General features: G+C 40.0%; 4 protein-coding genes and 1 long non-coding RNA gene across 10 annotated transcripts in view; 4 read left to right on the top strand and 1 right to left on the bottom strand.

The window, feature by feature from the left end:
- Positions 1-25,826: 25,826 nt before the first annotated feature.
- On the top strand, positions 25,827-64,887 carry PPP3R1 (protein phosphatase 3 regulatory subunit B, alpha). Of its 2 annotated transcripts, XM_017818819.1 has the most exons (7): positions 47,764-47,863; positions 47,966-47,990; positions 50,116-50,155; positions 58,715-58,891; positions 60,338-60,397; positions 61,176-61,360; positions 62,720-64,887. In XM_017818819.1, exons 3-7 carry the CDS (start codon positions 50,143-50,145, stop codon positions 62,765-62,767), a joined length of 483 nt encoding a protein of 160 aa, XP_017674308.1. In that variant the 5' UTR covers positions 47,764-47,863; positions 47,966-47,990; positions 50,116-50,142; the 3' UTR covers positions 62,768-64,887. The 2 variants fall into 2 exon arrangements, with proteins under 2 accessions (XP_017674306.1, XP_017674308.1); XM_017818817.1 differs by lacking the exons at positions 47,764-47,863; positions 47,966-47,990 and adding an exon at positions 25,827-26,080.
- A 1,446-nt stretch (positions 64,888-66,333) lies between these two features.
- On the bottom strand, positions 66,334-71,341 carry PNO1 (partner of NOB1 homolog). Its single transcript, XM_017818816.1, has 7 exons — positions 71,117-71,341; positions 70,811-70,960; positions 69,017-69,100; positions 68,301-68,361; positions 67,691-67,808; positions 67,095-67,165; positions 66,334-66,643 (listed from the first exon to the last, which is right to left on the bottom strand). The coding sequence occupies exons 1-7, from the start codon at positions 71,309-71,311 to the stop codon at positions 66,576-66,578; spliced, it is 747 nt and encodes a 248-aa protein (XP_017674305.1). The 5' UTR covers positions 71,312-71,341; the 3' UTR covers positions 66,334-66,575.
- A 32-nt stretch (positions 71,342-71,373) lies between these two features.
- Positions 71,374-78,044, top strand: WDR92 (WD repeat domain 92). Its single transcript, XM_017818811.1, has 8 exons — positions 71,374-71,600; positions 72,407-72,507; positions 73,555-73,685; positions 74,135-74,236; positions 74,986-75,101; positions 75,423-75,557; positions 76,288-76,385; positions 77,135-78,044. Exons 1-8 carry the CDS (start codon positions 71,409-71,411, stop codon positions 77,340-77,342), a joined length of 1,083 nt encoding a protein of 360 aa, XP_017674300.1. The 5' UTR covers positions 71,374-71,408; the 3' UTR covers positions 77,343-78,044.
- Positions 78,045-80,526: 2,482 nt separating this feature from the next.
- Positions 80,527-104,194, top strand: C1D (C1D nuclear receptor corepressor). 4 transcript variants are annotated; one of them, XM_017818813.1, is made up of 6 exons: positions 80,527-80,641; positions 97,825-97,928; positions 98,908-99,054; positions 100,334-100,400; positions 100,865-100,920; positions 103,741-104,194. In XM_017818813.1, the coding sequence occupies exons 3-6, from the start codon at positions 98,908-98,910 to the stop codon at positions 103,915-103,917; spliced, it is 447 nt and encodes a 148-aa protein (XP_017674302.1). In that variant the 5' UTR covers positions 80,527-80,641; positions 97,825-97,928; the 3' UTR covers positions 103,918-104,194. The 4 variants fall into 4 exon arrangements, with proteins under 4 accessions (XP_017674302.1, XP_017674304.1, XP_017674301.1 ...); XM_017818814.1 differs by lacking the exon at positions 80,527-80,641 and adding an exon at positions 90,787-90,802; XM_017818815.1 differs by lacking the exon at positions 97,825-97,928 and having other exon boundaries at positions 80,528-80,641.
- A 23,687-nt stretch (positions 104,195-127,881) lies between these two features.
- The window catches only part of LOC108499191, a 16,961-nt gene continuing 1,988 nt past the window's right edge, over positions 127,882-142,854 (top strand). The window contains exons 1-2 of one of the 2 annotated variants that reach the window (XR_001875454.1): positions 127,882-127,983; positions 134,238-134,389. This is a non-coding gene — a long non-coding RNA (uncharacterized LOC108499191). Of the gene's footprint in view, positions 127,984-128,284; positions 128,298-134,237; positions 134,390-142,854 lie in introns of those variants that run through there. The other variant, XR_001875453.1, reaches the window with a different exon arrangement.

Here is a 142,854-nt window from a genome sequence, read left to right as displayed (position 1 = left end):
TCATTCTCAGCATGGCAAAGACAAGGTCAGGAGCCTCCTGCTGTTACAGGAGTGACTGTGACAACACCGTCAGTAATATCTGAATTAAGCTACAGCGTATGTGCTACAGGGACCAAATGTTCTCAGAAGCTTGAACTGAATCTTTATGAGTTTAATGTGAACCACAGAAGGTCTGCAGAGAAGTGGCAGCAATGTGCAATATCACAACATACAGTCTTTTCTGACTGTGATGGATGGCACACCCTAAGTTACTATGCCAACAGATTCACCTAAGGTACTTCCATACTTCAGACTTATTGTGGAGAACAAGCTGTGGCCAATTCTATGTATAGAATATATAGTCTAAAGTTGGTGCTTTTTTTTTTGTTTGTTTACTGGCTTGGGTTGATTTTTTTTTTTAAATTAACTATATAATTTTTAGTTCTGGCTTCTGAGACATCTACAGGCAAGTTGAGCAAATGCAAGAAGTACCAGTGTATGAAAATACAACTGAAGTCATACCTATTCTGTATGGAAAATATGTGACTGAACTCCACAGCTTTAAAAGCATTAAAACAAAAACAAACAAACAAACAAAAAGGCTTCATGCATCTACACTGTTTAAGAGGTTTTTAACATTTTGTTTATCTGAACAAGGCAATAGCCAGATATAAATGTGCTACTCACTCCATTTTCAAATGCACAGTGCTTGCACTGAACTTTGCTATCCTCAAGGTGGATAGTTAAGAAACTAAAAGTCCACATGCACTCCTGGTACAAAGTTTCACCCAAACATATGGAGTTAACAGGAGAGAAAAATTTGCCCTAATATGCTAAAATGTGAATGAACTGCCCTTGCTTAAAACAGAACTGTAAGAACGTACACCCAACCATTCTAATACAAATTAATATACTTAATATTTCTCACTGAGGAAATACTTAGAGGGAGGTTGTTCATTTTAAATACAGTGAAAAAGATTTCCTCTACAGATCATTTGCCCTATCATAGACAAAATATTTATTTTTCTCCAGGGATCAAGAAAAAAACATTTTGTGGTTGCAAACAGGTAGAGAATCAATTACATAATGCAGCGAAGGTCCCTCACTCAGCACTCTTTTCAGTGAATGAATCCATGGGAGACAGACTTTGTCCAGGCAGAACTCTCTTGTAAGTTTATTACTGCATTTACATACAGAATAAGGTTCCGAGCTATCCAGCCAGGCCAGGTGTTACTTTTCTGCACACATTCCACACAGACACTCTCGTGCCTGCCTTCAGCCACAAGGAGCAATCATGCTTCCAGCTTGACCTTGCAATTCTTTTCACACACACACTAATCTTAGCTCTGGCTCATTCAGGACCACAATATTTTTGCTTTAATATTTTCTTCTTCTTCTTCTTCTTCTATCATCCAGATGGCTGGTGTTGTCTTGTTTAGCTGCTCCTACAACATAATGAGCTTACAGAGCTGAAAAATTTCTTGCAGGTTTTTTGTTTTATTTTAATAAAAAACTGTATCAATTCTTGCTTCTTTCTTCTTCAACCCTGCAATGCCAGCAGCAGTAGCCCTCAAGCATAAATAAGGAAGCAAAGAAGGAATGCTGCTATATGCATAGCTCCAGAACTGAGATTTGATGCAAACAGCACAAGATTATTAGCCACCTTGGAGTCCTCCTATAGCCTTTATTCTTGCAGAACCATGACTAGGACAGCTAAGTACATGATTTTTTCCATACACTCCATTCTACAAATCCGTGAGGGATCATGCATTATTTGAGACACCAGCTCTTGTCCAGATATCTAAAGGGGAAACGTTGGAGGGGCATGAGCTTGGAGTCATGGTACAAGACAGAGATAGGAAAATATTGGTGTATTCAAAGATGCTGAGCTTTTGGCCCACAGGCAGTGTGGGAAACACTCACTAGGAGCCTTCATATCAAAATATAACAATGCCACAGAACTCCTCAAAAAATCTCTTTTGGTAATCTCCATCTCAGTCACCTTTAATACTTCTTGGTCCTAGAACCACTTCTTTGTGCTAGAAAGACTGCTCCTAACCTTAAAAATCTCCTACAGAACTTCCCGTGGTTTTTATTGGTAAGTAGCTTCAAGCTTCTGGCTCACTAAGCTCAGTGTCAGTAACTTTCCACAGATTTCATACTAATCTCAAACTTCTCATCTTTCACTAGAACATTCTCCAGGCAGTCAGCGATTGCTAGTGAATCCTGTCATTGGTTACCTACCATCCCCCAGTGTCCTCTGTCTTATCTTTCATCTGTGATGGAGAGACAGAAAAGGTCTTTTCTTCTCTCAACATGCGCTGCTGTTCAATCTGTTACTCATTTGCCCTGAAGGCTCTGCAGTAAGAAGCTATTTACAGAATTTCTACGGCCCCCAGTCATTCAATAACTCTTAATGTAATAATCTAAGAGGGTGGGAGAAGCAGCACTATATTCCATAGTATGGAATAAGTAAGGAAGGCCTTAAGCCTCCTACACAGAGGGCATACCAACTGAGCACATCCATACCCTGTGGAGCAGCACCACTTACGGGACACTAGGAAGTACTCTGAGTAGACACTGGCACAGCTCAGCCAAGCAGGATTCATTGCTGAACAAGATTCAGGCTTCTATATTTTATTTTATACCAGAGAACTTCAATTGAGGAGAAAAAGAGATGGAATCAGTTTTAGTTCATCTCTTTCTTACCTTCCAGGTTTTTATTAAAAACTCATGGCAATGAAAAATTAAATTACATAATGGTCCTTAGGATGCTGTGAAAAAAGTATGCTATCATATCTCAGAACAGCTTTGAATTACCTCCTGTGTAACTCCTTTGATGCAGAATTCCTGTAGGAAGACAAGGCTTTAGTGCAATCCTCATCAGGTAATCCAAAACAGTGCTTTAAATTACTGCAAAAGCACCAGAACATCCCTCTGCAATTCTGTTTCATCCATGGTCTACAAATTTTCAAACAAGACTTCATTTAAAGTGAGCAGGTACAAATTATTAGTCATCACAGTCAAGAGTAAATGCTGAGCTCTTGTAAGTTTTCTCTGTATTTTTATCATCATTTCAATTCCCACAGCTCCAGTAAAAGAAAATTAACTGTGGAGGACTCAGGGGTTCGAAGCAATGTTCTTCCAGCAATTGCTTCCCAGAAATCACTGCCATGTGAATACTAAAAACATAGTAAAATTTTAATTTACTTTTGTTCCTGGTAGTACATCACAATGAACCGTGGAACTTACGGAGGTTAATTTCCTGTCCATCTCCTGTGGATTCCCTAGTGTTTTAATATTACTGTTCAACTCATGATGCACTTCCTCTGTCATTATGGACACTAATTTCATTCACTGTACTCTGTTCAGATATGCAATTTCATAAAACTCAAAGCAATTCAGCCTTTCTTTTGATTTTAGTGAAAAACATTTAACAGTGGTGGTGGAAGGGGTGAAGAGAAAGGAGAAGAACAAGAATAAGTGTGCTCAACAAAAGCTTCAATTTCCTAAGAAACCGGACAAAACCTGTCAGAATGAAAAAAAAAAAAGGAGCAATCAGAAATACTCCAGGCAATCACTAGATGGAGCTACTAAGAGGAAATACGGAATTGTAGAATCATTTAGGTCGGAAAAGACCTTTAAGATCGAGTCCAACCATTGACTCAGCACTGCCAAGTGCACCACTCAACCGCGTCCCCAAGTGCCACATCCACACGTCTTTTAAATCCCTCCAGGGATGGTGACTCATACGTGCCATGAAGGAACTTCATAATCTCAGGAGCTGTAAGCCACATGGAAAAGACTCCCCATCCCATTTGTAACTGCACAGGCCACTTCTCCTCCCAGGCAAACACACTGCAGTCTCACAGAACCCGGTGCAAGTGCTGATATGCAAAAGGGACTCCCCTTTCCTGTTGCCGAGTTTCTTTTAATCCAAACTGGCACCTGAAGAGCAGCAGCCAGCAAGTGCTCTGTGGTCCAGAAGGAGATCCAGGGAGCTCCAACGGCACTGAATCTCACTAACAGGGCATTTCTGCCAGTATCCCTCATGACCCTGACTCAAGCCTTCATTTCATGCAGCCTCCTGAGGATTTCTCTTCCCCACAAGTTCAGGAGCTTGCATTTCTTGACATGCACGATCATAAGGACTGTTATCCCAAAGTATAGAACTTTGACAGTTCTTATAAATGAGGATACTACTTCCTTAATAGTGCAACAATTCCCCACTTCCAAGATAACTCCAAACTGTATTGAAATGAGCAGGTACATCACCATAACATTTCTAAGGACAGAACCAAATCTCACTTCACCATCACAAATCACTGCCAAATCACACAGTTCTGTAACCAAAGTATTGTCCCTGCTGCTGTGTGCCACGAGCTAGAACTCAGGCAGCTCTGAACAGGATGGCAATTTCCCATTTTGCCAGTGAACAGGATCCCAGTACTCAATCTCAGTGCAGCAGTTTTCTGCAGCGGGTCAGTGCACTCTGTGCTGTCTCAGTCCTCTCCATCTGGCAATGAATTCGAGTTGGAAAATTAAAACTCCACTGTAATGCTAAAGATCTGTCTCCCTCCCTCCCCCTCCCCCCCCAAGTGCTTCATTCTCAGGGGAATAACATTAGCATTTATGGAAGTAAATGCCTCAAGGTTTTGCTAATGTGCTAATGAGCTAGAGCCTTCCACCTTCAGATCACAAGCATGAATCATATTCAGCTCAAAGGTAAAAATACTGTTTCTAGCAGGAATTTGATATTGAGTTCTAGTTGCAGCTCCTCCATCACAATTTCATCTTTATGCTTTCTGTGCAGTTGTATTTTCCAAGTCAGACAGGGCTTGGAGCTCAGCAGAGCCTTTTGCCAAGGATCACCGATCACAGTAAGATTCAAAATCATTTTGACACAGGTCTTCAGAACAGAATATCAAACTTAAAGAAGGGAAAAATAAAAATAATTTTTAAAAATGTAACTTAGGTTCTACAAGCTGGAATTCACAGAAGTGACCAAAATACTGAGGTTTTTCATCAAAGAGCTACAGAAAGCAAAATCTGTATAAATGTCAGCTGCTTTAGACCCCTTTTAATACTAAAGATTCCACTTTGGCCATGTTATATTATTTAAACTATCCAATTTCGCTTACACACAGCCAACAGTTATAAATGAGATAAATTTTAAGAAAGAAGTCATAAAAATGTGAAAAATTTACTTCAGGAAAAAGAATAAGAGGAAGCAGGGGCTTCAATTCCAGTATTTGCAACCCCCTACTGTGCTTGTGGCCCTTTTTCCTCCTAATTTAAAATCACAGCATCATGCCCTTGTCGTTGCTCTGTCACAGCAGAGGTTCCTCTCTTCCACAGGAGGGAGCTTTTCTCTTGCAAAGATGACACTCTCACAGTTCTCAATTTGGAAATGTGTAGGAGCTCTAAACATTCTGGAGTGCCCCACGCCTGACAGCTTCCACCCAGGATTAGCAAAGAAGATTCAGAAAATGAAGGGGGAAAAAAAAAGCCCAGAAAACCAAAGATCAAACATTTATAAGCTAAACCATTCTCAGACCCTTGTGTTATGTTACGCTATTACTCCTTCCCACTTCTAATGCAATTATTTATACAGCAGAAAAACCTGAGCATGTCAAGTCCAACTCCATTTATGTCCAGACCCATCTAATGTATATAAATGTCACTTATGTGACTGAAGGTATCAGGATACAAATAGTACTGGAAGAGGAACAATAAATCCCTGTAATTCAAAGAACTTTACATCTCAAGATGAAATCTGGCGTAACAACTAAAAGAAACAAGTTTGAAAATATATTTTAATTAACACAAATGATAGCAATCCTCTCTGGACAACGATTTATTAATCCTGCAAGTGACAGTCAGTTTTTACCAGGTTCTTTTTCCAGAAAAAGAGCTCACATTCATCATTCAGAATTCTGTGCCACGCTTGATCTGCAGCTCTGAGCTGCAATTTGCATCAAGGTAGCACTGTGCTACCATTATGTTTGCCAGCTGCTACTTCCACTACCCTTTCCTTAGCAAAAATATCACAAAATGCAGAGGTGACAAGCCAAGTGGGAGTGACGCTTAAACTGTGCTGTTCTCCCCACCTAATAGCTGGAGAACTTCATATTCCCTGCTGCCTAAGTTTAGTCCAGTGGGTATATCCTCCTCCTCATGTGTATAGCTAATTCCCATCGTCAGTGGGAATAACACATGCACACAAAGGAGATAAGGAGCCCTTGAGACCTGTTGTAGTAGTGATTTCAACATATCAGGGTAAACATATTTTGCATGTGATAGGTAATAAGCCTCTTTTTGTGTTTGAGACTGTGCTGTGGGTTTGCACACACAGAGCACTAGAGATACCCCTACTCCCCTGTTTCCAGCTTTGTAGAAGCTTCAAGGAACAGTTCTGCCCTGAATAACTAACTGCCAGAGATACAGATCTAATCACAGTTCAAAGCCCTGAGGAGCAAAATGAGGCAGAAAGGATTCGGCAAAATAAATCTTCTACTCCAGCAGCCTTACATGCTGCTCAGAACTCTTTCCTCCACTTCCATAAGTGAAAAAAAATATTACAAGTCTTCCCTGTCTTCAATACCTGTTATTATTTCAAAGCCAACTATGGTATAATCATGCAGGCTGTTTTGGCTTGCACATAATCAAGGCTAATAAAGACAGATTCAGCTGCAGGCCGTGGTCAGCTCCACAGAAGGCTAAATGTTAAGTAAGAAAAGCCAGTTCTGATGTGATAGCTCTCTTAAATTTTCTTTAATCAGTCTTATCTAACACATCTGCAATCTGCAGAGCACATCGGATCACACTCTATGCTCAAGGGTAATTTTTCAGAACAAACTGTTCCTTTCCACAGGTAATTAACCCTGCAAAATTATCATGCTATATGGTAAATGTAAGTTGCTGAAAAAAAATATTAACAATGAAACAAAACTGATAGCATATTTTGAAAAAAGACTGCAAGTCCCAATACAAGCAAAGGCAGCCAGAGAGTCTTGTTTGTATAACACTTAATAAGTCCCAGAGGGAAAAGGCACAGCTGTGAAAAGCCACCTCAGTTGTCCCTTTTTTTTTTATCATAATTACATCTGTTGTTGATATTTCATACAATGAGCTGTCCAGAGAGTCTCCTCAAAGTTCAGTGTGAGTATTGACAAAGCTTGAACATAGAAAGCAGATTAAAAAACACCCTCAGTGATACATTTTGGATGGTAGCTGAGATCACCCTGGAAGGTTAAGTCTCCTTAGGTCAAGTAGAAATCTTTACTGAGTTACAGGGCATTTTCAGCACTCATTTGACTTCTTGTGAGTGCAAGGACTTAAAGTGAACTTGACATAAATTTTCCCAGTAGGACTTGTAGCTTACAATGACACCATATCAATATTTACACTCATTGTATGACTTCTGTTTCTTTAATTAGGGTTTTGGGGGGTTTTTTGTTACATGCGAAAAGAAATTATGGACTTTTTGAAGATTCTGAAAAGAATCATTCTCTTACAATTTGAAACTGCAACTGAGGAATACAAAATGCTGGAGTCAAGTTTACTCTAAGATAAAAAGGCAAAAGACAGAGTACAAGGTAGGTAATCAGAACTCAAGTCTGGGAAACAAGAGTTACTTGGTTTCACTCTGGTTCCAATAATCACTCACAAACTGATCCACAATGTTTTAACCAAAGCTAGATACTTAGATATACAGCTTCAATATCAGAATTGCTAAGCATTTACCTGCTTTACTTGACTTCAAAGAAAAAAGAACATTAGAATCTCTGTAAGAAACAGAAAACTCTCACACCATTCTGAAAAAGGAACAATTGTCCCTGGTTATGTAAAACATTTCATAATATTAACAATCATTCAAAAATGACTTTTCAAATAAAGACTGGCAAAACACAAACCTTACAAAAAACTTTCCATTTTCAAACTTATTTAGTGGAAATTAAATATATAGACACAAAGAATTAACTGGAAGTTTGGGATGCCTAATTTATTTGATCTAGTAACCGCAAGTTTTGTAACAGAAGATTTTCTGCAAAAACCTGCTTTGTTCTGAAGATCTCTGTAAGTAGCATTTCATAACTAAGACTGCATATAACTAAGTAATATTATAAACTACTTACCTCTCTATCAAGACTGTAAAATTAACACTTACTCCAAATTAGCAAAAATAAATGGTAGGGCACAATCCTCCCTAAGTTACATATATACTTCACCCTGAATATTAATGAGTACCAGGTCTTTCATCCCAATATGGTTCCTTTTTGTGCTACTCTGGCATGGGAGGCAAACCAGGATTTTAACTCAAGAAAAGGGGATGTGACTGGGGAGTTGAACCACAGTCTCCAGAGGGCATGATGTAACTCCAGCCTGGCAAAGCAAGCTCAAGAAGCAAGCACAGAAAAACAGAAGCGTTATCAGGACTCTTCTGCTTTGATTAGATTGGTGTTTGAGGGTGAAACCTGAGCTTGGGCAACCACAGCGCCTCCAGCTCAGGAGTGAAGTTAATACATTGATTTGGAAGCTCACTTTTACGGGACATGAAATACTCACAAGATCCCTGGACATCATTACAACATGCATTAAGCTTTATAGAAGTCACTCAATGATTTTAAAAAGTTTTACAGTCCAGAATGGCTATATTTAACGTATTTGACCTATCTGATAAAAGAGAGTAGTTGCAGCATTCTATGTGAGGCACTACCATTTCTGAGTAATTTGCATCTGTGAAATAGCAATGGACACAAAAGTGTTCTTACTTTCCACACTTTGAATATGACAAATCAGAGCAGGAGACTGCAAAAATGCCTGCATTTCAGGAATTCAGGAGTAAATTTAAGCCTGGAAGAAGGGAGTGGGGGGGGAAAGGCTTTTAAGATTTGGGTTTTATTTCTCATTATTCCACACTGCTTCAATCAGTAATAAATTAAACTGATTTCCCCCAAGTCGAGTCTGTTTTGCCTCTGACAGTAACCGGTGAGTGATCTTTCCCTGTCCTTACCTAGACCCATAAGCCTTTGGTTATATTTTCACTCCCATGTCCAGCTGAGGAGGGGAGTGATAGAGCAGGTGGCATCCAGCCAAGGCAAACCTACCACAACAAATACTGGAATTATTCCAAATTGCTTTTAATCATGTCTATAAAAAGAAATAATACTAAAACAAAAACAGATCAGCAAAACTAATTGACAGTAGAAAAAAAAAAAAGGCTGAGGCTGGGTGTGATAAAAAGGTTTCAGATCCCATCCAGGTTCACTGGGATTTGAGAGCACGCAAACCGTACTGAGTCAGGCCAAAACTCATTATATCTCCAATTCTAACACTGTTCTGTGAAGTTTTACACATTTAGTTGAACACAAGATCAAGTTAGTATGGATCATGCCCCCAAGGACCAGTTGCCTCAACTTTTCAGGAACTGAAAACTGGGGGGGGGGGGGAAATCTGCTCATAATACCAGAAAGAAAGAATTTTGGTTTCTTACATTTGATTGTCTAGTGTTTAAAAAGTTGAGACCTTCAGCTGAAGCTTTTATACAAGTGGGGAAATAAGGTGTTGTTGCTCTATGGATTTTTGGTGTTTAACAAAAGTTCGGTTTATATCTCTCCCCTTATGTAAGGATAATACAAAAATCTTTCTCCTCTGCTCTGTGGCCTATTTTCACACAGGGAACTTAGTATTTTGGAGAATTTTGCTTGTCAAATGCATCTGATCATCACTGCATACACCTTGTTCCTTAAAGCTAAAATAGGCTTGTCAAAATGTCAGTGGCAGTCATATTCCTTCTCCTGGCCATGTTTTTTGTTGTTGTTTTGGGGGGCTTTTTTTAAGCTAAAAGCATTACTGGCATTCAAACCAACAAAGATGCATCTACCTACAAGATTTTAAACCAAAAAGGGGTATGTGGGTGTGAATGTCTAATCCAGAATGATTACAGTCATGATGGAAGCCCCACTGGATGTCACTTGTAGAACACCTGGGAGGGCCACATTTCGCCTTTGCAGCCATTCCCTGGAAGAGTAACAGGAACTCAAATGTTCAAACAGCATTCTTTTCATCAGCAGTGCCAGAAATTTGATGTGCACAGGGTTTTTAGGAGGCTACCAGATCACTCAGTTTGGCTAATGGATGAAAAACTTGCACTGTACTAACACCACATATGGAGAGCTGCAGGTCCCAGCTTTCTTACATCTATACTCTTTTTTAAACAGTGCTCAGAACACTCATAAGATGTTTTTATTAGAGCTGCAGTCGAGAACACATCAGCTATAATGAAACTAAAATTTAACTGCTGCCAACAGCATTCTGCTTTGGTCTACAGTCAGTTTGAGCTTCTGCCTAACATCCACTTGCTCTCCACTCCCACAGAGTGACACTAAGCTGCTTCACAAAGAGTCCTCAAGTTTATTTTGCTTTTACTGCAACTCTTCACCATGCAGCTGCGCAGTAGTAAACATGACCTTAACATCGAGTGGAAGTTTGGCAACAACTTGATTGCAAATGTAATCTACAACAGCCACAGAAGGTAACCAAGCCAAAAGCAGAGCTACAGCTCTTAAAAACTCAGACTATAAATGGCTATATAAGATCACACTGCAGTTTGCTGGTGTGATTAACTGTAGTGCTGTGCTACACCTGCAAATCATTTCTCTGCTTGCAAATACTGCAGAAATAATGCAGATGCCCCAGTACCTGTCTGTCTTCAAATCAGGCAACAACACAGGAAGAGTAATAAATCAGTGGTACCCTTTGAAACATGCATTGTTAAACAAGTGTGCAAGTCTCCATGGGATCAAGACCTGGATGGTGATGACCTAAAGTGTGCTGGAAAATAAAATAGAACTGTAATTTTAAAGGCTCAAGATGATGGTCTGGTAAATGTAGCAGATAAAAAGTAAAAGCCTTCATCAGGTTTTTCACTTGTTTTAAAATATGAGTTTCTAAAGCCTTGTAGTTATAAAACACATACTATTGCAATGTTTTATAAGACAGAGGGAGCATCTGAAAAAGGAATACATTTGAGAGTTACTTACAAATAGGTTACAGAAATAGCTAGTACTAACCTTGCTGCTGTTAAAATGCAAGCTGGATTAAAAAGAAGAGGCTTTTCTGACAGCAATTGTCTAAGTAGAGATAAAAATAAGATAAAACTGAAAATAAAGAGATGCAGTAAGTTCATTGTAACAGAGCCCCTGAAGTGAACATTCTCATTAAATTCTGTGGTCAGTTTTCAGAGATCAGAATATGAGAAGAGACATCGACTTTCAATCCTGTTAGCATTTTCTTTTCTCAGAACAGCACCAAGTAGATATACTTGGCTCAGGAATATGCTTCCAAAGTCACAAAAATCACTTCAAAATTAACCCTAATCATTTCCTCACTTAAACTGGCTTAACTCCCAAACCAATACCTGTTTTTCAACAATTTCAGCTACAGCACAGTCAGGCCCCAAACAAGTGGCTTCTGCAGCAGCTTTGTAATCAGCTTAGTTTGTAGCTGTTTCTCCCCACATTCATCACAGTCACAAATTCCTGACTCTTCCCAGTGCCTCACTGGGGCTCATGAAATCACTTGCTCAGGCAGATCAGAAGGATGATCTGGTGAACACTAATTTTCAGGAGGTTAATTTTCAGTCACTCCCAGGTTTCTGCCATGCCTGCAGCCCCAGGAATATAAATAGTGGCACAAGGTCAAAAAGGTGTAGCTGGGACTGGCTGTGCCTCAGCCAAATGTGAAACTGCATTTTCTTACAGAAGTTCAGGCCTTGGCTCACTACAGCATTTGCAATCTTGCTCAGCAAAGCACATCGACTTGAGGCCTCAGTTACTATGGTGATGAGCATGGAAAAATGTTTATATATAATTAGATAAATTCTCCCTTCAAGGAAGCAGTTGTCCTTCTCACAGGCAGCTACTCATATTTTTTTAACTAAGTAGATGTAAAAAAAAGTATTAAAATTTTAAAGCTTAAGGCTCACTATTATTCATCCTCAAGTTAATGACAATCTATAGCAAGAATTTTATAAAGCACATGAAAAATTAGTCAATGAGAAAGCCATCTCTTCTGAAAACTAAACTGTAAATGCCCTAGGAATTAAGCTAATGCTTGGTTTTATATATTTCAGGGTTTTTCTTAAGAAAAACAGGAATGATTAATAGAACTATCTTGTTGTTTAACAAAGCTTAAAAAACACTTATTGAATAAAAAATGAATGTCTGAGTCCTTTTCTTCTATGCAATCATTAAACTAAATCAACCCTACTCATAAAATAAGCAGTATTGCTTGTAGAGATAGAAGCAGTATTTCCTTACTCTAAACTTACTGTAAAAGCAATATGCTGACATAAATAGGTTAATTTAGTTGAAATGCTTAGTTCATAAACTCATGAGTAGCTTACTTCCTTTTTCAAAAGATTATGAATCAGCAATTACTGTAGAACCATCTGCCACAGAGATGAATATTCTTCTCAGAGTTTTGGGGAACACTTTGCCAAAGCACTTACATATAACTTAGGCTTTTTCTTTAATTAAGAAAATCCAGTCCTATAATGTGAGAACTAGTATAATTCCTTAGGATCTAAAATTGCTTTAAATTTAAGGAATGCTAAATTCAGAGTAGACCAGATGATTTTTTAGGATCAATAACTATAAAAACTAATGACAAAACTTAACCAAACACTAAATTCTTCCCTGAAGAAAAAGAAACAATTGCCAAAGCGCAGCAGAAATACTGCCAGCTGATGAGCTGCCTCATTCTTCCCACTATGATGCCATCTGTTTCCAGTTCTTCCCTGTCCACATGGACTACACTCCTTCCAACTCTCAGCCTGACCCAGATCCAGCCCTGGTCTCAAGTCTGATAATGAAATCCAGCTTTACCCACCCAGTGTGTGTCAATAACTACACCAGTGGTTAGAGGTGGTGCTTTGGTGACAGCAGGCAAGTAAAGAGGCTGCTACTCCCAGGCACCTTTTTCTTTCACTGAAATTTTTCCCCCTTCTCCACAGTCTGCCAACATGTGTATTCTCTCCCCAGCCCAACTGCTGGAGTAATTAACTTTAGAGAAACTTCAACTGCATGAAGTGTTTAAGCTAAGAGGGATAATATTTTAAGAACTGAGTTAGGAAGCAGCCACTGGTTCATGCAAGTAGATCATATGTGGGAAACCTCCAGTAAGAAGGGCAAAACTAATGGTATATTCTCTTTTCTTGCAGCATGGCAGGAGCCAATGTACACACCTGGTATCCAGCCACATGCTATAACCTGATGTTAACCCTAATAAAATCATTTAATAACGTTTAGTTATCCTTTACATTTAGGCTGCAAGTTCCTGCAAGGCAAAGATTTTCTTCAGTGCCCTGCATTTGTTGATGCACAAGAGATAAAAGGAAGATGTGAAGCTGATCATGAAGAAGCAGAGTGTAATTTTGACTTGCTCTAAGAATAGGCCAAACGCCTTCCTCCAGCATGAAAATTTATTACTGAAGACAATGCTGGTATTTGAGGGAAGAAACTCAGCTTAGAATCTGCATATCTCATCAGGAACCATCCAAATTTAAAGCATACTTTCTCAAACGCCAAGGCTTACAGCTTTAGCATCTTCTATCAAAGGAGTTCTAAGTGACAAACAGTTACATACTTATAGAAGTGACCTTTGTTTCAACTGAGTACTTAGCCATAGCTGCAGAAAGCAGTGTGTTATTGCAAAAGGCACTAACTAGATAATTAGGTCAAACTAAATGTCCTGTTATCCTTAAAAACTATTACTGCGTTACTATTAATTCACAGGGGCCTCTGGTGGTCTAGTGGTTAGGGTGCAGGACTCTCACCGCTGCGACCCGGGTTCGATTCCCAGCCCCCCGGGCAGATGGAGCTCGTCAGCCTTGTAAGGCAATCCATCTAAGAGAAGGTCACTCTAAACAAACCTACGTCCTGGGGATCTCACTGCCACTGTCCAAGTTTGCTTGGCCCCGGCAGATGAACCTCGGGATTAAAGGGTGGGCTCAGTTCAGCGCACGCTGTGTCTCACCTAAAAAATCCACTGCGCAGGCTCGAAGGGTTAATGACCTTTCCCAAATCTTCGCTCGCGAAGACTGGCCATTATTATTATTATTATTAATTCACAAAGCATTCACTTAGATCTACAAGATAATCCATAGCAAGGGACCAGATAGCCCCAAACACAGACACTAGAGTGAGCTCTCAGTTGTGCTGAGAGCCAGGTAAATTGCTTATTGTACAACTAAGTAAGTTCAAAGTGGATTTTCTCATATTTTGAGTTGTTTTCCAACTTCTATAGTACACTGTCTCTCATTTTAGTTTTCATTTAAATATAAACATTAGTTAAGTATCTTTGCTGGATTCACCTTGAATTTAGACAGTAGTGCCAAAACAAAGAAAATATGAAGCTTTTAAGATTTGTCTCACTCTTAAGACCTGAGATTTTGTTAGTGAGCTATTCTGTTTATCTTCTTCATGCAGATTTTTGTAGATACAAAATTTCCCCTAACACTGCTGAGATTATATTTTGAAACTTTTATAAGCCAGGAAGAATCCTTTTTTTTCTTCTATTTTTCTTCTACAAAAAAGTATTTAGGCTGGACATGTCAAGCAATGTTGAATTCACCATATTTTAATGTCCTGTACTTTTTAGTAGGTAGTTATAGAATATATTATGTAAATATCAATGTACATATAAATACATTACATATTTGTATGAGAATTTCTGAATCCTCCAAAAAGTAGTGCTACTGTCTTTCAAAGAGGACATTTCAAAAGAGGCCTTAAAGTTTACATGTTCACCTGAGATACCTGGTGTGTAAAGTCACATAGCAAATGAATGACCAACTTGGTGTTAAAAATCCTCTACTTAAACTCAAGTCGTGTAAACAGAGTATCAATAGAGGTGTTCCCAAAGTGACATCCAGGAAAGTGTGTACTGCAGAAAACTTGTCTTAGATGTTAGGGTTATCACTTATCCACCTCACTGATGTTTAAGTAATTGATTTGTTCATAGCTGTAGCAAAGAATTACTGTGATCCTGAGCCAGATTTGGCTTCCCCAGCTCCACAGGAAACTTAGCATACAAGTGCTTAGTGATCCCACAAAACAGAACAGAAGTAATAGGGTGTAAGCTAAACCTTGTGCAGATAAGAATGTCTGGACCTGTTCTCTGGTCTTCATCACCACAGCAGCAGGCAGGAGCACATTACTACAGGTGAGGACACATTTGACCAAGGTGTGGTTCCTGAACATGACCACACACCACATGGGGACATTAAGGATGCTGGAGAGCCTATATGTTGGCACTAAAGGAGTGGGCAAGAGGGGCTGCACACAGCAACAGCTTTTCACTGGTCTGCTCAGGGATTCAGCATGCCTCCAGCTCAGCCTCACTGCTCAGAGAAACTAGACTATCCCTGGGAAAATTTTTATATCTTAACTGGAAGTTATCTGCAGAGTTACCTCAACCCAAACACTCTCAAAATATAATTATCCCAACTCTCAGGAGATACACAGGAGAAGACTCAAAGCTGGCTAATCATGAATGGAGATCTTAAGCAAACACTTAAACTGGCTACTATGATGCCAAGAACCGAGTACTTTAAGCTTTCAGCATGTTCTACAGTACAGATCTACAGATGTATGGATTCAGAAAGAATGAACACCCATGTGTTCTAAACAAGATAAAAACCCATCATCACTAACAGCAGTAAAATGTTACTAAAATACCAGTAAACTAAAGGACTTACACTGTGAGGTGAGTTCTTCCTTAATGATTATACAAACCAGATACGTAATTAAGATAAATTCTTAAACCTATAGTTACAGTACTGCAAGTTCTTTTTTTCTGGTATCGTTTTTTGTTTTTCTTTAAATTGTTATACACATTTCATTCCGCATTAACATGAATTAAAAGATGGTATAGTCGCTAGTTAAGTTGTGTTTTACTTCAGTTAAAGAATTCCCAAGAATGTACTGCTTTATCCATGGATCCCGAGCGCTTTAGAAGATTCCAGCCCTGACTGCTTCAATGATGGATGACTTTTATCTTAGTACCACAAGCTTTACTGGCTTTAGACATTCTCTGCTCTTTTTCAGCACCTTCAGGGGCCTTGAACAGGTAGCAGTAGTTCCTCTTTAAAAAGTCCATTTGCAGGGTCATTCAGACTTTGCAGGATCTGGAAGGCTCTGAAAGCAGCTCAGCTCAGATCAGGGGAAGTTTTTTGCTTTGTTTTGTTTTTAAAACACTGCTTACTCCACACAGCTATTTCAAAGGCTCTTACCTCCCAGGGTTTGCAACAGCTTTAGGCTACATCCAAAGGCTTTTGAATGTTGAAAACCAGGTTATACTGAAAATTATTTCCCTGGAGAATTAATCTAAAATATGCTCTATTTATTGCACTCAGAACAGAGTGCTTAAAAAAACTACTAAGAGCCCACACAAGAAAGGCTGCAGGTTGAAAGAAGAAGCCTCCACACACACCAGACAAATTCTCACTGTATAAGTGAGATCTCACTGTGCTACCGATATAGACTGACCTGGTCAGCAGAGGGAGATTGAGTTTCACTACCAAGAGGATTACAGACATGCTCCTCCTTCACCCTAACAGCATCCCTTCCCTCTTCCCTGACCCTAAGCCAAATCCAGTAATAACTAACAGCAACTGCATTTGATCAGGAGAAAACTGGGTATGTATTCCCTGCTGCTGGGGCATTCATTAGTCCCTTCCATCCCAGGGGATGATTACAGGATGCGGACACAGGGAATGAAAGCTTTCAGTTGCTTGCTCCTGAGGTCTTACTCAAAGTATTGCTAGAGCTGGAGAGGTTGCACACAGCAAGGCAAGAGAGTATTTATTGATGACCCATGTTTATTGTCTGCTACATATGTCAAAACTGAGAAGTAGCCTTCTGCCTCACCATGCTGTGAGAGTGTTTCTCAGCATGGTTTCTATTTGCAAGAGGGACAGAACATAAACATTTCCCAGACACATCCTACACTTTTAGCTCTGGGAAGGTAGCAAAATACTCCTGTGCACACAACTCAGCCAGAAAACTGCAAATTACATTGACCAAAAAGCCACTACAGCGTTGTTTATTCTAGTCCAAAATTGGTGTGAGCTATAACAGGAAAAAGACACTGACTGCAATGCCACTAAGAAGGTTTGCCAGAATGGCAGTGTTGTCTCATCCACAGGCTGCTGTTACCTTGGAAATAGTGGGTCCCGATGGAACTGTATACACCTCAGTAAATATTTGTCAGTTTTAACCCATGCAGTTGTAGCATTAGTAACACGCTTATTACAACGCTAAAAACATTTCCATATTGGTTTTAATACCAAGATTTGCCTGCAATACAGAGCTTTCAGAGTATTGTGAGGTACAGATGTGTACCTCAAGTCCCTGGGCATTAACTGTCCACTGATATTTTACCAGCTGTTCCTAAGTCTGCAGAAAGGGTCATGTAACAACTTCAGCTGAATGGGAAAAGACAAAGCTGAAGCTAATTTTTTTTTTTCAACACAAATAGTCTCACCTCATTAGTACTATCCTGATAACTAATAGTCTATTCTGTTTTTGTGTTATACGGTTCTTTTAAAACTCTGTTTGGTTATTTATGCTTAAACACATGCACCCAAGTCACAAAATGTTCTGTTGAGTTCCCCATCAGCTGGAAAGCATTAGAATTACTACTGATCTTATTCATCCTGCCACAGACAAGTCTTACAGAACTGGGTTTTTTGAAACTAGATTTCACACTGAGGACAGCCTGGAGTATCTCTTGTTATGTATGTACATTATGTATGTATGCATCTATGTATGTACAGTATGATATTATGTATGTTATGTATGTACAGTGTGATACATTCTGCATAACCTAGGGATAGTACACGTGAGGAGATTATCTTCCAATGGTAAAATTGTTTGGGCTGGAGCAAAATTCCAATGGTACTGCTTTACAGTACAAAATCTGAAGTTGCTTTCACTGTGCAAAGCAGGCTGCAAAATAAAATGCACAATTTTCAGAGAGCAGAATTCTTCCCTACTGACAGAGGGAAGAAAAATGGTACTGTATGACTAAGTCACCCAAAATTTCATGGTATTTACTTAGGAATTTCACTGTCATTATGCATACCTTTTGTCTGCAAGGAAACAGAAGTAGCAGGGGGAAGTCTGATATGAAAATATCAGAAAATGTCTTTATTCTGACTTTTGAAATAACCTCTGGGAACACTGCAGGTCCTTCTGGAAGAGGAAAATCTCCATTTCTTTCTTGTGGGAAATTTGTTGTGGGAGAGTTCAGGAACAGCATGATGGATCAGAAGCTGTTGTTAAATTTACTGAAGTTATAAATCCATTCCACATCACAAAGTAGATGGTACTTTGCCAAATAGGTAGGAGGCAGAAGCATCATGACTTACAGTGTACCACAGTAACAAGCTGCACCACATCCCTGGAAAGTGCCCCTTTTAATTAGACAGTTTTCTGCAACATGAAGGCCCAAAGACTTAAATCACTCAAAATCTTCAGATTAACACATATTAACAGCAAATCCAGCCAGGTTATAATTCCTGTTAGGGATTCCCTAACCTCTGTGCCAAGCAAGAGTTCCCAGCAGGTCTAGCGACTCCACACATGCAAAAAAATTTGCAGTATGTTACCTGCTCTTTCTCTAGGAAGAGAAGGATCAGGAGGCTAAACCTATTTATGATTCCTTGGCTAACCATAACCACAAGTGCAAAACATTCAGTGACAGAATCTATCCCTTCTGGCATTGGGATGAAAGAATAAAACCTAGGAAGCTCAAACACTTGTGATTCAGGACCTGAACCCGCTTTATGTGGACAAATCATGGAATCCCGATCCAGCAGTGTGAGCATAACTTCACTCTTCTACTGAAACTTCACCCACCACTAAAGAGCTGAGGTAATTTTCTAGTCCTGTGCCACATATCCAGAACACCTGAGGACTGCCATGGTAGGAAAAAGGCAGAATCCAATGTTGGTCCAATCACTGACAGACAGGCGCAGTTGACAGATGAGGTACTTTACACCTTGAGAAAAGAGTATCACTAAAAATAGTTTTGCCATGTCTAAAGCAGTAAAACCTGCCACAGCTATAAAAACACAGGTAGTATTTTGTATTAGCACCCAATTAGTTCATTAGAAGTTCTTAGATGCTCTTCTGAATTCCCCTAGAAAAAAAAAAATCCTATCCTGTGGTGAACAGACTTAGTTGGCATACAGGGTTATACTCCCTCCTATTTCTCAGATTCAAATGACAAACCCCACAGTCCTCCCAAGAGTCTGCATGGAGCTGAGGCACAGAGTGGAGAATCCCAGATGCACAGTGACTACCTCAGTGCTGTATCATTGCCTCAGCCCAGGGGTCCTTAAATATCTACAGGAATACATATGATCATGCTGCATCATGTTTTCCTTGAAAGAAAGCTCTAGCAAGCTACTTAATTTTTCATACTGATCCCTGCACTGCAAATCAAAACAGATTACATGAGCACCAAGATCATAGCAGTCAAAGTGTATGGAAAAATGCACAGCTAAGATGGATGCAATTTAACATACCACAGACAGCATTTGTTAATGCAATTATTTTTCTCTTCCATGGCAACAAAAGGGGTTAATAGACACAGAACCTCACACTAATTAGCTCCTGATATGCTAAAAGGTACTCCACATGACAACAACATCTATTTTGATTAGTTTTGAAAGAGTCAGGTATTCAAAATCTGTCCCCAACTCAAACTGTTAGGGGATCAGCAATCAAGCAATTACTCACTTTTCTCTCTGCCACAAGGAAAAGAATGAATAAATTAAGGCCTTTTGGCAGTGTTTCCATTCAGACTGTTGTTTCACCATTAAATTATCATTCTAGTTTTCTGCCTGAGTCATCACCTTCACAATTTGTACTGGCCCAAGACTGAACCAGTCAGCCAACACATGACCAGTGATAAAACAGTAATTCCAGAGATTGTTTCCACAAGATTGGAGTTACATACATTAATAGCTCATTAACAGCCTGGGCAGGCCAATCTCTACAGCCTTAATCAGTTACTGCAGGAAGATAAGAACTTCACAAATCAGACCAATACGTGTTGATCTCTAGCAGAGTTAAGCAAAATAAATAAGCCTTTGCAAGGCTGGTAGAGAAACATATCAGTGAAAAAATCAAACACTATACTTGTACAACACTTGCCTCCAGTTGTTGCAAGGTCTTTGAGCAGTCAGCCCATAACAGCTCCCCAGAACAGATGTCTTCCGAAAAAAAGCAGCCAATTATACCAACCTACAGCTGGATGCCACCAGGAAATCTTATGAACTGCTAGGCAAATGAGATGACTACATGAAATTATTATGTAAACAGCAGTCTCAAAAAAAAAAAAAAAAGGCAACCTTTTAGTCTCAATCTTTCTTGCAAATTGATTCCATACATTTGTTCTGCAGAGAGCTATCTGATAAAGTGATGATTATAGACACAGGGTCAAAGACACAGAAAAGATTTCTATCCCCGGTTTGTCTTAGCCAGGGCTGGCAGTAAGTCTAGGAAATCAGAAGGCCACTCTTCATAACACAGTTAAGAAAAAACCAAAAAGTTCCTTGCAATGATTTTCAATTTGTGGCTTCAAGTCCTTGGGGGCTATTAGCTACCACTGAGAGCTGAGAAGAAACAACCCTACAATCAGGTCATTTAATTCACATCACCTTGGGCAGCAAGATCCACAGATCAGAAGCGTTTACAACCATTCTCTCAGTAAATGCACCTAACCTAGATGCAATTGCACATCTTCACCTGCTCTAGCAATTTGAAATCCAGCATCTCAAAGTGATGCAAAACGAGCCAGGGTAACTAAAACTCACCCTATTAACCTACAGCTTCACAAGGCTTCTGTGGCCCACAGCTTTACTCTGGTCTTTCATTAGACCAGTTTTTTCAGCTGTGCCTTACTGGATATGAAAAGTATCATCTCCCTCTCCTACCAGGTCTTGGCAATTTATATATGCTCTCACAGATATGCAAAAAATAAGGACAGAGCCCCTTTGATTTCTTTCAGATGAAAAGATGGATATAAGAGAGATACAACGAGATGCACATTATGTTTCCAACCATTTGTCAATTCTAGTCAGTATTGTATCTTTAGATTTGCTTATTATTCTACCTGTTATTACAAATGAAACAAGACGAATCAATATGGAATCAATAGGTTTTACAGACATTAAGAGTTCAGGACCTGCACTAATAGGGCAATTCAAACATGCTGAGAAAGGACAATTTTCATTTCTATCTTAAAAGGCTTCCTCTTTTGCTGATAAAGTACAGCTTCCCTTGCCCACTCTAACTGAAAACACTTTCCCTCAAAGCCAGTTCATAAGGGGTTGCTTTTCTTTCTTCCTTTTACAGAATTACAGAAGAATAAGAGTTTGTTTATTTTTAGAAAGCACTACTGGAACACATATGAACACACATATGTGCTTAGAAATTGTGTATTTTTGAGCTTTGTTGCACTGTCCCAGGAGTTTACCTGCCTTGCTGGGAAAAGCTGCTTACAGTCTGTTAAGGGTCAGGACAGAAGATTATTTAATTAGGCAGCAGCCCTCACCCTGGGTTAACAGAGAGGTGAATGCTTCATACAAACTGCATCCAGCAAGGTTTGTGAGTAAGGGATGTTTATATGAAGACCAGCACAAGGCAAGACAAAGCAGGATACACTCGGGGGATCAAAGACACGTTATATTAAAAAAACTTAGAGACAGTTAAGGCTTCACAAATAGCACTTTCAAAGACAAATGCTATGAAAAGAACTGTAGCTGGAACCCAGACACATAAGCAGGCTGTGTCCCATACCTTAGGTGAAGCACATCATTATGGTTAATAACACTGAAGATCCAAAACAGGTACAGGGTTTACATATTTATTTATCTGTAGCTAAATCAGCTTCCAATTACAAGGAGATACAGAAGTTCTATAGAGTGAGAGTGGTAAAATGTTGGAACGGCTTGCCCAGAGAGGTGGTGGATACCCCATCCCTGGAAACGTTCAAGGTCAGATTGGACAGGGCCCTGAGCAATCTGATGTGGTTAAAGGTGTCTATGCTCATGGCAAGGGGATTGGTCTAGGTGGCCTTTAAGGTCCCTTCCAACTCAAACAATTCCATGATGTTATGATCCTAGTTGCAATGGTTGTAACTATGCTGCAGGTGAGCTTTACTAATACCAGAAAGTGACAAAACACAGTGTTGTCTGAAACTTACTCTAAAAAAAAATTCACATATCCATATTTGCAAAAATATTAGAAATACAGATAATACAATGCAAAGTATTAAATGGAAGTCATGGTTTTCTGCAGACTCTTACCTACTAACAAATTTCATCTTTCATTTTTAACTTCTTTAGAAGTCAGATATAAAAGAAAAGCAACTTGGGCACATTCACTCAACAGAAAAGGGAATTAAAACCAAATTAGCTCATCCTTGTACTGCATCTAGAGGTTCAAAACTACTAGCAGTGACATAACAGCATTAAAAGATAAAAAATGTGTTTTCACGTGTTCTCGGCTTTCTCTACTTGGAACACAAAAAGGTAAAAATTAAGGTATTATATTCTTCATTTCTGTTTATTTTATTCTTATTACATTATGCAATAGAAATTGTAGCTGCACACAACTTAGCTGATTTTACTTCAGGTTTACAGCTGCGAGACACAGCTGCAATGACAGAGATGTAAGCAGCAAGACCATTTTACATCAGAATTCCTTTTTCTTTTGGAGATCTTAAGTTATTGTTTTTTGGCTAGAGACCAGCCAGTTTTAGTACAAGCTTTCAGCGAAATCTAGGAATATTTTATTCCTAGATATCTTATCAACTAGATTTTTTTTCCCCAAAAAGAAGAGACATCCTAGCCATCTGTATCTGTTAATAAAACAGGCAGAAAATTCCTTCTCTGGATCAGACTATTTTCTGATGTATAACCTGTCACTGTGGCCAGGCCCAGGTCCTTACTGGCAAGGCCTATTTTGCTGATTTGTTATTAACTTAAAGCTTACACTTATTTTTCAGTGTTTGTTTTGTTTTTTCCCTGTACGAAACCATTCAGTTTGACTAATCACCACCTTCTTCGTGTACTTATTTTTGCCAGAGTTTTCTGTGCAGTCTCCCTGATCCACGCTTGGTTCTTCCTGCTCAAGCCTCCCCCCTCCTTGCTGTGTATCAGTTTGGGAACAGAACATTCGTCAGTCATTAACAATTTCTAAGAACTGCTCGTTTATTGCTGTGCTTTGCTTCAGTCTTTCAGATGAGAACAACTTCTGATCTGTTCTTGAACTCCACGGTCACCCTTCATTTATCCAGGTTCCTGAGCAGCCATCCATATGGGATATTCACTATTCATCTTAGCAGTTGTGCATCAGCATTTGATTTCAAGATTTCAGGTTCCTCCATGAACTCTTAAGGTAACCTTTGCTAATCTTAGATCAGCTCAGACTCCCACAAATAGGGCAACAGTGACAAGGCAGTTCCTTTTCCAGAAGGAGCTAAAGGGAGAGGAAATTACCATTTTAGACTGGCAAGCTCATGCTCTCAGCTACGGTCCTAAAAAATTAGCCTGGTTTTAAAGCAATAATCCAGTCTTCCCTTCCCCCACAAATTATCTCGTCATTCACCTTGAAGCTGGCAGAATTAATTTGAATTTTCCTGGCAAAGTGTCTAGCTGTTGCAAGCCAAATAGCAAATGCCTGAAAAACAACATCAACATGGTACCAAATCTTCTTTTTGGCAGTTTTAACACAACAATATTTTATATGTAATTATTATTTTCACATCACCACTTCATTTGTCACAGTGTTATGCGCTGTGTCATGGTGCTCCAAAATAAACACATTCAGCAGAGAGAGCACAGAAAGGGAAAAAAGCAATGGGAATGTGAAATCAATCCATCTTTATTCACTATTTTATTTTATCCTTCACAGAGGTTTTTAAAGGCGTCATTTGGCCTACTTAAAACTTCATAATATATAGAGATCACTCCCCAAGGGTCAGCCTTACTTATGCAAGCAGTTGCATTGCCCTAAATCTTACCTCAAAGGGTAAGACTACATCTTTAATCTGAGTTTGCATTCAGCTGTATCAGTTGTTTTATTTTGTAGACTGTCCAAGGTACAAAGCACTAACTACTGTCATGAAACCACAAAGATACATGCATACACTTCTAAGAATTATCTCATCCCTGCACAACTCCTTTAGTTTTGTATAAATAACTATTAACAGTACTGAAACACAGTACTCTAAAAATCTGTTAAGTATGGGGGTTGGACTAGATGATCTCCAGAGGTCCCTTCCAACCCTAAATATTCTGTGATTCTGCGATTCTTTACTTAAGAGCTTCAAGCCTGGATAGCGTCTTGCAATATAACATTAAAAACCTAAGGAAAATAACAGCCAGGACACAGGGAGAGCAGGCACCTCTCAAAGCTACATTTCCAAAGGCTCCTTGTGCTTGTGCTGAGCTTTCTCACTGCCAAGATTTTTTTTTCCCCTTTTGCAGAAAGCAGAAGTCACACGAGGAAGAAAGCTTAAGAAGCAAGGGCTCCGGCAGCACAGCTTATAAAAGTACATATATATATGTGACATAAATATATATACAGCTTATGGTTGAGGGGGACCAGCCTAAGCAGAGGGTGTGTGGGAGAACAAGGACAGCTCTGGCAGCTTTCAGGAGCCTTTCCCCGGGAAGAGGCCCGAAGGAGCAAATGTGACAATTGTTAACAGCAGTAGCTGTAGTAGAGCAATAAACCTCAGGTTCATTAAGGTGTTTCAGCCTTACTATTCAGAGGTTTATTCTCTGCTCCTTTGTTCATACTTAGGAATCCCCATTCTTGGGGCTTTTCAAGACTTTTCATGCCTTTGCTATGGCCACACAGTTGCAGCTGACCTGACCCAGGATTGGAAATTGTCACACGATCGATCATTTGTGAAATCATACAGAAAAAAACAAAGTATATATTATCACCCAGAATCAGTTCTGGGTTAGTAGAAAAAAAAAAAAAACCAACCTAAAAAACAAAAACCAAAACACCGAAAAAACAAACCAAACCAAAACAAAAAAACTCAGTGTTTTTTTTTTCTGTAGCAACACTCAACACACAAGGCCTTGTAAAGAGGATCTGCCGGCAGCAGAGCAGTCCCTCAAAATCCCTTTTCCTTGCACTCTTATGAAGAGCAGCTGAGGGAGACGGGTTTGTTTAGCCTGGAGAAGAGGAGGCTCAGGAGGGACTTCATACAACAGACTGAAAAGAGGTTGTAGTGAGGTGGGGGCCGGTCTCTTCTACCATGCCTGCAGTGAGAGGACCAGAGGACACGGCCCCAGGCTGAGAGAAGCCAGACAGATTAGACATTAGAAATTCAGATTAGATAGATTCAGATTAGTTATTAGAAAAACAATTTTTCAGTGTTCGGGGTGGCCAGGCATTGGCACAGATTGCCCCAGGGAGGTGGTGAAGTCACCATCCCTGCGGGGTGTTTAAGAGACATCTGGATCTGGCACTGGGTGATGCGTTTTAGGGGTTGAGTGACTTAGGGACTACAGTGATTTATGGGTTACAGCAGTCGGCAGTGGTACTGGGTTCACGGTTGGACTCGACGACCTTAAAGGTCTCCTCCAACACTGATGATTTGACGATTCCGCCGTTACCCCCCCTTCGCCATTTTGCCCCCCCCAAACCTCCCCCCTTTCCCTCGCGGTGACGTCACAGCCCGGCCCCGCCCCGACGCGGCGGAGTGCCCGGATGTGGGAGGCCCCGCCCCCGCCGCCCCGCGCCAGCGCCGCTCGCGCCCCCTCCCTCTCTCCCTGCCTCCCTCCCTCCCTCCGTCCCTCCCTCGCTCGCTCCGTGCGCGGGTCAGCGGAGCTTCTGCCGCAGTGCCGGGATTTGGGATCGGGGAGCGGGGCCGCCAGCGGGATCGGAGGAGCGGGACCGGGGAGCGGCAACGGCGCCGGCGACGCCGGACGACGCACAGCGAGGGCCGGGGCTCGGCGGATTCATCAGCGGGGGAAGACGCCTGACGCCCACCCGCCGCCATGGTGAGGGACCCTCCTCTCGCTTCCCCCCTCCCTCCCTCGCTCGCTCTTCCCACCTCCCCCGCTCTCGCCCCGCCGGAATATTCCAGACCGGGCCGGGCGGGCCCCCCACCCCCGCGGCCCCGGCGCTGCCCTGCCCCTGACCCGGCTCCTCCCGCCCCCGGGCCGGCCACGTCCTCCTCGCCGGGCTCCCCTCCCTCCCTCCCGGCGCTCCCCGGGGGCGGGCGCGGCCCCCGCTTGCCCCCGCTTCCCCCCGCCGCCCACGGAGCCCCGCAGCCTTCCCCGCCTCCTGCGTCCGCCGCCCCGGCAGCGCTGGGGCTCGGCCCTTCCCTTCCCCGGCACCCCGGGGGGTTCGCGTTCTCCCCCCCGCTCCGCCGTGGGGCTGCGCCTCGTCTGCTCTCCAGATGCACCGGGAGCTGTTTGGAAAACGAAACCCCGGTGCCGTGCGGGGGTTGTTTGGCAGCTCCGCGGGGTTCTCCCCCCCCGCCCCCGGTGCAGCAGCAGCGCTGTGCTGTTGGTGTGCAGGGCCCGCAAAGCTGTGAATGCACGTAGCCCACGGGCTGGGTGATGTGCTCTTTAACGGGGATGGTGCTGGGAGCTGGCGCTTCCAGATGGGATGGTTTGAGGTGAGGTATGCCGTGTGTCCAGGTGCGTGTGTGGGACAGTCGCTCTGTTTTTTCGATCATGACGGTTTAAATTTCCCTTTTTACTGCCGTAAAATTTAACCCGGAGATACAGTATGGAGTCCTGTAGTATTTTACGTCGACACTAGGGGTTGTCTCCTGCTTTTCGCCGCTGCCAAGAAATCAACGCCCTTTTTTTTTTTTTTTTTTTAATAAACATTTGTTTTAGCCTAAATTATCCGGTGCCCTGGCTGCAGGAAGACCCTGGCAATATTTTGGTTTTACAGCTGGAGAAGTGCAAGCGGTTTAAATTTTTTTCGTTCTTAACCCTTTCACAGCAAGGCCAGCTGTTTATCACATTTCACATTAGACCTCGCAGGGCCTGGGGGTCAGAAATGGGTTTCCTTTTGTTTTTAAGCGGGGCATTGCAGAGTTTCCTTTAAAAATTAAAGTTGTGGCAGAAACTAATGCGCCATGCTCAGGCTGTTTATTTGTGTACGCTCTAATATTTGTTAGATGTGCATTCAGATAAATGTTTTGAAATGTGTAAAGGTTTTGTTCCGGTTGGGAGTGCATTAAGACCACGATTAAAAAACGCTTGTATTTTAAGAACAAGGTATTAATAAAGTTGAGACTTAAAAAGAAAAAGAAGTTATTATAATTTAGGCCACGGTTGCAATACTGCTAATTACTGTGAGTGTATAGATCATCATGGACAGTGATCATCTCCCACAGAACACTTGTGCTCCTCCTACCAGTAGCTGGGACTTCTGTGAAAATTTTGTTCCCAAAGACTTGCCTGATGAGAGAGACTAACATACACAAAAAGAAGGAAAATGTTGTTTAATTGTGATGCCCGTGTGTGTGTTAATGACTTGTAATGAACTTAACTTTCAGGTACGATTACCTTTGATTAGTTTTTCCCTCCATCCTGTCATTTTTTGGTGGTATAATCATGTTGATTATTACTTTGTCACTTCATGAATAGTATTTGTGTATGATCCATTGCAATGTGGAAATGCAGATACTGTGAAAAAAAGGTGTGCTGGATATTATCTCTACCAGTAAATGTGCTTGTTTTCTCACAGAAGCATAACAACGCTGGGAGATTTTTCCCTGTGGTTGTATCACTACACTGGTTCGGGTAACACCTGATCTTAGGTGCCTTGTGATCTGAAAACTGACTAAACATTTTAACAAAAACACTCCCAACGTTTCATTTCAGTTGCCGTACTTCTTATTGTCATTACTCAGTGGATGTTTTCACTGAAAGAGTTCAGTTTTAATGACAGAGTACATCTTGCTTAAACCTTTGTGTTATTAGAACAGAGCAATTTGTTTTTCACAACTTGGAGCAACGTTTCTTCTGTGTTCTTACAGGACCAGAGATCTGACAGTTATGGTAAAAAAAAAAGGTGAATGTATTGTTGTGTTCATAGTAGGTGGCTTAAGATAAAAACATCTAGTGAGTCAAAGAATGTAGTTCTGGATGCTTTGGTATAGCCAGTTCTAAAATAATCTGTCAGAGCATACGATGATGAGTCCATTACATAATGCCAGAAGTAATGTTGATAAGCTATTTTTGTCAGAGTTGACTTAGCAAGTTTTTCCTTTGAGTAGTGTTTTCTAGGAAAAGGTAAACAGCACAGACAGAAGGTATTAAACAATCTTAGTTTTGGATAGATAAATTGTGTTTTCTTGGGATGGTCTGTGTTCTGGTTCATATCCAGCTCTTGAACTTTATAGTTGTAGTACAGAAGCCACAGAATTCTACAGGAATCACCACAAACATATTACACAGTGCACCCATCTTAGCTACACTGTTCCCTTGTTTTGACTCACTTCACTTGAGCAGTAGTGCCTCTGGTGAATTTTCTCCAGCCAGAACTGATTTAACACTGTTCCTAAATTACTGGAGTCAAGAACCACCAAAACATTTTTTTTTGCAATAAAACAGAGAAAAAGAACCCCGGAAGACCATCTTAAATAATTGTTTGCTATTTAGCAGGGAGGTTATTAAGTACTTTGATTCTTAGCTGAACAAAAAACTGGTTATTCCGTTATGAAATCATAATTTCACTGCTATCATGACAAATATCTGGATAGTCAGTTCAGTCTTGTAACAGCTGGCAGGAACTGAAAGGCACTCACAGGGTCTGTCTTCCAGCCCACTGATGAGCTTCTGCCACAGGTGGAATAAATGGTCTAGGGCTCAAACTGTGAGGTTCATGTGCAAGTGTGAAGTTTTTTGCAGGCTTATTTAAGCCAGGTAGTTTAATGGAAGATTTTATTTTGGAAGTGATTCTCAGAGGCCAATTTGCATATGCAAGTTTCCTGAACGATGTGATGTGATCTAAAAAGGAAGATAGGGCCTGTTGATGCAGAAGGAGAGAGACTTTTTAAAAGTAATTCTATTTTTTTCACCATTTCTGTGGTAGAAGTAGAATTCTGGTTTTATATGATTATTTAACAACAGGGAGGAATAAAAATTGAGTAGTTGAAGGGAGAATGGTTTGTGGTGGGCATACCTCAGAAACTTCAGTGTATTCATCATCTAACGAATGCATCTGGCTTAGCAATGAAAGGGAAACTTTAAGGGAGTGAGATTAATAATGTTTAAATTGTGGGTTTTATTCATATCTTAAAGGAGATGGGACTGTCTTCTGTCAATCAGTGCCAGAAAAGGCGGATTCAGTAATTCTGGTATTCCTGAGGAAGCAAGATGAGGCAGAAATGGGCATTTTGTGCCAAACCATTTCTTCGTCTGCTTCTGCCTCCTCACAGTCAAGTTGGAAGGGACCACAGTGGGTCATCTGGTTCAACTTCCCTGCTCAAGCAGGGTCATTCAGATGGTTCTGGAATATCTTCAGTGAGGGGGGCTCCACACCCTCTCTGGACAACCTGTTCCAGTGCTCAGTCACCCTCACAGGACAGGAGTTCTTCCTCATATTCAGGTGGAACTTCCTGTGCATGTTTCTGCCCTTTGCCTTCTGTCCTATTGCTTGGCACCACTGAGCAGAGCCTGGACCATCCTCTGAAACCCTCCCTTCACACATTAGTGAGGTCTCCTCTCAGTCGTCTCTTCTCGAGGCTGAACAGGCCCAGTTTCCTCAGCCTTTCCTCGTAAGAAAGACACTCAGTCCCTTAATTCTTTGTAGCCTCTGTTGGACCCGCTCCAGATCTGTGTCTCTCTTGTCCTGAGGAACCACCATTTCCATCTTTTGTGTCAGAAAGACCTACAAAAGGTTGAATCCAGCAATGAAGATCTTGCAGCTTTCCTGTAGCTGGCTGTTGAATCAGTGCTCACCTGGCAGTGTTACAGAAGGAATAGCTTTTTTAATTGTAGGTGTGCTTAATAGTGTTCTCCTACTGTAATTCATAAATTACACTTGCATAAGGTTTTTTCAACATTGCTATGATTTCCCTTCTAGTTAGAAGAATTATTTTGCTTTCCTTCCCCTTTTTTACTGCCTGTGTTTAGCTGTGTTTCACTAAAGAAAATTGTACCCTCTCCTAAAACGTGTTAAGTCTGAATGGTAGTTGAGCATGAAATTCTTATGACTTTGGTTTAATTACGTGAAATGGTGACAGAAAAGTGTATTCATAGAAAAATATTTTTTTGTGATTTGAGCTAATATATGACTTCTTGAAAGCAATTTTCTCTTAATTTCCTTGCCTTTCCTCTTCCCTCCCAAGCCTGTTCTCCCTGCTCTGTGGAATACCATTTGTGAACTTGTAATTGGGAGAAAAAATGCACTGTGCTGTTCTTTGTTCACTGGTAGCCAATTCATTTAGTGACACATTTCCCAATTTTCCATCCTTCTCCTCTTCTGGACTATATATTTTCTATTTTCCTGAGCTTGTTTATTCCTTTGTATTCCCTACAGAAAGACCATGGGGGCAAAGGGAGCTGGCTGTTCCCGTGCTTCCTACATGTTGTTTCTTTGCCAGAATCAGCAGAAACAGGGAAGGTGCTACTGTGCAATGTCCTTGTCACGATCAAACTCCTCTGCTTCTGGAGGAGCAAGCACTGTGAGGATGGGGGAGTAAAGACTGAAGTGATGGGGAAGGAATGATGAAAGACATGGATCTACATCAAAAGAGGAATGAAAAGTGCTTGTGCTTAAAGGTCACGCAGTTGGAACCTCTGAGTAGGATGCCATTAGAAAATAGGCATGTTGTTTGACTTGCAGGCCAATGGTAATTAAAATATAAAAAAGTTGGAACTCCTGGAAACAGTAAGAATTTTATTGGCTGACTTGATTATATAAATTACTTAAACATGTTCTTTCTTTCCCAAAGTCTGTAAGAACGTATCTTGCTGTGCTCTTGTGAGCTGGTAAATATTGTCCCTGTTCTGCACATGAAAAAGGATTGAGGTCATGGCAGGGTAATAACTTACCCAAGGTCCCTTTTATTGTTTAGAAGCTAACATTAGGATGTGATACTGGAAATGGATGATGTGTTTGTAGCTCTGAAGAGAAATATGTCTGAATCAAATTAACTGCTACAAATTTTGAGGTCTTGAGCTGTGTATTGTCCGTTGGGCTTGGGGCATGGGATGGTGTGCAACCATTAAAAGCTTGGTCACACACTACCTTCTTCCAACGGCTTTGTAACACCGTGTTTGCCACTTAAAGCAACTTCCTTTAGAGATTAGACCTGGAAATGGGCCTTTAATGTCCCATAAAAGCTACTGTATTTCTTCGATGTCAGTAGCCTAAAGTAATCTTGACACTGGCAGTGTCAGAAAGATTGGCTGCAGAGATTGCCTTAATGTGCTGAGTGAAGTGGGAAAGACTTGGACACGAACCAAGGTCTTTTAATCTGGAACAGACAGATCTTTCCGTGTACCAGTTCAGGTATTCTGGGGAAATACAGGACTAGAAGCAATATGTTCTGCCTGATGTATGATGTAGCTACATTATTTTGGTCACTGTGTGAAATACTGTATTTCCTTAGTAATACTGAGGTGACTTTAACCAGGGTTAAGCTTAAACTATGGCTTGTCTTCCTATTCAGAGTTGGGTTTTTTTGTTTGGTTGGTTTTTTTTTTTGTTTTGGTTGGTTTTTTTTTGTTAAGTTTCAGGTGTGTCTAAGAATAAACCCCATGTCTTTCAAGTGAGGTGATTTTTGGAGTGTCTATTCTTTTTAATCTTAACATTTTGTGTAGCTTGAAAGTTTGGGTTTGGTAGCTGTACTTCATTAGGCTTTTTCCACAAACAGAAAGACCACTTTTTGTATATTGCTGCTAGATTGTACCTACCACAGCCACAGGCAATTGGGGTTGTTGATGCTGCAAAACATGCTGGAGACTATATCTGACTTACTTGTAACTTGACAGTCACTTGGCCCTGCTATTGATACTCCCTTCCACAATAAAGGAAGAATCCCTCAGGATATAAATAATCCTTAACTGCATTAAAGAAGTCTAGGAAACCCTTTAAATGCTGTGGATTAAAGGACAACATTTCTCCTGAACTGCCAGTAAAAATCTTGGCTTCTGAGCTGTAAACAGGTTGTGCCAGTTGGTGAATATTTGCAAAGTCTGTGTTGATGAACGTTTTTAGGCAAACTTAAGGCAAAGAACAGGAACTCCCCCAGTAAACTGATACTGTGCTTATTCAGCCAGCTTGAAGTCCACAACACTTTATAACATTGTCTAAGTGTTACATAAAGTAGAAATTTAAAAAAAAAAATGTGTTAAGGCATCTATTGATGAAATTCTGTCAGAATTTGGGAGGGGCAGGAGAGGAAGGAATGGGATAACAGATAGGAAGCCCAGAAATGAAAGCCAGGGAAGACACTGAGCTACTGGAAAAATAGATTTGGCTGTGATTCTCACAAGAATATAATCCTTGGATCATTTTTAAATGCTGTGGAACTTTTTCTTCCTCCAGTATATTTGTGACAAATATGGAAGTTTTTTACCCTTTATTTTCAGCATCTAGAAGCCACAAGACTATTTTTCTACCTCTTTTCTGTTGTCACCCTGTGAGTAGCCCTCTGTGTATGTTTTCAGGTGTTTTGGTTTTTTGGAATAGGTGGTAAAAACCAAAAAAACTGTTGTTTCACTGCTGACTGTGTAGGTTCTGAATAGCATCACTGAAGTTGAAAGAAGTCACTTGAATTCCCTCTGGTCAATGATCCTATGACTTGCAGAGAGGACTTTAAAAGGAGTTGTTTTCAGGTTCTTTTTTTTTTTTTTTTTTTCAATTGAACTTCATGGATATGATTTCAGCCCTGAACTTGTGAAGGAGAACTCGTGTGCTCGGCAGGCATGAACAGCTTTTCAGTGCTGTATGTGTAAGATGTTCCCTTGGGGAAGTTTAATTTAGTATTGAGCCACTGCTAACAGGCTTAGCACCTTGGTATCTGAGCAGTCATGGGTCAATTTTGTTGGTAATGCTGAAGTGTCACTTCACAGATTTTTTTAGATTAAAGCTTTATTGAATGTGGATCTGCTAACAAGTCTAGGAAAAAAACCCATGATAAACAGAAGAACTTCTAAACAGCAATAACAAAAATGCTATATGAATAAATAGACTTGATTTTTATATTTGGCTTAAATAGGCTATCTTGGTACTCTAATCACTGTTCTTCATAGGAGTGTCGAGCATAATATCTGTTCTTTACTTATTCTTAAACTTTTTCAGTGATCCTTATAAAAACAGTGTTAGTTTTCCTGAAACATTTTATTCAAAACAGTTTGTTCATTTTAGTAATAAGATTAAAGCGTTTGCATTAGGTACCACTGTTTGTTTTTTTTTTTAAATTTCAGACAGTGCATTGAAAAATCAGATTAATAATACATGTAATTTGTAAAATATGATAGGTTAGTAAGTTTGTAGTCTTGGATATTAGAGTGCACCTCTAGTGTTGGTGCAGCTGAGTTTGCCAAAGGTCAGTTCTGAAAAATTCTCTTTTGAGAGGCCTTGAAAAAAATGGAACAGTGAGTTAGAAGGTGACAAAATGTCCCTTCATGGTGAGAAAACAAAAAGTCATATGAGTAAAAGGGACTAAAACTGAGTGGAAGGAGAAGATGGTGATTTAGAATTTAGGCATTGCATGATGTAGTAATACTTCACTGCTCTGTAGCAGGGGGCAGAGCATCTGAAGATTCCAGAAAAATTGTTTTGAGGGAGAGAGTGTGCACAGGGTTTAGCAGGGGTTTTATCTTGGCTTCTTTCTAAGAGCTGTTGCTCAGCTTCTGTGCAGTGTGTGTGAAGTCCATCCATGTTACGCAGTGTGTCCCAAAGAGCTGTTAAAACTCTTGTTTTAAAATCAGAAGCGTTCTTTGGTTCGCGGTTCATATTACTGGTGTACAGATGTGCGCACATTTCTTATCTGCTGCCTTTAAGGTTTGCAAACAGTAAATTTTGGAAAGTATGGCATATGAGGAGATGAGATGAGGAGTAGCAGAAAGATGACGGCCTGTGGTTCAGAGGGCAGGTTGTGTTTACATGCACAGTTGGGTCGGTCTTTGGGGCGTTGGACGCACTTACTTGTACTGTGCCTTGGACTGGAGTCTTGATTGGGAGCGACTGGGAATTATTACTGGAAGTCACTGGTGCTCTGCAGGGGTGCATCTGCTTGACTTATTTTGGGACCTGCAGACCATATAAGTAGTAGTAATTTTTCTAATGCTGCATTGTGTGTACTTTTATGCTTGCTTTTATGTACATTTATGACTTGAAAAAATTTACAGCTCTTCAGGAACAGCTGTTTCTGGTTGTATTGCCAGTTACAGCAATTAATGAGCTTTGACTTCTGTCAGGATGAAGGGATCTTTTCTTTAGCAAGTGCTACGAACCTTTCACTTACAGATGTTGGCAGTATTTTGGTAATGAGATTTTAGATAATTCTTCAAACATTTGACATGATTGTTTATAAGCTACTGAAACTAGGTTGGAATTCTAATTTAATCTTTTGAGTACCCTTTTATTAGCTTGTAACAAAGTGACAGATGTCTCTATTTGATACTCAGTATTTACATTCCTGTATATAAATACAAGAAACAAGTCAGTTCCTGCCCTGAAGAACTTTACCTAAAATATTCTATCTTTTAAATAACATTTGAATATTACTTTATATAACCAACTCCTGAATGGACATTCATCTCAGCATTATGATAAGTCAGTAGTTTCTCCATGACACAGGTTATATAAAGAAAACTCTTTCGAGGTTTTGGAATACTCCATAGCAGTGAAAACCTTAATTGAAAGCATTGTGGTATTTTTTATGTTTTACTAGATTTCATTTTGCTTTCCTTTCATTGGGAAGTCTGTGATAATTAGAAGACGTTGGAAATTTGCAATGCATCTTTTTTCAGAAAACCAGTTGCTAATTTTTTCTGAAGTTCTAGAGTGTTGGCAATTAAGTGTTCACTTAGAATGGAAGCTGGTAATGCCCAGAAGACCTGTTTAATGTTGTGTAAAATTCTTAATATTGTAATTACAGTGTTTTTGATCCCTCTATATTGTATCAGAGTTTTGGTAGGGCCTGTTTTCAAACCATATGGCTCACCTTTATTCTTTTCTGAATTCTTCATGAATCCTTGAATGGCATAAACTAAACCTGAGTTTGTTAAAATGTCTCAGTTTAATAGGTGGCACCAATAAGTTCTGATTAAGTTATTTTCCTTTAGTAAAAAAACAAAACAAACAAAGAAAATAACTAAGATTAGTGTTAACTATGGTTAAGAATACCAGAGTACAAATAATCTCTATTTTTCAAATTCAGTATCTGTGCAATAATTCCCCTTCAGTACAGTCTGCTTCTTCCTTTGATTTGCACATCTTTCCCAGTTCTGCATCTTTGACTCCCTGATTGTTTTCTGTCCTTGTCAGTTTGTGAAATCAAATCCCATTTTTGAACTGTCTTTTCTGTTTTGAGATAAAGTGTCATTTTCACAGCTCTTCACAATGTTCTTCAGCCTCTTTTGTGATGGATCCTGAATGACACTTGGCCTACTTTGTGATCTTTTTTACTGTGCTGTTTCCCCTTTCTCCCTTCTTGTTGTGCAGGCTTAGAACACTCACCTCCTTTCAAACTCATATTTTCCCACACTAAGTGATACTGAACTGTTTATAAGTTTGTTACATGGGAAGAAGGGCTGGCGACAGCACCTATTTCTGCAGCCTGTTTGTGCAGTACTGTGTGCTGGCCTATGTGACTTTCCTGTTTTAAGCCCTTGTGGTAGAGCCTGTGTGAACTGCTGGTACTTTCTGAATTGGCACTTAAACTTCCCTGCTCAAGGGTGTTTTAATAAAACTGTTAGTAAACTGTTGTGTGCAGTAGAGCTGCATTGTCTTTCTTTTTCCTCCAGGCCTTCTCAGATTCATTTAAAATACATCTGCAACTGTTCCCAAAGCCTTACCCTTTACACTTAACGCATTACTGAATACACTGGTAAAACCTAAGAACTTAGGATAATCAATTGGTAGAGAAAGATGTACAGGTCATGTTGTTCTTGACTGTTTCCAACCTGCTTCTTGAACAGGAAATTATATTCAACTGCAGTGTAGTCTTTTACACTAAGGAGCATAGTACTGTTATATGTTGCAGCATAATCTGTTAATGTATCTTTGCTGTTTTCTTTCCTCTCTACAGATACCACTTGCAGTGAATCTGCTGTGTCTAAACCCCCTAAAATATGAAGCCATCTAAACTTACTTTCTACCTGATAGTGATCTTTGCTTGCTCAACTTGGTTAACAGTTTGTGGCAAGGGACCTTTATGAACTACATGAGGAGCAAATATGTTAATTAATGCGTTTGTTGGCTGCTGTTGGAGGATAATATGGTCCATTTTATTTCCATGTACATTCTCATCTTTTATGTTTGTCTCAGCCTGATACAGATGTGAGATACATTTGATGAGGCACAAGGATCTGTGGCCATTTCTTGCGGAAATTAGGAAGGGGATTTGTTTTCTTCACTTGGGGTTCTGTGACTGCTGTAGCTCCTTTTCTGCATTTTGGAAAACCCTCTTCAAAGAGAAGTACTCTTACTCCTTTCTAATGCTCACAGCGTTGCAGAAGAGTAGTAGGAGGAAACTGATATAATGATTGTGGGTTTTTTGCCTGTAGAGTTCAGGCTTTCAGTGTTACGTGTGATCTTATTGGTACAAGCAAATTCAGGAAGTTCAGAAACTTCAAAAGACTGTGCTGTCCTAAGCTTTACTCATTCCTTTTATTTGGAGTGTCACAAATCGTATTTCAAAGAGGTAGTTTTTGATTCTACAGATGTTGATAGCACTTGCTTTTAGCTTTTTGAAGACTACTCAAAAAATAAGTTTAAGTTTGCAAGCACAGTAACAAGTCCTGTACCTTTAAGTGACCAATTTCCACAAATGACCAAAGAGAGAAAAGAAAGCCTGTGTTTCACACTCCTCATCAATCCAGCAGCAGGAGTGCTTGACTGGAAATATTACAGAGAATATAATTCTTTAACTATTTCTGTTAATTTTGCAGGGATATTGAGTACCAATTAACTTGGCAGAGTTTTTACTGGGATTGTTCTGGAGAGCTGTTTGCTGAAGCTCCCTAGTTCTTTTTGGTTTTATAGTACCTGGAAGTACAGAGAATTAAATTGGCCTAATTGAAGGCAGCCTCATGAGAGCGTGTCTATAGATAGCAAATTATATTTCAATATAGCTTTAGGTCATTTAATGTCTTCTTGTAAAGTAACTGTTCTGTTTCAATTTATATGTAGGTCAGCCAGTGATTAATTCTGTTTTGTTGGATGGACCACTCTTCTATTGCTTTGTGTTGAAGTGTTTTGAGCATTGTCTGTTTTCTGGGAAAAATCTGTTTTATTTCCAAATTGTTGCAGAGAAAAGCAGAAGCTGAAAGAGCTTTAATTACCTACTAAATATTTTACCTGCATAATGAATGTTTTGAGTCTTTTGGGTAGTTTTATCTTTCTTCATTTGACAGAGTATGAGATGCTAAATAATAGCTTGAGTATAATCCATTTTAATTCCTGGTGAAACCTGTGCAACTTTGTAGTCCTTCCAGGTTCTCAGTGATGCTTGCATACTTAGTCTTAATGTTTTGAGTGAAGTTTTATTTCCTTTGTTCTGTGTTATTCTACTTTCCAAATCTGAAATTGTTGTTCTTTCACAGGAGTGTGACACAATTTACTGTGTGCAGTTGCTTGGATTTTCTATGTTCATATTCACCATTGAAGGGGAAAAAAATTCCTTCTTATTAATGAAGTGATTAAATTGGAGAAGATCATAAGTGTCTGATATCCAGTTTATGTCCATCAGTGTCCCAAAGAACAAGATCAGTGTATATGCTTTGTTTTTTGTTTCTCTTTAATATCCTTTTAACTGCAAGTTGATGTAATTTCTTTGTCATTAAGATGTTGACCCTTAACTGTGATAATCCCATGATACCTTAGTCACTTGTTACAAACTTCAGTCACTTTTTATGCTTTCTCCCATACTCTTCAGATAAGCTTTTGCACTACATACTTACCAAGTTGCCTTCTTTGAAATACTCTAAAACTCTTCAATGCTACTTTTGTCATGCATAAAGATTTGTGGTTGTTTTTTGTTTGTTTCAGGTTTGTGGGGTATTTTTTTGTAATTTGTCATTGATATGTCTGTTCCCTTGCAGTCTTTTGTATTTTCTACCTTTCCGTGTACTTAGATTACAAATTTTCTGGACAGCCTGATTTCATTTTCACTAGAGTGGGGTTAGTCCATGTAACAGCACAGTCATGGGGTGGATTGATTTAGAAACTTAATTGCAGTTATCTTTAAAGTTGAGAAGAAAGCTGCTGTTGCCTCCTCCTTAGCTCCAGGAATTGAATAAACTCCAGTGAAGAGGCTTGTGCAATACATTAACATAAGTGGAACAGATAAATTAGTACCTTGTAAATATTTTGTGACTCCTCCAGAGGCAATGGAGGAGCAACCTGTCTTACCCCAAAGACTTCCCAATGTGAACTCTTGATTACATCAGAATTTATTGTGATTTAGTGGTGGCAGAACTTTACTGTTCCCCTGCTAAAGGCTGAGTTACTTCACAGTCTTCCTGGGAAACTGCTTTCCTTGGCTTTTGGAGAGTTCATTATTCATTTATGCACTTAAAATTACAGGGTTCTGAGAATTTTCGAGAGTGATGCAAGCTTTAGAAATGCAGCTCTGAAGTGATTGCATAAGCAGGCTGGGTTGTTGCCTCTAAAGAGTAGCAGCTGGGAACCGCCAAAAGCAAAATTGTGAATTGTACCTTAGCTCATAAAGTTAACACTTCTGTTCCTGTCACTGCTTTTCTCTCAAGTTTTTATTTACAGATTGCTGTGTTTATGCAAGTTTTTGCAGTGAGAGCTCTTACTGTTTTGTATGAGAGCTTGTGGTTTCTCATATACATGAGATTTTGCTTTTCTCCTTCAAATAAGATTAATTTGTTAGTTTTCTGTATGTGACACAATCAATTCTCTGCCTCACCTCGTTTTAAAAACTCACTGTGTTTGTCTCTGGCACTGTTTATTTACTCTTGTCTACCTGACAATACTGCAAGCTCTATTAGGGAGATCATAAAATAGAAAACGTGAATAGTCACACGTATTACAGAGGTAACTATTGAGTTAAGTTTAAAATAATCTCGTTATTTCGGTTTTTATTATGTCTTCCTCAAACTTGTGTGAGTTTGTTTGTGGGGATAGATACGTATCTATGAATGGTATTATCAGTGTATGCTTTGACTTGGCTTCTTTTGTCCTCCAAAGTTAGGAAAAAGACTTTGCAGTAAAACTGTGTTTATCTTTGATCGTACTTTCTTCTTAAGCAGCTTGGCAAACTGCTTTCTTTGGTGTTTCTGCTGGATCTGTATGTCTTATTCTGTCTTGGATGACAATTTTTTTTTCTGGGAGACACCTCTTGTTTGTCTGCTGCTAAGTAAATAGTGTTGTGTGTCTGTATATCAAACCAAATATTTTATCATACCTTCAAGATCATGCAAGTTTGGATTTTTGCTGAAAACTCAGTGGTTGTGAGTTCAGATAGGAAGAGCTATGGCATTTATGTGTATGAATATAAACTATAAAATCCCTGCTGTAACTGGACAAACTTTATGGATTGCTTTTCAGTCCTGAACACTTGAAATTCAAAAAATTAAAAATTTAAATGAGTGGGGCTATTCTATTTGAATAAAATATTATATTTGAAATTGGTTTTATGTCTGTGTTTCCTTTAATAATAATAAAGCCAATCAGTGTATTGAAGATAAAGGATGAATCCTCTTATAATTATAGCCTTGATTCCTTTAGTTTTCCTGTCTGGTCGAGTCTTTGGCATCAGTACCCATCTCTGGTTTCAGGTTTGCTTCTTGCTTCATTGGTTTAGGGCTTCCCTATGATATCCTAGAATAGTTACTTGACTGTGATGGCCTTAAGCCATTAATATCTCACATTGGAGGAGCCCCGTGGACAGTGAAGGATTTAAATAAAGCATAGCAGAAGTGACTGGCCAACTGCCAGCCAGGGGACAAGTGGTTTCCCTTAAAATGACTGACAGAGCTTGAGCAGAGGCATGACTGGATTAGATGGTGACTAAGGAGTAAACTGCAGGCTTTTCCTAAGGCTTGTGCAGTCTTTCTTGCCTCCTGAGGTGGATGTGGTAGAACCTGACGTACATGTTAGAGGGAAGAATCTTCTAAAGAATTATCACTTGTTTTCTTGTGAGCAAATGGAATAAGTATATCCAAAATAAAGATTGATTTTTTTTTTAATAAGACTTTCTGTTTTAAATGTGGCAAAGGGAATTTTGACACCTACTCTGGATACTTGCAATGAACAACAATGTCAGAGTGCTGTCACAGCTTTAACCCGACTTGATCTCTACTGTAATCCCAAATCCGGCAATCCCCTTTGCCTTGGTTCATTATCTCTGATGTCTGCAATTTAAATGCCATGTTGAAGAATTAGGTATTAATCTTTTTTTGAGTTCCTTCAGTACTGAAGGTCAGAGTGTTTTCTTTAGAGGCAGGATTAACAAGTTTAGGCTGCTTTGGGGGTAACACATTTAAAACTCGACATCTTGTCCTTTTTAAGGTAAGTTAAAAGAAGCTGTGTTTAATTTTGTTTTTTTTTCCAGCAGTGCCCTTTTTTGACTACAAAATGCTTGTAGCCTTCCTTGATGTTTGCTGTTGATTAGGTGAGGTATTGAGTTAGAATATTAACAACAGCTGTAAAAACTTTTGTACTTAGATAGTTTTCACTTTTGAGTTAAGATCATATATAACAACTGAGCACTGATACAAGTTAAGTGGTTTTTCAGAACTCTAACAAACTTTACAAGAAATGTAACTGAAAGTGTTGGGCAAAAAGTTATCAGGGGTAAGTTTTCAAGGGATAATGATCACACTCATCTGCAGGTACAGGGGAGAACACAGTTTATCCTGTAGGCTCCAGAATGGAGATTGTATTCAAACATGAAGGTGGAACGGAAGAGTGGATTGGCAGTCTTATGTCACTGGTATTAAACAGCTAAGTGGAATTGTAACGGAGATGGTGAGGGGTTGTGGATGTATCATGCTAGAAAGTTGTATCCTCTTGAAAACTGTGCCTGCCAGAAAATGGAAAATTCCTCTACCTCTTCAAAGGAAACCTTGATTGGACAATAATGTGTTAAAAGCAAGTTCAAAGGGGTTTTTTTTTGTTTGTTTTGGTTTTTTTTTCCTTTGTGTGTGTGGGGTTTTTTGTGTGCTTTTTTTTTTTTTTATTTATTTAGGGTGCATCCTAAAGCTTGGTGACTGTTGAATCCTTTATCTCTGTATAGCCAGGGACCTCTTAACAGCTCAAATGAAGGTACAAAATAATCATTGAATCATTAAGGTTGGCAAAGCTGTCCAAGATCCTCAAGTCCAGCCTTTGAGTGAATCCCACCATGCCCACTAATCCATATTGCAAGATACCGCAAAGTGCCGCATCCGTTCGCTTTTTTGAACACTTTCCAGGACAGTGACTCCACCACGTCCCTGGGGAGCCTGTTCCAATGTTTAACCACTCTTTCAGTGAAGAAATTGTTCCTGTTACCTGACTTGGGCCTCCCCTGTGCAACTTGAGGCTGTTTCCCCTATCTCTGGTTGCCTGGGAGAAAAGACTGACTCCCACCTGGCTACAACCTCCTTTCCAGGGGTTGTAGAGAGTGATAAGGTCATCCCTGAGCCTCCTTTTCTTCAGGCTAAACAACTCCAGCTCCCTCAAGTGCTCCTCATAGGATTTGTGCTCCATACCCTTCACCAGCTTTGTTGCCCTTCTCTGAATTCGCTCCAGCATCTCGATGCCCTTCTTGAAGTGAGGGGCCCCAAAGTGAGCACAGGATTGCTCGGTGCAGCCTCACCAGTGCTGAGTACAGGTGACAATCACTGCCCTAGTCCCACTGGCCACACTGTTTTTGATACAGGCCAGGATGCCATTGGCCTTTTTTGGCCTCCTGGGCTCATGTTCAGCCACTGTTGACCAGCACCCCTAGGTTCTTTTTCTCTGGGCCACTTTCCAGCCACTCTGCCCCCAGCCTGGAGCACTGTGTGGAGTTGTTGTGACACAAGTGCAGGGCCCACCTGGCACTTTGCCTTATTGAACCTCACACCATTGGTCTTGGCCCATTGCTCCAGCCTGTCCAGATGCCTCTGCAGAACCTTCCTACCTTCCAGCAGATTGACACTGCCACCCTACTCAGTCTAGTCTGCAAACTGAGGGTGCGCTCAATCTTTTCATCCGGATCAATCACAAAGATATTAAATAGGACCTGCCCCAAAACTGATCCCCAGGGAACACCACTAGTGATCAGCCTTCAGCTGCATGTAACTCCATTCCCCACCACTCTCTGGGCTCGGCCATCCAGACAGTTTTTTACCCAGTGAACAGTGCACCCATGAGCAGGCAGTGCTTCCAGGAGAACTGGGGAAACAGTGTCAAAGGCTTTGTCTGAAGTCCAGGTAAACAACACCCACAGCCTTTTCCTCACCCACCAGGTGAGTCAGCCTGTCATAGGAAGAGGTGAGGCCGGTCAAGCAGGACCTGCCTGTCATGAACCCCTGCTGACTGGGCCTGATTCCCCTGGTTGTCCTGCATGCACGGTGTCATTGCACCCAAGATAATCTAAGTATCAAGATTTAAGGTCGCTACATAAATTTCATAGTTTGTTCTTGTTGCTATATCTTGTCTTCAGTGGTCCAGGAGAAAATAACTATAATCCACTGCTACAATGTACACCTTGTTGCTGGTTGATTAAAGAATTAAAGAAACAAATGGTGGATACTCTTCCATAAAAATGCTGTTCATTTCTTTGTAAGCAGACCATTGCAAGATTTATTTGGTAAAGACCATATTCTGTATTTCTTTCATGACCCAATGCCATTCTGTGAATTCAATATATGATGGAAGTTCTAGCTGTTGGAGTTGTGTTAATAATAAAAATCAGTGATTTTAATAGTAGTTTTTACTCAAAGAAGTGCAGAGGAGCACAGCTCTTTTGTAAAGAAATGCCCTAATCCTTTACTGTCACACTTGTGGTCTGTGCTGCTTGCCTGGTACCATTACTGCTGCCTCTTTGTTTTTCTTCCTTGTCTTTTCTTTCCTTATTTATTTACTTTTCTTTAATCCCTTAGTTTTCTGGATAACCTACAAGAATTCCTTGCTTGTTTTTATCCAGTTTAATTCGGTCTGTTGCACATGTCTGCAACTGAATGTTCACACCAAAGAGTAACAAGGTGTCCAGATTTGCCAGTCTAGTGCCAGAAGCTATTTTGGACTTTTGGACAGTCAAGGTGGTGGCTATAAAATGTCATGGGATTCTTCCACAGCTTTGGTTGCAGCAATTAATGGAGTATAAGCAGAGCTGAAGTGGTGAACACTGTGTAGTTGTGGAGGCTCAATAAATTGTCATCTGAGTTGGATTCAGCTTGTAAACCTTGCCTCTTAAACTGCTGTCATGCTATCCCTGCTTCAGGATGAATGGATTTGTTGGTGACCTGGAAATATAATGTAAGACTGGCAAGTGTAGTACAGCATACTGCTAGGAGATACTTAATTTTGGAGCATACTGAATGTGAGGTGGGTGTCAGGCATTTTTATCTATTTCTTTAATTCCTTTTTTAGGTCATGATCTTAGAAATTTAGAAACTAGGCTGAGAATTTGGGGTCAACAATGAAACTGTTGCTGCTCTTAAGTTGCTTGGAACTTCCACAGGCGTTCTAATGTTATACTCTCTCATTTCTTGGCTTCACTTAATTCTTTTGCATCACAATATTTTAACATTTGTATGATCGTAAGAAACTGAGAGGTGGATTTATTTTCTTGGTATTTGAGTAGAAGTCTTGTGCTGGAGAGCTGCTAATTGCAAGGAGGAAGTGTTTGGGAGAGTTGCTCTCTCTGTGCCTGAATACTTCTATGCAGAGTACCTAGTAGTTGCTTTGCATAAGACAATATAGAAGTTACCAAGTTGTTTTAATGTTACTTTCTAAATTTTGGCAGTTAGTCTGCACTATTATCAGCTCTTATATTAAGTCCAGTCTTGTTTTTGGGTAACTGTTGGAATATCCCAGTTCTTAGCAGACTTCTGTAGTGTCTGTAATAAAAAGCCTAAAGGGTGACTTAATTACTCCATGTCAGACACAAATGCCAAGTTCCCTACTGATCCTATCAATGACATCTCCTTTACAGGTTTCCTTTTGTAATGTATAAATTGGATATTCCTGTTAAATAACTGGAAGATAATCGGTGACATGTTTTTCTTGATTCACAGACTCCTCTTGGGCTGACACAACTTCTCTGTATTGGGTTTGAGTGTGGGGTTTTTTTTCTTCTAATTAGATTTAACAAAAGAAGGCCAAGTATAAGTATATTAATACTGTTTCTGAACAGGGTAGATAAGTGGTTTTTTTGCTGTTTTTTTTCCACTCAAATCTTATTCTTGCTTTTCTTGTTTTAAACTGTATTTCTTGTGGTGTCTGCAGAAACTTTGGGTATGTCTTTCATCTGTGCTTTGGTAAACTCCTTTTAGGCTTTAATTGTTCTGGTAAGTCACACATGAAATGTATAAAGTACAGTAGGTGAGATGTTGCATATTTTTGTGACCAGCATTAATTCAGAAATTCTATTAATAAAGTGTCTTAAAGCCTCCTGGGCTTTGTGTGAAATTCATTTTAAACCAGTGTGGATGCGTCTCTGGATCTGTCTGTGGCATGCTCTATTCATGCAAAAGTGTTGTAGGGCTTGTTAACATATACCATCCTTTCTAGTTTGCCAACTTGCCTGCTGTTTGTTGATGAAGGATACAGTGCCAGCCTCTGACAGCCAAAGCTCCACTAACACTTAACAATGATCATTTAAAAAAACCCCAAACCAAAACCAAACTCTTCACCAAGCTGGCAGTTCCTCATTGTTAAAGCTTTGTGAAAATGGCAGTACATGGAAAATGAGCTCATAGGAGGACGAGAAGGAGGAAGAATTCTCTGCAACAGGTAATTTTCATCAATCGTTAATTTTGGTGGTATGGGAAAGAATGAGAAAAGATGGAGAAGCATTTGGTGTGTTTGTGGAACAGGGAGAAGGGTCTTATGCATAGGCTCTTCTTAAATATTGACTGCCAGCTTCTTCCATCTCTTCTTAACACTTCCATTCTCTTCTAGTTGTAAAAGTGGATGATGGAAACCAGCTTTTTGTGTAACTTGAGAGTTGAGCTGATTATCTTGATAATACCCCCAGCTGACATGGCTTGGTTAACTGCTTCACTTGCCCCCTGTAGTTTCTTTCTTGTGATAACAAAGATAATTAGTAAGGTAGAAGGTGTAGGAGCAGATGCACAAAGCACAACATACAAGAGTTGCTGACACCCCATGAGATGCCCCTGCACCAAATACACAAATGCAGAAACATCTGGTGCAGAGGTGTGACAAGGCAGTTTGCCTGTTTAAGGCCATTTACAAGGATGAGCTATGTCACTGCAGAAAGGAGTAAATCTTGGACAACCACTCCTCTACATGTACTCAACAGATTAGAGATCACTCTTACCCCTTGTTGAATTAATTCATTGTCTGGCTGTGGAAACAAATAGGAATCTTTGAAACAATGTAACTTTTTAAGCTGTCCAGGAGTTAATTTTCATTTGTAGTCACTCACAAACCCCCACTGGAGAACTAAATTTGAGATTAGTCCTAAGGTAACATTGTGTCTTGCTGGCATTCAAACACAATTTCTGCTTATATAAAAGCAGAAAACTAATTAAAGGCTGACACTGTAATTTAAGTCTCTGAACTACTGACAAAAAGATGTGCATCATGCACAAAAGTAACATACAATCAAACAGACCTAGAAACAGTGTTCTGCTAGTGTATGCTGAAGAACTGCTTTGCAGTGGCATGTCTTACTGTGTACAAGCTGTTCTGTATAAGCAGCTTCAGCTAAGAATTGAGACTCTGTTGCTAATTTTACTAATTGCTAATTTCCTCTTTTATTTTCTATCCACAGATCATGTCTTTCACTAAGAGGAAACTTGTCAAGATAATTGCCCTTAACTATCGTACCTTGGAGGAGCACGTACAAAACTGATCTTAAGAAGAGAGAGTTTCATATTTGAAATAACTGCCAGGGAAAGAAAAATCAAGAAACGCATTTTTGAGGATAAACTACAGAAGAAATAAAGACTTAAGTCTGTTAAGAGGCTGTCTTTAATCAGTCAAAAGGCACAGCTGGTGAAAAGAGAAAAGAGTACTTAGTTGAGAAGAAAATTGCAAAGAACACTTTTGTTCTTAAAGGAACACAATACGTGTCATGTAGACTTCTGAACTACTTTAGTGATGTGTTCTGACTTCTCTCTGGGAAACAGGTGTTTCTACAGTATTCAGAACTGGGTCAGCCTTCTGTTAGTAAGTTCTGGCCTGTTCCTTGATCTGTGTTTATTTCTATCTACAAGTCGTGATTTTGCGGCTGTTTAAGCAGGAATAACTCATAGGGCTCTAACAGCATGCAAGAAAATTGCAAGATTATTCTAAAAGGATAAGGCTGTTCAAAGTATCTGTAATGTTCCAGCCCCTTGTTCTAATGGGGCAGGTGGAGAGAAGAGCAGCAGTCTGGTGGTGATGCCCAGATGCTGCTGAGGAAGGCATGTTTTACACTAGGCGTAGGTGCCAAGTAAATCTCTTGTGGAGTGTTGACTCTGTAAAAGCTGCATTTCTTCAACAAACCATGTGTCACTCATTTCTAAATGTGCTGATATGCTGTCTAGGAGAGGATAATCTCACTTTGTGTGAGGTATACTGAATGTATCTGGTAGGAAACACTAATATTATAATGAGGTTTTAAAATTGACGATCTTACGAGTTGTATCAGAACCTTGTTACTCTTGTATAAATCAACTACTTTATCAGAGATAAAATGACATCTTTGGACATTTTACAGTAGCTTTTGTCTTTATAAATGAGTGTCATTATCTGAAAACTATAAAATAAAGTTTCAGTGCAGTGTTATTTTACTGAATAAGGTGTATAATTATGGTTATGTTTTGCAGTAACTGTCAAATTCTGTTAGTGCATCTAATCACTGTGGTATTTTTCAGCATTCTTTAGAATGCCGTCTCATCCTAGTGTTAAACTTGGGTAATTCTTTTTATTAAAACTGTTCAGATGAAAATGTGTACCTGGTTTCTTTCCCTTTTCTTAAAGGGCTCTTTAGGTACTTGACGAAGTCTTGTAGCTGTGCTTCCCTCCCTGCTTTCATAGCATGTTAATGTGGTTATAGCTCTAACCTTCCATTTTACTTACTCCCTACCACTCTTAAACGATTCTTTTTTCTTAAGCAACAAAGTACTCAGCCTACTTAGTGCTTGTGTTTCAGGGCTTATCTTCTGTCTCATGTGTACACAGACTGATTGTATTTGGGGACAAGTGACCTTCTTGTACAGCTGCTCAGAATATGATGAAAAATTCCTGCCCCCAAGACTAAATAATTCATCTTCATCTCTGAAGATCAAGGCTTTGGTATAGAGCAACACCTTTGTGTCTGTCCAGGTCACAGCTGTGCAAACAGGAATCTTGGCATGAATAGCTCAGATATCTGCACCAAAAAAACCTGCAACCAGCAGCTTTTTAAGTTTTAGGACACTTCTGGATACTCTTGTCAAGATGAAAATTCAGCACATCAGTGCCAGGTAACTACTTTTTAAAATACTTTATTTAAGTACTATATGGCAAATATGGAATAATCATGTAATTTTTACATTGTCACTTACTAGATTTTTCTGCTTTTTTAGGTATCCAAGATCCAGCCCTGGATAGGTAAGTATTCTTAACACTTTTTTTTAGCAGTAACTTATTTCACAGAAAAGCTAAGCTGAAGTTTATTTCACTTTTTTCTCTGCTCTCCAAATATTTTTTAGACTACTCCATTTACATAACTTGATTATGCCTTAGCATGTGCATCTAGATGCATAGTGAGGCTCCTTATAAATGTTACACTTAGTTCATGAACTGAAAATGATTCCCCTTTTTTCATTTTTTCCTGCTCAGTTTTCAAAAGCATTTTACGTTTCTTTAGGCAGATTGATTGATTACTAGAAATTAACTTTTCCCAACACCTGAACAAGGATGTAAATGCCCAGAACAGTCTTCTAATGTAATTATGATTGTTTATTTGTGTGCATGTGCATAAATGCACTGGTTTTAATTCAACTTTCTCCTTTAATTTGCAGCCTTCCAGTCTGGTGTTTTTCTTGCCTCTTCATGACCTCGTGTCTTGAGCAGCCTAACTGGATCCCCTGGTTCCTGTTTCTTTTTGTTTCAAAATTCTGCTTTTCCCCCGTTTTAAATCCCCTACCCTTTCATATTCATATACAGACACTTGCCTTTTGCTGTCTGTTTTGGTCTTTGCTGTTTTTCCTGAGACTTTGGTTGGGTTCCATCCAAGATTTTCCATGTGACACTGTTCTCCTGGATTCCCTGCAGAATACCTCAGTCATGCTTCTGAATTTTTAGGGACCTGATGGTCCTTGTCTACGTTTCTTATTCTGCTACTTTGTCTTGCTCTGAGTAGGCATTGGGGAAGAAGTTAAGGCTATATCTGTTGCTGCTCTTCTTATAAAGGAAATGCATGAACTTTTTTCAAGAAGCTACAGAGCTTGTGGATTGTGGGGGATAAGGAAAGTGAAAGTGTACTGGAGGTAAAAAAAATGCTAACCCCCCCCCAGCAACACATCTCCTCTCAGACATGTTTAGATTCAACGAGATGTTTGTTCTGCCCCTCTCTGACCTAATTAGGAAATGCAGCCTCATGCTTCCAGGCTAAATGTAGTTCTTCCTTTTTTTTTCTCTTCTGTCAAGTAATCTCTATTTCTGTTCTTCAATTTTGTATTATTTTGATGAGCGAGTGCTCAGCTGTGGAATCCCTTGTGCTCTACACTGTGAGAGAATCACTGCTGAACAGAACGTGTCTTAGACTCATCTGAAATATGTTTTGTTTTCTTGTGTAAAACACTCCCTTAAAAAGATTTTTTTTTGAAATGGTTATGAGTCCCTTCAGTTATCTGGTCACTCCCTTGCTAATGGTTTCAAACAAGTCATTAAGTATGTGTGTACTGTGATCTCTGGCTCGAAGTGAACCATTTGGGGGAAAATACCAACTTTTAGTGTCTTTTGGCGTTCATGTGTCAGCAGTTCATGTTGATTTCAGTGTGTGCAAATTTCAAGTGTTGGTACTCTCAAAGTTTTAATTTTAATTGTGCTATTGCTGCGTTGTAGTTTAGCAAGGATTAAAAATCGTAGTTTGACTTTCCATTCGGCTACAAAACAGGAACATATTAACATAGTACATTACAAAAATAATTAAATGTAAAGCAGTCATGTCGGAATTTCTGGTCATGTAAAACACTTCTTTTGCTTCATTCTTCCTGTGTGAATCCTTTTTGGGGGGAATGGGCATGCGGCTCAGGGGAAAAAAATATACTACACTTTTCTTCTGGTAATTGAGTTAAGGTTTGTCATCGGAATTCATAAGGACATGTCTGTTTCTATGTAGAAAATAAAATAGTAAAGCAGGCTTTGTAAAGTTTTGAAATTAAATATTTTTAAGTTCAAAAGTAGCATTTGCTCAGTATATAAATGTTTGGTTTTTTGAGTTTAGAATATGGGATTGAAGTTCTTACTGTAATTGTGTGCACTGACATTTTCATGGGAATTCTCATCTGGGAGATCTCTCAATGGTTTCATATTTCTTTGTATGTTTTGGTAACATAGATCTATCCAAATAAAACACTGTCCATGGTTGGTGGGTCTAAAGGATATATCTTTTAAGAACAATGTAACTTGTATTGCCTGAGACCTTTACAGTGCTGAAAGTTTAAATAGTTCCTCAAAGCTAATTTGGGAATAATTGCAACTTTGTTCTGTTTTTCTTGTTGTGTTTCAGGGAAATGAGGCAAGCTACCCCTTGGAAATGTGCTCACACTGTAAGTTTTTTTTGCTTGCTAACATTGTAATGTTAGATGGAGATGGATATGTACAGCTGTCATGTATGTTATGCAGTTTATTTACTAACTGAAAGAGTAAAAGGGTTAAAGATACCTTTGGAAATAATACAGCTTTTGCTGTTTCATTGTAAACTCAAAAATCAGTCCATCTTTAAAATAAAAATCACTTAAAGTGGTTTTTTTTGGTTGGTTTTTTGTTTGTTTGGTTTTGTTTGTTTGTTTTGCTTTTTTGGTTTTTTGTTTTGGTTTGGTTTGGTTTTTTTCCCATTAGAATATGAAACAAACTTCTGATAGTTCTGATGTCTGTAGGGTGAAGTGTTACAACTGGTAGTTTCAGCCCCTGGGGCTTTTCCATCAGTCCTGGTGCCAGTTCCTCAGAGATGTGGAGCAGCTCGTGTTGCAGTCAGTACTGTGTTAGGAGTGAAGTATGTTGTAGGGTGCCTAAACTGGCTTTGTGCCCTGAGAGGAGAGAGAGGTTGAGACTAAAAGAGCAGTTTTTTCCTGTGTATGCTTGCAGCCAGGCAGGTGGGTGAGAAGCCACTTAAGTGTTACTTGCTTTTGGCCACGTGAGAATAAAGTTCATTGCTCCCTCTCAAGGGGTTTAGTCTACCCTGTAAAAATAACAAAGTATTTCTTGCCTAAGGCTGACCAAAGAAAGGGTTGTCTTGTGAAATGTCCCTGTGGTGTTATGCTAAGGGCACCTATTCTTAGCTGCTTTTTCTTCAGCCCTAAAACATGTGTAGACCTGTGCATGCATCTTATTGGACCGCTTGATAAAATTCCTCATCTTGGGTGGATCGGATTTTGTTTTTAAACAGGGAAATTCAAGATAGGGACTGTTTCCTAGATTGGTTTCACAGTGTTCGTCACAACTGACCTCAAACCATTACATGAAATAAATAATCACTGGGGAATCTTTGTCTAAGTACATTTTTACAGAGAAAGGAGGCTTTAGCTGGTAATTTGCGAGTCCTCTATGCCTAATACATATAATTTGAGCCATCAGTTTGTAAACACTTGAGAATCTTTGTCCACAGCAGTGCATGGCTGTGATATGCTCCCAGCATTGCTATTTTGTTAAATATGGATATGTGATTGGAGTTTCATTTTTGATGAAGACTTCTGTAGTGTTTTCATATGTATCAGTCTTAGATTACTGCTCCATTGGTTTCTGAAGAGGGGTTTTTTTTTCAGCTAGTCATGTCTCTATCAGAGTTCTAAGTAGTGTGTTGCCATCATTAACTTCTGATTCTAGACCAAGCTGTATTTGTTGGTAGCAACTGGCAGCCTAAAGGTTTATTACTGAGCTTGTTTGCCTCTATTTATTGCAGAAAAAGTGAGGATTTTTGCATTATATCTGTGGTTAAAATGTGTGTTGAGTATATGGTTGTTTAGATCATGGGAGACATCAGAAATGTATTTATGCTGTTTGCATGGTGGCATTGGTTTGTAACCTCTGCCTGGTGGTGCACTTGCTGCTTTGGTGTCTTGTTTTATAAGAATAATTTTGTGTTTAAGTTACATGAAGCAAATTCAGGATACCACACAGAGGATGCACACCGTTCAATAGTCAAGTATATTCTTTATCCTTTTATTTTTAAAACATTAGTTCTTTTCAGTGGGTGAATTAGTGTTGTTGGATTCCTTAACATGGTTTGTTTTTGTTTCTCTGCTGTGCCATGTCCCAGAAATTACTAAAAACCTAGTGCCGTTTGACATGGTGAAAATTTGATGTTAAATTTGATGTCAAATTATCCACAAGCAAATTTTATCATAACAAAAAAGATGTGGAGAAAACTACTTTGTAGTAGAGTAAAAAATACTTCACAGTATAGTATTTTTAGTATAAACACTATATTGTAGTGCGGTTTGATTTTTAGGGTAAGGAGACTAGTATCTCTTTTCTAACTTAGGAAATTGTAAATGACACATCTGAAGTCATGAAAAGGATTAGGCCAGCTGTGTGTAAGCATATACAAGACAAGTGGTTGAATGTGTTCTCAAGGGCGTCATCTTTTTGAAATCCGATCTCCAAGGCTGAAATGGCTGACTTGGTCGCTACTCTGAAACGTTATATTCGTGAATCAGATGAGACTGTAGATAGGGGTGAGAGTTTTGCTGAAGGTCTGTTTTATTTTGAGATCTCTGCAGTCCATTCTTATGAGAAGAAATTAACTTGGAAACATTTAAAATTGATTTCAGAACAATTTTTTTACAAAAAAATATTTCCCCCAACACCTTAGCAATATTTTTGTTTGTAATGATCTCATGTTTGAAGAATACGTGGAAATTGGGCTCTCTGTGACCACAGTCTGGTCTGGTTTTTGTTAGTTAAAACTTTGAGCCAGTATTTTAAGAGTATCTGAAAAATCAGCTTTTTAAATAGAGGTTTAAACATTTAGGTAAACACTTAGATTCTAGAAGTGCTCAACACCTCCTTCCTGAGAGATGTACAGCCTTTCTAATAGGGTCTGGACCCTTTGCAGATGACTCTGTGTGTGTTGTGTACTCTGCAGCAAAGGATGCACCCTGTTTCTTAATACCTAAACAGTTATCCTGTTAAAGCATCACTTGAATGCAGTAGATTTCGGAGGTCTGTATTTTTATGGATGCCCCATCCCCTGGAAGTGTTCAAGGCCAGGCTGGATGGGGCTTTGAGCAACCATGGCAGGGGAGTTGGAACTAGAGGATCTTTAAGGTGCTTTCCAACCCAAACCATTTTATAATTCCGTGATTTTTAAGGCATCCTTTACTTTTGACTCTCACATTAACAGGAAGCTAGTTTTCTACCTTTACGTTGACTAGAAAAAAGATCATTAAATTTTTCTTTCAGACTACATTTTTCAACATAGAGCACACTGAAATTGGCTTTTAATGAAGCTTTTTGAGTTGCCACTTGAATGGTTTTTAGAATCCTATCTGAGCATCAGTTATGTGCCTAGCAATTTGAAACAATTGGTTTAAAACATAACAGATCATCCTCTGCTGTTGTGTTGGGGGAAGGAGTGGGGTACTCAGTGTAGACCAACATATTAGAAAGTGAACAACTGGGGGATAAAGCTCCTGCACTAAAGTGGGAGTTAGGCAGAACACTTGCATGTAGTTTCTTGGAAGCACTGAAGTCCTTACATTTTAACCTGATTCATCACATTTTTAGATGTATGCAAATGAATTCAAGATACGAAGCAGGTGTTGGCTCTAGAATTTTAATACTTGGATGAAAGAGGGATGAATCTTTTGAAATTACCAATAGCTCTTTAACAAAAATTTCTTAAAACTGGAAGTGTTTAACCCTCCCACACACCCCTTTTGTTAATTTACAAGGTGAAGGAAACTCAAAATTGATTAGAAAAAAACCATAAACAATTCTGTGTGTTTTAAAACAGTGAATAATTTAATGTTTCAACAGGGCTACCAGCAAGGCCTTTTAAAGAAAACCACTTAGCAGCTATTATTTCCAGCCACGTGTTAAGTTTGTGAGCTCAGGCATCAGTGCCCAGCTGATGGGATACTGTCCCATTCCACGGAAAAGCGTAGGAAGCACAGAGCCAAGTGTCAGCTGGTGAGCACAGCACAAAAAAGGCCAACTCGAGTGTGAGGGAGGGGAACACTCACTGCGGCCAGAGCTCGGGGCAGCTCCCACCTCGGGGATGAGTCACCGGCAAACTCTGCCTCAAACAATGTAAACGAAGCTTGATCCTCCTCATTTTGCTCCCTGGTGTTATCGCCCCTTTTACCCAACCACGGATTTGGACTGCCTTGGATTTCCCTAGTGTTTTCATCTCTGTCCTGTTCTCCGGAGCTTGTCTTGTAAAATTCTGTCTGCTACTGCCACCATCAGTCCTTCCAGCTCAGAAACCTTCCCTGGATCTGAACTATGTCGTGCATTTCCAGCAGAGCTTGAGGGTGTTTGTGTGGGCACTGGGTTCTCTGCAAGGAGCCTGCAGAGAAGAAGGAAAGTCTGTTTTGTTCATACACTGGAAATTTAATTCAGTGCTCTGTTCTTCTGTGAGAGCTATGTGGAATTTTAAGCAAGTCTGTTGATAAATACCAAAGAAAAAGAGGTCTTGTAAAAAGAGGCACATCCATCATAGATGAAGACTCTTGTATATATGCGCATTCTGGGAGATAATCTCAACAAAAAATGAAGAGGATATTATTGAAAGCTGCTGGTATACATAAATTTATACTGTTTTCCTTTTAAAAAGCCAAAGGAGAACAAAGAAACAAACACTAAATCCCAGAAATCCTACATAGTTTTTAGGTAAATTCAGCCTAAGCAGGGGGAGTCAGCAGAAATAAAGGCTGTGAACTGAAGGAAGAATAGACAGAAACTATGCAAATTTAAGTCATGTTGTACTGTAATGCATTCATCCCTTATTTTATATTCATATTCTTTCATTTCTTTAAGCTGTTTTATGAAGACAAAGATGGTACTGAAATACAATTTTTTTTTCAAGTGTATAAGCTTTTAAAATTCAGCTTGTGGAAAGGATTTAACAGTAGGTGAGGTGCTTGCAATATATTTAAGGAAAATAATTAAATTCTGATACGAAATCCTCAGGCAGTCAGTTATGAAACACTGCATCTGCAGATGTTTATCCATATATGTTCATTATGAACAGAGGTTTTTATGCTCACGAACTATTAAAGAAATTTTTCCTATTCCTGTAATTACTTTGCTTTTTCATTATTTCCTCCTCCAAGTACTGTCATCCGTGGTGTGTCATTTGCCAGAGACAAAACATTGGAAGAGTTTGCTGTTTGGTCAGCTTTTGGCAGAGATACTAATTTTTTCAGTACTGCTCTTTGACTTGTTTTTTTCCCCCTCCCCAAGAGTAGAACCTCTCTCAGTAGAACCTCTCCAGTGCAGGCAAACCCTTTTTTTGAACGTTTCAAGGTTTGGAATGAGAAATTTATAATCCCCTTTCCAGTAGAAACTGCTGCTAAATATCTATACTTGGACTGTGTATTGCAGTTGAACTGGTACAAGCTATGAAATTGGATGTGTGTATATGTGGACAAAGAGTAATTAACATTTTCAAAGTATCAGGACTCTTTACTTTCCTAATTTAGGCAACTGTTGCTTTGTTAGTTCAGCAGAACATGAAACATTCTTGAGAAATATTCTTACATGCCTCTCCAACCTCTTCCCCTTCTTGTCATCTGATTCTTATCTTTATCATCTGTGATCTTGAAGGCCCTGACTACAGTCTTTAGAACAAAAAAATAAATCCGTGTTTTATCTGCTTTTAAGTGTTGCTGGTTCTTAAATTTAAGTACCTGGCTAATTGCAAGTGCAAGGCTGGTTAACCCAGCAGTGGTTCTTGTGCCCTGCAGATGTTGGCAGAGATTGTCCGAGTAGCATTGATTGTTATCACTGCGTGTGTCGGATCAGTTTCTGAATGTCCCAGTAAAATGTTCTTTTTTAAAATTCATATTGGTAGGTCCTGCTAGAGATAACGTTAGCTCAAGATAAAATACCTTCCTGACAACAGTTTTTTTTTCTTAGCACATCTTGTGGGGGAGATCTTGTGATGGCAGAGTTGGTCTTGTCTATCTTTTGTGCCAGCTCATGCCAATTTAAACTGTAGCAGTGTTCGAGTGACTTGTATATTTGATAATTAGCTCCACTTCATAGCAGGACATTGACAGAACTCTGGGTCTCACTTTGAGTCTTTGCTTATATATTTGTGAGGAAAAATAGCATGGACTTGAGCTCCCAAAGCAGGAAATATAACTTGTGTTGTGAAATAAAACTTGCTTTAATGCTGCTTCTGGGTTGTGAGAAAATGGTGCAATCTAATGACTGCTGGTCTGCAGCCCTGCCTCAGGCAGCTGCTTCTTTACATCCTGATTTGTAAAAATATCATTGCTGTGTTTTGATGTTTAGGATTTTTTTCAGTGTAATTTAGAAACGTTTCAGAACTTGCAGTTTATTAACTCATTCGCTTTTGTGACAAGGGAGAAGAGATCCAGCTGTGTTAATGCTTCTGTCATTTTTCTGCATTGTGACTTTGTGAAATTGAAGAACAATGAAGTATTTCAGGTTGCTTAGGAGGCTTTAGCACTGACTGAAATGGAAAGATTTAGTATTTCTATTAATTTTGGAAGTGAGATTCCACTGATTTGTTAGGAGGATGACAGTGCATTATATACACCATAGGCACTACTACCAGTTTGCTGTTTAGTTTTTTTAAAATGAAGTAATATAGGTATAAATTATATTTATTCATACACTCATTTTACATTGGAAAATGTGCTTACAAATGTAGTGTGACAAGCCACCCTTAATATTTTTATGCTTTTGCAAGTGCTTGTGCTGTGAGGATTTTTTTAGGATATCAACTCTTCCTATGGGAGTTGCAAGCCTGGAGTAGAGCTTGCAGTAAGAATGGTTCTCCCTTTCACAGCTTGACAAGGTGCTGGCTTTGCATAAAACTGGGATAGGTCCCCTAACTGTCCAGTGGCAGGACTGGGAGTGAGGGTGGATAGAGCCTACCAGTGCCAAGACTGACTCCATTTAGTTTTAGGAGTTTGAGGAAGAATGGAAACAAAGGAGTTTCTGTGAGCAGAAGCAAAAGTTGGCAAATACTTTCAGTGTATCTGCGAGAGGAAGCATTTTGTGCTGTAGGAACTCCTAAAATTGCCAGTGGAACTCTGCTTTGCCACTCCCTTTTAACACTGCCTTCTGTTAGTCACATGGTTATGTTCTACATGCAGGTCACCGTGTGGTGCTCCAGCTCCTCCCGTGTGATCCGGAGGGTTCCTGCGTAGCTGAGCAATGTGCTTTTGCCCCTGCAGTGTTGTGCTGCTCAGGGCACACCTTCAGTCATGTTCGAGGCTTCTGAGCAAACTGGGGCTACAAGGGAAGTTTCACTGCAGTTGAGAGGTTAATTAATTGAAATAGCACACTGGGAACTGAGGAAAGCAGGTGATGTTTAGTCTTATTTTTATAGCCCTAGAGGCAGAATCAGATCTGTCACCTGCTGGCACAGCAAAGGGAAGATTGTTCTGGGACTATTGACCCTTTTTTGCCCTCTGCCTCTGCAGTTGCAAGCAGTAACCAAGCCTGACTTGACTGCAGAATGTCAGAATTTACTACTCAGGCAAAATAAGTCTTGACAGAAAATCATGTGCTTCTGGACTTGGTGTGCCTTTCATTCTGCAGTAGTGCAGTTGGGAGGATCTCTGGATTTGCGTCTCATTCGTTTTAGACAAGGATATCAAGGAATTGAAATGAAGCTGGTTGCTGTTTTGGTCTTTGAATCGGCTGCGGTTTCCAAACATCCAGCTCTGCATCTTGGCTGACCTTATGTAGAAAGACTCAGAGCTGTTTGGCTTTATGCAAAAGCCTTAGAAGGTATTAATGTGATGTGAAGTGGATCAGGTGGTGGTATGTGCCTTGTAGAAGTGAAGATACAATTTTTGTTACTATTGGACCAAAACCACTAAATGGAGCTAAGAAATATTGAGGAGGCCGCCCATGTTAGGGAGAAAATTGGTCGGGGGAGTTTGCCAGCCTGGAGTTCTGTGAGGTGTGTTTGCTGTGTGCTGGTCTCTTCCTAGGGCTTCCTAAGGACCTCAGTTCCTCCTTCATAGCCAAACATGGTGAGCAACAGCTGAACTAACTTGAGTCTCATAAATCAAGCTGCTGATAGGATATTTTCAGGTTGTTATGGGTAAAGTTTTTCAAGCTTTTCAGCAGCAGCAAAGTACAAGATTGCTTTTAGTTGTTTTTACGGATTCACAAATTTAGTGTATCCCTGGCAAAATCAGACGTGTAGAGTACTGGGTGTATGGTTGAACTGAGATTCTCCATAAATTTGAAGAGGATAGATGAAGAGGTAGTGCTGCAGAACCTGAATTTACTTTAATTTCTGAGACAAAAAAATAGCTGTATGCAGGTCATGGCTGCAGGTGTATCTGTTTCCTGTTTGAGGTGGAGAGAAAAAAATATCTTAGGCCAGTTAGAAGGATATTTTGAGTAGGTGAGTCAACTGGTCAGCAGTGGGAATGTGTTAGCGAGCTCAACTTATCACATAACCCAGGAAATCTCACATTTGCTGTGCTGAAGAAGCACTGATTTTGCCTAATAAGTTGAATATAATTGTCTTTCTAACATCTTATGTTAGTCTAGTGTAAAGGTAATGCTAGCTCCTTCAGAGAATACTCATTCTCTTCTTTAATTTCTTCATACCTGTTATTTGTAAGAGCTGTCTGATTAAGAACTTGCTAAGCATCCTAAATCCTTCAAAATGTTGTGTCAGCATGTGGTATTCAGTGAGTCACAGGGCTAACTGTATTATGGCTGGTGCAGGGAGGAAAAAAGGTAATGCTTATTTAAAATGAAATGGTAAGGCTTGTGTTTGTCTTCAGAATTTTATGTTATCTTTACTGCCTTCCATGAGAGTGTTTAATAGCTGTAATAAAGTAGGAGAAAATCTTGTAGGAAAGCAATGAAACGTGTTGTGTTTAACTGCTAAGGGTTTACTGAAGCCTTTCTGAGAATAAGTGTGGGGTTGTTTTTCATTTCAGTTGATGCTGATGAGATAAAACGACTAGGGAAGAGGTTTAAGAAGCTTGATTTGGACAACTCTGGTTCTCTGAGCGTGGAAGAGTTCATGTCTTTACCTGAATTGCAACAGAACCCGTTAGTACAGCGAGTAATAGATATATTTGACACGGATGGCAATGGAGAAGTGGACTTCAAAGGTAAGGCACAGTGCTCTGTGACAGGGGGTGGCACTTTAGCAGAACCTCCTGGAGCTTCAGAACACTCTGGTTTTTCTTCAGCTGAGAAAGGAGGGGTGAAGAAAACTTACTAATCAAAATAAGGTGCTAATTCCTAGTGGAGCTAAATACCAGTAAAACTGGTTTCTCTGGTGCATTAGGGCACTCCTGAATGAACTGCTTAAAAGAGAAGATTGTATAGTAATAGCTTTCAAGGTCATGCTGATTTAGGGCTACTCATTAAATATCTCTTAAAGTGCTTTAGTTCAGACTCTTAATTGTGATGCTATCTGAAAAAGGTGGGGCAGGCTGTGTAAGTGGTGTGTCTGTGCATTAGTTGTACTTATCCAAATGAAATCTGTCCTTAGCTGGAGCATTTAGAAAATAGAAAGGGGCCCAGATTCTTCTGTTCATGCTTCTTTTATAGGATTCTTTTTAGGTAGATCTTAAAACACTTCAAGTAAAAAAAACAAAAGTTTTGATTTAGTACATTGCTCAAAATTTTAGACTTAATTTAAATATTCATGATTAAAAGGGCCAGCAGGTTATAATTTTCATTACTAGTTTGTTAAAACAGCTTCTGACCCTTAGAAGTGATAATATTTGTAACTTGTATTCAAGCTGATACTCGGTATCTCTTGTTGCGTATGACTGGAAAAAATAAATTTCTTGAGTTTTTTTTAATTGCAGAAAGTTCTTTAATCTCATTTATAGTGGCAGGCTGACATTTTAAATAAAATATTAACATAAAAGAGCTGCTAACCTTTGCAAACCCCCTCAGATTTCTATAGGGATTAACTACAGGGTAACTGGAATGTTGAGTTTTGATCAAAAGCAGTCATTGTGGTATGGAACTATTCAAAATCTCCTTGTGAAAAAATAAGCAGTGATGAAAGATGATGCTTTATTGTCTGTGACATTGAGCTGTGATTAATACAATTATCAAGAGCTGCTCTTCTTGGGAGGGAACAGGAAGTTGTCAAAATCAATTTTATTTTTACCCTATTTCTTAGAGAAAAGTATTTTTTTACCTATTTCTTGTAGAGCAGTTTTCAATTTTAATGTAATTCTTTTATTTGGGAAACCAGTCTTGAGAGGAACTGTACAATTAAAATCCCTGATGGAGTGGATTTAGTAGAGAACTTGGAGTTTTCTGTCAGCTTCTTTTGTCAAAGTCCAGCAACAAAATTACTGAAATCCTGGTGTAACCAAGTCTATTCAGTGAACACAGTATTTCATTTGGGGTACTTCCCACTAAAGAATATTAAAGTATCAAAGTATGTGGACACTTGGGTGTCACAAGGTAGATAATATTTTGAAGATTTTATGGTAATTCTTTGAACAATTTCTGAAAATTTCTGAATATTGATTTCCTTGATTTATTAAATAATACACTTTTTTTATACATGTTTTTCTTGCATTATTTAGAATTTATAGAAGGAGTCTCCCAGTTCAGTGTCAAAGGAGATAAAGAACAGAAGTTGAGGTGTAAGTATTTTAATTTTTCCTTAACAAAAATTTTTTGATCCTCAAAAAATATACTTGTTAGTTAAGATTGAGAAATCATCAAATCCAGATTCCTGTAAAGAGTGGGAAATCTTGAAGGTAGACTGTAAGATTTTTGCACAGTTTGTAATTTTTTTTGTGTGGAGATTTGCCACACTCTTTTCTGCAGGGAAGGTTGGAGGAGGTTGCCTTTTGATGAACTTTCAGTAACTGAAGTTGCTTCCTGTTTAAAAAAGAAAAAATTAATTTAAGAATAGCTTGGTACAGACTTTTGTGAACTATATGCTTTGCTTTATGGGGCCTAAGAATAATATTCCATTTTTTGCTACTACAGTAGAAAAGCATTAAATTGATGTTTTAGAACTGCATCTCAGGACCCAAACTTTTGGAGTGGAAAAGGGGTAGGTTCAGTCATACATGTAGCTTCCAATAACTAAGACTGAAATGTTTAAAAATAAATCCAGTCTTGATGCCAAATTGTTTGCAGCAAAGTAACCGGGTAGGATTTTGATTCATCTGTTTCCTGGAAGGTTGTAATTTTTTTCTACTTGCAAATGAGTTGCTGCCTGGGTGCTTTACTTGTGGTGGTGGAGATTTTCCTGTTTGATTTTAATGGAATCCTTGTACTGCTGGTGCCTAAAACAATTTCAGTTGATATTTCTGAAGTGAGTATATTGCTCTTTTCTGACCACATTTGTCAGTGAATGTTTTTATATATATATATATATATGTGTTTTTATTTTTTTTTTTATTTCTGCAGTTGCTTTTCGCATTTATGATATGGACAAAGATGGCTATATCTCAAACGGGGAGCTCTTCCAGGTGCTGAAGATGATGGTTGGGAACAATCTCAAAGACACTCAGTTACAGCAAATTGTAGATAAAACCATAATTAATGCAGATAAGGATGGTGATGGAAGAATATCCTTTGAAGAATTCTGTGCTGTAAGTAACTTCTAAAGAAAACTTGTGTCATTTGCAGGGAGAGGAACCCCTCAACTGCTGCTCCTGAAAAAGGGCAGACAGTTGAAAGGTGCATTTTAAGAACTTTGGGGTTTACAGAGCAGAATGCATGAATGTACCACTTGAGACTTGTAATGGTTGATTTTCACCCATGTGGTATATTTATTTAATTATTTGACAGCAAGTTTTAAATTCTTTCTTCAGAAAAAGGAAATGAATCTTGAACATTTGAAAATCGCAACGAGTGTTTAGACATTAATTTGAAATTAATGTTAATGAACATACATCTGGTAACACAGTTTGGGAATTGCTTTTTTCCTACTCTTTGAATTTACAACTTCAGTTCAAACATAACTTTTTCATACTCAGTGTGAGTTCTAAAAAAAGAGGGGGGGGAATCTGCCATCCCCCCAACTATTAAAGCGAAAGGCTTCTATTGTTTGCATGTTTGAGGTCTTTTTAAGTTATTTTTGTGACATCATGTAAAAAACACATAGTCATCTGCAAAGATCTCAGAGTCACAGCCTGCAGAGGCCTGGATTACTGCATTATCTGTTTTCTTGCACTGGGCTATTGTCTTTCAGCCATCCATCAAGTGATGTTGCCTTTTCTTTTGTCCTTTGGCTTCTGCCCAGGCTTCCTGTCTTGTGCTACCGTTAGATTTTCCTCTTCCTTTGAATTTCATCAGTTTTTGTTGACCTGACAAGAGGCTTTTCACTTTTACAATCTCTTATCCTCTTGTTCTTGCATTTTACCTCCTCTGAACCTTGTGCCATCTGTCTGCAAAAATACATTTTCATTTATTGCATTTGGCAGATACCATTTGGCTTTTGAGTTTTGTTCACACATTGTAAGAAGTTCCTCTGACATGGCACCTTTCCTTCTCCCTTTGCATTGCATGGATCACACCCTCGTGAACACTGGTTATTTTTTTCTGGGTGTGTGCAGTTCTGTCAGAAATCCTGCTGCTGTTCCTATGACCCTTTGCTACTCATGGAAGGGTGCACAGTTTTACAGGGAGTTTTAGAAGTCAAGTGAGCATTTTATTTAACATGCAGAAAAACAGTGCACAGTCAGAATATGAGCTGAGGAGGAATGCCAAAATGGTGTCATTTACACTGGTTTTCAGGCCTTTGAGTGTGTAAATTGTGCTAATATTGAACGACCTTGGTTTGTACATAATTCATTTCTGTCCCTCGCAGTACTTGTGAAATGCAAATCAGTGTGGAGAGGCCAGGGAAGTACTGTCATTATGATTGACCTGAATGCATCTATTGAATGTGTTCTTTGTACCTTGCTAACTTTCAATTCTCATGTCTCTGAACCTTATTTTTCTCCCAGGTTGTAGGAGGCCTAGATATCCACAAAAAGATGGTTGTAGACGTGTGACTCTGTAGGGCACCACCCAACACTTTTGCTTTCTTCTCCATCTCTGAAGATCTGCTCCAGACGTCCAGCAATGCTCTCTGTGTATTTAAATGGAAGTATTTTTCTCTGTGAAGCCACATTTTCCAACATGAGCCTCATGAAGCCAACTAAGTGTTATTGAACTTTTATTCTCTCAATAACTCAGTGTAGCACTTTAAAGTCTGAAGGACAGCAAAGATGGAAAGAGCATATCAGTGTGGCGGAGAAAGGGAAGGGGTTGGCTTTTTAATTTATTTTTCTTCATCTTTTATAACAAGGAAATATCTATCTATATATATATATGTGTGTGTGTATTTATATATAGATATATATGTAGCTTTCTATATGTAGTAGCTAGGTGGGCTTTAATTTAATATACTTGATTCAGAAACAAAACTAGAGTACAAAGTGCCAAGCAGAATATTAACAGTTCAATATATGGATATACATCCTTACTTTTATTTCACACAGTTTTATATATATAGTAGAAGAATGTAAAATTTTAACTGGGTGTTAGGTCAACTCTTTTCCTTTCCTGTGACTGTTCAGATGTTTCTATATATTGACTGGCTGACAAAGCATTGCTTCTTATTAAATCACCTTAAGTACTTTTTTTTTTTTTTTGTAACACAGGAGACTAAGTTTATTTATACCTGTTAATATATTACCAGGGACTGTGTCTCTTTGCTAAATAACTTAGTACAGTTCTACTTAATATGAGAATATAGTTTAATGCTACTGCCAAGAACTAGTCCTCGTGTGCATATAGTGACTGCGGAATGCTTTGATGGCCCTTAAGCTCCGTCACCCAGGAATTGGGAGCAGTTACAGCTGTCCTGAAGCCAAGGCACATCTGCTGTTCTGGGTTCAGTTTAGATACAGCTGCTCAAGTTGTTAGATGCATTCATGATTTTCTCTTGTGCTTAGCTTAAATGAAATTAGGATCAACATAACTGTGCAGGATTCCCACCTACTTATTTTATACAGTACTTAGATTATAAAATGTTCTTGCCATTTAAATTCTGTTGTTTCAACCATGATAGTTTCCCCCTTGCATTTAAAAAAATACTACAGGTAGCATAAATAACTGGTAATATTTTATATATATATGTATATAGGATTCATACAGGGGGGAAATCTTGTTAACCTATGCCATAGAGGAGGAAAACTTCACACTATCTAAATTTATACCTCTTGCAGTTCTCCAGTCCTTTGCCTGGAGAATGTTTTTCTTTTCTAGATTTGTCCATATCATAATTTGTAACGGAAGGTAACTTGATATATTTGTGTGATATAAAAGTAGCGAGCCATGTTTTACAACTTTATATCATCCCTTCCCTTTTCTGCAGTGGTACTATTGGCTGGAAGAAAAACATTTGCTAGATTTTTTTAGAACAGTACATCTTTCCTGTATAGTAGTTTTTCTATTAAAAAAAAAATTGTTTTATAACGAGCAGTGGAAAGTGCAGGTTGTCTGAACCTCTTCAATCGAGCACCTGTCTGCCATAGCTGTTCCTTCAACTGAGTGCTGCACATCATGGGCTCTGTCTGTGAGAGAGAAATCCAGGTGCTTGGTGTCCTTGCATGACATGAAGTTTTGCATGTAGATCGATTTGAAATGTTCCTCTTGTTTACATAATTTGCATAATTTAAAAGATAATGTTGCCAAACTTTGGTAAATGTTAATGTTCAAAACAAAAATCTCCACTACATGTAACTTTTTTCTTCCTCTGGATCAGTACGTGGTTTATAATCCCAGCCAGTGGTTGTATCTGTTCCAGTGTCAATTGCCATGTGCTCTGCTTCAAGGGGGAACTAGTCTTTTGTGAATTTTTTGTACATAAGTATTTGTTACAAACATTTTAGCAAATGCTTTCAATTTCTCTTGCTTGTGCATATCTTGGCTGGCATTATAGAAATTAGTGCTAATGTTATTTCCTTAGGGGGACTGGAAGGGGAGGGATGAAGTTTTTTTTAGTTTGTGTGGGGAAAAATGATTTATGTTGAATGTTTAGTTTTTCCTCTGCATGCTACATCATATGTTGTGGGAACTATAAGAACCTTCATACTATATGAATACAAAATAAAATATTTGAACCTTGGCTGGGGTGCTTCAGTACTTACACAACCTTTCCTGTTCACCTTAAAGCAGCTCTGCACACTGATCTAAGGAGAACTTGTTCACAGTTTTTTGTCTACTCTTCCATTATGAAGATTTACTGAAAAACTCTACAGGGTGCACAGTCCACTGAACACTTCCAGGATTTATTTCAGTGTTTCAAGACCACTTACATTTTGGGGTTTTTCAAAGGCACATCGTTCTCTTTGCTAAGTGTCCAAACTGGATAAAAAACTTTGAAATCCTTGTGGTAAGTGGAAGGTGGCTTAAAAAATAAAACAAACCCACCCTAACATCAATGAAATGGAGAACGAAAGGCAGCTCCTTTCTCAGGGAAAGGTCTGAGCCTTGTGCTGGTGACACCAGCCCTCCCTGCAGAGGTATGTCATTCCTGGAAGCTCTGCTGTGCTCTTTGGGGTGCAGGTGCTTGGGCCTTCTGAGTGCTGCCCTCTCTTTTCTGCTGATTTGAGTTGGGATCAATATGCACCTGATTTAGGATAAGCAATAATTTTTTTGTGTTCTTGCCTTACTCTCCCTCATCTTTCAAGCTAATTGAGGTAAATGCAGATGATGAACAGAAGATGTGCTGACCAGGTGTGCACACCTGGAGCTGCTCTCCCCTGTACAGCTTGGACTGCTGAGCACTATATATTTAGGTAACTCAGCAAGTCTTAAATCTGTTGGCAGCTGAAGACTTGAATCAAGTTGGCTGTAGTGATAATCCAATACTGCAAAGTGCTGCTCTGGAAACTTGGACATTGAGTGAAATGCTTACTCAGTTTGCTTGTGTGTTTGATAATCTCATTTCAGTTTTTTTCATTCCCAAGCCTGAACTGAATTATTTTGCAAGACTTGGCAACAAGTCTGGCAGGCAGAATTAGAAGAAAAGGACCCATTTTTAAGTCATACTGGGACTGGCCTCTTCTAATCTCTCCCTCTACTCTTGTGTGCATTTGGTATTTTAAAGAGGAGACACAGGACTTTCCAGTTGTTTGTACTCTGGTACACTGGCAAGTACTAAACCTAGTGGCTCTTGGCTTCACTAGGCTGTCCTTACAGATCATTTTCAGGAGAATTATAAAATTTATATATGTGCAGATTCAGGATGAAGTGCAAATACCTTATTTAGCTCTGTGTCTTACTCTTTCCATGTGATGCATTGTTCCAGCGGCAGCAGAGACTTGGTGGGCAGCCTGCCACTGAACTCTGCATTCCAGTTGACTCTTCCTTTTTCCAGGAGGATACCAAACTGTGATGCGTGGATTTAAACACTTAACTGTGCCGATTCCTTTAGGCTCAAAACATGAAACTCAAAGGCTTTCTGAAGTTCTGACAGCAGCCTCTTAAAACTTTGACGTTCCGAAAATCCGTAATGAAGCGTGTTTTTGTTGGAGGCTGTTCAAGTAAAATCATGTACTCGTGCTTTTGATATGGACACAACCAACTTAAAATACCTTTTAATAATTATACAGAGACATTGTGTATGTTCAAATCACAGCACGTGTCTGAAGGCAGTCAGACTGCAAAAACAGTCCCATTTTTCTTCTGGGCTTCCAAATCCAGCAGAAGAGCTGTGGCTTCTGTAGCTCCATGCCTCTCATGTGCCCTGGAAGCAGAACTCCTGTGTGTCCAGGAACCTGGACTCCCAGCCTCAGTCCTTGGTAGTGCAGCTCAGAACCTCTCGGCTGCTCTGCTGGCCACTGCCCTAATGTTGCCATAAACCTTGGAAGGAGGACTTCCTGCAGAAGAAAGGACAAATCCAGTCAGCAAACGAGATGATCCATGTCACAGAAATGGATGTTTTGCTCTCACATGTGTGCTAAAAGCAGAGAACTAAGCCCAAGGGGGAGAAGGATGGTCAAGGTCAGTCACCCTGACTTACTGCAGGTGCTGTCAGGGTGAGTTGTCCCCTTTGGCTTTCAAGGCCCCTCAGGGAATGCTGCAGCTACATCAAAAGGCAGAACATCTTTCTGCCCCATGGAGAGGGTTTTGGAGCCAGAACAAAGCCCTGGACTCCTCACTTCCCCCCTCCAAAACTTTCTCTTAAGTGCATCAAGCCAACTGCCAGCAAAGTACCTGCTCCAAGTGCAGGTGCGGACAGGCCAGGGAGAAGGTAAGAGCCACAAAGCAGTTTCTCAAAATGCAAGATCTATTTATATGTAGTGGAGAAGATTAGATAAGAGGACTTACCTAAAATTAGATTGCAGATTGCTGTTCGTGCCATTTTAATGTTCTGAAAAGATCCCAAAATATGAATTTTTCTGTAAAAAGCAAAGTAGCCTTAAGTTAATGAAAAAAACCCTCTGTGATTAGAGAGTTAACAGAGAGTTGGAGGTGAGAGATGAATGTGAAATTCTGTATCAGTGGACTAGTTCCTTTTCTACACTTGTAAATAGTAAAAAACCCCAACTGAAGCCCAGAAAATCTACAACGTAAGACCTGTGCTACTCCAAATCCTTTTAAAATAGATTTTACAATCTGGAAATTTAACAGTGTAGCAGCTTCAGGAGGAAAACGTTGCTGGGTTGGCGAGTTCAACTTTGATTATTCGTAAGAAGGAATTCTTACACTGTGGGGAACGACTGAATTCTAAGTGTGCTGGTGACTGTCATTCTCATAACAAAAGGTCAAATAAATACTTGTGTTCATTAAAAACAGCACTTAATTTTTCTTACTACTGCTCTGCAACAGTTCTAAAAAAATCCAAGTTATCTTTGTTCCTGGCAGGGGACACGGATGAGCTGAGGGATTGTGTTTTGACCAGGAGGAAGTGAGTCTGTACTTACTGGTCAGCGAGAACGATGCGTGTCCTGGTTACGTTTTCTATGGTGAATTTGGTTTTTCCACCTTTCCCTGCTATTCTCCCTATTGCTCTTGACAGATGATCTCCTTTTAAAGGTTTGACTGAAACGAGAATAACATACCCAGGGTAACAGCAGTGGTGCATAGCCCTGTAATCCTCCCCTCGGTCAAGTTACTGGAAACAACTCAGGACAAGTAATACAGAAACAGCTTCACTGGTGAATACAGATCCATCCAGATTTTACTTTTGGTGACCAGCAGTGCAAACTGCATCCAGTGCTACCTGACTGTGAGGTCTCTGGCATCCAAGAGAAATTCTCCTGCAGAACAGCAGTGGAAGGCATTCCATTGCACCTCAGATTGAGGAAACAGAGCCAAAGCACACCCAGTTAACAGTGGCAGAAATGAAGTAGATAGGATTCAGATTCTGCTCTACAGAGAACTCCAAGGAACTCTGGTAATACATGACATAATAGATGTTTCTGGTTTTCCTGATCTGTGAGGGCAAGTGACACAAGTAGAGCAGGGGCAAAGAAAGAACAGATACTTGCAAGAGGCACACACAGCTGGAATACTGCAGCAGCAACTACTCACCATCTGTAACTTCAAATGACTCTAGAAAAAGATCATCTAATCTGATGAGAGCAAGAGCGTCCTAAAAGAGCAAGAGATTTGTTATTAGCACGAGTGCTTCACTACCAGAGAGTTTAAAGCAGATGTTCTTTTTTTACATATGAACAAATGACATCAGTTGTATTTCTCCAGTTCATCTATCAAATAATAGCTAAAGTTAAATCCACTGCTTTTTCAACAGCCACGTAAGTATTTCTGTCTAGATAACCCCACCCATGCTTGGATGCCCCTGCATTCACCCCAACCTCACCTGTGCTACTGAAGCCAGTACAGGTCTGGGACAAGGAGCAGCCCCTACAACACTGCAAAAACTGGGTTTCTTTTCTCTAAGTAAAGTCTGAGTTTTGCACAGACTGCAGGTTATTGGCTTGGATTAAGAAAAAATGAACAGTCTTGATCTGTGCAGAGCACCTCAGAGCCAGATTATGGCACTGTGCTGTCTTACACAAGCTAAATATGTCCTCTGTTTCATAATTTTAATTATGTGTTGTTACAAGGTTACTTTTTTATCCTGCATTACCTTAAGAAACTCGATGTCCACTCCAGTCACAATTTCAAACAAATTTATTTCTAGAAAACCACCCAAGGATTTTTTTTCTTTCTGTAATTTGCAGAGGTCAAAGACATCATGGTAGCAAAGTGGAGCAATCTCGCAACCAAGCTGTTGGGAGACTCACCTCTACTTGAAACCCAAGTATAAATGCTTTCACAAAATCAGCTGCTTTTGTCAGGGCACTGAGATCCTTTGTCTCTTGACAAGTCTGCAAGACAAGAAGTTGTGTGTGCAAATTAAGACCAGACAAGCTAGAATCAGGACTTGAAAAATCTGAGGGATACAGACTAATCATAAAAAAACCCCTACATGCAGATAATTCAATTAATTCAATTCAGTTAATTGTGTTTTACTGAAAGACACAAGTAATATGCTTTGTGTTTTTTTATCATGTTCACCCACAACAAGATGAATGTATCAACTACCCCAGCCTGTGCTTGGAGGGGAGAGAACAGAGAAGGTGCTGAAAATTCCCCCGCTCCACTGAGAACCCTTTTTATTGAGAAAACCCAAACCTACATGAACTAAACCGCAACAGAGAACTGCAGAAAAAAAGAGAAGGATGATAATGGCAGGAGAGTTATTCTAATGATAATATTCTAAAGATGCCTTAGCAGGTAAATGAAACACATTTCAAAGTTTTAAATCGTCATGGTGGATATGGGCAAAACGAAATCTGCTTGATCAAGAACAAAATTAGTCTTGCTTCTCGCCAGACATCTTTTTGTTTAAAATCCCAGGTTTTGCTTCTGCACAGTTATTGAGTGGAACTGCAGGAGTTCTGCTTCTCCCTCCCTTTTCCTTTAAGTTATTTCTTGGAAGTTTAAGTAAGGTATAGTTCTGTCATCTTTCCTCTAGTGGTAAGATTTCAAGATTAGGAAGCAAAATTCCTGTTGGTGTCTGTACTTTCAGTATTGAAAGATCTTGTATGTTGACATGGTTAATTCAGTGAGTCTTATGTCAAAGCTTTGGATCTACACTTAAAAACTGCTAATTTGAATATTCCTGAGAAAGAGTAAGAAAAAAAGAATGAGCATCTACAACATTTGCAGGTCTGTGTTGGTATCTGTGCCCTAAAGTATTCCAGTGCAATCCCTTAAAGAAAAATTATAAGCAATCAAATACTATGGGCTCTTTTTGTCTGCCACAAACAAAGGCATTAGAAGATTTGGTGCCCCCCTCAAAAGAGGGGGGCAAAATTGACAGGTAAGCATTAAGTAGTCTTAAATAGCTGGAAAACATTTCATTCTAAAATCCTATCTAACACATAGATTAAAACTTTTCCTTAATGCTACAGTAGATAATTTTCTCCTATAAAAAACTGAACACCCCTCCAGTTTATACTGGCCCCTTCTGGAACAGATTTACACTTTTGGATTTTACTTGCATTAACTACTTGTTCTGAACAACAACTGCCAGATTTCATCCCCTGTGAGGGTCTTCTGGGTAGGTGAAACCACACAGTTTCCATTTTTCCAAGCATTATCTGGCATCAGGGACACTTCTCTAGTCTTTCATCTGTGGAACAAGAAGGAATGATCTTGAACATGAGAGGCCCCGCCTTTCAGGAGTCAGAATCACAGAATGTTAAGGGATTGGAATGGATCTTAAAAATCACCTCGTTCCAACCCCCTTGCCATAGGCAGGGACACCTCCCGCTATACCAGGTTGCTCAGTGCCCCATCCAACCTGTATTTGAACACTTCCAGGGATGGGGCATCCACAACAACCCTGGGCGACCTATTCCAGTGTTTCCCCACTCCCAGAGTAAAAAGTTTCTTCCTGATATCTAACCTAAATTTCTCCAGTTTGTACTTCCCTGTAGGCCCCTCCAGATGCGGTGAGGGTGCTATGAGATCTCTGCACAACCTTCTCTTCTACTTAGCGGGGAAGGCAGGAGGAAGGGGGCTCCCTTTACCCTGATCTCGACGTTCCTCGTTTTCAGGTTGAACCTGATCTGAAGCTGCAGATGCTCCACGATGGGCGTGAATATCTTCATCCAGTTCTCCTTGAGCGGCGTGTACCTGTTGGCGGGCACGGGGATCTTCCTCAGCTCGCCCTTCCCGACCTTCCGGGGGCGGGGGGGGAAGAGAGAAAGAGAAAGAGAAAGAGAAAGAGAGAGAGAGAGAGAGACAGACAGACAGACAGACAGACAGATAGACAGAATTAGGCGGAGGAGGCGGGGGCACCCCGAGAACCGGCGTTCCCCCGTCGCCCCGCGTACCCCGAGCGCCTCGGCGGGCACAGGAGGGAAGGCGGGCCGCTTGCTGGGCCGCGGCCCCGCCGTGTCCATGGGAGCCCCCGCCGCGTCCACGGGAGCCCCCGCCGGCTCCTCGCCGCCCGCCCGCCGCTTCCTCCGCCTCCGCCGGGACACGACGCTGGTGAAGCCGCCGGCCGGGGCCGCCGCCTCGGTCTCCATGTCCGCCCGCGATCCCACCACGTGGTGCCGCCGCCGCCGGAAGGGGCCGGCGGGCGCTGCCCCCGCATCCGCCGGGGAGCGGCCGCGGAGGGGAGGGATGTCCGCGGCGCCGGCGCTGGAGCGGCCGCAGGTGGTGTCGCACGCCCAGCAGGCGCTGAGCTACACCGTGTTCGATTGCAAGTGGGTGCCCCGCAGCGCCCGCCTGCTGTGCCTGGGCAGCGCCGCCCGCGGCACCGGCCTCGTCCAGCTGTACGAGCTGCGAGGGGCCCGCCTGGAGCTGCTGCGGGAGGTGAGCGCGGGACACCCCCCGGGAACGGCTTGTCCTGGGCCAGGGGACGAATCCCGAGGCTGGTTTGCCTGTTAAACGTGCTGATCCCGCGATGTCCTGTCTCTCCTGTCGCTAAGGAGTGACCTTATCGCTCTCTACGAGTCCCTGACAGGAGGTTGTAGCCGGTGGGGTTCCGGCTCTTTTCCCAGGCAACCAGCGACGGGACGAGAGGACAGAGGCTTAAGCTGGGCCAGGGGAGGTTTAGGTTGGACATTAGGGGGAATTTTTTCACAGAACGGGTGATTGGACATTGGAATGGGCTGCCCTGCCCAGGGAGGTGGTGGAGTCGCCGTCCCTGGAGGTGGTTAAGGAAAGACTGGATGTGGCACTCGGTGCCAGGGTCTGGTTGACATGGGGGTGTTCAGTCATAGGTTGGACTCGATGATCTTGGGTTGCATTATAGGTTACAGGGCTGTGTTTGGGGTGTGTCGGGTATTTTTGGTTGTGTTTTCCCCTCAAACTGACCTTCGAGCATTGGCTCATTCTCAGGGGTAGCAGCACCTCAGGCACATAAGGCCCCACCAGGCCACAAGCAAACAAATTGTTGTTCTTCAGGACCAGTAAACTGGACTCTCTGCTTTCCTGTGCACAAGGAAATAAACTCAAAATGTAGTTTACCTTTGATAGCATTTTGATAGTATTTTGCACCAAATATCCCATGTGTGTTTCACTGACACCTACCCCTATGGACTCCCGAGAGCTGCGTCATCCGTGGGTTTGTGTTGCCTTTTCCATGTGCTGACACAGACATTTCCTTCCTTTAAAAGATTGAAAAGCCCAAACCTATAAAATGTGGAACTTTTGGAGCTACGTCTCTGCAGCAAAGATACTTAGCTACAGGAGATTTCGATGGAAACCTTAACATATGGTAAGCGTGGATGTTCTCTGGAAGCTTTTTCACTTGGTGTTTTGTTTGTCTGTCTGAATGGAGGTTTCTGTGCCTGGCTTTTGTGTGAGATGCTCTCCCTGCTGCCTGTGGTTGGGACCCAGTGTAAGCTTCACTGGCTACTGTTTTTGGACCGTGCCTGTTTTCTAAAAACAACGTGAATTCTGCAAAGTGTTTAATTCAGTGCTGCTTCTCTCCCATCTTTTGTGTGCAGCTACAAAAACCTGTTAAAATTCTGTGAGGTCCTCCTCTGAAAAGAGGCTTTTGAGTGGATATACAAATACAAACAACAGGTTGTGTTCAAGCTAAATTTGATTTCTAGATTAAATATATATTTTTAATCTTGAAGTATTGAATGTTTTTTCAGGCCCTTGAATGATTTGTGTAATTAATTTTTAGGTAAATTGATTATCAAATAAAGCAATAGTGTCAAAAGGGGATTATTTTATTATCATTATTATTATTATTATATTTCCCTTGTCATGGAATTATCAATTCTTGTTGGAATAGCAAGAATGACATGGAGTAGTCACTAGTGGAAATGTAAAATAAAATTCTGAAGGATTCTCAAAGAATGAGAATCAGTGGGAAAGAACCATGAAAACCATGTCTGGATACAATATTCACCTGAAGTTGAAGACCAATAGTCAGAGCTAGGTGGGGATCAGTGAATCAGGTTGTTTTATAGCCTTACTGAAAGTAGAGCTAATTGGAGTATTTTGATCTGTAGTGTGATTCATTTTCAATCCAGCATAAAAACTGAGTCTGAAGGGTTGCTCTGGTGAATCCCTCAACTGCCTTTACAAACAGGGAAGTCCAGAACTGAGCAAAACTTTTCAGACCAGTCCAAAACAGTAGCCAAAGAAGGAATAAACAAAGACACGTGGTTCTTAATGGTGATATCCATATTTTCTTCTCACTGTTAGTCTGAGCTTGTATGATTTATGCTCAAGTTTCCTCTCATTTTTATACAAATCCTGAGTGTCAAGGAAAATGCCATATTATCTGTTCTTTTTCTTTCTTGCCTAGGAATTTAGAAGCTCCTGAAATACCAGTGTATTCTGTGAAAGGTCATAAGGAAATCATAAACAGTATAGATGGTGTAGGTGGCTTAGGAATTGGGGAAGGTGCACCAGAAATTGTGACTGGCAGTCGAGATGGTGAGTTAGTGAACTCTGCAAGTCTTCTCAGTTCCTCTGAGCCTGTGAGCTCTGATGGCAGGGCACAGTCTGCCATCTGAACTAGTTACAACCTGTTGCAACTAGTTCTTCATACACTGTCTTTTGAATCTTCCTTGGGACAAATTTTCTCTCTTTTAGAAGCTGTAGACAAGCACAATACACTATTGTCACTGAGGTTGGGGCAGAAGGAATACAAAGCAGAACAAATGCAAAATATCAGCTAGAGAAAATACATCCTTAAGAAATGCTTTCACTTTATTTCTGTTTGGTTTTGTGGTTCTTTCTTGTATCCACTAAACACAGTCAGGCTTTCTGGAATTGAAAGGGTTTTTGAATGATCAGGCTGAAAAGCAAAGGGCTTTCCAGGGAAAATGAACACAGTGTGACAGTGTATCCCTAACACAAAATCCATTGTCCTTCTTTACCAGGAACTGTGAAGGTGTGGGACCCGAGGCAGAAAGACACTCCTGTGGCTAATATGGAACCTGTACAGGGGGAGAGCAAAAGAGACTGCTGGACAGTGGCATTTGGTAATTGGTCAGATTATGATCGTTCCTCTCTCTAATGTGACTGGGCTTTGATGATTATCAATGTATTTCAGGATGTTATGGAATAGTTTATTTTGTGTAGATGCATAAGTAGCAGAGTTTGCTTTTCAACATTGCCAAATTTCTATGGGTTTTATGTTGGGTTTTTTCCAAAATAAGCTGGTTTTGTGGCAGTTTGGTTTTGGAATCATTCTCTAATCACCTTTGGTCACCATTTGCGGTTGGACTCGATCATCTTGAAGGTCTTTTCCAACCTAAATGTTTCATTGATTCTGTGGTTTCACAGATAAGCTGTGCAAGCTTTATTTTTAAGCCTAGGAATGTAAAAATAGTATATCGAGCTGTGTTTTCCTGAAGGAGCGTAAATGTTGCCATGCACGGGAAACACATCACTGTTGTAGTGTAGTTCCAACTACCAAACATTAAGGCATTAGGTTATGAGAAGATCCTTGAAGCTTAAGAGCTAATTAAAGAAAACAGCAATGCCTGATGTGAACTCTGCATTTTTTCCTTTGGGCAGAACAAGCTCCTTGTGTCTTACACAGGATTTTTCTATACCCTCAGCTTTGAAAACCATCCAGTTCCTGAAATCTTAATATCCCAATAGCCATTTTTTAAGTTGTTTATTTATTTTGCATAAATGTAAGTTGAAATTGCAGGCTTGGTACTTCTGAAGTTTATTAGGCTAAAGAGGGTTTGTGCTGTCTGATTAATTCTTTCTCTGTGTCCAGGCAATGCTTACAACCAAGAGGAACGTGTTGTATGTGCTGGATACGACAACGGGGACATTAAATTGTTTGATTTAAAATCCATGTCACTGCGGTGGGAGACCAACATTAAGAATGGGGTAAGGAAACCATAAAAGTGTTTTTTCATTCCATCTTCTATGCGTGAAACTTACCCAGAAGATGTTTCTGCTGAGATTGCACCAAGAAGTAATTTTCATTAAGTTAAAAAAAATTGTACACCTCAAATTCTTGGTCAGGACAGGATGGGGTATTTTTTCAGTGGATTCATGTGTTCAGATGGATTTGTTATTTTCAAATTGGTGGGCATGTCGTTGTAGGAGTAACGAATTATTAGAGTATATTAACAAATAACAAAACACCAATTTTTTTTTAGCAATGGCTAAATTTGAAGAGTGAACCTATCTTTTTTATATTGCCAGGTTTGCAGTGTGGAGTTTGACAGAAAAGACATAAATATGAACAAGCTGGTGGCCACATCGCTTGAGGGAAAATTCCATGTTTTTGATATGAGAACTCAGCATCCAACCAAAGGTTTTGCTTCTGTTTCAGAGAAGGTATGGGGAGACAGAGGATTTCTTAATAAGAAACAAACTTCCTGAACATATGCTGTCAAAGTACTTCAGGTGTAGTACAGATGGGTAATAAATGCCCAGATTACTTTATAAAACAGTTTTGGGTTTTTTTTTTTGTAGTAGTTAGTGAACAAAGTCTGATGATAATTAGAGAAAAGGCACATTTTTTGGTGAAGTTTTTTTTTTTTATATAGAAAAAGCTGAGTTTCAACATAATATCTTTAATCATCTGTGCCATCACTCAAAGTAGATAAGTTGTTGGAAGTGCTTTGATTCTGAATCACAGAATGTTTTTACTGAATTAGTGTTTGTAATAATTAAAATGTGAAAATGGAATTTGTCCTTCATTTAGTGTATTTAAGCTTTTCCTTGTGGATTTTTACAGACAGATGGGTGTTAAATCAGAGCACGTGTGCTGGGGTTTTTCCTAAGTGATTTCTGTTGCTGCATGATCTTGCTGAGCCTTGGATGAGGTTTAAATTGGAATTGTAGACTGTTTGTTGTGTTTGCACAGTGTTTGCAGTGCATTCCCTTCCAGTAATGATTTTAAGAGATGTCAGACAGTTAAATCAACCATCCACCATGAGAAGGCTGGGCTCTCTTTATAAAAAAGTGGTCTCTGTTTTAAGATTCTGTACCTTTTCCTGTGAAGTTCGTCACTAAATTACTTCTGTACACTGCTAATTTTAATAATTTTTTTTTTTTTTATTAGGCACAAAAATCTACCATATGGCAGGTCAGGCACCTGCCACAGAACAGAGATATATTTATGACAAGTGGAGGATCTGGGAGCCTTCATCTCTGGAAATAGTAAGTGATCATTTCTCCAGCTGGGAATAAGAAACCAACCACTTAATGTTTTAAGAAGGAATCTTTCTGAAAATGATGAGTGGGGTCCTGCTTCCAACCTTAGAATATCTAGTTAAAATTATTGCTTAAAAATGCAGTAGAAAGGGTGATTTCAGTGTCAGAACTTGATCTGGAATCTTAAATTAATCCCTAAGAGAATGTGACAGCACAGATAAATTTTGCCCTTGTCAGTAGTCTTAACATAATGAAAATCTAATTATATCCTTGGTTAACAAGGTGACAAATGGAAGAAAATGGGCTTCTTAAAATTCACATACAGTAGCAGTTATGGCTGAAAAGAATATTGAAAGCCTGGACTTTTAATGATTCTTATGTTTACATCTTCTTACTTTACATGGAAAAATAATTTCATCATACTAAACACAGTGAAGGAGGTGGGTTAAGTTTCAGAGTGATAGTTGAAGTGAACTTTTCCTGCCTGTGGCAAAAGCCAAATGGTTAAAAAATGAAGGGCTATTGGAGAGAGGTGTCAGGATTAAAAACTTCCTGCTCCCTTTTTTTTCTTTCATGAAATACCCAGTAAATATGCAGTGTGGGTATAGCTGGATATAGTGATTATTCATTATTTATAATGACAGACATTTATTTGCCTTATCTGTAGAACAGGAAATAAGGAGGATAATGGTGTGTTTGTGTCAGTAAATTCTAAGCACATGTGTCTGTTTTTGTTTTCCTTTTCCCATTGCCAGTGAGTACCCGGCTCAGCGCTCCAAGAAGGATTCGGAAGGAGCCGAGATGGGGGTGGCAGGGTCTGTCAGTCTCTTGCAGAACGTGACTCTGTCAACACAGCCCATCTCCAGCCTGGACTGGAGCCCTGACAAAAAGGGACTGTGTGTTTGTGGGGCCTTTGACCAAACTGTGAGGGTGCTGATAGTTACAAAGCTTAACAAAATTTGACAGCAAAACTACAGTTTCTGACAAGAAAGCAGCAGTGTTTGCAGGCTGTAAATATGGGATGGGGAGCCCTTCTGTTTCTAATTTAATTTCTCCCTTAATAAAACTGGATTAAAGAAATAGAAACCAGATCTTTCTATTGAAAGTTCAGATATGTGCAGTTAAGAGTTGTTTGACTGATTGTGCTGTGATGACTTGAAGTTGCCTGGGCACAAAACTTTTACCTTCTAGAAATGTGAATTTACACTAAAAGTAAAATGTGCCTTTGTGTTAATGCCACTCTGTAATTTCAGAGTTCACTTTAGTTTGTGTTCAGTTTATCCATAGTGCAAATCTCTTCACTCTTGTTAAACGGTTTGGCTTTTTTATATATAGTATTGCCCATGTGCATTCATGCAATGGGAACTACTGTATAGTCCCTCAGAGAAACTCTTTGTGTTATTGGATTTATTAATTAGAATGTTTGTTAAAGTGACTTAGGGTTCTTTAATACACTAGAGAAATTACAACAAATGCTGAAATTAAACTCGTGTTTAATGGAGTAAGGTTTTTATTGAAGTTCATACAGGAATTAAACTATTGAGGAAAATGCACTGTTTTATTATTTTAGTTGGGTTTCATAATAAGTTTTTATGTTCTGTTGTTTTTTACCTCTGTTTGCAACTTGGTATTCTACAAATAAAGTTATACGGAGTGTTGTCTTAATATGAACAAAGTATATTATTCAAACATACAGAGATTTAGAGAAGGAATGTATTTGCATTTGTATTTACCTCCATGAAAAAATTTAAAAAGGCAGCAAAAGTACTGTCTTTTTAATTTTTATGGATTCAGTATTTCTTCAAAACCCAGTTTTGGGGTTTTTGGTTTTTGTTTATTATTTACTGTAGTTTTATTGTTACTGTAGTTATAACTCCTGTTACTTCTCTGCAATGTGTTTCTTTTCTGATTTTACCAGTGTCTGCTGTTGCCAGTTCTTTTTATCAGGCACAGCCAGTTACTGTCCTCTATTTGTGGATGTAGGGTGTGAGCTTTCTTAATTTCAGCAAATTTTATTTGTCACTTCTTGGTCTGGCACTAGCTTTCAGCTGACTGGTAGGTGCATATGCAAGTTTCAGATAAAAGTATTTATTTCTGAAACCAGGTTGTGATGGAAAAATGTTGGCTTTGTCCTGGTTAACAACAGAAAAGGCCCTGTGTGGCCATTTGCAGAGAAGCTGTTTCCTCAGGTTTGGTATCTGACAAATTCTGCCTGTCTCTGCAGTTTGCTGAGGACTGATGAGTTCTCTAGTGCAGCAAGTCCTGTGCTAGAGGGTGAGGCAGGTCTGAAAGGTCTGAATGTGCCAGTGGATCCAAACTGGGCCTTGCTGCGCTTCTGTGCTACTGCTGCAAGCTTTCTTACAGTAAGAAATTGCAGCTTTCCAAAAAACCTAGAAATGTTTCCCTTCCAAATAACAGCTTGTGTCACAAAAATGATGCTTGCTAAATCACAATTTAAAAGGGAAACGGGATGCAAATTTCCCTGTGTATCGCCAGTCAGCTCTGTTGTGGAGAGCATGAGGTGACAAGCTTTGGACAGAGAGACTTCAGATGTTTTCTCTCATCTCAGATTGCAGCTAAATACAAGTGTGGTAAAGTTGTCCTTACTAACTCCTGGCTATCTTAGTTGATTAAACCAACCGAGGAAAAAGAGGCACCTGTCGGTAGAAAAGGTTCACAACCTTAAACCTTAAACCTTGTGGAACAGAGAAATCCTTCATGCCTGTGTAGCAGACGGTGGGCAGGAGGAAAATTGTAGTACACCATAAACCCAGTGTGTCTGTGGAAGTCCATGGTTGTAGCAGGTCACTCTGCTCCAGCTTGCCTTCCAGTTTAGATTTTTATATCTCGGATTTAGCAAGGGCCAGCAAGGATGAAAACACAGGGAATATAGGCTAAATATTTAGTGGAAGACAGAGATTTATGAGATCCAGCTGTCTTCCCTAAGACTTGATGGTTTGCTTTCAAGTGTCATATTTAGTATGTGATTTTTTTTTTCCTTCCCTGACCCAAGTAATCCCATCTGCTTTTGTGCATAGTGTAATGCTGAGAGCATATTCTGAAATTATTTTAAATGTTGTCCCTCTTAGGGTGCATCCCAGCAGGAGGGAATGGGGGGAACCATTGCTCTGCAATGCAATCTGGTGTGGAGTTCAAAGAATCAATTCAAGTGCTTTGAGTCTAAAATGCACTGTTCAAAGACGACCTCCATGAGCTTTGTGCTGTAAATAAAATATACTCACTGAAAGGTGGGCTAGGCAGTGGAAATCAGTAGAAATATGGTTTCTCTCTTTAATAGTAACAGAATCAAGCACAGAGTAAGGGATGAAAAAGCTCTCAGTGTAGGTACCTCTGAGGGAAAACAAAGACCTCTTGAGTTCAGGACTGGGCTCTTGGTGCTATTTTTATGTACTTGTCCTGCAGCAAAAATATCCCTTCCTTATACACACAACACCAGGGAGATCTAGTGAGCCTACGTGATGGGGATACAAATCAGAGTAAGAACTAATAAACAGCATTTCTTAAAGCTCTGTGGGCCTCAGAAAGATGAAATGCGTGTTACCTCTGTGTACTTAATTTTGGGATTCATTTTGTTTCTTGTTTCGAAAATGAAGGAACATTTCCCTCGTGAGTAGCTGATTTCATGAAAATACCTGACAGTTTGCGTGGCAAGAGCTTGCAAAAAGCCAAGAGAGCTGGGGGGGAAGCACAGATGGAAGGTAGTGCTGTCCTTGTTCATTAAAGGTAAGTGGCTGTATCTCTGTATCCCTGTACCTAGAGAATGAGAGACAGTCAGTGACTGGAGAGAAGAGCTGTTGCTAGTGCCTGTACTGTGCCTTATCTCCTCAGCAGATTGGATTTCTGCTTCTTGCAGGCTAAACAAGAAAGTTAAGCAGACCAAAAGCTGCCTGTGGCAGCCTTGCCTGCTCTATTTATAGTCCTTCCCCCTCTTGCTGAAGACTGGCACCTTGCCTCTGCAGCCTGGAGGCTGAAGAGCTGAAGTGTGTTCTAAATAAAATCATAATGCATCAGAGATGTAACGCACAGGGGCCAAATCCTCTGTGACGCAGCAACCGGGAGAGCTCTGGAAAACCCCTGCCTCGCCCAGGGCCAGGGAATGGAATGTGCTACCCAGTTTGGAGTGACCACATTGAACAAGTGTATCTGCTTGGCAGCTGTCCCTTGTTTCCTGTGCAAAACACCCCTGTGTGCTCATGGAAGAGAAAAATCTGTTTATGGGCAAGGCTGCAGCCAGAATATAAGTACGTGTTTGTGCTTTTTTTGGGGGGGGCTTTTGTTTGGTTTTGGTTTTGGTTGTTTGTTTGTTTATTTTCTTTTTTTGTTTTTTTTTTTGTTTGTTTGTTTGTTTGTTTGTGTTTTAGTTTGGTTTTGGTTTTTTTGTTTTGTTTTGTTTTTTTGTTTTGTTTTGTTAGCCAGGTGTTGTCCAAATCCCCAACTACTACAAATCAGGTTTGTTTGTTGGTGTTTTGTTTTTTTTTTTTCCACATCAATATAGTTACTTTTAATTTCACTGTTTGTACCTGTCCTTGGAAATTGCAGCCCTCCAAGGTTTCTGCACATGTATGTAGTCAGTATTTGGCCCACAATATATAGTTTTCATCACCAAAAAAAAGAAAAAAAAGTAATTTACAGTTTAGCCATGACTTGGATTGAATTTTAAGCAAAGTAAGGCAAGTTATAACTCTGTATGGGAAGCTACAATATGGTGCCCTCACCTCTCCACAACCACCGATTCTGTTAGTGACATTATGGAACTGGTGCACAGAAGGAAGACAGGGAATTGCATAGAAAAAGAAAGACATCTGTTCTCCAGAGCCAGCAGATACAGCTTGTCAATACAGTTCAGCTCATCTTCTCTAAATTATTGCCATCAAGTAGATTTGATAGCAAACAGGGATTGTTTGGCTAAGATGACTAATTTATAAGTAAGAAGCTATTAACTTGTGGCCTGCATATTCATCACTATAATGAAGATGTCTAAAGTTGGTATTGACAAACTGCCAGAAAAATACATTGATTTACTACTTTTTTTTCTCCTATTATTAAGCCTGCATTTTCTTACTCCTGATGCTGTTACTGCTGAATTTTCAATAGTCTGCACTCTTGAGCAGAACAACTGCCCACTCCTCAAAGAATGTCCAGACCACAGTCTGTATGTTTAGCGTGTATTTAAAGCCTTTGTGCACGCAAAATATTTTGTAGTAGCAAACCCAAGTCCCAGTACTTTGGGCAAGGGCAGCTGTTGACTCAGGCAGGAGCCAAGAGCTGAATCCCTTGGAGTGCAGTGTAAAGCTGTGGGACTGCCCGTGGCAGTGCAGGTTCAGCCCAGAGGAAAGACCAGGTGGGATTTCTGTGGAACTGGGCCAGAGCTATTTGGCAACTTGGTGACGGCCTTGGCCATAGAACGCTTCCATTCTTTGCTGGTCTTTTTGGGAGGACCTGCTTCCCACAGCACATCCTGCCCTTGCAATTGTACAGCGTCATCCACACAGGACACTGGAAGTGGGTCAGTGTTGCTTGATGGCTGAAAGAGTATCCAGGGTCTCAAGGGCAGTGAGGATCTGCCCCATGCTCTGGCCTGCCTCCTCCTCAGCCACCAATGAAGCAATTGGCAGGGAAGTTTTGCAGGATCCTGTGGAAAAGGGGATCACAGCAGAGTATCTCTTCCCTGTAATACGCTTCATTGTGGCAGGAGGCCACCCAAGGCTGATAGACTCTGCATTACACCCTGACCTTCTTCTGGGGTGTCCCTGTATGTTAGGGAGTGTTTTGATTGTCTGGAGCTTAATGATGGTGATGATGAGGTTGAGCCTTTATGGGTAAGAACTGGAGAAGGCCCACCCACAAGGCAGATATCCTGGTGGGAGTCTGTTAGCCAGAATGAAGAGGCAGATGAAATATTCCATAAGCAGCTGGGAGAAGTCTCGCAAGTGCTACTCCTTGTTCTTATGGGGGACTTCCCAGACATCTGCTGGAAATACAGTACAGCAGAGAGGAAACAGTTTAGAAGGTTCCTGAAGTGTGTGGCTGAACAAAGAGCTTTGGCTGGAACTCAGCATAAAAAAAGAGAGATTCTGACCCGTGGAAGAAGGAGCAGGCAAATCAAGAGGACTACAAGGATTTCATGAGGTTATGCAGGGAGAAAATTAGAAGGGCCAAAGCCTAGCTGGAACTTAACTTGGCTACCGCCAGACGATAAAAAATCCTTCTATAAATACATTAACAAAAAATGGAGGGCTAAGGAGAATCTCCATCCCTTATTGGATGCCAGAGGAATCATAGTGACAAAGGATGACGATAAAGGCTGAGGTACTTAATGCCTTTTTTGCCTCAGTCTTTAGTAGAAGACCACAAGTCTTACAAGGAGTAGCTGAGGGTACTGGGGTTGTTTAACCTGAAGAAGGCCCAGGGGAGACCTTATTGCTTTCTGCAACTACCTGAAAGGAGGTTGTAGTGAGATGAAGGCTGGCTTCTCTCAGGTAACAAGCAATAGGACAAGAGGAAATGGCCTCAAGTTGTGCCAGGTGAGGTTTAGATTCTATATTAGGAAAAATTTCCTTATGGAAAGGATGGTCAGGCATTGGAACAAGCTGTCCAAGGAAGTGGTGGAGTCCCTGGATGTATTTAAAGGACATGTAGATGTGGTGCTTGGGGACATGGTTTAGTGGTAGTAGACTTGGCAGTGTTGGGTTAATGGTTGGACTCAACGATTTTCAAGGTCTTTTCCATCCTAAACAATTGTTTGATTACATGATTCTTAAGCATGGCAGTGAAGCTGAATATTTTTTCTCACTATGAAAAGCCCATCGGCAACATAAATAAAACAAGCACAGGCAAACTCTCCTAGGTTGCTTGGGATTTTAAGGTTATGAAAATTTAAGACATTCTCTGAAGCCAGAGGATGTGTGGCTTGCAGAATGGCAGTAAGGCCCACAGGACTGCACAGCAATCAAAACCTGATGGAACCTTTTCCTGTGGCAGTGGCTCAGAAACAGCAGCTCAACCTGTTTACAGATTGCATTGTATCAGTTGCCCACTGTCAGACTGACTGTTACAGCCTTGCAGCTGAAATTACTTTTTTTTTCAAGTAAATTATTAGTTAGGTCTCCACGTCCCTGCTGCTTCCAGTTCTTTCTTTTACAGGAGGAGGCTGCTTACATTAAAACCCACCAATGGCAAAATTTGTGTTACCTAAAACATCAAGGACCTGATTTTTTTTGTGGGAACATTTGCATCAGCACAAAAACGCTTCTTTATCCTTACTTTGCACAGACATGTGACACAAACCTTGAGTTGTTCTTGTTTGTGGGATTGCTGGGAAGGCTAAGGGAGTTGTCCCTTCTTGCCTCCATCCCTGTGTCACAAAGCATAGTGGAACCTTGCACCTCTTCTTCTGCTGTTGTAGCTGTTTCTGGCTCTCATTATCCTGGCATGTTGCTCCAGCCTGTCCTGCATCTGTCTGACAGGGATTTATTCAACACTAGCTATGTCCTCAGTGTACTAAAGGATTTTTCCTCCTCCTCTCTTAATTTTTTGTCTTTTGCTTATTGTTTCATGTTTCTGGAAGAGAGACAATCTTCTTAGGAGTATTCCCAGCTTGGAGCACCATGAGGCTCAGGTTTAGATGCAGCACTGCAGCAACAATGAAAAACAGCAGTAAAAGTCAGGTGCAGGTAATGAAATCCGTTCAGTTCAGTTGCATTCCACACTAAACCATTTCATTTTTGGTCATCAGTCTTCCTGCAGGGATGACAGAAACTCTCCTTTATGTTTCTTTCTGGCATAGGTCAACCAGGCAGGACTTTGTGGCCTGTTCAGCAGATGTGAGGGACAGACACTCCTGCCTTGCAGAAGTGTGTGGTGGCACAGCCCTGTGGCATCTTCATATCCAGCAGTGTTTTCCCTTCCTGACATTCACATTCCCTTCCTCCCACCTCCTTCTGTTGCAGAGTGTATAAGAAACACAAGAGCAGCCACACTGGATTAGGCAAAAGACTCTTCCAGTCCCTTATCCTGCCTCTTCAGGGGCCAGGTGCAGATAAATAAATATTAACAAAAGCCCCTCTGAAATGACAACTACAATTTGGGCCTTAAGTTTAATTTACTACTAAAGTTGTTCTAGGCTTCCTGCTGAAACAAAGTTGGAATATAAAATACATGGTTCTATTGAATTTATGCACAGAAGTTATCAGGTGAGACCAGTGGAATGCTAATGCATTTAAAAATAAACCTCAATTTCTAATACAATTTACTTCTACAATCTTAGTAAGAGAGACAGCTGTAAAAAAATTAAAGCTTTACATACTAATTAGAAGAAATGCAATCTTAGAACAGTATCAGAACAAATACTCTACACATGGTAGATTGCTTTCAATTTATTTCTATAATTTCCATATATAAATGCATATAACCTGATATATAGGGAATAAAGCCTTGTATGTTTAGTAACCAGATATGGTACCCAGCACTTCCCCACATCCTGTCATTTAATCTAGTTGGCATGAACACAAGCTCTTTTGATCTGTACTAACTATCACTATCTCAGTGTAGATCTCATCCTCCCTATCTATGTTAAAAAAGCTTTAATCAGAGGGTTTAAGCCAGTCTTATTGAATTATATTATTTTTCCTCCCTAAAACAAAGCTCCATCAAGCTCAGTTTCCCTCTTTCCATGTACTTTTACATCTGTATTTTGATTAGAAATGTTATGTTTTCATAAGAAAAAAGACTCTGTGTTTAGCAGGTTTAAAGCCATTCTAATTTAATTTGAGTGCAGAAAAAAAGGTATTTCCAGAGCATTTTAACTGAAAGGTGAGTCTAAGTTCACCTGGGCTTAGGCATCCACATATGTTGTCCCTAAATTCAGCAAACTGTATCACAGCATGGAAAATTTTGGATGTTACACTTCTTTTCCACTGTCTTAATGTCACTGCTACAGGTTTTTTAGTTCCTGAAGATGTAAGAAATCCCTTTGGGTTAGCCTTGAGACTCTCTCCCCTTCTTACTCTGTAGGTAAGAAAAACAAACCTGGCAGCCAGATACCTTGGTCTCTCCTCCTGGTCTCACCATCTGCATCACAATAAATCACCCTAAAATCTCCATCCCTGCCCTCCCTCCCTGCACATGTCTGGTCTCAGCAGAATTCAGGCAGAGGCATAAATTACCACAAAAATGGCATCGAGCCAGGCAGCTGCCTGTCACTGTCCTTTTAGGAATGTTTGCCTTCTGATTTACCACAGGAAACATCTTCCACCGAGGGGGGCAAGTACACATCAGCCGGCAGGTACTGGTGAGCAGATGGAGGATGCTCGTGCTTCGGCTCACTCCTGCTACACCCTCTTCTGGCAGTTTGCTGGTCTGCCCACACATCGGGATTGCAAATTCATCAGATGACACTGCAAAGAAATGGGCCCTCACAAACACAAAACGCCTGTCCCAGAATGCCCAAGGTGGCTGAGACCCTTCAGACACAAGTGTGCTACACACACACATTAACAGCTCTCAAACTGGTCAGCTCGCCCTGACCTGGCATTTTAAAAGGTACTGTTTCATACTCTGCTTTTACCTGTACTTTGGCTATAACTTGATTTTAAACATGCTAGGCCAAGAACTGTCACGAAACAGTTTGTAGCTCAGGTGACGCAGGTGCAGACTAACTCTTGAAACAGTTTAAAATCTGACGCTGCACAAGTTTAGACACTTTAAACATAAGCTACAGACCGACCAGAGGTAAAACAAAATTTCTCAGTGTAGTCTCAAGACAGTGTAGCTATACTCTCATTGATTTAATCCCATGTAAATCTGCATTGGTTTAGCATTTTCAACATGGTTGCTGAATCTCTAGAGGTTTAAGACAGAGACTCACAGACTAAAAGGGAATGTTCTCTGTGTTTGGATGTACTGGCTTCCCAGTAATTGCTAGAAAGGGCTTATGGTGGACACCTGATAAAAGTGTCTACTTAGAAAGGCTGAATAATTTAATGAAGTGTCTCTGATGCTCTCATTTAGACCCACATTAGAAGGCCAAAAGGAGCGATTAGTGTCAGAGAAAGCTGGACTTGCAGACAAAGCAATTCTAGTGCTTTATTTTCTCCCTTAGGATGACTACAGATGCTTATTGCAACCACCTTTTGCTTTTGGTCTGGTTTAGAGTCTGCATTTTTATCCTGCTAATGATCTATTAACCCTTTTGTTAAAAGTAGCTTCTAGCAACCTGCCTTATATTCACACCATATTCACAGCATTTTTTAAAAATTTACCTTGTCTTCTACATGAGCATCTCCCAAAGATTTTTCAGTGGCACTATTTCTGGGAGTTGGAGTAGCCACAACTGGTCTGTGCATCACGCTTTGCATGATCCAGGCTGTATAATGATTCCAGTGAGGTCAAGAATACAGGATTTGGCCTCCATATCTGCTCCACAAAGAACATTAACTCCTCAGGAGTCATTATATAGTATGTACAGTGAATGAGATACATCATAATAAAGCAGTAATTAAGTTAAAGATGCCTGTCACTTTGACTACTTTGGAGAAAATATTCAGGGTTGTTTTTCTGTTGGTTTGGGAATGATAGAGAAAAATCAATAATCATTCAGAGGCCTCTCAAATGAAATGGCTTCCATTAAGTACCAGATGGCAATATAGCTTTTCTTGGATAGATTTTTGTATAGATATCCATATATAAAATAATAATATATTTTCAGAGTGGCACCAGCATAAACCAATTGAATTATATGAGCTGTATCTCAATCAGATTTTGGCTGGGATAAATGCAAATTCTTAACTCCTCGCTCTCTGCTCTTGAAAGCCAAACAATCAGTACAGCCATTTTAAGCAGAAAATGAATGCTTATATACCTAATAATCCCCTGAGTGAACTGTCTCAAGAAATTCCAAGACTTGTGGTACCAGTGTAGGAACTCCAGTTAAATGAACAAAAGTATAAATCTGCAGTAGTCTGGAGCCAGTAGTAGCACATCTATAACAAATGTAAACCAGTAGAAGGAGACAGAGCCACACTGTATGATCAAGAAATACCGAGTACAACCTGTACTGCATTAATGCTTTACATGGTTACAATCTTCTGCAAACAGAGTTGGCTGAATCTGAACATTGATCAGCATGTGTTGCATTTTCCTTTGATCTTGTAATTGAAACAAAATATTGGGTTTAGGAAATAAGACTCTGGCAACAATTCCTACCTAACATTCGGTAAATCAATTAGTCTATCAGCTTCCCTCCCTGTATTTCCCAACCTGTGACATGTGAATATTGAGGTAAGAATGAACTAAACATATGTTAAGTGTTCTAACATCCTTGTAGGCACTTGGTGCACTGGAACTGCAAAGTATTATTTTATTTATGAGTGCAGGTCTTGCTAATTCTCTGCTACCCTTCAGGCTTGCATTTCTGACTTTTTTTGGGAAAAAAAAAAAATCTCTCCTAAATTCCCTTTTACCTACACTGCATAATTCTGTAGTTATACTAGAAAAAAATGAACATGAGAAAATAACTAAGAATGTGTTTTTTGAAAATAAGAAACGGTTATGAAAATTCAGCTAAATGTATTGTTATTACCCTAAAATATTAGCAGAGAGTAGGGATGTTATTCCCTACCCCAGTGATTCTACTATCTGTATGTGTGTCCCACATACAGCTGAAAGGTTCTTAAATAAGCCCTATGTTTGCTGCTTTCATAAATACTCTGTTATAAATACATATATATATATATATTTGTATTGCCTTTTCAGCCCTTTTTGGTTGAAACTGAGAACCTAAACCTCCAAATCTCCTGGAGGAAAAGGAGACCGACAAGATGTAAACAAGTAACTACTCCATCTGAAGATCTTTAGATATGCTTCCAACTGGGAGTAGGGAGACTCTTATTCGCAGTTCATACTGATTCAATTAGAACAACATAGGATAGCACTCAGATGTAAGCCAGCTTATTAAAAGGAAGCTCACTTTTGCAGCATTTTAAATTGCACTGAAGGTGCAGGGAGGTGCACTGAAGCTAGACAAGACCCCAAACTTCTACTCCTGTTCCCTTCAGAAACACAATTCCACTTTCCCCAGCCTCGTCCTTCTCCAGGCTGGACCTGTTCTTCTCTTCCTCTAGAAACCCTGATACTGAGCAAGCCAGCTCAGCACATTCCCTTCAGGCAACCAGCCACGACTTAATCAGCCACATACACACTCCTGCATAACCTACAGTTGAGAGCAGGCCCTCTTCCCTGAAGCATTCCAGTGATCTTATCTTGATCTGCCTTGGAGGAGACAGGCTGCAGACTTGAGCTACAAGAAGCTTCAAACAAGACTGTTTGAATAGAAAGGGGGTGGAAAAAGGTCTTTGGCAAGTAATGGCAGTATTTTTGATGCAGATACTGACTTCTGTTTCACTATTTATCAGAATGTAAATACGTAAAAAGCAGATCTTATCTTTGGGAGCCACAGATGTGTTGGTGCCATCATCCAGTCAGCCAGCTCTCGCAGTGGAACACTATTACTCCACTGTGTTTTGAACCTGGATTTATTTGCTGAAATCTTAAAGAATCATAGAATAGTTTGGGTTGGAAGGGACCCTAAAGATCATTTAATTCCAACCCCCCTGCCATAGGCAGGGACACCTTCCACCAGACCAGCTTGCTGAGAGCCCCATCCAACCCGGCCTTGAACACTTCCAGGGATGGGGCACCCACAGCTTCTCTGGGCAACCTGTGCCTCACAACCCTCACAGTCAAGACTTTCTTCCTAATATCCAATCTGAACCCACTCTCTGTCAGTTTGAATCCATTCCCCATTGTTCTCTCACTCCATGTCCATGCAAACAGTCCCTCTCCATCTTTCTCTTAGGCTCCCTTCAGGTACTGGAAGGCCACAGTTAGGTTACCCCTAAGCCTTCTCTTCTCCAGGCTCAACAATCCCAGTTCCCTCATAGGAGAGGTGCTCTGTCCCTCTAATCATATTGGTGGCCTCCTCTGGACTTGAGGAGAAACACAGTGGAAAACACAATCATTAGAAACCGACCCTCACTCGAGGGTGAGGCGAAGATGTGGAGCCTCAGGCAGGAACAGGCACTGATCCGCTGGGATGCCCCCGTGTGATGTCTGGGATTTGGGTACCATCTCTAAACTCAGTTTGTGCCTCCCTTTTTCCAGGAAGCAATTGGGAATGCTTGGGAACAGCTGGAGACGTGTTGTGCCAGCTGTTTACCTCCTCCACCCAGAGGAGATGGCTGCTGGAAAGCGTGTTTTCTGCCTCAAAAGAGCATCTCCCTCCCCACTGTAGAATCCCAGAAGACAAGGGGCTAATGTGTATGTCTTAAACACTGATAACTGGATGGCTTTGGAGCCAACTGAATCATCAGTTCTGGGGCAAACATCCTTGCTGTAGTTCCTAGAGATAAGCACGACACGGTACAGCCCGAGTGCAGGAATGAGGCCAAGAAGTGGGCATGGACTGTAGGGGGGATCAAGACACCTCAAGATCCCCAAAGCCCTCTGCCTCATTTCCAGAAAGGTCTGAAAGAATGGACTGTGCATGGTAAATAATTTGACTAGAAAGAGAGAAACCTCTTCAGGGCAGAGAAACTTGTCCTTATAAAGCAATTCCCTCCAAAGCTGGGCAGTGTCCCCCAGGGCCCTGGACATCCCATCAGCTGGATCGACACTGGAACCAGGACTAGGACTGATTTATCTTTCTTTTTTTTTCTTTTCTTTTTTTATTTTTCTTTTCCCCTTTTGTATTCTCCTTTTCTTTTCTTATTTTTCTTTTGCTTTTATTTTCTCTTTTTCTTTGTTTCTTCCTTTTTCCTTGTCCTTTTCCCATCCTTTTCCCTTTCCTTTTCTTTTTTTCTTTTCTTTTCTTCTTTTTCTTCAAGGGTTGGACTTGATGATCTCAGAGGTCCCTTCCAACCCGGCTAATTCTATGATTCTTTTTTCCTCTCTCCCATTTTTTTTTTTTTTTCTCTCCCCCCCCCCCAACTCATCTTTCTTTCTTTCCCTTTCTTTTCTTTTTCTTTCCTTTTCTTCCTTTTTTTCTCCCCCCTCTTTAATTCATCTTTCTTTCTCTCTCTCTCTCTCTCTCTCTCCATCCATCCACCTCCTCCTCCCTTCCCTTTCGCCCCACCCCGTTATCCCAGCAGCACTGCCGTGCGCTTACACAGTAGCTCGGGGACTGACTTACACCGATTTCCGCGCCAAGTGTATAACTTTCTGACTGTCCGCGGACCCTCCGACCGCTGTCACCCTATTTACGAACCTCCGGCCCTCCCTTCCCCTCTCGGGTGGCTCCTCACATCCCTCCCCTTTCCCGTATCCCGGTCCCGCCCCGTGGCGTCACCGCCGGGCGCCGGCGCCGCTCCCGCCCCGCTGCCGCTGTTCCCGAGTGCCCCGCGCCCCAGGTAAGAGCGGGGAGAGACCCCCGTGTGTGTCCCCCCGGAGCCTCCCGGGGTCTTAGGGCTTTCCCGAGGCCTTGGCAAAGAGGGAAGCGCGTTGTCGGGAGTCAGGGCCGCTGGTGGCCGCGCACAAGGGGGGGGGACACGTGGTGTGCGCTGCTGGTGTTGGCTGTGGGCGTGATGAACGCAGTTTATGGAATGGTTTGGGTTGGAAGGGTTACCTCAAAGGTCATCCCGTTCCAACCCCCCCGCCATGGGCAGGGACACCTTCCCCTATGCCAAGGTTGCACAGAGCCCCATCCAACCTGGCCTTGGTTGTTTAATGCACGTGGCATTACATGGCTTGACATGTTTTAATGCGTGACTTGCTTACATATCCATGAAGAAGAGAATATGGACTATAGGCTTTGCTTACATAGCCATGAAAAAGAGAATATGGACTATAGGCTTTGCTTACATAGCCATGAAAAAGAGAATATGGACTATAGGCTTTGCTTACATAGCCATGAAAAAGAGACTATGGACTATAGGCTTTGCTTACATATCCACGAAAAAGAGAATGTGGAATACTGGCTTTTTTTTTTTTGTTTGTTTGTTTTTTTTTTTAGGCTGTGCTGTAGGCAGTAAATTGTTTTATTCCTGTTAAAAATAGACTTGAGGAGCCTTGAGAACTTGTTAGCTGTTGTAAGAGGAGTGTTTGTTTGAAAGACAAGATACAGTTTTCATGTACAGGCCGTGGCTAAAGTAGTTCGGCAGCACTCTTTTTCCTTTAACAGAAAGGTAGGTGGTACTTAAAACTACTAAGCTCGAGTACTTTGTAACAAAATAGGTCTTGTTCCAGTTCTCTCGTGTTGCTGAAAGGGTGAAAATGTTGCCTTCCTTACACTTTGTAACAGCTTTCTAAAGCTTAGAAGAGACTTTGGCTTGCAAATTAAAATTTACATTACGCCAGTTTAAAGGCCTAATTTCTGAGACAAACAAAAATGGAATATCTGGGTTGTAAAATCAAAATTGAAAGGTGTCTGGCGCATTTCTTGTTTTTAAAAATATAAAATAACAATGTAAAATACCTGGATATTGCTAATCCCATGGGAGTGTGACCCTTGCTAAAGAAATTAGAAAATGCTCAACACAAGGCTCTACTCCAGAATGTAAGAAACTTGAAAGTAATTGGTAGAATTTTTAGGCTTCCTGTTAGAAATGCAGTGCAGAAGTCACACAAACCTTTCAGATAAGTGCCTTTTCTCTTTGAAGTGGTTTAAGATTTTCAGGATCACTTTAGAATCATCTGTGATCTGCTTTTCCTGTAAATAATTAAACAGTGCACTGGAATGGTACTGGCCATCACAGCTTCTGGTACATGTTGCAGCATCAGAGAAGGAAAAGGCAGCTGAGAAAGAAGAAATGCAGGTCACTGCTTGAGTGGTGAGAGGGAAGCTTGATATTGTTAACTTGAAAGATGGTGCCAAGGGGGATGGGATAACAGACTATGAAAGATTTGAGGTCGCAGACTTGATTACCTCTATCTGAGCTCTTTATTTTCACTGTAACCTTTTCTCCATCCTTCATGCAGGCTTGCTGTGAGGCTTTCTGCAGGGCCTGGGGGTATGTGACACGCTTAGTTATGCCATCACACAGTATTTCCCATTTCTCTAGAAGTTGCATCATGTTATCAGCTCTTAAATTCCATTTAGAGGACAGTTAGAAAAGATTTTGGCCTTTTTTTTCTTGCATTAGTGAGATAAGTTCTAAGAAGACAACGCTTAGAACACAACATCCCACAGTTACTGTGTTATGTTCAACCAAAAAAATGGGTAAATATGCTTTTAATAGTGTCAGAGTCTTGTTAGCACAGTTAAATAGCAAACAGCCAAAATACATTGAGGTCACTGTTCAAAACTGCTGAGGTGCTGCACAAAATGCAAGTAGAGGAAATTGAATTCTGATAGAAGGAAGTGCTTTTTCATGCATTTTAGAACCGGTGGCTAAAGGAAACAAAGCAAGTGGTCAACAGTTTAAAAGAAATAAAAAACTCCTTGGTTTTAATTCTGGATATTCGTGGTGCTGATACTAGTGGAGAGTGACAGTAAATTTTAGAAGAGGTTGTAAAGTCCGTGGTTTGGAGCATACAGGAGCTGCAGACTGGAGGCAGGCTCTTTCCTGTTCACTGCAAATTTGGTAGGACAGAAGTATTCAGTGTTGATTGCTGTCCCCACTGTGTGTAAACTGCTTTGTCCAAGGAGACCATCTTTTGCTGTATGAGAACTTGGTAGCTTCAGTGCAACCAAAAGTGTGTGTTTTAAAGACCAGTTTAGATGTACAAATTTAGCATCACTTTAGAGCCCCAGCCTTGAACTGAGCTGTGGCAGCATAGTTCTGAGTGTGAGAGCTTTTGTGAAAACTTCTCAGGAAGGAGTGTTCTGGACATACCTAAAGAAAGATGGTTTTATCATTGTACTTAACTGATGGGGGTACTGGCAGGTTGGAGCTGAACCTACTGGTTTCGTTCAGAAGAGGAAACAACTTTGCCATCAAAGGTGTGGAATTTAGGACAGCTGATTGCAGAGAGTAAAAATGTTTTATGAATTGTGAGGATCAAGCTGAAGGTTTACATCAGGGATGGTCTGTGTGGATATAGATGGGGTTGTGGTGAATGTGGGTTGTTTGAGCCAAGCTGAGATAACTGCTTTCTCATGTGATATCTGCCACGGGCTGAAGTGTAAGAGAGCCTCAAAAATATTATCCCCTCCCTTTAAATTTTAATCTCCTTTTAAGACAGATCAGAATAAACTTTGCAAATCCTTTGAAGCTCAAGAGACTTTTTCTCAGAGGCGTCACCAGGAGCCTGATGGCTGTGAGCTGCTTTGTAGGATGGCTCTGTGCAGGTGTTGATGCTGGATCCTGGCTTTGAAGGCAGGGTTAAAAATGATTGCTCAGCTGTTGCCCATTTGTAGTACAGTGCAAATTGTGCACTGGCTTACTACCATGGCTTGAGTTGGGATATTTTTAAAGGGATCAAGGTAAGCCTGTTGGTGTGTGCTTGATATTTTGTGGTAGGCCCTTTTACTTCTGGTGTGGAAATCTTTCTTGCAAACAAGATTGTGAGTTGGTGTTGCAAGAGAGCTCTAAAACTGTACTATATGTGCTCTCCAGCTGCCCCAAGCTGGCTTGAAAGGCATTAGTAGCAAAACAGATCTGTAGGCACCATGATGACCAGTGGGCAAGTAATTATTTATTATCTGCAGTAATACTAAGGAGTGTCTGTCACAGATGAGAGCCTTTTGTACTTAGAGTTTTGCAAGCGTGGATTTCTCTGCCCAAAAGAGGTTTGTGGCCAAAGAACTTAGTCACGATCTCCAGTAGCTTTAAAATTAGGATGCTGGTTGTTCTGTTCTACATCCACAGCAGTGAACTACAGTGTTAGAGCAGAAGGGACACCTTTGCTGTGCTTGCACATCCACTATATTCACTGCAGGCTGTGAGTCAGAACTCACAAGAGGGAGAACAGTGCCAGTTTTCAGGAGCTGACAGATTTGATTTGTCTTATTGATGTTGCTAATGTGTTTGTTTTGAATTTGAGAGCGGGTTTTATATGCCCTGAGCAAAAGGTTTTGGGTTGGTTTTGGTTTTCTCTATGTAATTTGTAAATATCCATGGGAAGAAGGAAAGTCTAATCTGATTTTTGTTAGGTGAATAATCTGAAAAAAAACAAAAGATCTGAGCTCGGTATGGGGAGAAGGCCTTCTAGTGCTTAGGGAATATGTAAGAATAAACATGAAGTGTGAAGTGAGTTGCAGTATTTAGAACACCAAATTACTTTTGTCTTTTGTACGTGTTACAAAATATTCCAAATACAAAGGTTTTATCCTGAACTTGCAGTTTTAATTCCAGTTGAAAGCCATGTGCATGACACTAACACTGAGCATGTTTTAATTGTCTTTAGGGGTTTCCTATTGCCATGTTGACAGATGCATGTAGCTTCCACTCCTTTCCCCATTTATCTTCAGCAAAATCTCTCATAGAGGTACCCGGGGCCTAATTAGAGTTTATGTCTTTCAGTATGACAGAGTTTAGCTGTGGGGGTGGGCAGGAAGGGAAGTTTGGTTTTGCTTCTTAAGCCAGCTGGCAATTACTTTCTAAGGCTCGTGTTAAAGCACGAGATATATTAAAAAGTATTCATAAAAGCCACGTGCTTTTATGCAGTTTCTCTTTTTCCTTTACTTACCTTTGTATGCCAGTCATGGGTGTGGTTTCCTTAAAAGAAGTCTGCAGTTCTTTTCGTTCTTCTGGAAGATAAATGTAAAGATGGGCAGTTTTGTATTGTGCACAACCATCTGTATTTTGTTTGTTTTTATTTAAAATTCCTTAATACAGCATTGAACCTGGTTGTATCTTAGATCAATAGCCACATTAATACTACAGCAAACTGCTTTTGATTGTCACCTGTTTGGTCTTCTTTATATAGACTGCAGAAGATGACATATTTTCTCTTTTTCCTTTTCATATTTGTGTCTTTTCTGTGGTTCATTAATAATGTCCATCTCTTCCCTTTTTGTGGTTCCAGTGTATTACTTGCTCTGGTTTATATGTTTATTCATATGTTGACTGCAAAGACAACAAGGTGTTAGTTGTTTTCTAAGCATAAGTTTACATAAATGTTTCTGAATAAATGAGAATTTATTTAGAATCTTTCAGAAATTTAGGTATATCCAGAAATTTTCTACCTGTGTGGGAACTCATTTTGTAAAACATTTTTTGACAGACCTAAATGCAGTGCATAAATTTTCTTATGAAAATGCTTTACCTTTGCAATGTAAAGTCCTTTTTCCCCTCAAATATATATTTTTGGGTTTTTTTCCTCAATAACTACATGGCAGTTTTTGAGCTCAGGGTTAAAAGGCAAAGTTGTTTCTGGTAGATTGATGTTATGAAGTCAGACCACATTTTTCATCACTGTTTTTTTGCCCTTGATCAAAGTAGGCCTCTTTTCTCTTATGTTTATGGGTTGTGAACTTTCCTTTGCATTCTCATAGTGAAAGATCTTGTAAAGTATTACTTTTGTGCACAAAACCACAGCTTATGTGTTCTGCATCTTAAGTGTTACTGCTTGATAATGAAAATGCTGTGTTATTTCCTTTAGAATTCCTTATTATTCACATGCTTACTCAGCAAGATTTTGTTACTTCTTTTATCTGAACATTTCTACTATTGTTAATTTTTAAAGTGGGATCTCTGTGCCAAATAAAATCTGCTTGAAAATCAGTAAATTCAGTAAATTCAAAACAGAAAACCTGTCCAGTAAACATCAACTTCAGGAACTGACTTAAATATTTGCTTGTTCGAAATACATGGAGAAACATTTGAAAAGGTTTGAGGAAGGTTTTGTTAGTGGTTTAGTAACTGAGACATAACTACTGAGGGCAGTGTAGCCTTAAGGTGTGTTTAGAGAATCACTGAGGTGGTCTCAGTTCCTCCCATCCTTGGCTTTGTCATTCTGCAGGTGTGACTGTGCAACCTGGGTATTAATTTTGGCAGAAACAACTTTGTGGAGTTTCCGGTGTACACGTTTTCTGATGTAGTGTAATTTTACTCTTGTTGGTTTAATGTTATCAGAATTATTTTAGGCTACCTTACTGTTGGCATGTGCCAGCACTGTAACATATCCTACTTGGAGATTAGCAATGCTGAAACAACAGTGTAATGAAAAGAGAGAGGTCCCTACACAGCAGGAGTAGGAACTTGCTGGTTCCTGTTGAAATGAACAGAAAACACAAATTCAACAAGTTCTTCCTCCTCCCTGGACTTATCAATGAAGTCCATTGAAGTCCAGTGCATGTTTTTCCCTTTCCTTGCTAATTGACAGTGTCAAATGAATACTTTGTGATATGAGGACAAACTTTTTTTGTCTGGTTCATAAGACAACAATCAGAGCAAAATGTATTTTGAAGTGTATCTGTTATCTTTCCTTTTATCTTCCTGTTCTTCTGTCTTATTCTTTAGGTCTAGCTTAGTCCAAAAAGAATATCAAATATCCTCTAGTGACTTTATTCTTACAACTGCTGTAAAACAGCTCAAGTTAGTTTTGATAACACATTCCTGCTACAGGCTTTTGTTGGTTGTTTTTTTATTCTTGCTGGTGTTGGATACACTGATAAAGGGAGAGAGTAAAGTTGGAATTTATCACTATGTTCATGCCTGTCCATCAAATTAAGACCATAGCAGGTTAAGTGCTGCAGTGATGGTAAACTCTGCAGATTATTCTTGGATTGGATTACACCTCTCTCCCTCTGTGTAAGCGTAGGAAATGTGTATGGACAGACACCTTCTGACCAAACTTAACTGTACTAATAACTGGAAAAATCTAGTTTCTTTTGTAGCTTTGAGGTTTTTTTTAATGATGTATCATATGACTAAAAGTTAACAACAAACATTGTTTCTGAACCCTTTTAATCAACCTAACAAGGGTGTTTATAGAGCAGGTGCTCAGGAGAGAATTAAACACAGTGTTATTGTAAATGTCAGAAATAATTGTAGTGGTATTTTGCCTTTCTGTGGGCAGCATCTTGTAGGTCCAGGTCAGCTTTGGTGTGCTGCAGCTGACTGAAATATTATTTACATGTGTGGATTACGTGCAGGGGTAGGGAGGGGACCTTCCAGTAGTTGTGGTTGGTGTTGTGATTCTGTACAGTCTGAAAACCAGCTCTGACCAGGATGAACAGTCATGCAGCTGAGTAGGGTTGTAATTCTTAACAACAGCAGTGAAACTGGGCTTGTTAATTGGCTGATCATATTTCTGGAATCAGACTGGTGTGGTTGAAACTGGAGTTGCAGACAGGCTTGAGTAGCTCCACGCTGGTTTTCCTCCCAGCCTTCTTCCTTTTTGACTCCAAGAGGCAATATAAATAAAAAGCCTCTCTCACACATACCATGCTCTTGCCAGGAAAAGGGAAAGATAAAATTGTTATCTAAGACAAACTCCAGTGATTTGACAGCTGTTTGCACTGACCACAGGGCTTTTGTGTTCACAGATAAAGTGCAACCTCTCCAGTTCCTGTTCCTGCCCTCTGTACTCAGCAGCTGGGGAGTGGGATTATCACACTCATCCTAAGGAGGAAAGACTGCAGTGATCCAGGTGCTCCCACTATTCTTGATGCAGCTCACCAAAGGGGCAGGAAAATTGCATATTTCTTCTCTTCTTTCCTTAGAACACTCCAAAAGTTGTTGCTCAGTCACAGAAGTTGTAGAAAATAACATAGCCCTAAGTAACATTAAATCCCAAAGATAATACCTGATTTATGACTTGAGAGGAATTAAAGATACTGATTATAAGCCAGCAGGTGGCTTGGCAGTAACCAGTGCAATGGTACTATAACTGCTGGGATCAAAAAAGGGCTGCTTTGAGATTTTTCACATCTTATTTCCCAGTTGCTGTGCACTGATGTGTCTACAAGATATCCAGAGTATTCTGAAATCCCAGAATCAGCTCAGCTCTGTTATGGGTAGAGTTATATTGCAGATTATAATACCCCATAGAGAATTCAGAAAACTGGACACAGGGTTCACAAGAAGAATTTTTTTTGACCGACTGCTAAATTTAGCATTGGAAGATGTAACTGACCCTGACATAACTGGTGCTGAATAACCACTGTAAAGCTGAAGTAATGTCTGTTCCTAAGACAGGCTGAAGCCATATCCCTGTTTGGTTGTTATTTTTTTGGGTTTTTTTTCTGGTGTCCTGCCTGTTGCTTGGTGTAGCTCTTTATGTAGTGTGATTTACAGAGCACTTCTTTTAAACAAGCAACTAATTCCTTTCTATCACAGGCCATAAAAGCTGCATCCTGTTTTGGGACCATTGCAAGAATAGGTACTACAGTCATGTCATTTGTAGTGCCTCCTTCATGCCATTTTGCAGAGCAGTCAGGAGATATCCCTGAAATTACAGGACCTTTTAACTGTGTCACTGTTGACATAGCTTGCTAGAACTCTTCACAAGTAGGCATTTCTTATAATGTTTAATGAATAAATGCTAATGCTTTGTATTGTAAAATACAGTCTTTTGACTCTGTAGGTGCCTAATGAAAAGGATTACTAGTTTTGTTTCCTCTTTTCAGATGGAAATGTCAGAGGATGATAATAGTTCAGAAGAATACCCCACTGAAATTCATGATTATCTCGCAGCATTTGAAAAATCTCTTGGTTCTGTAGATGAGATGCTGAAGACAATGATGTCCATTTCCAGGAGTGAGCTTCTGCAAAAGGTAAATAATCTTCCTTTTGAAAACCTTTTCCTTGTTAATACAGGAATACTTGGGAACCTGAACTGAAATAAAATGGTCTGTTAGGTTTTCAGTAACAAATATGACACTTCCTACCCTTGATACCTACTATTTGAAACTCTTACATTTCTAAGGTATCCAAATAGTCTTACAAATTAAACACTGAAACACATGCTAGTAAGTGATGATCTTACCAGTGAGTCATTTAGGTAGAGGACATTCTGGCTTATTCCTGACCTTCCTTGAAGTGCATGTGAGTGCTCTTTGATAATGGAGAGGGCACTCACGTTTTTGTCTCAGACTTCCTTGCAGCAAACTTAATGGAACTTTGTGTACCCGGGGGGATATAAAGGTGACCTGACAGCAGTGAGGATTGATCTGATTCTGGAAGTCTAGACTTGCAGAGCCTGAGCTGTCTCCTCTAGGTATGTTATAAGCATAAGTCTCTAAAATGTGGCTTTTTATCAGGGCATAAAGGTACTGCCTGAGAACTTCATACAAGCCTCTCTTATCTTTTAACATTTAAAGCCTAACATGTAATTTCTTTCTGTAGGGCAAGAAAAAGCCAGCCCATGAGGGAGCTTCTTTATCCTAAGAGGATTTCTTACACAAATAAATTATGAAGAAAACAGTCTTGAGAACACAGATCTTTTGACAGTATCCATGTTAGAACTAGTGAGCTGTACAATGATGTTATCAGAGTTTCTGGAAATCCTGTAGGACTGAAATAATAAATTGACTTTGACAGTCAAGGGGAAAAAAAAAACCCCTCATTACCTTTATTCTTCCTTTGCTTTACATCCCTAAATATTCCAGCATGCACTGAACACACAATGTAGTGCTAACATTCATTCATTGTATATTCACATTTGAGTTTTTCAGCAATCTTAAGACTTTTTTTTTTTTCCCTTCCATTGATAGCAACAGCTATTTTTAATTAAATTATAGTGGAAAACCAGGGACTTATTTCTGACTATGGGAATAGTAGTCCAAGAGCTACATGCCAAGAGATTTTTTTTTCTTTTGGTTGTGTGGGACTGTGACATTTAAAATCAGACTGGGAAAATTACAGAATACTTGGAGAGGAGAGGATGGTTCTGTGGTGGCATGGAAATAGGCGTAAACATGGTGTCAGGGAACTTGTGCAAAAATGTGCTCCTTCTGTGTGTATTTTTTGACTAATACATTCACAATTATAAAAATCTGTGCATAGCTTACTTAAAAATGTGCAAATGTGGTGGTCTTTTTTTTTTCATTCTAGTTAGATCCTCTTGAGCAAGCAAAGCTGGATTTGGTTTCGGTGTACACGTTGAATTCCATGTTCTGGGGTAAGTATGTGGTAGGAGGAAAGACTAGTACTTATGATTGCTATCTGAACACTTAGACAGCTGCAAACATTAAATAATCATGTTTTAGCCAAATAATTAAAAACTTGTGGTTACCCTGTGGACCCACATTATTGCCATCCGTAAGGTAAATGATGTTGAAACTCCAAATCAAAAATCTATCTTTAGAAAAGCTGACTTTGTACATGCATGAAGATGTTTCTGTTTTTTAGTGGCAACCTTTTCTGTCCTTTTAAGGGCAGAAAGTTTAATCATGTTAGTTATTCAGGGGGTTTTTAGCTGCAACATTTGATGATAACAGTTTGCCAGATACTTAACAACATAGTTAACTTCAATTCTTAGTAATAATTTTATGTGGAAACTGCAGTTTTCCTATGTGACTGCTTGACTGGGCCCTCAGTCATGACAGACTTCAGTTTCAAAAAACTCATGTTTTTTTCTTGTAGTATACTTGTCTACTCAAGGAATCAATCCAAAGGAACATCCAGTGAAGCAAGAACTGGTAAGTTCTTTACACTGCATGCATCTTGCTCAGGACATTTAGCCCATATAGAAGTTAAGAAATGTTTATATCTACATTTAATATTGATATGTTGCTATAATAGCATACATATGCTACATGGTGTTATATAACTATTTATGTGCCCTGCTGGGCTCTCTAAATTAAGAAAGTAATATTTTTAGTTCCAAACAGTACTGTTTAAAGTAAAGTTGTAGGGTCTGCTGAAATGAGAAAAAAACAAGATGATGAATGATATCATCTTATCTTGTCTTTTTTTCCACCTTTGTTTAAGAATTGGGTTCTGAACAGAGCAGCTTTTCACTTGTATCTGTTAAATGGAAAAATGTTACATGTCTGATAATAATTTATAACTTCCAGTATGGCATTTTTTTCTTATAAATACTTGGAATCATGTTAATCTCTGAGACTGCCTGTTCTTACTTTTGTATGACTCTAAAAGTAGAGTGTGGTTGATTTACTGGCGAAGACGGGAAAGAGCCCCCTCCCCCTTCCAAGTCCTCCATTAATTCATTTTCTCAGCAGTAAAGAATCCAGTTCAGCAACAAAGCTAAAAGCTTTTTTGGCACCAGTTGTATGTGTATTGTCCAGTAACTCTGCATTAGTGACATATTTACAACGTATAATAAATCTTTTAGGTTTGTCTTTATGTTCCATTTGGATGCATGACTACGGTATAGAAGGCCCGGCTATCTCGAAAATTCTGCTGACTTAAAATATCAAATCATTTTAGTCTGAAGAAAAAATAGAAATCAAAACTTCTCGCTACCCATTTTAATTCCTGTGTAAATGGAAATATTAAATCCAGGCCATCGTGAAATACTCACCTTAAATGTAATCCTTACATAACCAGTGGAATGGGAGATAGGGCTGCAAAATGTGGAAAGCCAGCCTGAATAACAAGAATATTTCTATTTTTAATTTTGTGAGGTTTTCAGTAGTCTAGACTGTATCATCTTAAAAAAAATACATCAGTTAATATTTCATGAGCTTTCAGTCAGTTTCTTGTTCCTCCTATGTTATATAGTGTCTGAATATTTTGTTAATTTAACGATACTAAAAAATTTTATCTCTTCTGCTGTGGATATTTTATGCTGGTATTTTACTTCACAACTGCCAGTCGTTTTAACTCCAAAGAATGAGTGAATTATCACAGCCTAGATTCTTATCCAGCTCTCTTTTCCTTTTGCAAGCCTCAAGGTGAATGAATGCACATTCCTTCCTTCCAAGAGCATTGTGATGTTCTTATTCATGTGGAAAGGGAATTAAAAAAGAGTGTTCTGTCAGGATTCTTTTGTTTTTAGAATTGCTCTCCTTGTGTACATACAGGAATTCAAACTGTATTAATAAAACTCACATTCAGGCTATCAGAATTCATTTCTTTTGTCACGCTGACATTTTTTCAGCTCCTTTTTCCCATGTTGATACATGCAGGTTTGCCATCTGTTCTCATTAGCCATCTCAGCCACCAAAGAAATATTACAGTCGATCATGATTTCAGACCTTGTAAAGCTCTCCTCATTAAAGCTGTGTTTTTGCTACAGACAGGGAGGCCAAGTTTTTGACAGTTGCTTATAATGGTCACTGAACACTTGAAAATCAGATTCTGTGGTGTAGGTCTTGTAGCTTTTGTTCCAGATCCAAAGAGGTGGTGATGGCTGTGTGAGAAATGTGTGGGTTGCAGATCAACATTTATTTTAGCAGTAGCCATAAATGTTCTGTTAATCCACATTTATGAATCAGGTATCAGGTAAAGGGCTACATATCTGTGTAGATATATGTTGCTGTTGTTTGTATTACATTAACACCTAAAGGCCCTATACTTGAAGGCTATATTAGGCTAAATATGTGGACATGAAATCAAAAGTCAACCAAACTGTTAAATAATTTACTGAGTTACTGTAAGTGTCCTCTCTACTCAGTGAAGAGAAGCAGGCACTTAACAGAGGGGGATTTCCATCTTAGAGGGGTTAATTTTCTCTAATTTTCTTTATTTATTTCAGAAGTAGATGAGGATGAGTAGGCACAGAAATGGGATTGTTAAACTGGGAGGGTATACTTGGGTGGGGCTGAGTCCAAGCCATGTGTTGTTCAAAAAAACTCCACATAGACACCAAATGACTATGGTGGGCAAAGATGGCAAGAAAGTATCCCCTTGATTTATGGAATGGCAGTGGAAACAGGCTGTTTCTGTTATTTATGGTCATAAAAGAAGCTTCTGGTACAGCTGGAAATTCTTCAGGCTGCCTTATATAAGTTCATTGGTAAGTCCCCTTGACCATTTCAGGATCTTAAGCCACAGACTTCTGTGTGGTTGTGTGTGTAATGCTCGTAACATCTTTCTGACTTTGCTTGGACGTGGTGAATGTTTTTTTTTTTTTTTTTTGTAGACAGTAGGCAGTATATTTCATCTATAAATCTGTCATGTCTAAATATTATTTTGCCATCTTTATGTAGTCCAAACTGAGTTCAGTAATTTATTTTTCTAACTTTGCTTGCAAGAACAGTTCTCATTTCAGTGTAGATTAGATGCAGAGTCTTCATGTCTGTAGGACACTGTGTTCCTGTTACAGTGGATGTCATGCAGATGGTATGGTAGGTACCTGTGATGGACAGTTTGCTAAAGGGGATATCTCAAGTTTGCAAAGAGCCTGGTATATTTATTTAAATGATACTATTCTTCTAGGTATTATAGAAGTGTACAGTGTGGAGAACTTTTACGCATTAATTCATTTTAGCTGCAGTCTTGGAAGAATGGTTTGAAATATATTTTTCCTTTTTCTTTTTTTTTTTTCTCCCTAGGAGAGAATAAGAACATACATGAACAAGGTCAAAGAAATAACAGACAAGAAAAAGGCATCCAGACTCGATAAAGGAGCTGCTTCTAGATTTGTAAAAAATGCACTTTGGGAACCAAATGCAGAAAATGAACATAGTTCCAAAACTCCTGCTAAAGGAAAAAAGAGAAAGAAGGACTAAATCTTGGTTTTATATAAATTAGAGACACCTAGTACTTATTTTTAATTGCTTTGCATACTGCATGCACCTCACGGAGGTGCTGTATAACAGATTAAGTTATACTTAAGAATTTTACAGGACTGTATTTTGTGCAGAACGCTTGTCACTGAGGCAATTGCATTGAATGTGTATCTAAAAGTGCCATTGGATGCATGTTTGAGTGACATCTCATTACCCAAATGATAAAGACCTGACATACACTTGCTGGTAATAAATATTAGTGATGTTTTGCTTATAATACCTGTGATTTACATTTTTTTTTTTACTACTGAATGATTTATTGACATTTTTTTATATGTCCTTAATCTCCTGAATATTAAAATGTTTCAAACAATGCTATCCTGTCTGTGGTGTTTATGAAAGAGCATTGTGTGAAATGCTGTGTTTCTAGAGTTTTGTAAGGTTTATTCACTGTGTTAAACTGTTTCCTTTTCAGCTTCTGAACTTGAACTTATGCCATATTCCCTTACTTCTGTTCCCTCTGAGAAAACAGAGCTTCAGGGGCCACAAGCAAACAGCCTGGATTCCACTCCAAGCCCCCATGTCTAGTCAATGGAAAAATTAGATATCCCCTAAGGGCAGTTTGTAGGGTCCAAAAAAAAGGAGCAGGCTGGGGACAGCTATTAGGAAACAGCACATGCAGGAACTTGGTTGGAATTTTGGCCGCAGTGCTCATCCCTTACTGCTGATGCTCTGAGAAATGTGCTCTGAGGTGGTAGGAGTGTGGTCATCCACTGGTGTTTCTCAAATCTTTATCAAGGAAAGTGTCCCCTGGTGCAGTAAAAACCACTGCTCTTTCTTGCAAACACTGTATTTTTCCTCAGTGTGAAGCTTAGCCCTTTAGGAAAGGAGGTGTGATAGGTGGGTTTAGTTCTCAATACACTGCAATGCAAAGCTCAATTATCTGCCTAAAAGCTGCTTGACAATTAGCAGTTTAGTTCACAAAAATGCAGTTTGGGTAGCAGTCCACAAAAGTGGTTTGGAAATGCTAAAGACTAAATGATAAGAACAAAGAATCCAGTATAGCTGCAAGCTGGATGATGTGCAGTGGATGGTTACTGTCCTCACAGCATTGTACTGCAGCTGTGCAGTGCAGAATGTGGACTAAGTTGAATTGGGTACTAAAATGAAGGTTCTTCTCTCCCTGATTATCTAAAAATGTATATTTGAAAGTAAAAGTTCATTGGCAAGTTTATTAAACACGTAGCATGTCTCTAGAATTTACATGTTCCTGTTTATGATAAACTGTGAATAAATAGCAATTCCTTCAATACAGCTAACAAGAGAACTGAATTGTATATATTTTGATGTAGGTACATAACCTCGCTGCCTCAAATCCACAGGACTTCTTAAGTGAGTGTATGTCAAAAGCCCATAAACATTCACCAGTGGAAAGTTAAAATGAGAATGCATTATTTCTCCAGGTTAATGTCATGGATATGCCAAACAAAAAAGCTGCTCTACTTGGGAGTCTCTTTTTCTTTTTTTTTTTTTGTGCAATTAAGGTTAAAAGTGCAAAAGGCCCAAACTGTGTTCTTCACCAAAGATGGCACACTTGGGTAAAACAATTCTTCTCTTGCTGTGGTCAGTAGGTTGGGACAGAGTTTATTTGGAAGTCTGTTAGTCCTGTCTTGTACCCCTTTCAAACTGCAAACGGCAGCCTTTGACTATTATAAATAGAATTCTATTATAAATATCTGTTTTTTTATTTATTATCTTTATAATCTTCTGTTATAAATAGACTTCTGGGCTTGCTGTGAAGGTAGAGCTCTGCATGTGCAAAGCATGAGGTTCAAAACGCTAATCTCAAACCCATCAATTTAAAAAAAAAAGTAGAAGGAAAGCCAAGTGTTCTTTGGACTAAGGGGGAAGACAGTAGGATAGAAGTGGCCTAAAGTGGCACAAGCCCCAGAGCACTTTAATATAGAAATTTTCTGGGAGATAACATCCTCTGCTTCGAGAGGCATTGTCTTGAGGAAATGAGTAGCTCAGTATTTACACACAGAGCTGTTAATTAAAAGGGGATTGAAGGGCATTTCCATTACATGATTTTCGTCTTAAGCTTCAATTACAGCTTTTGTTTTAAAAGGATAATTTCTGAAAAGGATCATAATTCATTGTCCGGTAAAGTACACAGGTTTCACTGGTAAATGTTTAAACAAGAATAATGCAAAGCTATTAGCTAAGACTTACTGAGGTGGAAGTCCATTTGGAATAATTAATTATATACAGGTATTTGACATTTGTAATAGGGCAGTTTAAGTAGATATAACAAAAGCAATTTTGTACACTTTTTTTGTTTTTTTTTTAAGACTTGCATCATTCAGTGTGGCTGTTCATAGCCTGGATTTGTGGCTTTGCTTTTCTGACACAAAACAACCTAAACACCCACAAACTAAGAATTGTCACCATGTGCTTGTTATTCACTAACAGCCCTATTAGAAAGAGGCTTGAAATACAAGATCGTGAATTCTAGGTGTTATTTACGTCACTGAAGTGATTATTTGGTTAAAGATTTTGTTTTGATACAGGCATTTAATGGGTAACCTGTTCTTGGAACTTTTCTTGCTCTCTAGTCTTTGTACCAAGGAACTGATGAGGTTGTCAAGAGCATGTGAAGTTATCAGCTGTGACTAGAATCTGATATGAGGTTGGATGGGGAATTTTCCAAGCTTACAAGAAAAAACACTTCAGAAGAGAAATGAAAATGCAACTCAAGACTTTAAATCCCACTAGTATTAGTGGCAAATAACTGCATAAAAATAGCAATTTGGCATTAACTGTCCTAGCCATATAAAGAGATTTTTTACTGTAACAAAATGTGTATCTTTGATGTGAGAAACTAGGTGTTCTCCCAGCTGTGTAAAGCTTCTGCAGATCTACTCCTAGAAAACATCTCTCTGACAGAGAGTTTACTGTGGCTGTAAACAAAGGAAGAATTTTACTAGGACTTAAATTCCCGCCCTTATAAATGCTAGCCATGACTTAGGAAGTCAACATATCAATGGTGCTCATTTTTACTCCTTCAGTATTTTTATTACTGGAGAACTGCATCACTAGGAGTGGATGTTTTATTGTCATCCCGTTTTTTCCTGGCCTTGAAAATCAATGCTAGCATGAAGCTTTGTCAAAAAACTATTAGTGTTGCAGTTTTATTGAAAATCTCCTCAAACTTATTTATCTGGAATGATAAAAGCTGAACAAACAAAATTCTCTCAGAATTCAGAATTTTCTTGGGTTTAAGACTGAAATTCGTTTTTTAACTGCAGGGCTGAGACCATGACAATTGTAAAGGAAAATCCTTTACAAGGATGTTTTTCACAGTAAATGACAAACTCAGCAATTGATGAAGACCTGGTTCTGCAGCCCTAGAAGAGACCTAGATCAAGGCTTCTACTGGATATTGGCCACAGGAAGGCTTTTGGAGGTCATGAACAGCAAAATCCAGTCTGTAACTGGAAGCACAGGTGGAGTTATATTGGTGTAAGTGGCATTTGTGGCATAGGGTTCCTTCTGGCAAGGTCTCACTGAACTTTTGACTCAATTCATGCAGATTCTCCTCTATTGCAAGCAACATAAAAAACCCCAAACCCTTATACCTAGGAAAAAAATTCCCCTGTTTAGCAAGCATTGCTATAAGCTGGCTGGCATACGTGCCAAGCTTTCCATAAAAAATGAAAGAGCTTGGTCAGAATGTAATTTCTTCTTTCATCAGACGTGGCTGGCTAGTAATGTAGAGCTGCTTTAGGGAGCTGAAGTGTAAGGAAACTACAGCAAACTTTTTGATGCAATTCAGAAGCTGAAAAGAACTTCAGCTACACAGTGGCATGCAAATCAGAATGCAACTGGAGGAATTATCATGAAGCTTCACAGAAATGTTCTACTTCTCCAGAAGGGAAAGTCTGACAAACTTTAAACCAAAGAAACTGGTTGCATCCCAAGTGTGGACAGGGCAGGTTATTCCTTTGTCATAAACTGACATGTAAAGATGCTAAAACAGGGCATTATTAGTTTATGTTATTATTTATGTTTCTTAGTTAGACATTCGCTTGCCAGTGATTAAAAAAAAAGAGGTGTTAGGCTACAGCAGTTATGGGGAAATAATACAGAAAATAAATACAATCTGCATTTTAGAATCCCACATGACACATATTAGGAAAAAAATGCATTTAAGTTCTGCAGTGTGACAGTATAATTTTTTGGTCTTAATTTGCTTTGAGTGATATTTATTGCAGAAAGTTTAAAGAAGTCCACAAGGATGCTTTTGTTTGGCAGAGCACTCTTAGCATCCTTAGCATTAGTGGTTGGTTGTTTTTTTTTTCTTCAGTTTCTGCTTTCCAATATGATGCACTTGTAATGTCTCACTGATAGAACTAACAGTTTACCTTTTTGCTGACTTTTAACCTTCCCTGCAGGAGAAGATTGTGGATCTATGGAATACTGGATCTATGCAGTGCTGGTGATCTGAGAAGCAGACCTTGAACTGCTCAGTTTTCATCAGCTGTACCAAAGGGGAAAGAGCAAAAGCTTGTTTTTACTACTAAGCTGAGTGAATATGGTGTGGAAATCTTGTAATGGCAAGGTATCAATTTGTAAAGTGATATATTTCAGAGGGGATACTAAATCTGACTGTGAATAAAAAGCTTTATAAATGGAACATTTAAGAGGCTATCTTTTACTTTTCAGTGTGGGGTTGCCTTGACATGCATCATTTCAATTTGGCAGCCCCAGCAAATGGATGGAAGCAATTCAGTATGATAATTCAGTATTGCCAAGAGGCTTCTTCTCAGTCTAGTGTGGACACGTTCCATGGGCAAATTTAAAGTCTATATTAAGTGATAGAAAATGGATCTAATTCAGCTCTATACATTGAGACAGTCTTGGTATCAAAGGTGTACCTAGGCAGCATATCCAAAGTATATGAACAACAAAATAATTTCCAAGCTAAGCATCACCTCCAATTCATGGTACATAACAATGCTCCAGTATAGGCAGAACAGAAGTGAAACTCAGCTACACTTGCAAATTTACTCTTTTATAGTAGTAATTCTAGGGGCAAATTCTTTGCTGTTAGAGAGTCTGTTAAAGTAAATGAGCAGCTGCTGAGTTCTGCAAGGGAAAAAGTTCTTTGAAAGAGCAATAGTCTTTGATATTCTCTCATTTGATATGAATGCTCATTTTCATGAATATGTTGTAGCATTTGTTTTCTAGAATGCTTATATTTTCATTGTCACTTGAGTGTTTTTTTGCTCTCATGGGAACAAATTAGTCATTGTTTAAAGTCACAAAGTTCCTGTCCCCATTATTAAAAGGTGAGAAGGAGAAATGCCTACTAACAAACACTGGCAAGCTGCATAGCATAAACAATCTTTTTAATTTGTTGCCCTGGGCTGACAAACCTACTTCCCAAGTCACACACGAGACAAAACACGTTTTCTCCTGCAAAGTTTCCATGGAGAGAGTGTTTCCTGAAGGCAGTTAATGGCACGGGGTGCTGGCTGTGGATGTGCACATTACACATCCACCCGTGTGTTACAGGTCTGGTTGTCAGGAAGTTCTTCTCTCAGTGTGTAACAGAATACAAAGTGCATGTTGCTGAAATGCTATTGTTGGACACTCTGTGTAACATCACAAGATTAATTGTCTTTGCTTTAAGTCAGGTTTAACTCTTGAGTTCATTAAGGCCACAGTAGCAAAAACCAGCGCAAGAGAACTGAGAATTTGGCTTTTTGTAGGTATGAATGTCTTTATGTAACAAAACCAGCACTAAAATATTTACTTCTAGTGAAATCTACTTGTCTGTTAGTTAAAGTCCACTTCCTCCCTGCTTTGACAGTGTTTGTTAAGCTTTGTTTACCTTTTATTATATACAGGGCTTACCACTGATACTTCCACGCAGTGCCTCAACTTCTTATGGTAATGTCCTCTTCCCAGATGTTTGTAATTTTGCCAGCTTTTAACTACTTGTATTGGACTTTTTCATGTTTGGTCTCTGCCATGAATTCCCCACCCCCTGGAAAGGCTGAGCAGTTCTTACAGTTGTTGGAGAACATGGCTTGTAAAGTATAGGCCACATTGAAATGTTAGCTAAAACCTCTGACCATGCTTTTCAAAAGGTTGTAACTCTCCTTCATTAAGGTAAATATATGAAATGCATTGTAAGGAGGTTAAAAAGAGAAGTTATTCCAGTGAAAATCTATCCAGATTAGGGCTCTGGAGAAGCCTCAGAAACTGCATGGTAGATACTGGCCCTTAATGGGCTTGTGTTCCAGTTTTCCCATGCATGGTCATCAGCATTACTGAGCTCCAAGCAAAGTTTTGAAGCCACAAATTGCTTAGGGAGGAATATGGGCTCTGCAGTTAAAGTCCAATTTATCTCAGATGATGACAGGGCTCTGTAACATTCTATCTTTGCAGAACTGCAGATCTAGTACAACTTTGAAATTTTTAACAGCATTGTTTTACTGTGGCTTTACATGGATATCAGATTTTTAAATGGTTGATGTAGACAAAGGATGCTTCTATGCTTATCTGATTCATTTACATTATAATCATACAGTTAATTCACTATGGCACCTTCCTAAGAGGTAACTCCAGTGTGAGTGTACCTCTTTTCAATGTTTAAGTAGGGGGAATGTATTTAATTTTTGTCGCAACTCAAATCATAAAGAAGGGTTACAGTTGTCATACTGAGTTTCTTTATTTGTTTTTTGCAAAGGGAGATGTGGTTTGGAGTTTTTTTTAAGTTGTGGAGCTCTTCCATGTTTGAGCTAGTAAAATGAAGTCTGGCCAATTTAACATTTTCTTTTTAATAGATATTCTTGGGATTTGTAGAATGAATTATCCTATTTTCTGGAAGACGCTCAGATCATTAAAGACTAAGAATTCGACCTCATTCCTTATATATAAAATTATACAGAAGAATTTTGGTAGATGAGTAGTTTCTGGGCATAGGCTAATATTTCTAGATGTACCTGTATTTTTTCCCAAAGCCGGGACAAACTGCCCAGATTGCGACTTGTCCCACTTAAAAAATTTAACAGGAACAACATAATCTTGGATTTTAAATTTTTTTTTTGTCTTCTCCCACTTAGGTGAAGTTGTACTACCAGAACAATTAAGGGACAGATTTTGCCCTTGGATTTTCTTGCACAGGTTTTTCAGATGGCCAAGAGGCCGGATTCTGACATTAGCTACAGTGACTTCTGACTTGCAGAGAGTTTCCTGATGCCATGGCACTTAGATTCCCATAGCAAAAAGCCAAGATATAATTGAGCCAAGCCTTCAGTTAATGCATAGTGGTAAGATCATCTGGTCCGAAAAGAATTTAAGGTTCTGAGTCATTTAAGGCAAAGCCTGCCTTGCGTAGCCTGTGGCCTCAGGAACCTCAGTGGTCATTACCTCAGCTGGCAAAGATTAGTAACAATTTACTCTATTCAAGCATCTGAACTCCAGTCCCACCAACAGCAGGGGAAAAAAAAAAAAAACCAACAAAAACTCTGAAAGCTGATTCTCAGCTGGTGTTAACTAAAGTGACTTTGCTGGCAGTGTGTGTTAACACATCTGTGGTCCCCATGTTGCTAAAATATCTGAATATTTCTTTGACGTAACTGCAGAACACATCTTAGAGCTTAGGTTTTGAAAAGCATCTGGAAAATGAAACAACCAACCATGAGCTTAAAAGTTTGCCATTTTTCCTTCTTTAGTGCATCTGATACTTCATTTATTTTATGTATTTTTTATTTCTTTATTTTAGCTTACTTGTATAAGTCTTAAGCTTTTTTTTGCAGTTTGATTACAGCACAACAGAGAAGGCGTGTAAATCCCCATGTTTAATCACCTTTGTGCTTAAAGGCCATTTCATCTCTTTTTCAGTCTTTGAGCTGCTTTTGCTATATTCTCCTTCAACATAATTCAAGCAGTTGGCTCTACTTCTGCCTCTGAAATTGGGTTGAATGAAAGAAATACTGCCAGAAATTCTTCAGGGCTTCTCACAGCTTTGTGCTTCTCAGGCACATCTGTGTGATATTACCTAAATGACAGTAATTGCTACAAAAACAAGATGTATTAAAATGGAAAACATCTTATAGTAGGTTAAATTAGTTTAAATTAAAAGCAAAGGTGAACAGCATATATACCCCTTGAAACCAACATGAATTTCTGGGCTCCTTTGGATTATCTGCTTTCAGTAGTCTTCCCCAGCACTCTCCACAGAGTCCTCTGCACCCCTCCAGACTGGGCAGCATTCCTGCCCCAAAACCATCCGTCCACAACAACACAGATGTTTGCTCCTGAAACCACTTAAACTCAGCAAGAAGTGTTTGGTGGTGCTGCCTGAGGGGGCACCTCACCTCACCTCACCTGAGCAGGCCTGTCAGGTGCTGTGTTTGCCTCCGAGCATATACTGACCTGTCTCTAAGTTCCTCTACAGGAAAAGCTGCAATGAAAAAAAATTTACTTTTCCTGGCACTTATATCTATATTAAGCACACCTGTGCCACTGAGTGGAGGAGCAGCAGCTCAGCGTGGAGGCAGAAGGGGGCCATGTTTCTCAGGAAATGGATTTAATGATTGAGGAGCCCCTTCCTCACAGTGTCTATTTAGATGTGCTGTGTTGTGGTATTGCATATTTGTTATTTCCCCCGCTTCCCGTTTTTTTTTTTTCCCCAGTTTATGCCATGGATGGGAGTGCTGTCCAGGCTGCTCAGGGTGGGTTTGCTGGGGACCACCCTGTGGTGGCGGCTGTCACCTCCCTGTCCCTGCAGGCAGGGGCTGAGGGGAAAACTGGGAGAGGAAAACGAGAAAGCAGATTGAGACGAAGCCTTCGGCTCATGGCATCAGCTCCGGGTGCTTTCGGCACATTTGAGCTGTCCTGTTTCTTTTCCACGTGGTGGCAGCAAAGGAGCATCAAAGAGGCAGCGGCGAGAAGAGCTTTTATTTTAAAGTCTTAGAAATCTGCTCCCGAGGTTCTGTGGGGGAAAAAAAAAAAAAAAAGAAAAGACCCCGCACGGAAAAAGAGCCCAAGCTCTCAGAATCTTTAAAAATGCAGAAATATTGAATTTCTGAGACAAGTGAATCTGCAGCAACACCCATCAGGTGAAAAATGCTGCTTTTCTTACCTTACTTCTTTTAAACAAGCCTGTGTAGTAGAATGCACCATGTCTTTTGATTTTGGCAGATTTTAGCAGCTGTTTTATGAGCAACCAGTTAAATTTCCATATGCTCTGCTTACTTTCTGTCTGATTTCCTGGAGAGGTTTTAAAAATGGTGTGTGTGTATGTATGTGTGTCTACATATACACATAATGTAATGTAATCCCTGCAAGATTGGAAAGTAATACATTGACTTCTAAATTCAGCTGAGTTTATAGACCTGTTTCTACTCTCACTTACACCTGTTTTATACTCGTGGAAGGCTGCTAATGTGGATAGGTTTGCTACTGATTTACAGTGGTGGAAGCAAGAAGCAGATTAGGTCCTTCATCTTCCCCTCAGGATCCTGAGAGATGGCAAATACTGAGTGGAAAAGGGCAGCGTTTCTCAAGTGCATACTGGAGGACAGGACCTCGGCTCGTGCAGGGAGTTGTGCTCTGTGGACTCTAAAGTCTTTGGATTTATTTAGGAATTAGCTGATGCACATTTACCAGTAGGGCAAAGCAGATGTTGACTTGTCTTCCCCGGCCCGATGTGTCACGCTGGGCATGTTTTTTGAGGTGAACACGTCTGTGCAATGTCCTATCCAGATCAGAACTGAGTCCTTCCCAGTGGGAGGGAAAACATGATCAAGGGCTGCAGCTTTGCCCAGAAAAAATAGGTGTTCTTCTGTTAATGGAATGATGTTGGTTTTCACCAGTAAAGAATGGTAGCCCCAAATATCTCCTTTTTTTAAATGACTTTATCTGGGAAGTTTTTTTGAGGCAAGGTCTAATTTTCATGGTATTTATTGTCTGCTTAGCATCTGGTCACTGATAACTTTCATGTCTGTGCTTAAACTAGCGAGCAAGTGCATCATATGTCCAAGATATTTGTGTGTTAAGTCTTCAATATTACTTTCACTTACACCACTGTAAATCTTGGATAGCCTGACTGATTCCTGTGGATTTACACCACAGAAAAATAATAAGGCATTAGCAAAGACTTATTTTAGGGGCTTCCTTAGACCTGAAGTTTGATTCTGTTTTTTTTATAAATCAGGGTTGACTATAATGAAATCATCAGTATTATGTGGTTGTGAAGTCCTGATAGGGGCAACAGACCTTGTGTTCTGTTTTACATTCCTTGAGCAAAACTTCTGGTGATTCACCCCTCCTGCCCCAGTTTCTCTGCTGAATTTAGGAGTAATGCAAAGTCAAGTCCTTTCACTTCAGTCACAGCCCATTGATCCACATAGTTACTCACATATTGGTCATTCTTTTTTTCTCTCTAGAATTTCAGCAGAATGAGTCTCTTTGAAGCTTTTGCTCCTGAATCAACCTATTGGTATAACATTACACTGGCCAAGTCCCAAGACAAATTCCCTATTTCTGTCTTGGAGTGTGACTACAAAATAGTCAGCTCCCAGAAGAAACCCTGTAAAGAATGAATCTGGTTGCCAAACCCTTTAGTTTTTTTTTTTATTATTACTTTTCTTTGGTTTTGTTGTTGTTGTTTGGTTTGTTGTTGTTGTTTTGTTTTGTTTTTCTCTTTTCCTTATTTTTATTAGAGGGAAAAAAGATTTTTATGCATATCCATTGAGGAAAAAAAAGGATTTTTACCCTTTCTCCTCTTCCCTTTTCTTCATAAACAATTTGTTTAGACCTGTCCTGCTTCCTATAACGCTCCTGAGTAATACTGTAAAGGACATCAGTGTAACAATTAAGATGGATTTCAGGATAGGGACATGATGTCCTCCACTAGACAACCATGTTGTCCAGAATTCATTAGAGTTGTGTAGTCCTGTTAAAAAATCCTGTCAACATCCTTGACTAGTAAGGTTTGTTGGACCCAAAAATATTGTTCCAGAGTTGTATTACTGTATTTAAGCTGGAATAATAATATCTTGTTATATATATCTTTCTTATTTCAAGTCAAAATGTGCCTCTGAGCAACTTAAAAGCCTTTTGTTCATGTGTTGAAGTACTGCTTTAGTTTAAATAGAAACCTCAGTTTTGCTCCAACTGAATCAAATTTTTCCTCATTTTGATCCATCACAATGTCTGTTAATCCTGGGTTTGCTTTGTGATGGAGAGATTAGGACTACAACTGGTAGAAACTGCTCTGTAGGTGCTGAAAATACCATACTAGCACATCTTAAGTCCCGAGCAAAATTCCCAGTGACTTTGGCTTGGGTTTTGCCATCATAAGTTTCAAAATCCTTCTGTCTCCTGGATCTGGAGGTGAATCTCTGCCTTGAATGGAGAACTTAATTTACCTTTCTATTTTGTAGTGAGTGCTATTTTCAGTTAGTGAAAGAAGTCATTGGACTTTTCAATCTCAACAGAAAGGCTGAGTAAGAAGAAGGAAACTTGAGTGAACACTGGATCGGGCCCATCTTCATGAGTGATTGGAAGAAAGAGCAAAATTAAAGAACAAAATTTTTCTTGAATGAGGCAAATTGCCAAAGGGGAATAGCCGTTTGCCTTCTCATGAATGTTACAAAGTGACACTTTGCAGTGTTTTATCTACAGGTGCAGAGACCTAACCCTCCCAAACCCCCAAGCCCTCCTGGAAAAACAGCAAAAAAACCCTCCTGGCCTTGGATTCCAGCCAGTGACAGAGAAAACAGAACTGGGAAAAGAAAATATTAACTCTTTTCACTCCGTTTCCCTGAAAGGGCGGGTAGGCTCAGTTCTGCCTTGTGAGGGTAAGTCCCTCCAGCCCCATGGTGCCCCAGCAGCAGCCTGTACACAGAGCACAGGTTGTTTTTTGTTTTCCACAGTCCCTATGAGGCCATTGTTACTATTGTTGTCTACCATAGACAGCCATGGAAAATTTTTTAAATTTTATTAAGTTAAATCCATTAAGGAAAGATTGGCAGCAACAGTTGAATTGATATAATTTTGATTATAAGTTTATTATGCCTTGACGATGGATGAGTCAAGGAAACAGACATTTTTCATGACAGCATCAGGTTAACTTGCTGGTTGTAGTGAAAATATAATTTTGCAGCTGTCTTCAGTGTTTATGGCAGTGAGGCCTTTCAGTTTTAAGCTGTAAGTGCTGCTCATATCGCTGCTGGCTGAAGGAGCATTATATTGAATTATGCCAGCTACAGATGTGGACCTTTATGTGTGGGGCCATGTTGCAGATGGAACAATCTTGAATGGCAAAGTTATGTTTTTCAGCAACATTTTAGCCAAGTTTGAGCTGAAAAGATAAAGCACCATCAACTTAAAAACAGTGCCTTAAGAAGCCTGAACCTTTTGGCCTAAAGGATGGAACATCTCCCTGCATAGATCCGTTCTACAATGTAATGGGACCCACACAGTTGTTTGAAGGGTGAGAGGAAATGATTTAGATGATCTCCCGTGTGAGGGGAGGGAAAAGATTGTTCATGTCAGAGGTGGTGTTTTTGCTGTGGTGGCTTTACTGATGCTGTGATTTTAGGGGAACTATATTAAACTTTGGCTGTAGTGATAGATGTTGATCAATGTAATCCAGGCCTTAGTATTGTTCATGTAAGTGTAGCGAAGGCACGGCTTTTACTCGTGACACATCTCATTTGCATTGTGTTTCTTAATGTCTATGTAGTCAGTGCGTGTTAGAGACTTCTCCACTTCCCTGTGTACAAGTGTGAAACAATTTCTTTTTGAGAGAATGAGAGCTGTTTGTCCTTGCTCCAGCTTTGTTCAAGGACTGTCAAAACGTGTCAGAAACAAGGTGAGAGAAGGTAATGTTTGTATGCTGCTAGACCACCTAGAGTTGCCTTCTGGCTGCTCTTGCTTCTCCTGTGCTGTGTTTCATCCCTAACCTGTCCTTTTGTACTGCCTATGGATATTGTTTCATTGTCTGAGGGTATGTCCTCTCACCAGCAGTCACCAAACTGTCAGTGTACTCCTCTGAAAACTGAAAGCTGTAAAGAAGTCCTTTGTGGCCCTCCTGGTTCTGACATTTTGTTTCCACTCTTCAGATGCATCCTACTGTGTTGGGCTCTTGGCTGTGATTTAAAAATCGGCAGGAACCCATTTCTTTTTCTGTTGGCTTTGGTTGATGAGTATGGAAAATCATTTTGCTCCTATGAGTGGCATTTTTAGGCTCCTGAGGGTGAAGAGGTCACCAGAGCAGGGTCTTGAAACAGAGTATTATGTTGTCCTAGATTTGAAAGAGGGTAAAGCTTATTTTCTATGCAAATAACAGAATAGTTATCTTAAGTTTTAATTTAATTGGCTACCAAAAGTGACAGCTCTTTGCTGTCATTCACAGAAGGGGTAGGATTGCTAGATCAAGTAATTTCCATCCACGTGTCATTTTGTCCACATGTCGCAAGAGAAAACTCAGCACATGTGGTTAGATGCAAGATTTATCATTATTAATTTATACTGTTCCCCTTTTTTCTTTTGTTTCCCTTTGTTCTTATTAAGAAACACAAGCCCATGATCCTAACAAGAAAATCTGGTTGATGTTTTTTGGGGATGAAGGGCAACAATCCTGTTCTAAAGTGGTCAGTAGAGATGATGTGAGGAGGTTTATCCAGAGCTCCTCAATGACTCCCTTGTAAAGGCAGGACCCCACTGCAGAGCAAGTAGTCACAGTTTCACTGTTTCACTAATTTCAGACAAAGAGTTGTTGGGCTTCTCCAGATGATTCTCCAGATTCAGCCAATTGCTCTTTTTCTGTGAAGACTGACCATTTTACAGGGCTTCCTTTCCCAGATTATTGCTTAAAGATCGCAAAAGATGTAATATTAACAAGAACATTAAAAATAATAAAGTAAAAAACTCAAGAAATACAAAGGAATGGAATGCATAACCCCTCCTTTTCCTCAGTATTTACCCTGGAGCGTTCCCCTCGGAGATCATCCTATAATGTCAGCTCTGTTTACTCCTTGAGTAAATGTCTGGTGTCACTTTAATAAATCAGATGAACTCTGCTCAGAGAGATATGAAGCCTGTCATTTGATCATTAAGATTATTTACTATAGGGTATGTAGCTGAAATACAATAGTAATACAGACACACAATCTTAAACTCCTAAACAGAGCAAAATTAATGGATGAAGGCTGCCATAGTATGTTTTAAGGTAAAAGGATGTTGACATAAATCAATCAATACCTAGTTTAGATCATTGTGGTGGTGTTTGATTCCAAACCCTCTGAGCCAATCCAAAATAGTACTGCCTGTTTTAAGTAAATCAGCACAATACTTAGGACTAATTTTTATGGGCCATCTGTACATGACAGGCTGCTTTCAGATATTTTTTCCAAATGCTATGAGATGTAACTTCCAGCTCCCACAGCAGTGTAGGCAGTAAGAGTCTTAAGTGTGGGTGTGTTTACAATAGCAAAGCTGTGCTTTTACCCATGGAGTTTGCTTTCCTTGGGGAATAGCAACATGATGTTGCCACATTATCACCTGCATTTCTTTGTCTCTCTACATGGGTGGTTTACATTTTGTTAAATTCATTTGCACGTTCACAATTAAAGTGCTCGCAAGACAAATATGTCCTTGGTTGGCCGCAGAGGTTGTAGTTAGGGAATATTAAAATTTTGGTTGCTTCTTGTGTTCGAGATGCAAATAGCTTTTCATCACACTTATGAGTGTTGCCAGCATGATTCCTTGAGAAGCCAACAAACACCGACAGAGACCTGGCAGCTCTAGGACTTTGCAGTTCACGCAGCTTAATCCTGACTGAATTCCTCTGTGGCTGAGCAAGGCCAAGAGCAAGAGAAAGGCTCTGATATCTAAACGTGTAATGAGATGGCATAGAGGGCCAGCCCTCATTCTGAGGGAGAATCTACAGGTGTTTTCTGACAGTGTCCTGTATAAGCTGTGATATGGTGGGCATCCTAATATTGTTCAGAGGGGACAGTTTAACTGTGAAGAGCTGTAGTGTGCCTGATAAATTCTTCAGGATGAGCTTGAGTGGAGATTGATAGACCAGTGTGTCCAATTTAAGAGCCAGACTCTCTGCTCTTGCTCTAGGCAGGCTCCGCCTCTGGCCAGGCAAAAGAAGGCCCTGCCTGTTTATTACAAGGGTTTCTCTCCCCATCCAGGAATACCTTACAACTTTCACCATGTGATCCTCAGGTCCTCCAAAACAGCCTGGAGAAGTAAGTGTAAAACTGGGGTGAATGCTCTCTTGCTCCCTAGACTTTTTGGGAGGTCACTGGTGTGCAGTTAATGCCCTCAGGAGCTGAATTTCACCAAGGATCTGCTGCCTGAAGAACCTTACACACTTGTGGGATCCAATTGCAGGCCTCGGAACAAGCTGTATTAAGTTTCACAAGTCTTGCTCAAAGTTTTGAGCCCTGATGTAACAGAGCTGTTAAAAATGTGCTTAGTTTTATACAGATGAGTAATCCCCACCTCTCCTTCCACAAGAGCAGTGAGAAGTGCTATTACTCAGGGCAGCAGAAGTCACAGTGAGCAAAACACTGACGTGTGTTCCACAAAGAGCTGTTTTGTGAGCCCTTCTCTACCAGCACCACAAACTGGTGTCCTCAAATGTCTGTAATATACATGATTCAAATGGGGTTTGGTTGTAACTAAGCTAAGGCAGACTGGGGAGAAAAGAATCCTATTTGGAAAGAGAGCACCTGAGGTGTTATATCCTACGTTCTTCTGTTGACATTTTCCTGCTTGCAAAACCTCACAGTTTGATTTGTTGATCCCATGAAATCATCAAGGGACTGAAATAAAATACCTGGAAAGATTGTTTGACATGAAAGCAGATTGTGTGAAATGTGCTGGACCACTCTGCTAGTCACTTGAAACAGTAAAAAATTAAATAAATACAAGAGGGAAAAAGTGGTGGGGAAATGACACAACTAGCAATGGGAAATACCATTCTAAATTTGTGTGGCCCAGGATCTCTAATGATAGGCTTTTATCCCATTACATCTAATTGACATAGAACTTTATCATTAACAAATTGAGAAGTATTTACTCCCTGAAATATTTGGGACATTATAGTGACTTTCTTTTCATGATAGACTGTTGAAAGGACTATTATGGCCTGGCTCACATGTAACCTGGGAAAATGATCCAGCAATCTTCAAAGTTAATGAAATGTCATTTGTCATAGGCTTTGCAGGTGTGACTGTTTCTATGTTATAATACATGATGGAGTAAGTGGCTGGATTGCGGGCCTGTTGCCAAGCATAATGCACATTCTGTGAGTGTCACTGGTGCAGCATTGCATAAATCTTACTAAGGCTTGAAATGCATGATCCTTCTCTTCTAAGGTCAAGCAAAACTATTCCACAACTTAATTTAGCCCCGCTGTCTCTGCAGTCAAAATGGTAACATTCAACATTGGCTTTTCAGTGTCTCCCTTTTAAGGGTTAATTTTGGAGTCTTTGATTTTTTAATTTTATATTTTATATTTAATTTTATATTTTATTATTAAATTATATTTAATTTTATATTTTTAATTGTATTTTATATTTTTTATATTTTTCCCTCCCCCCACTCCCAAGGATGGAATGAACTGACTGTAGAAGAGTGTTTCCTGAGCAAGAAATGTTTTGGTTCACTCCCAGGCCTTTGCACCATGTCAGAGCAGAAGAGATGGCGTTTCTTCTAGCTGGGGATAGGAAAAATTCCCAGATGGCCAAGAGCAGCTGTATCAGGGCTATTACTGGGATACTGCAAAGGTTGAGATAAAAAAGCTGCTGAAGTAACTTGCATACAGCAATGTGCCGTTTGCCAGAGCCCTAATTACGACAAATAGTGGCATGTTCTTTTTCGGTGCCAGATGTTTAGCTGGGGTAAATCACTGACTGTAAATATTGGAGAGATGCAAAAGGGAAAAAAAATATCCATCCTCCTTCAGTTTGTCTTGTTAAAGATTTAGGTTGTTATTTCTTGAAAATTATGTTTTCACGTGGTTACTGTTTGGATTTGTTATCTGTACTTGCTCTCTCTGATGGAGCAACGAAGCAGAACAATGGAGAAGGGTAGGACTGATACCCTTGTGCACCATGTTCTGAATTGTTTCGTCAATTATGCCCAAGCCTTAAAATCTTCCAAGCCTGAAGTGCCTAACACACTTGCTTGAACATCCAATCTGAGGTACCGGGAACAGGCCAGTTCATAGAGAAACCTGGAAATGCTCTCATGCTTTTGCTTATTTCTGCTACTGCACATTTATGTCCCTCTGTATGATGCTGACTCTCACAAGTTCCTCTTTGAAGGAACAAGCTAGAGCACGGGTCTACCTTTACCTTACAGGGAGACAAGTGAAAAAAACCTCTCTCTTTTTTTTTTTTTTTTGGCTTTCTAGTCCTATTTGCCTATTCTTTAAGAATCTCAGGCTGCAATAAAAATGAAAAAGTTACAAAGTATGTCCTCTGTGCCCCCTCACCTTCCTCCATCATTGGTGCTGAGATCAAATTTCAAAAGAATTCTAGAAGCATATTGAATTTCAGGTTTTGTTTTCCCATAGCAGTGATTCTGGCCAAAAAGCTTTTTAATCAAAAGAACCAACTGTAACCTTGTTAATAACTAAGAAAACAATGGCCAAAAGGAAAAGACTTGCCAAAAGCTACAAGTCATTTTCGTTGGCAGAATAATTGGTAGATCGTTATTTTGGTTGAAAACAATGTGATTTGTATTTCTAATTTTGTGAAATTACTTAATTAATAACACATGGGCAGCAATGTTGATTGCAGAGTGGCTCTTGACAGAGGACACTTTTAAAGCAATGTTATGGGGGCAAAGGTAGGATTATGCAACAGTTGAGCAAATAAGGCCATGACTGGTGTTCAACAGATGATTCTACCCGTCTTGGGAAGCCATAAATTGTTATGGTATCCTTGACATTGAAACACAAGTCACTGTTAAAAGGGCAGCAGGATATATCCATGAGCACTGGATCATCAGTAGATGCAAACTGGGTTAATTCCACTTGGGATGACAAGTAGCATGTTAGAGGAGGATGCTACTGCATGGGAACAGGTGAGAAAGTACTTGGAGGGGAATTCTACATATACCCACAGAAAAGAAGTCTAGGAAAGGATGCTGGTTCTGCAGGAGCTGTGATGTTGTTCAAGTTGTGCAAATATTTAGGCTGGCTTAGGCTTTGGTATCTCTGTGTGTGTGTGTGTGTTTGTGGGCAGAGAATGTGGGAGCATGAGGGGAGGAGGAAAGTATGGAGTTACAGCGCTTGCCTGTAAGAAACCTGCGATTCACAAGAAAAAAAAATATGAATTAATACCTTTGTTAAAGGTGTAAAATGGCAACCCTTAAAACTGTCCCTGCTGCTTCTCAGTGGGTACCTTTCTTGCACTGGTTACTGGCTGTCATGGGTCTGAATGTACAGGGCAACTTTCCTCTTGTTCCTTTTGTGTAATCTGCCTTTCCCTGAGCAAACCAGCTCACAGTGAGTGTGGGATGGAAAGGGTGGGAGGAAAGGAAGCAGGATACTGTAGTTTTACTTCTGCTGAAACCTTAAAACCACCAAGAAACTTGCTGTGATTATCCAGAACATTGTGGCTCTTGGGATGCCTATGAGTGCTTGTCTGCTATGTTATGCACAGTACTTGATTAACTATTGTCTCACACTGATGAAGGAGGTTGTTCTGTCCATGATTCAGCTCCTCTTCACATCCCCTTTTCTGTAAACCTCTTCTTTTTTCATTATATGATCATAATTATTTCCTTTTTGTAGAGTGCATAGCCTAACACCTATGTACATTGAGTGCCAGGGCTTGAAACCATAATAAGCCAAATGCTCACCTTAGAAGCCATTATTCCAGTCATTACAACACCGTTCATTCCTCTAGAGGACATTAACATTCGAAAATGTGTCAACTAGAGTATGAAATTTATCATGATCATGAACCGCCTGCCAACTCATTAAAATACAACATACTGATTTCCTGTACTCAAGTATTAATCTGATGCTTTACAGCTATATATATATTTTTAAGTCATTTTAGCTTCTAGCAAATTGTTTTTGAAGGCCAAAGCAGTGTGTTCTGATGTGGGAGAGATGAAGTAAAGAGCCAAATGTGTGGTCAAAGTGCTGCTTAAAAAGGCTCAATCAGCAATGCAAGTAACAGCAAAACCACTAGAACTGAGGCAAAAAGGAGAGGAAGAGATCCTAAAAACTTCTTTATATAGTTAAGGAGTAGTTTTAAAACATTCACTCTCTTACTTTAAGAAAAAAAATATTGGAAGATGAACTATTTTGCAAGAATGGAAGTGGGTTAAAGCTAGAAAGAGTTTCAGAATACCACCTTGCTAAAGGTCTGAAAATTCCTGATAAATTTTCCTGTAAGTGAGGGATCACACTTCAGCTCAAGGTGTGATATAGAAGTTGGTGGTTCTGCCTATTTTTCAGCAAAACATTTCTTGTAATGGTAATAATTCTGGTATTGGAGTGAAAAGCTTTTTCAGGATGTGAACAAACACCATATTCGAAAATGGCTAAAGCATGCAACGACTTTTACTGGCAAAGTTAGACTCCCTGAAGATATCTTATAATGTTTTTGTTAGTACAAAAAGATCCACTCAACAGATGATGTTGCAAAATTGTGCCTTCTAGGGTGTTTTAGATATTAAAATGTGCTCTGCAATGTTACAAGGCTGAGAGAAAGTGTTCCTCAGTTCGAAGTTGGAATTTACATCTCAACTGAATCCTCTTCCCCTACCTTGCAGTTTCCAAACTAATTTTGCCACTTGATTTGCCACACTTCTCAATGTGCCAAAGGCCTTGGTATGAAAGAAACATTTGCAGAGAGGTATATTAAATCCCGAGTGGTTAATTATTTGCTGTAATTGTGATCTCAGCTCTATGCTTTGCTTTTTCATTGCAGTAATTTCTGGTTTAAAAAGAAATACGCACAAAACTGTGATGAAAATGAATATTTGGTCTTGCCTTCAGTAGGTCTGCTCTAAGGAGTTAAAAAGTCTTAGGCCGACAGCTTCAAACTGATGCTTAAGGAGCTGAATGATCCCAGGCTGCTGCTTTGCTGTTGACTTCTGCTCAAATCCGTGGTTTTCTCCAGAACACTTTTTTAATTCTTCAGGAAGAGAGAGAGATTGAGGGAATAATTAATGCAAACAGACAGACAGAGCTGTGCAGAAGAGTTAATGGAAAGGCAGTGGCAGGAAGAAAGGGAAGAGGGGAAAATAATTCCTTTCTTCACTGTGTAAAAAGGCAAAACCTTAAAACCTCTTATTAGAGGAAAAAAAAAAAGGATCACAGTTTAAAATAGCTTCCTAAACAGAACTTTGCAACAAAAGCTGAATTTATAAAGGCTGACTAGATGTTGTATGTGTGTTACAGATGTGGGGCTTGTGTTGCAAGCCCCCAAGCCGAAGGGGTGAGCCTTGCTTTGCCTCGGTGCTGTTGGAGGTGGGAGCTGCCGGCTGTAACCGCGGCAAGTGTTCCGTGTGGTCCAACTGGTGGCCTGCAGGCCAGCTCCAGGCTTCTGCTCTGATCCATCCAGCCCACCAGCCTCTTCGCTGGAGGAGATGGGGAACAGCTGTTTCGAGCTACAACCGCCCACTCCAGTGGCCAAGCCTGTCCCCCAACACAAAGCCAAAGATCTGCTGCTGCTGTTGACAGGAAAGGGGGGGGGGTGTTTTGGGGGCAGATGGGGAATAAGTTGCTACCGAGGGGCAGACGTCCAGGGGATTTTACCCAGCATTGTGGGCTCCATCGTGTCACAGTCCGTGGCAGTGCCTTGTTTCTGGTGGTGTGTGGAAGGCCTTGAGGCAGCTCTTGCTGTGGTGGGGGAGGGAGAGGCTGGCCACTGCTGGGGAGGGAGAGGCAGGATGCAACCCATGGTGAGGAAGGCGGGAGGGGAAATTATAAACCCAAATCCATCCACCACAGCTGCTGAGGTTAGACCACCCTGTACTATCTACAATGGCAGGGTTCAGAAAGGAGTGTGTGTGTGCCCAGCATGCATCCATTAGAGATGCTCTGGCCTTGTGTTCTCTGAGAAAGAGTAGCTCTGGCAGACAGGAGCACGATGTTCTTGTCCTCAGACTAAGTGTCCTGGCTGCCTCTTACATGAGAGGAACATGTGCTACCCACACTGGTTCAGAAGCTCTTGGCCCTCCTTGTGTCAGCTTGTGCCCCACTGAATTCCAACAAAAAGGCATTTGGAAAATCTCGTGTGGGAAACATGCAGAAATGGGTAGCCCCAGCAAGGAGGTGAGACAAGGAGAGGAAAATCCTGCCTGGCCTTCCTGGCAAGGTATGTGAATCAGTTATAACCTGACCTTGTTTAGGGTGTGTGAGGAAGGGCAATAATGTGTTGCCGTGAGGATAAACAGCAGCCAGAACTCAGGACAGACTTTGAAGTAAAAAGTCTGAAGTAGAACAGTGTAATTTTTTATTCCTTGCTTTGTATGGCCACATTTGCACATACAGGGAACAGAACAGAACAGAAAACCTTTTTTCCCTGAGTCCCACTCAGGAATATGTACCTGACAGTGCAGGCAATTTGTGCTTTTTTCGGGGATGTTACTGGCTGTTGGTTTCTTCTTCCCCCAGGGATGTCACAAGGCCAGCGGAGTGATGAAGCCACAGGTATATACAAAATGTGCCTCAGATCTGCTTCAGGATATGTTTATATTAGTATCGAGTCATTTTGTTTGGTTAATTATCGTATATGAGTTCATTCTCTGCTCTTCACCAAACATACCAGTTTTGCAGCCTGCCACCTGTCAGTTTTATAGCAGGTAAGACATGATTCCTGGGTCCAGACTCCTTGCAAGCACATTGAAGGCTCCATCTACCCTAGTAGCAGTGAAAGGATGGTTTGGCAATGCATGATTCTGCTCTCAAATGTCCGCTGTGAGCTAGAGTTAATCCCCTAGTGAAGTTATACCTGCAGTGTAAGCCGTGTATGGGCTATGAGGGCCAGATCTCCTGTATCCTGTAGGAAGATAGTTTATGAAGGGGTTTCTGGTTTCCCTGCTTTGGAAGGGGATAAGGAATCCTGCTGTTAGTGACGGCTGTCTGAGCCCTACTAAATTATACCTGCTTATCTAAGTGCAGCAGGAAGGCTTCGTTCTTTGCTGGTGCAATAACTGGGAATGAATGACTTAAGTTGCCTGTGCTTCTTTGAAAGATCACTTACCTTCATGCAAAAAGCCTTCCGCTGGATTCCAACCCTTTCTGCTCCAAATATTGCTGTAGAACAGAGATTCTGATTTTCTCCTTGCCTGGTGCTATATGCAGGCCAAGCAAGGGGAGTGAAGCTCAGTACTAGGTGTACTACTCCCAGGTGCACAACACTGCAGTGGAAGGACTGAAGTCACAGACAAAACACCTGGCTCTATTTTTGAAGCTGTTTTGCCCAATCCTGGGACAGCTTGGGATATGTAAAATAATAGTGGGCGATGCCTGAAGGTCCCAGCATGTGAGGTAATATCAGTGCTGGTATTTCTTGTCTGAGTTTATGCAGACTACATTGTTTTTTAGCTACCAGATCCTGTTCTCAGGAGCTAACATAAAGTACTCCGTGTACCACATATAACTGCATAAACAGGTTTACAGAGAAGCCCTGTAAATACACAGCTGGCAGAGATCTGTGTTGGTATCACTCACTACTTTGCAGTGCCACCACTGAGCTCTCCTGGCTCCATCCCAGGTTAGTGAACCCAGTCAAACAGAAGAATCCCACCAAAATGTCTGCAAGGGACTTTTGACATTATTCTTTCACTGCTGTCTGTTTGGGGTGTGTGGAAAATTTCTTCAGCTCAGAAGAATGACATAGTGTAATGTGATAACAAGCCCTGTGAAGGTTATCAGTGATATAATCAAATCTATCTGTGGGACAAAGACCCTCACTGTACAGCTAATTAAAACTTGTTTCTTCTCTGCCTGTTCCTGTTTTGTGGCCATTATTTAGAACTGAGCTGGAAGGCACTGGAGTGGAAAGTCAGCTCTCAATATTTTAAGACTAGCTCTGTCCAAAACCTTGTACTGAAAGAAATCACATACTATTTTTTTTTTTTTTTGTGGGCTACATGAGTGGCAGATCGTGAACCCATTTGCAGGTGATTTTTCTCTGCCCATAAAATCAGTTACAAGACAGGCATTTGAAAAAGAAAAACAAACAAAACCAACTCAACAAAACAAAACAAAAACCATCCCCCCAAAAAACAAAATAAAGCAAAGAAACCCAAAACAAAAACCAAACAACCAAAAAAAACCCAAGCAAGCAACCAAACAACTCTCAAACCAAACCAACTAAAAAAACACCACTAAAACCCAAAACTTGTCCTTTTTAACTTTCTTTGAGCTGATCAGATTATTGCAATGGCAATATTTAAGCTTTATCTTGTCCCATAATAGAATGTGCAGCTGGATCTCAAATCAATCCCCAGCATTGATTTTTTGCTTATTAGAATATTATTTTTTTTCTCCTTCCCTTAGTGTCAACACATCTAGTTCGAAAAAGGGCCAGGTGTAGGACAGGAGACTGGTGACTTTTGAGGCCAAGCTCTGTGAAGATAATTCCTGTAACTCTTGTAATGAAGGTAAGTCTTGTGATTTCAGTGGCATTATGGAACAGCATATGGGATGCAACGTTGTTCCATGTTTGGTGCAAAGAGGAGATCAACACCTGTCACCAGCATGTGAGCAATCCTTCCTGGTGCAGCCCTGCTCTGACTTTTGTTCCCAGAAGCAGGACTCGTGCAGCCCAGTGAGGTGACAGCCAGCCACACAGTCACTGCTGGAGTAGGATTGGCCTGTGAATGGTACCAGTAATAGCATTTGTACCACAGAAATACCAGGGGCCTCTTGCCCTGCTATTCTAGGCATGGCACATATGTAAAGCAAGAGTCACACGAGGCCCCCCAAGGCATGCAAAGGCTGATGGAGAGTCCTGGGAAAGTGAAGGGCTGCTCAAGGTCACGCAGCAGGTTGGTGGCTCAGCTGGGAGTAGAATTTGAAGAGGAAACTGTGCTGCTATGGCAGGTCCCCTGCTGAATTTCTTGAAGACAGGATTTTTCCTTTAAACCTAGAGATTGTTCTGCTTATTAAACTGCCTCAGCAAGACAGCTTTGTCTTGGGACCTGTTGAGTGGTTTCCCCTTTTCTGCATAAGGAATGGATTGCACATGTATGGATTGCATCTGCTAATTCCTGGTTTGTACTTCAGTGATGGATTCCCAAGGCCTGTGCTGTGCTGGTCCTCAAAGGTGATGGTATCATTCTGCTTTACAATGTAAATTCAGGTAATGGCATAGGCAAATCTTTCCTTCTGAGCTGATAGGAAAGGAGTGTGAGGTACATATGTTTTCTTTTGCCAGCTGCTGTCAATGTTAGAAATGTCAAGTTCTATTGGTGTGACATTTTTGACAGATAAACCCCTGTATTCTTTGCCATTCCCTGCTTCCTCTTCCACTGTGTGGTTTCACACCATGAGCTGTTGATGGTACCTTTCTGTTGTGTTGCTTCTGGTGTGTTTTCCATGGTTTTGTGATCTGAGAGGAAGTAGCAGAGATAAAAGGTTGGAATTTGAGAGCTTTCTCTTGACTCACCTAAAGCCAGAAGAGATTGACATTGAATAAGACCACATACTATGCAATATGAGTAGTGATTCCTGCATGAGGCCTGTGACTTCTGGGATACAGCATTTAGATACCTTTTTGGGCAGACCTTCAGCTCTATTTCAGTGCCTCCAGGAGCTGGAGAAGTCACTGTGTCCCTACGTACCAGTGTCGGAACTCTAATGGCCTACTTTCCCTTTTTAGAAATAGTCACCCTTCATGTCTCTGAACTTGCGTGGCTTTGGCTCCTGGCCACTAGACCTTGTCATGCCTTTTCCACTAGATTAATGAGACCTTTAGTACAAGAAATATTCCCTTTGTAAGCAGTGATCACATCTTATGATACATTTAATAGAGTCCAGTTCCATTTTCTTGCCATAAGTTAAAAGCCCTTGGCTTAACTTCCAGAAGTCTGCAACTCCTGCTTTTCAAGGTGGGGATAGTGATACTCAGGGTCTTGCCTCACTGTTTTCTATCATGTGTTTGTTTTGCAACCTGTTTTATGGCAAGGACATTTTCCTTACGATCACTTTGCAGGGTTCCTGGCCCATGAGATCTTGGGCTGGGAATTTGACGCAGTTACTGAGATACAAGTAACACATTCAAAATAAATACATTCTAACTCAGACCTTGCCACGTTCCCCTCAAGTTTTTATACCCCTTCAGTTAAGAAAATAGCGCGTTCCCACAGTGCTACTCAATTTGAATTAAAAAATCATAATATAAGTCATACTTTTATGAATAATTTAATTTCTAGGAAATGCATTAGGGAAACCCCTTCAGATGAGGTTCCAAATTTGCAATAGTAATGATCTGAGAGGAAGGAATTGTTTGCCATGAAGTAAATTATGCATTAGAGGAGCCTTTTAATATTCTTATTTAACACCTAATATTGATATATTCATTGATCTACAGCAGAAGCTGTAGTACTGTGATATGCAAATAATTTAAAACTATAATTAAATTGAATAGTATGCACAAGCCCCAGGATTTGTGACAAAATGTATGTGTATGTACAGTCTTCAATTTCCTGGTGTCTCCATTCTGCAGTGACCGATGCTATTTTAAGAACAAAAGAAACTTCTCTGGGTGTAGAGATTACAGTAAACAGAGTCATTTGGCTGTTAGCCTGGGAGAGCTGCAGATGATGCATAGCTTCCATTTGCTCTTTTTAAATAAATCAGCTTATGGTTTGGCCAAGCATACACAGAAAGGCTTGGAAAGAAGGGCATCCTTCACACCTTTTGCATTCTCTGGCTAGATGAGGACTGCTTGGTCAGGATGAAAAGAGAAGTTGATGGTATCATACAGGATACGGGCAGCTGGATTTTCATCAGTGTTCAACAGGCAGCAGTTTCCATGGAATTGTTGGCTCTGAATGTTTGCTGTATGGCATCTGCAGTGGTATTTTTCAAGCGGGCAAAGGCCAAAGTCTTCCTTGTTAAAAAAAACGTTACCAGCTAAAATGCTTGGATGCTGAAAGTTGTGGAAGTTTTGCCCTTCTGCTGAGGTACCTAAACAGGAGCCATTCTCCAAAAAATGCTGTCATCCTGGAAACACCTAGAAGAAAGAACAGGAAACTCTGCAGAATGCACTGCAGGCCCTTGGGGGGAGAGTCCTAATACATCCACATTTCCCTGTGGGTCTGGCAGGGAGCAGGCCCCATGACTTTCCACAGGGCAGCACGTGACAGTGGATATAGCAAATCCATTCAGGGCACAGCTGCTGCTTCTGTTTGGTTTTTTCCAGAGTACAGTTCCAGGTTGCCCAGATCTCTGAAGCAATGTTGATATCACTGCAGCAGAGCATCTGCTCTGGGTGGATTTGTCCCATTTTGATGTTTTTTTTTTTTTTTTTTTTTTTTTGCCAAACTGCACACAGCTTTCCTTGCCATTCCTTGCCCCAGCATTTAGGAGAATGTCTATGGTTGTCTAACCCCAGTATCACATAACTCCTGATGATCCCTCAGCTATGTGGGCTTCCACTTCAGATTTTTTCTCTTCTGTTGTAGATAGAGGGAAAATCAGACAAGGTGCAGGCAATCTCAGGTTTGTGGGCAGGAGTAATTTGTTATTGGTTTTAATATAATGTGGAGGAGAGGATAGGAAGGCAAGCTTTTGCTGGCTTGTTTTGGTTTGAACTGAGAAATCAGAGCACTAATCCAATGACTCTCTGAACCTCGTTCCTCTCACAGCTCCCCCAGCATATCCAAGGGAAGTGTGGCAGACTCTGCCTGCATTCTGCTCTGTAATGATTCATGGCAAAAGCTCAAGATATCTCTGCTTTTGGTTCTTGATTCAAGTGCAGTATTTACGGCTGAGTTTGCCTGTAAAAAAAGCTATGCCTTTAAAGGTTATTTTGAGGACTTCTTTTTGAAGCAGAGATATTACAAGAGTATCTTGGAGAGTTTCAGGGTTCTCTTTCAAACTTGGTTTATTGTAAGGCAAACAATAAATGAGTTTGAATCCAACTAATCCTTTTCAGTTTGTATCTGAATTGAGACCAACAAGCTACCTCAGTGAAATTAAATACAGATTCCTTTCTTGACCTAACTTCTGTTATAAAGAAATCTGATTAAAAAAACAAGTAAAGTAAAATCAGGAAGAAAAGGATGTCTTTGTCACAATGTTTGCCCAGAACTCAGGTCCACTTGGGATATTGCTTAACCTCTAAGTTGGAATATTTGTTCACAAGTAGACAGTTTAGGTGGAATTTCCTTTCATTTGTCATTTTGTGTTAGTCATTCATGCTGTTTAGAGGTTGCACAGAGTATTGTATCATCCCTAGGGTCCTGTTTTATGAGTTCACTAAAATTAGCTTGGGGAGTTTCCCAGCCAAAAACTAGAGCTGAAAGCCAGGGTCCCTTGAAGGAACACGATAATGAATAGGGAAGGATAACCTTTCATCTGCAGCTTGCATTTCTAATCCACGGGACTTTTAATTTTATTTTTTTTTAAATTTTCTTTCCTCAAGCTTTTCTCCTCCTTTCCCCTCACACACCTGTGTGAGCCCTGGTTTGAAGTGATCCACATGAACTACAGACCACAGTTACCCTTCCAGATGCACCATGCCTGTGGTTCAGATTTTGGGGTGGGCGGGAGACGGGAAGAAAGAGGAAAACACAACAAAACCCAGCAGTGTTGGAAAGAAGTTTTCCTGCTCAGTTCCGTTGCGATGGCCCAACATACCCTCAATAAACAAGACAAGGAAAAGCTGTTCTTTGTGCATAGGGTAGGTTGGGAGCTTGTCAGTGCAGCAACCCTGGTCTCCTCTAGTTTTGAACTCTTTACCCAGTGGATAGATGCTGAGAGCAGAGCAGGTGACCACCCCAAGAACGGGATCAAGTCCTTGTAGCTGCTTGCAGTGAATTTCTGTTTACCTCTTTGTAATGGTTTTGTGAATCAGAGAAAGGTGGTTGATGTAGTGATAGAAGTGAAGCAGGAGAAACGGTTGAGGTCATCGGACTTGTTGGGGAAGGACTGGTAGGTCGCTGGGTGGGTTGGCTGTATGAGGCATAATGGGAAATTTAGTGACATAAGAATATCTTTTCAGTCTTTAGCGATCACTGTGTTGAGAAGTTTTAGTTTTCAGGGTGATATTTTGAAGGTCATTTGTAGACTGAGCATCCTGGAGAATCATGGCTGAGAGGTCAGTGGTGGAGTGGCTGTAGTATGTGAAGCTAATGTTACCGTTAGCTTGTTGGGTTTGTTTTCTAATTCACCGGGATTTAATCCTGGTAAGTTGCTTTTGTTTGGTTTTGCCTGCATGATTGCCTTTTTGAACAACAGGAAAACTCTTTTTTGCAGAGAATTTTATTACAGAAGAATGGGAAACAGAAGTATGGGAAACTTTCTCCTCTCTTTTAGTGTGAGGGCTGATTAACGAATTTAAAAATAAAGACGGAGTTTTGTATGGGTGGTGAGATGAATCACTGTATGGGAGAGAGGCTAAAAAGTGCCAAGGGATTCTGGAGCATCATCAGCAATGAAAGTTGCTGAACTTCTTTCTTCTTATTATTGAATTTCTGAGTTGTAATTTGATTCTTCTGGCCACCAGAGGACTCCAGGCTTTGGAGAGATTTGTTCTCAGAAGCAGAAGATGGTGATGGAAGTGATGAGTACTTTCACCAGTGTCTGAGTGATTCATGTGAGCTGATAGCTGGGTAGCTTTTGCCTTGGAGATGACAATGTGTCCTCCTAGAAGCGGAAATAAAACTTTTCATTGTAGCATTACTATATCAAATAGGATAGATTTTATTTTGAAGTATTTCTTTTCAGATTGTCTTTTAAGAACAGAACAAAAATTTCCTGGGTTTAGAATATTTTTTCATCTGAAAACCATGATTTTTTTGCTGTCTTTTGTTTTGCTTCTTGAATGTTTCTTTGCAGGCATTTGCTGTCTTGCAATATCTTGCAATATGATAAGCTTTGTAGTGTGGGAATGAAAACTCAAATGCACTTCATCCTTGAATTCAGTATTGCTGGGGCAGCAATGTTTTCATGGGCAGAAAAGGAGGCTGATTTAAACGTCTCAAGAAGTGAAAATTAAAGGCATATCATGCTCATATCAAAATCTGAAGAGAAAATGAATATTCTCACAGGAGTCTTATATACCTATGATACATGGGCAGTTTTGTTTGGGATTTTGAATGTTGTTTTGAGGGTTTTTTGAGGAGTATGCATCTTCCTTTCCTCATCAGGCCTTTTATTAACACTGCTCTTTACTGTGAATGTCATATGAGCAGACTTTCTGCCTATCCTGGTTAATTTTCACAGTGGCTTTGCAAGGCTGAACAAGCATAATTATAGGGCTTTAAAAGCTCCTTTTCAGGTTAGACTTTGGAACAGTGTCAGCCCTAATGTTCACACTGTGAGAAGGAGGTCTGGCTTGGAAATAGTCCCAGGAACACCCACGCCTCAGGCTGATGGGAGTCAGACCTGTTATTTTGGTGCCAATATTGGTCACCTGAGGCACTCTCTGCACTAGTTTAAAATAATAAATTACTTTCTTAGTGCTATGCTGCAGTGATCATCTTAAAAGAATGAGAGAACTTAGTGGAACACCAAGTGATAATCCAGTCTATTAGAACAAAATAGCCTGAAAGAAAATCATGACATGGGGGAATGGATCGGAATTCTTCTCATGAAATGACTTATGACCATAGCTAGAACACCCAGCTTGGTATCTTATTAAGTTTTGTTCCCTGCAAAATTCCCAGATCCTTGAATTTTTGAATTAGTATTGTATGTTATAATTAAATTTCACTGCTATTCAGGATTCTGGGACAGTATGGACTCTTTGCTAGAGGAAAATTATTTTCTTCTGGACCCTTCTGCTTTTGAACAACTTAGAACTCATAGCTCTGTTTCCCTAAAGAATTTGTATTTATCCATGGGAATAAAGTGCAAGTTATATGTTCTAAGCAAAGCTTTATATTCTTCCCAGCTATAAAAACAACTTGTTTGTTAATAACCTGAACTATGGAAGGAAGAAGAACATGAAAATGAGATTCTTGGTTTGGTTACAAGGTCTTTGTTTATAAACTCACTGGGTATTTTGATTTTAATTGTTAGGAATGTGGATGCTATTTGATGTAAGTAAGTATGTGTTTATTTTGTTTTATAGTATGCCCTCTATTGACAATTAGAAAAAGCTGTGCTAAAATTAAAAATGGAGGAAAGGACCTTGATCTTCACACAGCAGTACTGAAGTTAGAGCTGTTAGTAACAAATCGAATAAAATCCATGCTGCCAAGAGAAGAGAGTATGCTCGTTTTGGTAAGTTGAACTGCACCTATTCATTGTTTGATGCCAACTTTACTATTTCTCCTATGCCTACATACAAGAATTACCAGTGTATATACATACACTAACACTAACTAAATTTTATTATCTGTGAAGCTGGTCTGTTTATCTATGTGAGCCAGGCCAGGACTCTGGTTTTTGCTCAACAGTTTCAAAAACAGGAAGCAACAGATAATTCTGGTTCTTTCTGTAGACCAAATTCTTTTCCAAGAATAAAGTGAAGAATGTCTATAATTTTTGCAGATTATACCTTCTGTTGTACTCTGCAAGGAATATTTTTCTATTATCGCTACAGGAAAAAGTAGATTATTAGACTACAGATGTCTGAATTGCTTCAAAAGCCCAAGTCTGTTTTCTTGCATGTTTAAGTCTGTTACAAATGTTTGTTACTTGGGTTTTTTTTTCTTTGAAAAAAAATGTCAAGTGGAGGGGGTAAACAACAGGAAGAATGTTGACGAGGTATTCATGAACTAATCTGCCCGGAGAGCTTTGAATTACTACTTCTTGACAAAGTTAAAACCTTTCAAATACTGAACAGTCTAGGGAAGTAATTCTGCAGTGATTTTAAACCAGCTGCTCTTTTTTTTTCTTTTTTACCATTTTCTAATACCGATTAGATATGATTAGATATTATTATTCTAATATAGATTGATGAGATGCAGTAAATGGACCTAAATATTTCAGTACCTGGTTAATACCTTGGCCCCTGGGATGGTCTCTTACACCCAGCCTACACTCTAAGGAGGTGATGTATTGTCAGGACTGGGTGTGAGAGGGGAAGTGAGAAGGCCTGCTTTCTGTTCCTCAATCTCTCACCGAGCTGTTTGGTGAACTAAGAGTAGTTGTTTAGTTTCCTTGTGCTTGTGAGAAATTCAGGAGAAAATCTTGTGTGTTAGAGGCATGTAATACCTATTTAATATTTGTGCAAACAAATTTGTCCAGAGCTGTCATATGCTTGCATCTGCAGTACCTAAAGAGTTTTCTGCTGGAAATTGGGACTGGGTATGTTTAACGCTATTGCTGATACTCTGAATTTGTGTAAGCAAAATCTTTGCAAGGAACAATAGCTGCAACTGCTCTTGTGGGATCAGCGAGTCCTATCACAGCTACTTAATACTATGTACATAACAGTTTAGGTAAAACAGTTAAAAATGTAGTAATCTGAAATGAGAGCAGGATTTAAACTTGTGGCTCAGAATCTCGTGTTCTAGATGTGGCTTTGATGCCAACGATCAGGCAACTCTCTTGAAAGTGCAAGGGGATCCCAAGGATCCCTGTGATTCAGGAATTTGGTTTGACCTCTCTTGTAAAAGATGGTGTCTGAGCATCCCCTACTATTCTTTTGATGTGGCTGATCAGAAGAGAGCCTCATGTACAGAACAAATGACCCTCTTCCCCCCCCAACCCCATGCCTGTTTTCTCAGCTGACACTCGAACAGACCTGAACCTGTGTAGCTTGTGAGCTTTGGAGGGATAAAAGGACAAATAACGCTGTAGGGAGAGGAAGCAGGTCAGATTTTTTTAACTCTAGCATTGCTGTTACTTTACTGGTTTTGAAATCTTAACCTAATGTAAGAAGAGTAAATCATTGTAGAACTGAGGCAAAAGAAGGGATTTACAGCCCGAGGCGACTCAAATGCAAAGCACAAGGAACTTCAGCACAAAGTCTGCCAAAGAGTTCTATAGTCTGTTTCCAAGGCATGGGCGGGGGTTATTTTTTTGTTACGCAGTTCCTGTGGCTATTTGACTTGATCAAAATCAAATCACATGTTAGCAGTAACAACTCAAGAGGTAGGTCGTTGGTGAAGAAAACACTGGAGAAAATGAATGCTTTCACAAGATTGATGCATCTTCTCCATCTTCTGCCTCCCAACTGAGCACACTCGTTAATCTGCTTAGATGATCAAAAACAAGAGAAGACAGACAATTGCAGCCCTTCCCAAACCCAGAGAAAAAGGGGGTGGGAGGAAAAAAAAAATCCCAAGTCATCATGAATGACAACCCAAGCAAAAAGCCAACATTTTTGCCTCTGGCAGTGAGGCAGGTTTTGTGAGCTTTTTCCCTTCCCCTGGCCTTAAACTAAACAAATAAATGAGTGCATTAACCAGCCTTCTTAACGAGGACTAGGAAGGTGTTGGCTGTAATAATATCCCCCCTTCACCTAGAGCAGAGGTTCTATTCTGTTTCCTTTCACATATATGGCAAAGGTCAGCTATTGAGAGTGACTTGTCGTTGCTACTGTGAGCGTGTGTCTCTCTATTATTGGCTACTACTCTTTCAGTCCCAAATGTTTATTTTCTTTTTTTTTTAAACCTTCAGGAACCCGAGCTTATTGGGAGAGAAAATATATCAAAAAGAAGGAATCCACAAACAAGGTCGAAAGCACAAATAAAGATGGAGAGAGAAATGGAAAGGGGAGGAGAAAAAAGGAGGGGGGGATCAGTCCAATTTTCTTTGGAGACATACGGCATTGTTGGTGCTGTCTGGCAGTGTTCCAGGGCTTCAATTGAAAGTGAATTTCTTTTATTGAATTCCATCCAGAGATATCATAACCTCAAAAGGCTACTATTACCCAGAGGGTTTCAGATGAAACCATCTGAGCGTGACTTTTGAAATGCAAGAAGTCACAATTGTCATTTGACAACATGGGACCTGTCAAGGCCCCTCTTTCCAGACAGAAAAGTCGTTTACGTAATCCATCCACCCACCCTATTGAGGTGAAAATGCTTCCATTGCAGGCCTTTTTACCTCAGCAGGTGCAGAGTCAAAACAACAACAACAGCAACAGCAACAACAACAATAATAATAATAATAACAATAATAAAAATAATAATAGCAGCCCTGGTGAACTCCACAAAACCATCCTGTGCCTTGACAAGCAAACAGTATTTAAACATCAGCTTTTTGAATGTGCATTGGAAGGCAGTGAAAGACCTGTAGGCTTCAATGAAGCAGGTTACTCCTCCTGTGGTGATAATCATAATAACCCAGAAATGGACTAGTAAATCAAAGACCAAGGTGTTGGAGAGAGAGATTAAAGGAAATGCAGCCACAAACCTCAGCTTTCCCTGATGATGGCAAGATTGAAACTCAGCTGCAGCTGGCAGGAATCATTGTCACATACCTTTGCCCTTCAGTGGATGAGGTGACGTGACTGTGAAAGCTTGACGATGAGTGGCATCCTTCCTTTGGGCCCTGGAGGGCAACAGATTGTTGGGAGTCTTACTAGAGATATCTGAAGTTAATTGCTAGTTTGGCAATTTTGACTGGTCTCCACAGATGTTATAATAGTGTGTGTGCATCCTTATTTTCTTTTGGCTGCAGAGAGGCTCTCTATGTGTAGAGCCCAAGGTGCAGTTGTAGTGATAATCCCACACTTACTAGGATGTTTTGATGTGAGAGGAATCAATGTATGGGATGTATAGTGCATGTCTTTTACGGAGGAAAAGAGGAACTAGCAAAAAATCAGCGGTTGTGTTTAGATACAGGCTCTACTCACAGACTGTCTGTCAAGAGGGCGAAGAAGTCTGTAGTGAAAAGGGGAGGAAGTCAGAAAGCATGCAGTAGGCAGGCTGCATAAAACATTTGGGGGAGGCAAATGGAAATAAATTTGACAAAGATCTGGTTAGAAGAAAAATACGTAGAAGTGGCACGTGGGAGAAACTGATTGAAAACCCAAATGGAGGACAGCTTTTTCCTTGGGTATGGACACAACACAGCGTGCTTGGAGGGGTTGAGGGGAGCTCTGGTTGACAGTGATGCAGCAGTGGACAAGCTGGTTCAGAAATCTCTTGGGAGCAGTTTGAAGCTGGTGACCAAAAAAGTCAAACACACTATGTGGGTGAGAAGGTAAATGTCACTTATGATTCACTGCTCAGCAAAATCCCAAGTGGAGCTGAAAATACCTTTCAAAAAATGCCTTCAGTCTCATGCCTTTCTAGGAGGAAAAAAAAAAAAAAGGAAAGAAAAAGGAGAGTAAATGAAACATTTGTCTTACATTTGTCTTCAAGCAGGAGAGACAAGATGTAGGTGTGATAGTGATCAGTTTGAATTCCTCAATACACCCACGAGTACTTACTTGTAAGTTTTGTGTAACAGAGTGTGAGATCAAGGGGAGAAGTTCAGTTGATGAACACTTCATGGAACAAAGTATTTCAGACCACATGTAGAACAGCCTGGTGAGTGTCAGATGAGTGTAGATACGTGGTGGAATAACGAATGTTGTGTGGAAAACAACATTAAGTCTTAGAGGATGATAACATCCTGAAGTCCTCAAAAGTCAAAATCTTTTTTTTTTTTACACACAAGGCAGAAAACAAACTAAGGAGTAGCTTTACTAGGCAGGGAGTACCTGAAGGAGAAGATGGTACAAAGAAGAGCATGAGTATATTTACCTGTCAGCAGAGAGCCTTTTATTGTAGAACTACTGTGTATTGAAATGTATTCTTGATATAAAGCTTTAAAGTGTACTCCTTGAAAATTTTAGTGTGAAGGAAATTGTGCTGGCAAACCAGCAATTGGAAGATAAAAAGCAAGCAATACTCTGGTTATTTGCCAAATTAAAAGGGGATAGTTGGAAAAGAACATCTGAGGTTTGGGAAATCTAATGAGACTTTTCCTATAAGACCAGAAAAAAACTTAAAGGAAATTATAAACATGACACGCTCTGAGGATCTGTTGGCAGACCTCTCCCCAGCATTGTATTCTCTATCTAGACACTGATAATTTATCAGTCTGCTTGGGACTGGCCCTCTACTCCAGGTCATTCAGAAGCATCAAACAGAAAACACAGGAGAATGCTATGCAGGAAAAAAATGCCCTTAAGCAGTTGCAGATTACTGATGGTAAAATGCCCCCATATTTTAGGACTCCATTAAGGACCTTTGGAACAAAGCCTTCTTTAAGACCATTGCAGACAAAGAACTGATGTCTGCTCTCTGTAACTAGAGCAGTGCAAAGGCTGTGACAGAACTGCACAGCGAGAGGCTTCCTGGGAGAAAAAGCTTATATTTCATAATGCTGAGTAGGTTTTTGAATTCTAAGTGGAGAAACATATTGATGAGCCCTCTAGTAAACTCTGCAAAATCCAGTTCTGTTGGAAGTCAATCAGCATACAAGATACAATAGCATATGGAGCAGATGTTGGAGTTCTGCTGCAAGAAGAATACTAATTCTGGATATGTGCCTGATCCAGATGTCCTTTCATAAAAACAAGAGTTTGCAGCTATCATCTTGGAAGCCATAGTAAATCCATAAACATAACATGCAACAACTGCAGAAATGTATTTGTGGCAAATTTGCGAGGCATTGTTGCTCTTTTACTCCACCTTTGAGTGAGCATAATTTCGTTGATCATGTCTTTTCTTCTGTCAGGAGAGGAGATCAGGACATTGATATTCTCTTCTAATTAATGAAAACAATCGTATCATAATTGCAGTGAACTATAAGAGCTGGGCAATGAAAGTGTTCTTAGAAATCTGAGAGGGTGAGTTTGTGCAAAAGAGAGCTATTGCCAAAGTCTACCTGTTTCTCAGGGAGGAAGCATTTTATTTTTCATGGTAATTTGGAATATGAAGATCCATGGTTTTATTTTTGGGAAGTGTCTCCTCATCAACAATAGGAAAAGGTATTATGACAGAGAATGAGTCAACTTATTTTAGTGACTGGTACAAGTTTGCTGCTGTGGGCTGGGACCCTGCAGGTGTCAGGCATAAAAGTCCCACTGAGGTTCTCTCTTTCCTGTCTTCATACACTAAGAGTTGTTGGAATTCATAAATACACTATTTATTTGTGGTGTACTTTCTCACCCTCCCCCCATACATTATGTCAGGCTGTTGCAATCAAACATGATCTGTGAACGTGTTTCTGAACAAAAGGATTCCCGGCAGAAGTAAAGTGATATTTTCGTATCGTGTTAATTATTATCAGGATACTAATTTATATATTTTCCAGGTCAATACATGTGAGGTGTAATCTGTCAGTGGTGTAGTAGTTGAAAACTGAAACGTCATGAGGCACTGCAGTAGTTTGGGTGACTATAGATATATAGATATATAACTATATCTATCTTGAAACTATACAGTTTCGTTTCGACTGTCCTAAAAGAAAGGAATGATAATTTCTTGAATGCAAATTTTATTTTTTTTTTCAGAAAATACTTGTTTCACTTGAAGGACTTTTCCACTTAGAAAATTCCAACCCACATGAGTGCAACATGATTAAATCTTGGACTCAATGTTAATAGAGCTAATAGTGTTTGTTGTGATCTTATTTTACCAGATGATCCAAAATAACATCTGTAGCATCTCACCAGGTGCTTGCTGTAGTTCTAGCTACTAGGAGTTATACTCTAGTTCAAGTGCTCTCTGCAGGAAGTGCTTCAAAAGAGGAAGGAAGAAACTAAGTATGGGACAGGTCACTAATTGGAATGAACCTGGCTGCTTATTTCTTGTCTGACAGGGCTGGCATGGAAATGTCTGTGGAGTTTCTTGATTGATCAGTCATGGCTAAATGAGTGTAACTGTTCCTGGTGGCAGTGGTGGATTTGTGTGATGCATTTCTCCCCTTCAGATTTTAGAAACTCATTTATACCCAGAGGTGAAAATGAAACTCTTAATTTTGGAACTTTTAAAACTAAGAAAGAACACACTGATTGGTGACTATCCTTACAAATATTTCATCAGTGTGCCTGTGTATTTCTTGATACCTCCCCATGCAATTTTGGGGTAGTTTGTGCATAGAAACACTCTCCTATATTGCAGGATAAAATGCTTCGATGTCACTGCATTGAGAACAGCAGGAACTTTTTCCACCCTGTTGATTCTGTATAAACTCCTGTTTAGTAAAATATCTTGCAGGACAAAAGGAAATATGTGGGAGATTCCCACATTTCTGAGTGAATCTAGTTGGGTACTTAACTTTCTGAGCAAAGAGTTCAGAGACTTGGGAGAGGAAATATAATTTGAAACTGATGGTTTTGCTTATACAAGAATCTCTCTTGTGCTGCAATAGAGGGATTTACTCACCCTTGGGAATTAACACAGCAGGTGTCAGCCTTCAAAAGTGAGAGAGGACTGGAGGACTGATGCTTTGAAATACTGGTACTTAATTTTTTTTCTGTTGGAATTAGGTTGAGGTGATGTATTTTGATCTATGTCAGAGCCTCTTTGCTATAAAGGGTTGGGTTGCTGGGTTGCAGCAAAATGTAAAGGAGGGAGGTAAATCTAGTGGCCGGTATTGTGCTGGTACCCTTTCTGTGTTCTAAGAGAGATATCCTGGTCCTCTCTTAGCAAAATTACAAAGTGGTTTCATTAATTCCTTTTCATCACCACTGAGCTTCAATACAACAGGGAAATGTGGGTTTGGTTCCGATTTTTTAATTTTTCTTTCAAAAAATAGAGAGCAACCCCTGCTGTCAAAAAGAGTGTGTGAAAGTGCAGTGACAAAGGATATCTGAAAATGTGTTAATTCTTCTTGTCTGGTGGAAATTCATACTGAGGCAATCTTCAGGTAAAACAATTCAGCGGGAAGGGTGGTCCTCAGAATGAGAAGGGCACTCTTAAAGCCAGGCCTGCATGAGCCATCAGACAGAGCCAGGAGACACGGCTTCGCACTGAGTAACACATGTTGAGATCTGAGAAAACAGGACTCACACGGAGTTTCATGGCAGCAGGTTACTCAGCTCATTTGATCATAATTCAAGCCATTTGTGTAACTAATGATGCTCTCAGATGTTTGGCAGAATAAACTAATCAGCCATTTAACAGCAGCACAGCTTCTTTGTGGCTCGACACGGATCCGAGGGATTCTGCCGCAGCCGAAGACGCAGCTCCTCTCTCTGCCCTTGCATTTTCCTTGGCTGTGTGGTTCAGTAACCTTTCAGCAGACCTGTCTATATAACAAGTAGTTCAACAGGAAGAAAGGACGTGCTTGGGAAAAGGCATTCTTGATCAACTGCTGCACATCTGGTTTAAAGTCTTTCTGGTGAGGCAGTGCACCGAGTCAGCATGTGTTCTGCTAGGTCTGAAACGGTGTGAATTGAACAGGCTCATGGATGAATGACCCCTTGTGTGGTTTGCAGGTTTTGTAAGTCTCTCATGCTAATCCAAGGCCACTTCAGGTTAAACAATCACACAGAAGTTGCCTGAAAGATGAACCTGATGATATAGTAGATGGTTTTCAGTTTTTATATTTCAATCTCTCTTCTATTTTTTTTTTCCTTAGGGGAGGACTGATGAGACCTACTGGCCCTTAATAGTATGGTATTATAGCCCAGATCCTTTGCTGTTATTAGAAGGTGCAGCTCTGTGGATGTCAGTGCAGCTGCACCGGTTCATATTAGTAAGGAATATTGTGCCTGATGCATTTATAAACCAGATTTCTTGCTGTACTTAGAGAAGAGCTAAGCCTCTGAAACTAGCTCTAAAGGTGAAAACTTA

The sequence above is a fragment of the Lepidothrix coronata genome, unplaced genomic scaffold (assembly GCF_001604755.1).
Source record: "Lepidothrix coronata isolate B3197 unplaced genomic scaffold, Lepidothrix_coronata-1.0 Scaffold71, whole genome shotgun sequence".
Lineage (NCBI taxonomy): Eukaryota > Metazoa > Chordata > Aves > Passeriformes > Pipridae > Lepidothrix > Lepidothrix coronata.
Note: the sequence above shows the minus strand (reverse complement) of the source record. Positions and strands in the feature narration are given on the sequence as shown.

What these genes read in the sequence shown, in the direction of transcription:
- WDR92 (XM_017818811.1), top strand. Translation starts at nt 71,409, where the DNA reads ATGTCCGCGGCGCCGGCGCTGGAGCGGCCGCAGGTGGTGTCGCACGCC. An exon ending in CTGCTGGACAGTGGCATTTG is followed by an intron (nt 74,237 to 74,985) that starts GTAATTGGTCAG and finishes CTCTGTGTCCAG; the next exon opens with GCAATGCTTACAACCAAGAG. An exon ending in AGACCAACATTAAGAATGGG is followed by an intron (nt 75,102 to 75,422) that starts GTAAGGAAACCA and finishes TTATATTGCCAG; the next exon opens with GTTTGCAGTGTGGAGTTTGA.
- PNO1 (XM_017818816.1), bottom strand. Translation starts at nt 71,311, where the DNA reads ATGGAGACCGAGGCGGCGGCCCCGGCCGGCGGCTTCACCAGCGTCGTG. An exon ending in CGAGGAACGTCGAGATCAGG is followed by an intron (nt 69,101 to 70,810) that starts GTAAAGGGAGCC and finishes CTTGTCTTGCAG; the next exon opens with ACTTGTCAAGAGACAAAGGA. An exon ending in TACTTGGGTTTCAAGTAGAG is followed by an intron (nt 68,362 to 69,016) that starts GTGAGTCTCCCA and finishes TTGCTCTTTTAG; the next exon opens with GACGCTCTTGCTCTCATCAG.
- PPP3R1 (XM_017818817.1), top strand. An exon ending in CTTGGAAATGTGCTCACACT is followed by an intron (nt 50,156 to 58,714) that starts GTAAGTTTTTTT and finishes TTTTCATTTCAG; the next exon opens with TTGATGCTGATGAGATAAAA. An exon ending in TGGAGAAGTGGACTTCAAAG is followed by an intron (nt 58,892 to 60,337) that starts GTAAGGCACAGT and finishes TGCATTATTTAG; the next exon opens with AATTTATAGAAGGAGTCTCC.
- C1D (XM_017818813.1), top strand. Translation starts at nt 98,908, where the DNA reads ATGGAAATGTCAGAGGATGATAATAGTTCAGAAGAATACCCCACTGAA. An exon ending in GGAGTGAGCTTCTGCAAAAG is followed by an intron (nt 99,055 to 100,333) that starts GTAAATAATCTT and finishes TTTTCATTCTAG; the next exon opens with TTAGATCCTCTTGAGCAAGC. An exon ending in GTTGAATTCCATGTTCTGGG is followed by an intron (nt 100,401 to 100,864) that starts GTAAGTATGTGG and finishes TTTTTCTTGTAG; the next exon opens with TATACTTGTCTACTCAAGGA.